This window comes from Globicephala melas, chromosome 13 (assembly GCF_963455315.2).
Source record: "Globicephala melas chromosome 13, mGloMel1.2, whole genome shotgun sequence".
NCBI lineage: Eukaryota > Metazoa > Chordata > Mammalia > Artiodactyla > Delphinidae > Globicephala > Globicephala melas.
In genome coordinates this window covers 16,452,945-16,597,123 of record NC_083326.1, presented here as the reverse complement: position 1 = coordinate 16,597,123, position 144,179 = coordinate 16,452,945, and the positions used below count along the sequence as shown (strand labels likewise).

Sequence of the window (144,179 nt, the reverse complement as noted above, 5' to 3'; positions counted from 1 at the left end):
CACAATGTGTAGATTACTTTTGTGTTTCCAAAAATCCTTATGAAAACACCCTCAGTCCTGGATAACAAAAAGGTCAACACAACTGGTCATTTTGGCAGATTCTATAGGCCTGCTTTTAACGTTCAAATACTCCTGACGAAAAGAGCATCCTTCAGTTGAGTAAATACACAAATTATTACTTTAAGAACCTAGGCATCACATCAAGAGCAATCTATTCATTTTTACATCAGCAGTTCTCAACTTTAGCAGACATCAACGTCACCTGGAGGCCTTGCCAAAATCCAGTCTCCACTAGGTCCCACGCACAGCGTTTCTGATTCAGTCCGTTTGGGGTGGGGGCAGGGAATTTGCATTGGTAGCAAGTTCCCAGGTGTTGCTTCTGCTGGTGTGGCTGGTATGGGGACCACACTTTGAAAATCACTGTTTCAGATTTTGCTGGCTATCAGCCACTTTGTGGTTTAGATGTCCTTTTAAAAAATGACCTCTTTTATTTCATCTCCTTGGAATTTAAATGCTGGTTTTAGGGTTAAGAACTGGTAGATCCTGCTGTTTGCAACCCACGTTCTGTCCTGTGAAAAGATATAATACTGTCCATATGGAATCCATCCATCACTTGCCTCCTTCTCACTGGACCTTGAGAGTTGAGCTCATAGGATTTTGATGTCAGGTTGTTGAGATACAGAGTTACCAACAAAAGCCTCAAAGATTGCCACTGTATCTTTTTTAGCATCAAAGATTGCCACTGTATCTTTTTAGCATCAAAGATTGCTACTGTATCTTTTGAAGCAAAGATTGCTACTGTACCTTTTTTAGTGTAGAAGATTGCTACTTTATCTGTTTTCTGATCTGCAGTAGAGAATTTGGGCTTCTCCTTTGGACATGTGCCAAAGGTAATTTTAAAATTAAATATAGAAATTATTATGCACACGCATGCATACACACACACACAAACACTGACAATGGAAAAGAAAAACACTGCTCAGGGCTGGAATAGGGGTCCAGGGCATTAAATTGTAATTAACTGATTCTCTTGTCTGGTTTTATTTCTGACTTATTTAGGACTTTGCTCCATCAAATGGATGTTCTTATTCTAAGGTTTGCCTTATTTTAAAGTCAGTTTTTTCCTTTTCCTTTTTTTAGAACGGTGAATTAGAGTCATCATGTCAGTGGCAGGAGTAGCCACTGAACAATTCCTTTAATGGGGAAACACAAAAGAAAAGAGATACCAATATTTTCTTCAATTAGTTCTTATTGAAATCTTTTTCTGATGTTTAACTCTCCTTCTAAAAGACTATATTAGGATTCAAATGGAATTAACCTGATATTCTTTTATGAAAATATCTAGACTAACAATACTTAGAGAAACCTGGAAGGAAGAAAATCCTGATATCTGCCTAAAACACTGGACTTTTGGATAAGTTCTCCTGAGGGCAGCAGAAGAAAAAGCATAAGTGACCTTTCAACCAGCCTTCTAAATCTCTTTGAGGAAATTTCTGTAGAGCCCTCTGGACAACGATGGACCACTTACCAAAACTCCCTCTTCTCAATCTGTTTCCTGTGCTTCCAGCTCCACAAAGGAGTGCCTGCTAAGTGTTCTTCTATCCATCCCTTCTATCTTTGTTCTTCTTTCCCAAACTCTTCTCCTTTCTTATTTTCTTACCCACAGCCCTCTCTTCTGTTCTTAGCCCTCCAGAAAGCCCCTGGAGATAAGCTAACAATAATGCGTGTCTTCCCAAAGGAGAGATATACAGTAAGGAAAGGAGAAAGTTTGGGTATGTGGGGAGGTGGGTGGGGAGTGGGGGATAGAACTTAAGAAGGGAAGGAGCATAATAACCCCAAAGTGGAAATAACCCAAATGTCCACCACCAGATGGATGGATAAACAAATACTGGAATACATCAACACACAGTGGACTGTTACTCAGCCATAAAAAGAATGAAGTCCTGATACATACCTCCACATGGATGAACTCAAAAACCTTTGCTAAGTGAAAGAAGCCAGACACAAAAGTCACATATTTTATTATGCCACTTACATGAAAAATCCGGAATAAATACATCCATCGAGACAGAATAAAGCTTGGTGGTTGCCAGAGACTGGAGGGAGAGGAGATAGGAGAGTGACAGTTTCCTGGGTGTGGGGATTTACTTTGAAGGGTTGGAAATGTTTTGGAACTAGATAGAGGTTATGGCTGTACAGCATTGAAAATGTTCTAAACGTCACTGTATTGTTAACTTTAAAATGGTAAATTTTGTTACATGAATTTCACCTCCATAAATTAAATTTTTTTAAAAGAGCATTATTCATCAACATTTCAAACTCTACTTCTCTTAGATTTTACATCTGCCTTCATTAGCCTTCATTAGCCTTCATTAGCCTTACATCTGCCTACATTAGCCTTCACATCTGCCTTTCTCCTTAATTGTATTCCAAAGAAAGTTCTACCTTTAATTTAGATACTAAAGCAAGGAGAGGTCCTGGATTGACCTCTAAATCTAAGTATTATGTCAATCTTCAATAAAATAGCCCTAATAACAATGAGAATAATAAAGTCACCCTGTGAGTCAGTGATAGAACTGGGAATGGATCCCAAGGAGCATTACCTTTTAGTCTCTTCTGAATTCTGTTGGTATCTCTCCATGTCCCTGAAACTCCTGACATAATTGAAGATGACTTGTCAATGATGTCATTCCCCCAACCAGAAGAGACAGCGCAAAGGAGCCTTGAACGTAGGCTACACATCGCCATGTCCTCTGGAGGCTGCTGCTTTCAGATTCAATTTTGCCCTTGGCAAAATTGTGAAGCAACATAAAGTTTCTCTGGCCTGCTCTTAACTCACGCCTTTCTATATGCTATGAGCCTCTCTGGGGCCCTCCTCTTTATCCTTTAGACATCTAGAGAGAACTTTCTACTCATTCATCCCTCCATTTCTTATTCTTCCATCTGCACCAGTATTTAGAAAAGGGGTTGACATCATTTCTTCCTTGTGAGTAAATTTTATATCTAAAGTTGCTGGAGATATCACTGGACATTTTTGCAGGGTTGCTGGTGTCCCCACGATCTTTTGTCAGTTGTTAGGTCCAACTGCATGGTGTGCTTCAGGAAGAAGAACACAGGGGTAATTCACTACTGCAGATCACTGTCAAGTTTGTTTGAAGTCTAGGTACCACAGAGGAGAAGTAGTGAAATATAGTCAGGGCAGCCTAGCAAGTAAACTGACTTTCAAAGGATTGTAGACAATTCTAAGTATGTAAAAGTGTTTAGGATTCTAACTTGAGCTTTGCCCAGAGGCAAACTGCTGGGTTCCTACAGCTAAAAAAATCAAAGAGAACAGTTGACTCAGTGGTCCAGTTTGGACTAGATCCGTTTTAACTCAAAAATAGTTTACCCTCAGAGAGTTTATGAGTCATTTCTATAGTCTCCTCCCCACACCACAGGGTATCCACCTGTAATAACATGAACCCACATTATCCCTTTTTATCCAGATCACAAAGATGGAGCACCAGTTGATGGGCAGCTAAACTATAATCAGAAAAATAATACATCTGTGCTTGCAAATAATTCGTTGTTAGCCCCTCACTTTGTTAGCACAACCTCTTTTTGCAGCTTCATTCATTTTTATCTAGTTTCAAGAAAGCATACCTCATTTTTTGATTGTTCATTATCACCATGTTTCTAAGGGAGCCCCAACTTTCTAGGAACACAAGGTGCTGTTAGTGTTAGATGATCCAGTTAGTGAGTGTTGTGGACTGCTGGTCAACCAAGATGTCCGTGGGGGCTTGTCAGCTGTCGGGTATCTCTTGGGGACTTCAGCTTGCTCTGAGCACTGCCCATTGCCGTCTGTCAGGTCACAACCAGGCGCCAAAGAACTGGAAGTTTGAGCAAAACTATTTAGACCTACATGTTACTCCTAATTTTCATGAGTTTTAAATGAAGACTGATAAAATCTGCAAAAATATTTTACAAAGTAGTGCAAAAAAAACCTTTTCAGAATCTTTATTCTTTCAACAAGACTTATAACATTCTTCTATACCTTTTCGTAACATTTTGGTTTTCTGGGCTTTCATAAAATATTTGGCATTAATTTTTTAAAATCCTCTTTGGGGGTGGGGACTACATTCCCCCCCGCCCCTGCTTATATTCAATATTTATTTTTCCATTTGGAGTTCAGTTCTTTTGGGGGAAGTTCCTTGATCTGTGTTTGGGAAAATTACTTTTGGGGCTGATGCCAAAACTCTGGGTGACTTTGAAATCTAGACAACACCAAACTAAACACAGTCATAGCCTTTCTGCTGCTGTTTGCGCAAGTGTCAGCTACATTCAGAGCCTCTGGACAGGCCCAGGGAATCTTTGGAAATTAGATTGATCCCAGTGAGTAAATTAACTCAATACTGTACAGATAAAATCAACATGCTTTTGATTATACTAGCATGGACATTTGTAAATACTCTTTAAAATTTTCAAAATAGCATGGGCTAAAGAGGTAAAGTAAGTTATTATTTTAAAATCTTTTATCAACACCATTTCAGGAGATGTTAGGGGTCACGCTGAGTGATAACAGTTTTGGATAGATAACTTCTGTAAATTTTTTTTGTTAGGCTGATTGCCTGATACAGCCAAGGAGTGCTGTGGGGATGGGACTCAAAATGACTTACTTTGGAAAAGTTCAGCTCCTCTTCCAGTTCCTAAGATGTTATTTAGAGAACTGGTTGAGAAGATTTACCCATGACATTGGTAAATGGAAAAAAGATTGAATGGACCACCCTTTCTTCACCTGCTAAACCAGACCCTCTATTTACCTAATATTTGTCCCTACCTGCCTGCACTCTGTAATGTAGATGGTGCTGTTATTCTCCCCTAACACTCAAATCTTCAGCATAGTTAAATCCTGAGAAGGTAAAATAACTCCTGGATTCGGTGGGAGGCAATGACACAGTCAGGTTTTCAGGGCGTGTCTGTGTGTCTACAGTTTTCTCCACATTTCTGAGCTGTGGTCGCCAGTGATTTTGTATTTAGTTACATGCCTGGTATATTAGTTATCTATTGCTGCATATCGAATGGTCCCCTACATTTAGCAGCTTAAAATAATAGCACACATTTATTATTTCACACAGTTTTTGTGGATTAGAAGCAGCTTAGCTGGTGGTTTTGGCTCAGGATCTCTCATGAGGTTGCAGTCAAGATATTGACCAGGGCTGCCGTTACCTGAAGGCTTGACTGAGATGGAGAATCAGAACGTGGCAGAGTCAGAAAAGTTAACACTTACCTGATCCAGTTCCCTCCTTTTGTAACAAGGAACTACTGTTCTTCACAAGACCAATCTAAGATAGTTCTTAGGCAAGTTCCCTATGTTAACCCATGCCTCAAAGTGAGATCATGGGATCAAAGTAAGGGCCTTTGGAAATTTCTTTTAGTGACTTGGTTACTAAGATACAGAAGGTCGAGAGTATAAGAGTCATCTTTACACTGCTTCCCTCCTTATTTTAGGGCTTTGCTATCTGCAGTATTGCACATCCCCCTGTACACCTAGGCCCCTGTGGTTGTATGAATGAATGAACAGAATATCTGTTTTGAATAAGGAGATGGGAAAATTGCTTAGAGTCTTTGATGCCAGGAGTGCAGAGATGGTGAATGACTAGAGGGAGGTTGGGGACACTTTATTTCTCAGGTCAGCCCAGTGTATGTTCCTTCCCGTAATTTGGTGGGGTGTGGGTCATGTCAGGCATTGGAGGGGTAAATGGACCAAACCTCTCCTACTCAAGTCCACCCTTCCTCAGGCCCTCGCTGTCAGATTTCCAAACCAGCTGTCTTCTCTCAAAAGGACCCACGGAATGCCCTGTTCCTTACTCCCATGGCTGATCCTGTGAGCATAACTTCCAGCAAGGTCAACCAAATGGAAACAGAAGTCATTGCTTTAGGCTTGAATCATTAGTGAGTGGAAAACTAAAAGATAAACAATTACATTTCTTGAGAAGATGGAGCAAGAGCAAAGAATCCAAACTAAAAGTTCCTTTGAGGCTTTCTTTTTTTGAAAGGTATTTATTTTAGAACTGCCTTTCCCCTCAGTCTCCATTCTGTAATTATACATACTAACACAGCACCAAACGCCAACATAGCTCACCTCATAGAAAAACAGCAGCTCTTCTCATCACAGTTCTAATCTACTGAATAATGAAGAACGTAGATAACTCACGTTCTAAGTTAATCCCAGAGAAGTTTAAGGCAGTGTTGTTCTAGGCAAGGAGAGATAAAATTGCTAGTATGGATGATGTATACCTGAAATTAATTAACCTGGTCTCCCCTTCAATATCTAAGCTCTACAGATATTTTCTACCATATTTTGTTGGTGTTTTCCCATCCATTTGGACATAAGCCAGAGGTAACCCCTCTCATAAAGAACATTGAAAATATGACTTGAAATAATGCAGACTTGCATCATTTATAGCTGTTTGGCAAAGTGGTTTGAAAAATGTGAGCACTTGAATATTTCAAACTGTTGGCAATAATAGGATCTTCTGTTTCCAGGAACACTGTCTGGTTTCCTATCTTGTTCTGCTTAAATTATACCAGATACTAGCAATATTTCTAAGAGTGTTTCCTAAAGTGGGGTCTGAGATGGTCATGTGTGCGTGTGAGAGAAAGAGAGAGACAGAGAGACAGCAAGAGAGACAGAGGGTGAACGTTGATTGCAGCCCCTGAGGGAACTCTTAGAGGCAATTGGCACTACTGCCAGAGCACCAAAGACTGGAGTGGTAGAATTAGGTGAGTGTTGGCTGAAAAGTCAGAAAATCTCTTAGGAACACAAAGCAGCCGTTGAACAGAGGTTAAGGAATATTGTCTAACAATAAAGGGAAGGAAACATTCTTACTAAAAACAATAGGGGTCCCAGACAATCTGCTTGGTGGTCAAGAGTTCATGCAGAAAGAAGTTGGAGAATGTCACTTCTCAGAAGACAGGCCATTGGCTCAGTGTGGAAGGTGACCCGGCAGGTGCTTCCCAAGGCTGTGGCCCTGCGCTGTGACACCCCCATCCTACACCCCCGCCCCGGCCAATTTCAGGAGAATGTCTAAGGAGTCCTTCATAGCAACGGGTGCAAACACCTTGTAGGTTTCCTCTAATCCAGCTGGACCAAAAGGAAGCCCTGAGAAACATAGATAAGCTGATTAAGTGCGGTCGCATTCCTGATAGGAATTTGCACTGAGGAATAAAAGCACAAAAGCTAAACGAAGTGAAAAGATCCAGGCGTGTGTTTCGGAACCAAGAGAGGGAGTGTATCAATGTAAGTTGTTGCTCGCCACCAACATACTAGTAAAAGATGAAGATGACAGTACTTACCTCATCCAGAAAAAGAAAAAAAAAGACTCTGTACAAGATGATATTCCCTTTTGTATTATTGTGGAACTGATTTGTGAATATCATTTTTATCTTTCCATAGGGTTTTTAAGGACTTTATAAAAGTAAACATGTCACAAAAAGATGTGTTTCCAAATATTTGATTTATAAGCCATCTATTGTGCCAGAGGCCCTGATCCCCGTGACTTTTCTCACCATGGACAATGAGACTTGAAGAATATGAACAGTTATCTCTGTGCCAAAGTGCCAGTTCTTCGTGGACCGAATGCATCATACAAGAGAGGATGGTGCCAAAACCAAAGGTGGACTCCAACAGGCGCTGTGAGCTGCCCTGTAGCTGAGGAGCTGATTCCCGATGACAGCTAAGCAGGTTTATAGTCTGCAGACGGACCTTGAGGGGTGAGAAAGGAAGCCTCAAAGCTCCTGAGAAGCTGGAAGGCGAAGAGAAACTGCCTCCTGAGCCTCCCAGGGGAGACGTGGAATGGGGAGGGGACCTCAGAGCAGCCCTCACAGGCCTCCCGGGGCAACACAAGGCACTGGGCCAAGACACAGGTGAGCTGTGGGTGGAGTTCACCTGCATGCCCATGTGGATATGTGCAAGCTCACCATTTACAATATGTCAACAACAGAGAGTGAATATTTCTAGGCGGTGTGAGTGAAGATACAGTCGTCTCTCCGTATCTTGGGGGTTAGGTTCCAGGACCCCGCAGGAACCAAAATCCAAGGATGATCAAGTCCCTTGTATAACATGATGTAATATTTGCATATAAACTACACACATCCTCCCATATGCTTTAAATCATCCCTAGGTTACTTATGATGCCTAATACAGTGTAAATCCATGTAAATAGTTACTGGGCGTGGAAAATTAAAATGTTTTGGTTTTTGGAATTTTCTGGAATTAAAAAAAACTGCATTTCTGCTCCACAGTTGGTTTAATCTGCAGATTAGGAACCTGTGGATACAAAGGCCAACTGTAATTACAGCCAGTCAGGCCATTCAACATGTAGGCAGGGTATTTCCACCCAATACCTCTCCCCTGGTACCAGCTGCCCCAAACTCTGATTTTCATTCCTCTAAACACTTTGAGTCTCTAAAAGCTTGAACACATATTTATCTTTCTGTTCCATAATGGTTCTCATGATGGTAGCAGTGGGCCAGAGCTGTCAACTTGCAAGAATAACAATTTTTTGGATCCAGGGCTGGTATCGTTTTGGAAGAGGACGGTGGGGATGCATTCTACATTTCTAACAATTGCTTTAAAATGAAGTTTTCAAAAGTGGAGAATTGCTTGTATTTAAGAGATAGCCTCGGGGCAGTAGAAGGAGCCTGGTTTTGCTGAGACTGGCAAGAAGGTGCAGCAGGGATGATTCATGGGGCCAGGGATGAAAATCCTGCCGACCTCCTGTGTCTGGTGAGCTCATGGTGACAAGGCTTCTAGCTCAGGAGTGGGATTTGCTTAATCTCTTAGGAAAAGGTGAGGGAAAATCCCACGAGGCTGGGCTAGGTGGAGATGCAAATTGAGTTCTCTTACAGTGAACTGACTTAACCCCGGGTTATAAGCAGCCCACACTTTGATATTTTTGTTTTGTTTGTTTTTTTGCGGTATGTGGGCCTCTCACTGTTGCGGCCTCTCCCGTTGCGGAGCACAGGCTCCGGAGGCACAGGCTCAGCGGCCATGACTCACTGGCCCAGGCGCTCCGCGGCATGTGGGACCTTCCCGGACCGGGGCACGAACCCGTGTCCCCTGCATTGGCAGGTGGACTCTCAACCACTGCGCCACCACGGAAGCCCCACACTTTGATTTTAATAAGCTTGAGGGTTGGTACATCTTAGTAGTGAGCAGAATTTAAAGAAAATGAAACCAACTCATAAGTTTTAGTTCATTTGTTGTATTGCAGAAAGCACCCCGATTAGTGATGGGAATAGCAGTAGGTAATGTCTTGGAACCAACTGACAAGTTAAAAAAAGGAATTGGGAATCAGACTAGTTCTCCAACCTACATTTTAGCTGATAGCATTTTGGTCTCTCTCTTCGCAGAGCAATGAGCGGGCTCTTCTCTGATCAAGAAAGAAGGTGACTGGACTTTCAAGGCAGCGCCACCCCCAAGCGGTGGAGTGCAGCCTTCCTTTATGAGATGGGCTAGCTCATCTTCAGAGCCGTTGAGGATATTATAATTAACACACCTGCAAAGACTTTCGGACCTTCACTATGAGAGAATGTCTTGGGGGAACTCGGCAGCCATTTTTTAGTAAAAATAAGTATTCATGTGTGTCCAAGAAATGCCCCCATGTCTACCATATTTAACCATACACAGCAGAAATGATAAATGTCCTGAGTCCTCACAGTTCCTTGCGTAACAGGTAAATGCGCAAAGATTGACTTGTGGCATTGAAGGAGAATCCAAAGCACAGAACCATCGAGGGCTTTGGTGAATGCAACGTAACCAACGTCTGTGGAATGCCAGTGACAGGGCCGATCACCATAGAACTATCTAGAATGGGCATTGCCGAACCATTCCAGAGTGTTTATCTTCAGGCACCTTGAGGCCCACACTGAGGAATCCTGAGCTTCTGGTAGGATCAGCGCCCCTTCAGGCATCCTTGGAGTCACAGTATGTAATATTCCTAATAGTGCTTGACAGGGTGGGTGACAGGGAAGTCATGAGTATGAAGCCACAGTACTTGGTAAAACTTAAGAAATAATAACATGAATGGGAAATTCAAGCCCTGGAAATGCTTTCTCAGGCACGAATTTACTAAATGTCCTTGGCTTTTGTTTTTTTCACCTGTGAAATGAGACTATAATTCTGCTCTGACTTTCAAAGATGCCATATGGGCTGACAAACTAATACAAATCATGTTTGTAAATATAAAACTTTGATATAAATAAGAAATAATATGCTTTACCCTGCATAGCCTGTGAACAAAATTAACGTGAATGCAGAAAGCTATTTTATTTAAGTGGTTAAAAATGAGTAGCATTTCCTTTATGTTTCGGTTTTAATTTAAACTTGGGGCTTTAAAAGAGCAAACCCCTGACTGAGCATAGACAAGGATGATGATTTGGAGAGAAAAATATGATTTTGAAACTCAGGCTCAGTGTCAGAAGCTTGAAGGCACACATCAGGTTTCAGAGAAGATTGTGTGGTTTCCAAAGAGTGAAAATGCAGAGATTTCCTTTGTTACTGGTCCATGGTATGAGACAAAAATAAAACATAGGTGATTATTTCTCTCAGGTCTCAAAGATGTTGCAAGGGATCTTGCCAATAGAAAGACACTGATGGAAAAATTCCTCTGCTCCCATTTAAAAATGTCGCCCCACTATAGTGAAAATCTATAATGGTGCTTATCCTTCAATGTAGTTTTGCTTCTAAGCTTGGCAAAGAACATCTTCAAATTTACCTCTCGTCTGTTTAAGTATCCCAATCCCAATGCCTAATGGGCTCATAGCATCCCCGCACTGTGTGTTTACATAGACTGAACTTCAATAACTGAAAATGCAAATCAAATTGTAGAACGTGAATCACTGCCCTGGCTGGGTGGGCTTGATGGGGAGAAGCCGTTTTCTATCAGCACACCGGGGGCCAAGCTGGGGGAGCTGAGGTCTGGTTCTGGTCATGATTTGGCTTAAGGGGTTTGCACTCCTGTTCTGCTTCAGGTCCCAACGTGCTCATTGACTCATGAACTGGGCACCAATAAGCACATGGGTATTAAGATTAACAAAAGAAATTGAATTGAATAAAACAGACAACAAAGTGGGTGGGGACGCTCCAGGGGACGCTGCAGAGTCAGAGATGTGAGTGGTCTGCAGGTCAGATTGCACCAGGCTGGTGCATTTGTTTCTAAATAAGAATGGTGAGAGGGACGGAGTTTGCGGGGAGATGCCAGACCAGGTCCATCATCTTGAGGGCAATCACACTGCAGTGTTTTGGTCACAAGGGGGAACAAATACTGTGCAGGTGGGTGAGCATACCGAGAATGGTGCACCCCGGCTGCATCCCAGCATTTCTATATAGGGGAAAATACGGGTGGTTGTTCATTAAAGAACAGCAGGACAACCACCCTACTGTGAGGGGCAACAAGAAACATTGGGTCATATTGGGCCTATTCAGTGAGAGGAGGAAAGGGGTCTGACAATTGCTCTCAGTGGTAGAGAGTGGTCTTAGCCCCAGCTTTAGAGCTCAAGTGTGTAGGTACAGGGTTTTTCCAAACTTTAAAAAAATTGAGGCATAATTTATATACAGTGTCTTAGTCCATTTGGGCTGCCACAACAAATACCACAGACTTGGTGGCTTATAAACGACAGAAATTTATGGTTTACAGTTCTGGATGCTGGGAAGTCCAAAATCAAGGTGCCACCATGGTCATGTTCTGGCGAAACCCTCTTCCTGGTTCATAACCATCACCTTCTCCCTGTGTCCTTACGGTGTGGAAGGGGTGAGGCAACTCTGTGGGGTCTCTTTTATAAGGGCACCAATCCCATTCATGAGGGCTCCACCCTAAGGACCCAACCACCTCCCAAATGCCCCACCTCCTAATACCATCACCTTTGTGGGTTAGGATTTCAGCATAAGAATTTGAGGGGGACACAAATGTTCAGCCCATAGCAAACAGCAGAGTTACATGCAGTAAAATTGTTGCATTTTTGCATATGCACATCCCCCTGTAAACAAGCGCCATTTCTTTTACCCCAGGACCCCTGGCCAATAAGGCCACTGAGAGGCAGCCTCTTCCTGATTTCTATCATCATAGATTAATTTTGCCCGTTTTTGAGCTACATATAAATGGAATCTTAACAGTATAGACTCACTGTGTCTGCCTTTTTCACTCAACGTTAGTTATTTGAGATTCATCTTCGTTGGAGGCATTGGTAGGTAGCAATTTGAAGAACATGTTTTTCCCTTCCTTCTGTACTTATTTCACTTCTACTGGGATTGCTGTTAAGTGAGAAGAGGGCAGGTGTCATAATATGTAAATTCTTTAAACTAAGAAAGAAGTTCTGTATAAAATATCTTGTACCCAGCATGGTACAAGGGACACCGCAATCCCATGCCATGGCACAGCAGCTAAGCAAACGCTCTTGACTTTGCCTAGTTTTTACTGTGTGTGCTTCTCTGCTTCCCACTGCAGTATAAGCATTTCCTCCAGCCTTGCGAAGGTGGCCTTTTTTTCCCCAAAGAGCCACAGAACTGCTATTGCCTAAATCACAAGGTGGTTAAGGCTGTGATTGAAATTTCGGAGACAGTGTTCAATGTCACCTTTGATGATCTAAAATTGCACACAGGTAGACCGGAGATCCTCCATAATAGCGCACAGAGGCTCATTTGGGGATTATGGGCTCGCAGGGTCTTGCTGCAGTCGGCTGATGTTATTAAACTTTAAGGACCCCTCTGAGAAGGATGTTTGGCTCCGAATAACGGTGTTTTCAGGGAGATTGTGACCTGGTGACCTCACACAATTGAATTTTTCATTTTATAGAGAATCTGAAGCTCCTTGCCATTAAGCTGACCAAGAATAGCAGTGCAGTTTTTTCTTTTCTGCTTTAGCACATTCCTGGGGATTGGGGGCTGTGCTTTCTGAGCATAACTGGGACAAGAGCTTATGGAGATGTAGTGAGATGAGGGATGCACAGAGTGACGTTCACAGATGCTGCAGTGAGAAATGCTGGGTCCCTTAGGGTCCCACTGACACTAAGGGTCCCCTGACATTTGGTAACAGTAAAATAAACAGATCTCCTTTTGTGTAGTCCTTCCCCTGCAGACCAAAGAGCTAATTAACCCTCAGCTGAGGTGAGCTGTGTGCTCCCTTTGGAGTGACCACTCAAGCCTGTGGCTTCAGTGTCTCTGGGAGGTGAGAAGGAGGTAGGGGTCAAAGCAGCCCCTTCTTCTGATCAACATTTCGAGGCCTCATGAAAAAAATGCCCCAAATGAGAGAGAAACTATCATCTATGGGGGCACCTGATTATGAAAATGTGGGGATTTTCCTCAAGTTTGGATAAACCAACAAACAAAAACATTTAGAAAGAAGAAATGAGAAAAAGTTAACTTGCAAAAAGGTAAAGGGAATCAGACATCAAAAAGACTGACCCTCCAAATAAAGACCCCAATAAAGGGGGAAAACCACAGGTTATAAATTGGTCAAACATATTCTTGTGTTCATGGTGGAAAGCAGTAACTTTCTCACACGATCATCATATCCACTGATCAATACATTGGTATTATGAAAGTCAGGCACTAAGCTATATTTTGCTTGGGGAGTTCAGGTTTGTAGGAGTGCCCCTATCATTTCTGGTTTGTGTCAAGGTGCAAATCCTCTTTTCTTCTAGTTTCCTGATTGTGGTATGTTGTATCCTTAATCATAATGGAAGCAGAGCAAACTATCAGTTTTGCTTCAGGAGTCCATGCTTTGTTCAACTTCCTGCCCCTAAAGTATGGATTAGACTGCATAAGATGCTCAGTGATTTTCTGTTTCACTGTCATTAATATGATGTTTTATTTTAGTGGATGAGTTTTGTTTTCTTTTTTTTGGCTGTGCCTTGCAGCTTGTAGGATCTTAGTTTCCCAACGAGGGATTGAACCTGGGCCACGGCAGTGAGAGCACGGAGTCCTAACCACTGGACCGCCAGGTAATTCCTAGGGATGTCTTATTTTCATAGGCGTAACTAATGTTTAATACACAAAGACCCTCTTGTTGTACATTCAAAAGAACAAGAGCAACATGATATTAAGGCTTAAGAGTTACTTCTATCTGGAGGCCTTGTAAAGCCCCTAGGGGTATAAATTTTATGTCTCAGAAGTATTTTAATTTCCTTGTCAGTTTGTCCACTGAGATCAGGACCCAAGAAGCCTCAAATTCATTTCTACTGGGCTTTATCTGCAGTACCTTTAAGTTTTGGATGTAAGGATTAGCCAGGGCTCTCCAGAGAAACAGAACCAATAGGAGATTGATAGATAGACATACAAATGATAAATAGATTGATGATAGATAAGATGATTGATAGATGATGCACACAGATTTATTATGAAGAATCAGCTCATGTCATTATGGAGGCTGGGAAGCCCCACAGTCTGCTGTCTGCAGTCTGAGGACCCAGGAAAGCTGATGGTGTCTGAGTCTGAAGGTCTGCGAACCAGGAGCACTGATGGTGTAACCTCCAGTCTGAGGGCAGGAGAAGACTGATCCCAACTCAAACAGTCAGGCAGAGAGGGAGAAGTTTCCCTTTCTCCATGGTTTTGCTTCATTCAGGCCCTCGACGGACTGGATGAGGCCCACCCACACTGGGGAGAGAGATCTGTTTTACTCAATCTAATCTCATCTGGAAACAGACACACCCAGAAATGATGTTTACCAACATCTGGGCATCCTGTGACTCAGACACACTGACATATAAAATTAGCCATCACTGTGTGTCAAGGTCTCCTTTTTCCCTGACATCACCTTGTTTGTCAGTGTTTCACAGGACAGCTTGCAGACCAGGTTCGTGGGAGGACAGTGGCAGCCTTGTTCTGTATTGAAGGCGTAGTTCTTGGGTTTATGCTACTTAATTAGATGAGAATTCTGACATGATCATAGTATAGAATTTTCTTTTCCCCAGAAGATATTTATTTATTTATTCTCAGATAAATATATTTAGAATATTGAGAGCTCAGATTGGCGTGATTGACGCAAGTAGATAATACCCAAAACAAACCTGGGCTAAGGAAAATGGTTATCATAAGCAGTTTCGTGGTCCAATTTTTTCCCTCTGTGAAACAGGTAAGAGAATGCACAAGATATCACACATGTCATTTACATACAGTATCATTTTAGATCATAATATAGACTGGATTTGATTTATCCAATTGTACCCTGGTTGGAAAAAGAACACATTGTTAGTGAACCTGGGCAAATAATAACCATTGATACAGGGAGTAAAGAAACTTACTAAAGGTACTTTGAAAAATATTTAACCATTGTTGCCATTGTTTTATCTTTTTTAAAAAAAGAATCATCCTTGTTTTCCCTCATGATTTATAATTTGTTACCTATATTAAGATCTTTCATAGGATTCCCCTCACTCCCAATCCTCAGGGTCCAGTTGGAACAAGATTTCATTTAAAGAGGGTTTCATAACTAGTTTGAACAAGTGTAACCTGTCAAACTGAGGGTCAGGGCTGGATTAAGAAGAAAAGAGTTTCCCCCACAAGAGCATTTAAAATAGAACACTGGCCACAGTTAAGTCAGTTCATCCCATTCATTAAGTTCTAAGGAGTTAATTTGTGTTTTGTTGATCTCAAAGTAAACAGTTTATCTCCATGAAGTCATTTGCTTTTGGAGGGGAAAGTTCTGGGTGTCCTGATAACAGACTCTTGACAGTCTCACAGAGTGTGGTGAAGATATGTCTTTTAATGGAGCTGTGAGTCTAGTCCTTGTAGTTTCAGCTGTCCTGAGTATCTGGCTCAGTCCTTTGCTGAAGCTCTTTTGATATAGTATTTTTTTCAGAAGATTCAATTTCTGATCTGTTCTTGTAGCAGAGACTTTTAGGCGAGTGTAAGGGAAAAGCAGAAAATGCTTGTGGATAATAAGACTCAAAAGTTCTGTTTAATTCATTATAATAAGCAACAATATCAGGATGCAGAAAAGTAGAATCCTCTATTGAGGTACAATAAGCAATCGGTTTATAAGGATTTAGTTAATACTTATCATGAGGGTAAGAACACATTATAAACAGTGAGGGCATTGTCAGATCTCCAGAGTATTTAATTTATCTCACTAAGTGTATTCTGATTATCATCAATTGACAAGAGTATTTATTTAGAAAATCAGAGGTCTTTTGAAAAATTAATCTATTTTTTGAAAATCATAGTGCCCATCTTTGTGCATGAACGTAAGTATGTTTCTGATGTAAAATTTCATAATTGCCAGAACATTTATGTCATTAAAATTTTATTTATATGTAAAGCTAAACAGAGAAGTTTAGCTTTTTGTCTTGCTGATTTTTCATATGGTGGACATAATAGTGTTGAGTACAGTAAAATCAGATTATTTCTATGATCTCTTATTTTAAAAGCTGAGAGATCAAATTTTTGTGATACCCAGTGGACATCTGGGAAACTCCAAAGGTGACGTAGGTATAATAGATATCTTTACAGCTTTGGAGTTCTGATTTTGGGTCCTGAATTTGGGAAAGGCAGTACCAAAAAGAGTTATCAGAGGAGCCATGGTAAGAGCCTCAGTCACGATGAGTGAAGACAAGAAACAGTTTCAGGTAATATTTAAAGGAAACACGGCAACACATAAAAATGATTATTAGGAATTCTATTTTAAAACTAAAGACATTTTGTTAATATTGATACAAAAGTGAGACAAAAACAACAAGTTACACAGCATTTTAGTAAGAAAGAGAACCACTGATGTCTGGGCACAGAACATCTTTTAACTCTTCTCTTTTGTCTGTGTTTTTGTTAGTAGCTTTCTATGTAGACAAGGATCAATTTACCATTTTAACAGAAGGAGACCCAAATTCTATTTTACTTTTTTTGATTACCGTTTATGTAGCAGTTTGCAGTAAATGATACACAAGGCTCTTTCCACCTTATGAATAGATCGATTATCACTGAGTCAAATTTGCAAACATTTTAAATATATTTCTTTGCTCATTTCAAATTCACTACGTGCAGTTATCATAAGCCCAGGCTCTTGATCTTACTTTTTCCTCTGTTCTATATTCATGGTGTATCCTGAAATTGTCTTCTATTTCCTTCTTCATATTTTGGCACAACCAGAAAATTTTAATTAAAGCAAAACAAAATACATCCATCATCTTACACATGCACCTCTCTACAGTCAAATACATCTTTAAGAAATTCTTAAAATAGTAAATTTTTACGTCCATTGTAACCAGCTAACTTATAGCAAGAGTATAGTAAAACTAGAGTTTTCAGGTGTATAAGATATGTACTAATAGCTTGATTTACTATTAGTTCAAAGTCTTAAAGTTAATTGGTAGGAATGTAAAATGATGTAACCATGTGGAAAACAATTTGATTGTTCCTGATAAAAAGTTAAACATAGAATTACCATAGGACCCAGCAATTCTGTTTCTGGGTATATACTCAAAAGAACTGAAAACAGGTATCAAATAAACACTTGTACATGAATGTTTATAGCAGCACTATTCACAATAGTCAAAAGGTGGAAACAACCCAAATATCCATCATGAATGAATGGATAAACAAAATGTGGTGTATATAAACACAATGAAGTATTATTCAGCTGTTAAAACGAGTGAAGTACTGATGTATGCTCCAGCATGGATGAACCACGAAAACATTATGCTAAGTGAAAGAAGTCAGACACAAAAGGTCACATACTGTATGATTCCATTTGTTTGAAATAGCTGGAACAAGTAAATCCATAGGTACAGAAAGCAGCTTGGTAGTTGCCAAGGGCTGGGGACAGGGAGGAATAGGGAGTAACTACTTAGTGGTTTGAGGTCTTCTTTTGGGGTGATGAAAACCCCCTCTGGTTTTGGAACTAGGTAGAGGCTATGGTTGTACAACGTTGTCAATGTACTAAATGCCACTGACTTAGACACTGCAAAATGGTTAATTTTATGTTAGATGAATTTTGCTTCAATTTAAACATGAGGGATTTCATATATTTATATGATTTCATATATATATGATATATAGAATTATAAACACTTAACAAGAGTAAACCCTTTTAAAGGACATTAATTATTATACTTTATTTAGTTGGACAAATAGTTTTACTTTTTTATAATAATAAAAACTTCCTTGACTCATGAAACTTTAAAGCATTCAGATTAATTAGGCTTCCCATGATAAAATAAACCCAAGTTTTGTATAAACTAGAATATTATTTTCTGTATTGTGTTAAAATCAAAAAGAAATATAATAAATTGCTTTGAATTAGAATTTTCACCTTGAACAAGAATCTTAAGCTTTTCAAAAGCTTTATACTTTATGAATATCTGTAGTTATAAACCTAATATTGAAAATTCTTTAAATTGTGTTTGAAGTACCTTATCATTCTTTTACTTTTTGTCTTATTAACCTATAATCAAGGCTATTAATTTATCTGAGAGTTAAACGTTTTATTCCTCTGAGGTATATATGCAGCAAGCTTCTGAAGTTTTTTCTTAAAGAGCCATCACTTTGAAAACATTAAAATTTGATTTTCCTCCCTTCTGGAATGTATTTATTCCAGATTTTCCTCCTTTTCAATTTATTTTAACCTTCAAAGTTATTATTTTGAATTTATATGAGTGCTTCTGTATGCCAGTGAAGAAAAGTACTCCCATAAGTACAAGTAACTTTGTAATGTTATGTGTTAATTTTTCCCTCCTTTGTCTGACTAGTTATCCATCAAGTGCACAATCATTTCAATAGATGAAAGATATTTATAACCAATTAATCTCTAAAAATTTGGAGGGGAGGGCAGAAAAAGGAAATGAAAAGTAGGAGAAGAGAAGAAGGGAGTGACCACAAATACAGAAGGTGATAAACAAAATATTTCATTACCTTCGTTTTATAAGGAAAGAAAAAGAAAAAAGAGGTATTTTTCACACACAAAAAGAGCTAGCAGCTTCAGTTTTACAACCTCAGCTAGAGATAAAAAATAAACAGAACACAAAAGCTCACTCATGGGTCCAGCCACTGTAGATCTCAAAGGTTGTTTGCCTTTCCAGAAGGTACAGAAAATTTTCTTGAGTGATGTGATCTCATTGATGGGGAGGTAATTTTGGCTGATGACTAGCCATAAACCCAGTTCACCCAGAGAATCTGGGAGGCAGAGGTGAATAGGTTTGGGTTCTCTTTGGGCCTCAGTTAGTCTTCAATTGGGGCCCAAGGAAAGTGGCACATTGCAAGTTAGGGACATCCTCTTCCAGGGCCTGATGGCACTGCTTTCGACATCCAATCACGTCGCCAGCCTAGGATGTTTCTAAAACACGTCTCTCCTCATGTTATAGAATGTTTGTATTAACATTTCAACAGTCAAAGATATCAGAATCCCCATGTCAAACAAATAAACAAAGATGACACATAAACCAGAGTCTCTGTTATTTACCACCCAACAGAAATCGCCAGAAACCTAGATTCTCAACTTTTCAGTCATTAACAGGGAATAAATTATTGCCCGAGCTCAAACCACACCTGGAACCAGACTTGATCCAGAAACACAAATAGAAACAGCCAGAAAAGCACAGAGTTAGGAAGAAGAAGAAGAAGAAGAAGAAGAAAGCAGTGATAGTATAGCTCTCTTGCTGCAGGAGATTTATTCTGTAAATGAAACAAGGCACGTATCTGTTCACACTCCACGTGAGATAAGTGTGTTCTGAGGTGAAGCCGTTCAGTCAGCTCCGGCAGGTGAAGGCCCTTCCTCACGTAAATCTCCTCCATGGAGCCTCCAGAACTGCAAAAAAGAATTAGGCACAACAGCACATGGAAAATAAAAACATTTTTTCTTCACTCTCAAAGTGCTAGATGTCAGACTTCAAAAGGACTGATGTGCCCAGTAAAAACCACAACAGGTGGGGACTTCACTGGTGGTGCAGTGGTTGAGACTCTGCGCTCCCGATGCTGGGGGCACGGGTTCAATCCCTAGTCAGGGAAAGAGATACCGCATGCCGCAACTAAGGAGCCTGCATACTGCCGCTGAGACCCAGCACAACCAAATAAATAAATAAAATAAATATTTAAAAACAAAAAACAAAAATAACCCACAACAGGTGTTTAGTGGGAAAATACCACAAAGCTTAACAAAATGATCAAATTAGATGATTGGTTTATGTTAATATGATATTTGTATTTTTTATATTTATTTATATTAGTTGTTACTTGTCTGTTCATGGGAGAAAAGAATAATTTTTTACATGATCATCACAGTCACAAAGTTTATGTTATATCTGTAAACACCACTATTATAAAAGTCAAAGATAAAGCATCCCCCCTCCTTTTTTTAAGGTCTGTGGGATGTGTTCAAATTTTTATTATCTTGGGGGCCATAACTAGGCAGAGTGACTTTGTTATTCTTGGTTTATTTCAAAGGGCAAAGATTTTCTTTTTCTCTATGTTCCGTCATGTGCTTAACTGCAACGGGAGCAGGAAAAAGTGGCAGTTTTGTGGACATGACAGTATACAGTGTTTCCTGGAGACTTTGGGGTCTCCTATCACACCTGTTATGGGGTGACATGTGTCTCCCCACAAATTCATAAGTTGAAACTCTAACCCCTGGCAGCTTAGAATGTGACTGTGTTTAGAGATGGGACCTTTAAAGAGGTGATTCATTTAAAATGAGGGGTTAGGTTGGGCCCTAATCCAATCTGACTGGTGGAAATTTGGAAACACAGAGATGCCAGGGAGGCACACACAGAGGAAGGACCGCGTCAGGACACAGTGAGAAGGCGGCCATCTGCAAGCCAAGGAGAGAGAGGCCACAGGAGAAACCAACCCTGCCAGCGCCTTGATCTCGGACCTCCAGCCTCCACAATTGTGAGAAAATACATTTCTGTTGTTTGAATCCCCCAGCCTGTTGCACTTTGTTATGGCAGCTCGAGCAAATTAATATAACACTGCAAGTTCCCCCAAACTAGCAAGTCCTGAAAATGAGGCAGTGTGGCAGCCGGCTGTTGTGACGTACAGGTAGACCTTTTGGGCAGTGCTTCTCATTCCTGGCTGTACGTTAGAAATACCAGGGAGTTTTAAAAATAACAGTTCTCAGACCTCACCTCCAGAGAATCTGATTTAGTTCATCTGGGACAGGTCTGGATCCTGGTGTGTGTTTTTTTAAGCTCCCCAGGCGATTTCAATAAGCAGCTACGGCTAAGAACCCACATCTACAGCCCCAAGTTTTGCAGAGGCTACTTTCATCTACCTAAAGCTAGTCTACCCAAGCTTCTGAGTTATGATGTATGCTTTTTAAGCTGCATCAACATATTTTCCAAATTCTGCTGGAGAAACAGGAAACCAAGCTTGTATTCCAATTTGTAAATTTAAAGTAGGTGCCCCTAAGGGCAGTACACAGAGTCTAGTCCTAGAAACTGGGAAAAATATCAATAGTTTGTCTACACATATTTGAACTAGGAAGAAAGTATTAAAAAATCCACCATCCATCATTTCTTGATCTTTGAAATGGATTTATACCCTCCTGTAGGACCTTGATATTTGACCACTGAGATCAACATATATTGATTACCCACTCTGTACCGTGCTGGTATTCAGCCTGACGTCTCCCTCCTGGAAGAGGATATGGAGAGAATGGGCCTCAGGAAAGCTCGAGAACAGTTTCTTAGGATGTGTACAATGAGAAAAATGTCCCTTGAAAAAAGAAATCTGCATGTAGCTAACTCTGGGAAATATTGCGTACTGTATCCTCTCCTAGTGATTCATAATGCACACTAACATTTTAGGGATCTAAAAAAAAAGTTCTACATTAATTCAATCAGCAGTTTCTAGACTTCGGTGATCAGGAATTCCCCTCCCTTTTCTTCTTTTCCCGCTTTGGGTAACAGCCATTATCATCCTGCAGAACTAGTGGTTCTTGGAATACACTTCAGGCAAAGTTGTATTACTGGATTTTTATCTCCAATTTTTGTGAGGGTGCAGGGAATATGTTCCTGAATTTTGGGGAAATAAATGCTTCATGCTAAAGCATTTTTGAAGTTTCTAAACTTGATTTAGAGAGTTTGGCCTGGGCTCAGGAAGGAGGTGCTTCCCCTGGCACTTGTCATGGAGCATGTTCCATGGTGCTGTGATGCTTATGCATCTTTGCCACTACATGAGATGTTAAGAGTGTGATGTGTGCCTGGCCATGTGGTAGCTAATGTTTGTTGAATGAATGAACAAATAAGTCATGTTTCTGTTGTGATTAGGTACTTGTAGCAGTGCCACACCTCACTCCACCCTCCTGAATTTCTATGTCCTAAAAATTAATATATCTCATTTGTTCTAACAGATTATTACATAGCAAGAGGTCTGGTTGAGGAGGTCTCTTTGTCCTCTTTGAGCCCCACTTAGTCTTCAACTGGGGCCCAAGAAAACTGGTTCATTACAAGTTAGGTACATCCTTGCCCAGGGCCTGACGGCACTGCTTTCGATGTCCAATCTTGTCGCCAGCCTAGGATATTTCTAAAACACGTCTCTCCTCATTTTATACAATGTTTGTACAAACATTTCAACAGCAGAACATTTTCAATGTATTACTGAAATTACTTTTATTTCCACATTGTTTCAGTGACAAATGGTTTGCAAGATTATAAATTTCATGCAACAGTAATGTCAAGATGACAGCAATCTTATGCAAAATTCATAAGCATTTTCTGGAAGAAGTTAGCCAGTAGAGACAAGGACTTAGAGTGTTGTCATTATTGCAGGTGATTATTATTAAACCATCATCTCTATACATTTGACAGTGGCCCCAATAATTAATTGCTGTGTGTTAACTAGTCATTTATTCAGAGTCAGGCCCTACACTAGAGGATAAAATAATAGACAAAACAATTTGTGTCCTTGAAGAGTTTCCAATCTAGTTAATCATGACTAATTATGAATAGAAGTAATAAATGTGTGCAGAAGCAACTTGCTACTCAGTGATTGAGGCTAAATGATACATTTGTGCTTAAAGTCTGTAGACCAAAGAACTGGGGAGTAGATGGTTTTTAAAGGATGAATGGAGGAACTGTGGTATTTACAGTTAAGAGAAATAAACCTCTCAGAGGAATAGGGATCAAATTTATAAAGATACAATAGATTTATTAAGTGAATTATTTATAATAGCACTTATACATCAAATAAGGAAAATATATTACTTTTCAAATACTTTCAAAGATTTTCTCATGTGTTTAATTTTGAAGTGGGAACGTAAGTGATAGGTGATGAGGTCTTATGAGTGTGACATCTGGTGTTGTCATATCTGATGTCTGACGAGGAATGACAATTGTCTTGCTGGAAGGATTAAACTCATTTAAGATCATGGTTTCTGTCCTATTGGCTGAGAGGAGGGAGAAAATTACTGACTTTTTTTTTTAAATTTTTTGCGGTATGCGGGCCTCTCACTGTTGTGGCCTCTCCCGTTGCGGAGCACAGGCTCCGGACACGCAGGCCCAGCGGCCATGGCTCACGGGCCCAGCCGCTCCGCAGCACGTGGGATCTTCCCGGACCGGGGCACGAACCCGTGTCCCCTGCATCGGCAGGCGGACTCCCAACCACTGCGCCACCAGGGGAGCCCTACTGACTCTTATTTAAACAGTGATGTGCGGCCCAAACCTACATTTCTTACTAACACTTACATCAGAGGCAATTTCTTTTTCCAGGCCCAGGATTTAATGCACCAGAACTAGGAAACAGTTTAAAGCTTATAATGAGGAAGTTGAATCCGAGAACCCCCTAACCTTTTCAAGACGTTGATCACTTTCTAAATTCAATCTGTATATGGTGAAATTCTCATAGGAGAAAGCAGCACTCCTCTGCCCGGTGGCGGTTTGAGTTGTTTATAGTTGATAACGTTCAGGTGGAAATTTGATGTTTGAGTGAAGAAAAATAGTGGCAAACCATGAAGTGGACCTAGCATGGGGAAAGGGGAAGAAGAATTGGAAGAGAAGAATAAAAAGTTTTCCTAGTTGCATTTTTATGTCCTTACAATTCTGTTCCATGCAGAAACCCAAAGGGCAAATTCAGGAAGAGTTGTGAGCTTTGAATATATTGGCTTTCCGAAATAGTTTTATATATTGTGAGATGCTAAAACAAATTCTATGCAATCCCCAGGAAAGAATGTTGGATTCAGAAAAAGAAAAGAATTATAGGGTACTTTTGATAGTTGTTGTAGGGAGGAGATTGGAGAGAGCAGGTTACTGATATTCAGAGGGTCTTTTTCTTTGAGGATGACCTCAAGAGTCACAGATGACAGGACATAATGGTATCTAAAGACTTATATTAGTGTCCAGACTACTAAATCCTTTGTCGAGGTCAAGGTTAATTCAAACCTTGGGACTACCCTAATCCCTTTCCCTGAGCTCTCTCTTTGAACATCCTCAGTGCTGGCAAATCTTTATCCTTTGAAGGACTATACTGAGGATTAAAAAGGATACTATTCCTAAAGCCCTTAGTGCAATTTCTAGCCCTGAATAAGTGGGAGACATGGCGACTTTTTATTTTGACAATTATTAATATTAGATTTGATTTTTGCAAGCAGTCAAAAGTAATTTAGAAGGGGAGTCTGATGTATAAGGAAAGGGGTCAAGCCAAGACCTGGCAACTGGAGTCCAAAATGCAGGCAAAAATGGTGAGGTTGTTTCATGTGGTTCATAAGCTGAAAGTGAAAGGCTGTATTTCATGAAAAATTACTGGAAAAGAGAAAGCTTCGAAAATATCCTGAGAGTAAATCTGTACATGCCCAAGGTGAGAGTGTATGTGCACATTCTGGTGTGCTATGTGCAGGGCACTGCGGGCTGTTGAAAGGGGAATAAAAAATAAAGCCAGAGGAGAGCTGGGAGTGAGGGGTGGGGTACAACCCAGAGAAAGCAAGAAATAGCATCCCAGCAGGAGGCCCCAGTGCTGAGGCTACTGTTGCCACAGGTGCAGTCCCCCTGCTGCTGGCTGCTGCCTTGGGGACTAAGCAGGAACCCAACCCTTTCCTTTATGGATGAGCCAGAGGAACAGCCTCTAGCGGTAGCTTGTCTTTTGACTTTGGAGCGCAAGGAGTTTGGGTGGCCGGACATACCTGGGTTTGGATTCTGGCTCCATCATGTATTAGCAATAGGGCAAGTTATTTAGTCATTCTTAATCCGCTTATCTTTTTTTAAAAAATTGGGGCATTTGACATGTTCTTCAAAGAACTTTCTTCGAAGGGTTTTGATTTTTTATTGTGAAAACTTTCCAAGATTTCACAATTAAACAGAATACCGTACATGATAACCCGCCGTGTATTCATAACCCTAATTCAACACCTATTACTTTAAGTCAATCTTGGGTTTTTTCCTACTTTTACCCAACACCCCCCATTCTAGATTGTTGTAAAGTAAATCACAGGCATCCTGTCTTTTAATCCATAAATATTTCAGTATGAATCCATAAAAGATAAAGCCTCCTTTTAAAACTATAGCAATTCTATAATGACACCTAAAAATATGATCATTAATTTCATAATAGCAAATATCAGCTACCTAGTCAGTGTTCAAATTTCTCCATTAGTCTCACAATGTTTTTAAGAGTTGGTTCACATTCAGAGTAAAATATGGTTCATACTTTGCAATTAGTTGATTTGTTTCTTAAAACTCTTTTAAGCAAAGATTCTCTCTCCCTCTTATTTTATCCCCTTGCTATTTCTATTTTTTTAATTGAGGTAAATTCCCTTGCAATTTGTTTGTCATTTGTCTTGTAGAGTTTTCACACAGTCAAGGTGTTTTAAAATGTAGGTTTTATGGGAATTCCCTGGCGTGGTTAGGATCAGCACTTTCACTGCCGTGGGCCTGGGTTCAATCCCTGGTCGGGGAACTAAGATCCTGCAAGCCGTGCATTGTGACCAAAAAAAAAAAGTAAAAATTAAAAAAAAAATAAAATGTAAGTTTATTATTGTTCAGGTATGGTGAGGCCAACAGATCAGGAGACAATTGCCACTGAAAAGAGAGTTTGTTACTCACAGTTCCCAACAGGAAGGGGCACACTAGGCCATGCCAGGCCATGCAAGGCCACATGAGGAAGCATTGGAGTCATCAGGGGACAGTAGTGGGAGGGAAGTGTGGGCAAGAGCTTTTATTGTGGTTTCCATGGAAAGGAAGGTACCAGTTGTCTGGATTGGTTACTTTGTATATGAAAGATGTGCTCGAAGGTGAATTCTTTGCTATTACTAGTAATTGGTTAGCCCTGGGAGGGCAGTCTCCCATGGTTTGTAACGCCTCAGTTGTCAAAACATTAGAATAAAAAGACATGCTTATTATATAAGATTTGTCTATTGCATCCCCATGATGTCACTTTATATCTTTCTCTGTCCCCTATATTTGCTATAAACTGGTAATGAAATCGGGAGGCTTGATTGGATTCAAGTTTAATTTTTTTATGACTTCCATCACAAAGAACATAATATCCAATTATCTCTCTTTTTGTTATGCCAAAAACCATTCAAGAGCAATCACTAAATTAATTATTTAATTAGGAATTACAAAAGAGGGATATCCTAATCTCCGAAATATACAAACAGCTCATGCAGCTCAATAACAAAAACAAACAAACAAACAACCTAATCAAAAAACGGGCAGAAGATGTAAATAGACAGTTCTCCAAAGAAGGCATACAGATGGCAAAGAGGCACATGAAAAGATGCTCAACATCTCTAAGTATTAGGGAAATGTAAATCAAAACTACAATGAGATATCACCTCACACTGATCAGAACGTCCATCATCAAAAAATCTACAAACAATAAATGCTGGAGAAGGTATGGAGAAAAGGGAACCCTTCTACACTGTTGGTGAGAATGTAAATTGGTACAGCCACCATGGAGAACAGTACGGAGTTTCCTTAAAAAACTAAAAATAGAGCTACCATATGATCTAGCAATCCCATTCCTGGACATATACCCAGAGAAAACCATAATTTGAAAAGATACATGCACCCCAAAGTTCATTGCAGTACTATTTACAATAGACAGGACATGGAAGCAACCTAAATGTTCAACGACAGAGGAATGGATAAAGAAGATGTGGGACAAATATACAATGGAATATTATTCAGCCATTAAAAAGAATGAAATAGGGCTTCCCTGGTGGCGCAGTCGTTGAGAGTCCACCTGCCGATGCAGGGGACACGGGTTCATGTCCCGGTCCGGGGGGATCCCACGTGCCGTGGAGCGGCTGTGCCCGTGGGCCATGGCCACTGGGCCTGCGCGTCCGGAGCCTGTTGCTCCGCAACAGGAGAGGCCACAACAGTGAGAGGCCCGCGTACCGCAAAAAAAAAAAAAAAATGAATGAAATAATGCCACTTGCAGCAACACAGATGAACCTAGAGATGGTCATACTGAGTGAAGTAAGTCAGACAAAGACAAATATCATGTAATATCGCTTATATGTGGAATCTAAAAAAAATGGTACGAATAAACTTAATTACAAAACAGAAATAGAGTCACAGATGTACAAAACAATCTTATGATTACCGGGGGGAAAAGTGGGGAGGGATAAATTGGGAGACTAGGATTGACATATACACACTACTGTGTATAAAATAGATACCTAATAAGGACCTACTGTATAGCACAGGGAACTCTACTCAGTACTCTGTAATGACCTATATGGAAAAAGAATCTAAAAAAGAGTAGATACATGTAGATGTATAAACTGATTCACTTTGCTCTACAGCAGAAACTAACACAACATTGTAAATCACCTATACCCCAATAAACATTTTAAAAATAAATAATTAAATAAATAAAATGTCAGTGTTCCAAAGTGAAAAAGAAAAAAAAAAAAAAGAGGGGTATTCTAATTCTACCATTCCTTCTTTATTTATTAGTGTGATAATTTTTTGTAAAGAGAAATGTCTCCTCATCAACTATTTGGTAACCCAGAGATAGATTGTATCGGAAAGGTAGATTAAATGCTTGATTCTTTCCCTTTATTGACCTGTTTTCAAAAATAATGTGTTGGTATCAGCATCCTCTGAAAGTGACCAGTGAGTTTGTTTCATAGATTTAGACGTATTTAATTGGTTTCAATCCATTGTATTCTTATTGATGCTGAAGTTGTCGCATTCTGGGCCACTGGGAACTTCTTAGAGTTGGCCCCTCACTCATTCTGACCACCAGTGGTTTACCTGTCTTTTGGGATGAGAAGTGTTTCAGGCTTATATTGTTCATTTCCTGTCCCAGACATGGAATCAACCATATCTCCCAGAAGCCCTGTTCCTTTTAATAGGAGGCTGTATTTAGAGACGATAATCTCATTGCTTTTTGGTACTCATTGCTTCTGAGCTGGTCATTGTTTCTAGGTCTTATCAATGGATAGGGCAAGGGAATATGTGTATAAATAATTGATTGACATGTTTATTAATTCTCTTTTAAGTATTGGTTTTCCCTCTCATTTGTTTCTTCTTTGCTTAGGTATGCTCTCTTTTCAGTTTGGTTGTTGAGTCCGTACTGAGAGTTCCAACTCAAATTTACGTACTCAGGTTTGTTTGTTTGTTTTGCTAACTTTTTCAGTAATACATCTGCATCACTTTTTCTGTTGCTGGAATCCTGGTTCCCAACTGAAACCAGCATATTATTTATTCAGTTGCTTTATCTCAAAATATGTAGACAATAACAATCGCCAACACTACCACCAACAATGTGATAACTGAAAGCAGATTAATTTTTCAATAGTTCTTTTTGTCCTTAGGTTATATTTCACTAAAGGATGTTCATTTAAATTCTGTGTCTTGGAGTCATTGAAATAATCCCTCTCAGTGTGGTTATGCTGCCAGCTCAATTCTGCACTAGCCCATTCATTTGCTTCATTTTGCTTTAGACTTTTAAGGATTACACATTTTTAACTTTAAATTTTCTTTGTAGTCAAAGTATATTCAGAGAGGCCTAGCTTTTATCCCTGTCTTCCCCACCTTGTTCCCCTTGCTTCCATTGCTTTATTTTTTGGTTTACATTTTCTTCTTCTTTTTTTTTTTTCTCATAAACAAGTTTTTAAAATATAAGCAAGTATCCATTCCCCCCGCCCCCAAAATAAAGGTAGCATACCATTCATGCTTTTTTCCTCCTTGCTTTTTCCACCTAATACATGCTACACATCACTAAATAGGACTATATTAAATATTAAATAAAATACATTCTACAGACTCTTATCCACAATTCCAAAATTCTCAAAGCTCTGAAAACCCAGAATTTTATTATAAGTTTGCAGCAAACTCATTTGGAAAAAATCAGATCTGAACCCACATAAAGTTATTTATTGTCTTTATATTTTATACCTATGTGCATTTATAGTTGATACATTTCTTTTTTTTTGGTGCGGTATGCGGGCCTCTCACTTCTGTGGCCTCTCCCGTTGCGGAGCACAGGCTCCGGCCGCGCAGGGTCATTGGCCATGGCTCATGGGCCCAGCCGCTCCACGGTATGTGGGATCCTCCTGGACTGGGGCACGAACCCATGTCCCCTGCATCGGCAGGCGGACTCTCAACCACTGCGCCACCAGGGAAGCCCCTTGATACATTTCTGATGCTGGAATATTTAATATTATGGGTTCAGCTTCATATAGCTTGATGAAGGTGATATATGCACTGTATTAGCTTCCTGAAACCTGAAAATTTTGAATTCTGAAACATTTAGGCTCCAAGGATTTCAGATAATGCATTCTGAACCTTTAATATATAAATAACTGAGTTACTTTTAGTCCCTTTTCTTCTCCCAACAGCTGTTTTTGAATTTTTTAAAAAAGAATGTGACTATAGGGCTCAGCCTCCCATTTCAGCATAACCAGGTAAATAATAATGATCCTCTTAGTACAGATTGAATGGGAACCAGAAACCCATGGGTTTTCCTTGCATACGCCAAGCCTGGGGTTCTAAGACTTCCTTCTAGGTAAAGTAACTTCAGGGGCAAAGATTTCTAGTGAGAGGCTTAGGAGACTTAGATTAGTATTTTGAAAATTTAAGTATAATTAAGAAGCAGATACCTTTTAAAGAAAATCCTGGCTAGAGTGTTTTCATAGGATTCCCCTACTTTGTTGACCCCTTCTGTGTTAGAGTATCATAGAATTTTGGGTTGGAAAGAATACAGTAGTCCTCCTTATTCTCAGGAGATACTTCCCAAGACCCCCAGAGGATGCCTGAAACTGTGGATAGTATGAAACTCTATATATACTATGTTTTCTCCTATACATACATACCTATTATAAAGTTTAATTTGTAAATTAGGCACAATAAGAGATTAACAACAATAACAAATAAAATAAAGCAATTATAAAAATATATTGCAATAAAAATTATTACAATAATTTGAATGTGAATGTAGTCTCTCCCTCTCTCCCTCAAAATATTTTATTGTACAGATTTAATGCCTTTTCCACCTTAACTAAGCACTTACCATGCACTGTGGCCATAACTTTTGCAGTCTTAGATGTGACAGCAAAACTAGCGCACGTTTCTTTTTCCTTCTTCACAATTTTACAGATAGAGGATTCCTTCTTACTGTAGATGTTAGCCAACTCAGCATATAATTTTTTTTCTTTCCTTATGAAGTGGAGAACTTTTACCTTTTCACTTAAAGGAAGCACTTTTTGGCTTCTCTTTAGCATATCCAAATTGCCAGCATCACTACTCTTGCACTTTGGGGACATTATTAAGTAAAATGAGGGTTACTTGAACACAAGCCCTGCAATACTGAGACAGTCGATCTGCTACTCAGGGCGGCTACTAATGATTAACGGGTAGAATACACTGGACAAAGAGATGATTCCCGTCCTGGGTAGGATGGAGTGAGACAACCAGAACTCTTATCAGCTACTCAGAATGGCATGCAATTTAAAAGTTACAAATTGTTTATTTCTGGAATTTTCCATGTAATGTTTTCGGACCGTGGTTGACTGCAGGTAACTGAAACCAGGAAAAGTAAAACTGTGGACAAGTGGGGCCTACTGTATTGGTTGTTGCTGGGAAGTGTCTTCCAGAAAAACTGGACCAAGCACAACTCAACAAGACGTCTTTCCTAACTTTGCCCATTGCTTTTATGAGGAACCACTGCGTTTAGGGTGCTTGAGGTGGGCAGGTATGAACAATAATTATAATACTGCCCTGCTTTATTGTCAAATGGTATTCAGAACTACTACATCATAAATTTTATCTGTGAGGTAACTTAGGCTCAACTTTTTCACAAGTAAGAAAGCTGAGGCCTGTCACTGTGGTAGACTGTATAATGTTCACAGTACTTCCTGCCTCTCCTTGTGAGAGGATTATATGTCCCTGTCCCACTGATAGAGTCACTGGACTTGCTCTGGCCAGCAGACTGTGAATGGCAATGACGTGGGCCACTTCTGGGAGAAAGCTTTAGAAGCCAGCATGTTATTTTCTGTGTGCTCTTTTCCCTCTATCACAAAGCCATGACCACCCTATGATGGATATGTGGTGTGAGTGGGAAATAAACCTGAGTTGTTATAAACCATTGAGGTTTTGGGCTTGTTTGTTACCACAGCATAACCTAACTTATACTGACCGATACTCTTGCCTTTGGTCATGCAACCAATGATGAAATATGACGGGACCTCAGCGTCTGGATGAAATTCTCAAGTTTTTACTAGAGACAACAGTTATCCTTTTGATTTTCTAAAGCTTGATTTCCATACGTATTCTAATTTCTGAAATAGATTGACATACCTAATTAATATTAATGAAATTCTTTGAGCTCCTAGGTATATGGCAAATATTAAGTACTAAAGTACCAGCATCTATAGATATAACAACTATTAAGTATTATACATATGCTTACCATCAGACAGGAAACAAAAACAAGGTGACTGAGAAATTAGTAATCTAGAAAGTAGAAGAAAGATGAAAAGGGAACAAGAGGCCTGTCATGATGGATGAATTTGTCTGGTAGTTTAATTTTCCTTGCTCTGAACTGACAGAGAGGACTTTTGAAAGAAAGGTGCTTTCATCAATCTTTCTCATTTTTTTTTTCACCAGAATAAGGAGATAGGAAGGTTTCATTTTATGAAAAAAAAAAAAAAAAAAAAAACCTCTCCTAGGATGGAATTTTTCAAGTTTAATTTTGACATTGCATCATTTTGGTCTTATATGCTTATATGAATATGCTGAGTTTGGGGGTTGGGAGACCCCCTCTCTCTCTCTTTTCTCCCCATCCCCCTCTTTTTTCTCCCTCTTCTTTTTCTTTCATTTTATTAAAAGAAAACCCCTAAGGTCAATCTATCATACTAATACTCGAGTCCATAAAAAGGTGTGTATTATAAAGGCCCTTGTAGCTCAGGTAGTGACAAGACTTGGGTAGATTACTGAATTCTATGTCCTCATGGACTAAACAACCCTAAGGCTCCAGCATATTTATTCTTATATCTGTGGATGTTTGAGAAAATCAATTAAGAGTGGGAGATGACATGATAATAAGGAAGCTGAGAGAATGTCTCTTCCAGGAATTCTGTATAGTGCTCCCTCTTATCACAGAGACCTGAGTCAGTGTGTCACGTGCCAGGAACATCTTGCTTCTACTGCCTGTTGAAAGAAGATTTTGTCTCAGTTAAAAAAAAAAAAAGCCATGTGTATATACCAGGATTCCATAAACATTTATTGAGTACCTACTGTGTGCCAGACTTTCTAATACTCATTCTCAAAGTAAGCAATTTGGAATAACTTCAGGATGGGCACACAATTCTGAATTGCTTGGACCCAACTCATAATTATAGAACAATGGAAGACATTAGAATAAACGCTTGAAATGCACCAATTTGGCTTGGCTTATAAAATCTCAATTTAAAGTATGAACTGAGAAGGCAAGAAGGACACAAAGGTAAGCAGATGGAAGAGACTCAAACTGGGCACTGGGATGAAGAGTGGCCCCCACTTGCCGCAACTAGAGAAAGCCCTCACACAGGAACGAAGACCCAAAACGGCCAAAAATAAAAATAAAATAAATAAATTTAAAAGAAAAATACTTCTCTGATGAAACACTAATTGGCCAGAGTCAATGGGGCTCGCTGGGCTGTTTCTGACTGTTTTGCTCACAAGGCACCAAGTCAGGAAGGCATTTTTATGGGCAAGAGCCAAGTCAGGTGGGTTTCACACATTGCTATTGTAAGATTTGGGAAAGAGACTAGGAAAGGAAAGATAAAAAGATAATTAATGACGCATATCAAAGTAAAGCCTCAGACTTACGGCGCAGTGGTTGAGAATCCACCTACCAAGGCAGGGATGTGGGTTCGAGCCCTGGTCCGGGAAGATCCCACATGCCGTGGAGAAACTAAGCCCATGCACTGCAACTACTGAGCCTGCGCTCTAGAGCCTGTGAGCCACAACTACGGAAGCCTGCGTACCTAGAGCCCGTGCTCCGCAACAAGAGAAGCCCCCGCTCACCACAACTAGAGAAAGCCCGTGTGCAGCAACAAAGACCCAACGCAGCCAAAAAATAAATAAATACATTTATTTAAAAAGAAAAAGAAAGAATCCGCCTGCCAGTGCAGGGCACACAGGTTCGAGCCCTGGTCCGGGGAGATCCCACATGCTGCAGTGCAACTAAGCCCGTGTGCCACAACTACTGAGCCTGAGCTCTAGAGCCCACGAGCCACAACTGCTGAAGCCCGTGCTCTGCAACAAGAGAAGCCACCGCAATGAGAAGCCCACGCACCACAATGAAGAGTAGCCCCCGCTCACCGCAACTATAGAGAAAGCCTGCGGGCAGCAATGAAGACCCAACGCAGCCAAAAAACAGAGAAAAAAAAAAATGACCAGTTACAAAAATGGTTTAAACATTTCTTGATTGTAAAGGGAGAAAGTTATGTTGGTCTAGAGCAGGAATTAGCAAAATATGGCCCATATACCAAATATGCTTCTGACTCATTTTGTAAATAAAGTTTTATTGAAATACAACTACACTTGCTTATTTACATAATCTCTGCAGCTTTTTTCATGCTAAAACCTTAGAGTTGGTATGACAGAGATCATAGGGTCTGCATAGCTTAAAATATTATTATCTGGCCCTTTATAGAAAGTGTCTGCCAGCCTCTAGTCTAGAGGTAAACATTGGGCTGGACAAAATTACCCTCGGTGGAAGTTTGTAACATGGATATGTATGGGGGAAAATTCTTTTTCTATTAAAAATTCACAATAAAAGCGATCTTAATTTTGTAACAGAAGAACTTTTAAAATTAAAAAATGTATATATTTTTGGCAGTGAAAGTTGTGAAGCTTCTCTATATTTGGGTCAGGTTATTAGTGATGCCTGCAGAAGAGAGGAAAGATCAGGTTTAAAAATAAGGCTCTAATGTTAATGGCATCAGATATTAGCCTCTACTAGGCTCTTTATTTAAACTGCAGTTAAGATAGAAAAAGCTTACTCGTATCCCACAGGGCTGGGGCTGTTTAAAATGCAGGACTGGTTATGTCTGAGGGTTCCTTCCCAGCCACCCTTCTAAGCTGCTCCTTCCCAAACGACATGTTCTGTGTGCCTTTTTAGTGAACACCTGAGCTCAGCTCCTCCCATCTACCTCTCCAGAGTTGTCAGCCAACACTGCCCTACGACCCCGTGTGCGTGCACATCTGTGCACATATACCTGGATGTGGGTGAACACGCATGCGTACACACCCACACGCACACACACAGAGTGCTCTGGCTGTATTAAGCTCATAGCTCTCTACATACTTCGTGAATTTCCGTGCCTCCTGTGTCTTTGCTTTAGTGATTTCCATGCCTCTTGTGCCTGTTGAAACCACTCATTTGCCTGAAAAATCCAGCTGTGAAGAACATGCTTGGGAAATGTGCTCTTCTGTTTCAGTCTCCTGTTTCTGAGCTTTCATTACCAAGCCTTTTGGTGAATGAGAAGATATTCACAGGGTCCAGTTAGTGGTCACTGCCCTTGGTCTTTTGAGCTATACTTTTATTCCTTAGAGGAAAAAATCCTAAATTCACTACAGGGCTAGAGTCCAGAAACCACAGGGAAGTTTTCGACTCCTTTTCAGGCAAGAACTAAAGTCTTTTTAACTTCAATCACAACTTCCCTATAAGTTCTGTCAGGGCAAAGCTAGTGTTCTATTCTTTGAGTGGCCACGAAGGCCCTCAAGGGAGTGGCTGGTATATGAAGGCACGCAGTACGTTTATTGTAAGAAAGAATGAACGAACACGGCCGAGTGGTTATGAAGGAATGCTTGGTAGGAAGGTAAACTAGTGTAGTCAGATCGCTATCCGATGTTCTAGTGGCATATGAGCCTCTGCCATGTCTGGCAATTTCTCTTAGATGATTTGTTTGCAGTGGCTGCATTCCCATTGTCCAGAGCAGGGCTGCCATGTTGCGTAACTCTGGTGCATTCAGTGCACAAGCTAACCTGCCATATGCAGCCGGTCCAAGGTAGTGCTAAGAGCATGGATTTCGAGGTACACATTTCCAGGTCCAGATGTGATTCCCAACTTTCAGCATTTACTAGTTTATTGACACTGCTCAAATTCCTGAAAGTTCTTCAAACCTCTGTTTCTTCATCTTTAAAATAGGGCAAATTATATATCATAGTGTTATCATGATGATTAAATGAGGTAAAGTATGACACTTAAGAAAATAATAAATGCGTAATAAACATGCTTTTCGTGATGTGTGGCTGAGGTTGGTTGTGAATCTTCACTGGGGATTTATGTCACTGTAAACCATTTTAGTATAGAGTGGGCTTTGATGTTGTTTTACATACGTGTGATTGTATTAGTTTCCCAGCACTATTGTAAGAAATTATCACAAACTGAGCAGCTCTAACAACAGAAATTTATTATCTCACAGTTTTGGAAGCTAGAAATCCAAGATCAAGGTGTCGACAGTGCTGTGCTCCCCCTGAAGGCTCTACGGGGAGATCCTTCCTTGCCTCTTTCGGCTTCTGATAGTTTCTCATAATCCTCGGTGTGTGTTCTTTGGCTGCATCACTCCAATCTGCCTCTGTTGTCACCCTTTCCCTTCTCTGTGTGCTGTGCCTAAATTTCCCTCCTCTTATGATACCAGTCATTGGACTAAGGCCCACCCTAATCCAGTGAGACCTTATCTTAACTTGATTGCATCTGCAAAAACCTTATTTCCAGATAAGGTCATATTCACAGATCCCAGGGATTAGGACCTGAACATACCTTTTGGGGGGACACAATCTAACCCTGAACAGTGAGCATGAACATAATCTTGGATGGCGGCAAGAAGAGGAAGGTTCTCTCCAGGAACCTCCTTTATGACCTTGGACGAGTCACTTAACATCTTTTGTCCTGTTTTCTCATTTGTACCGTCTGTGAATTGAGGAGATTGGATAACATACTCAGATCCCTCACCTTTAGCATTTTATGGTTTCATGAAGTATCTCAAATTCCAGATTTGCTGAACCTGAATTCATGAGATTTTTCTGTAATGAGGTCCTGAGACAACTAAAGGAAGGACGGCGTCAGCCCTCACAGGTGAGCTTCTGCGGCATCAGCAAGGGTGGGTTCGCCCACTGTGCTCATCTCCTCTGTGTCCTGGGAGCATCCTTCCCACAGAAATTTGTTATTTATTCCCTTCTTTCATTGCTAAACCACTGTTATTAAATTTTATTTCTATTTTTATAAAACCTGCCCTCCATTTTAGCAGGGTCTGCTATAGTGTCCAACTTCATTTCAATCACAACTGTTGGCAATTTTTGAACACTGTTAAAAGCCAGTGTAAGACTCACAGCATTGGAGGTGGCGGGGGGGGGGTGGATAGGAGAGCCCACATAGGGGACTTCAAATGTGTTTATATTCATCTCAAGTCTTTAGAGGCCCGACTCTTCCAGTGGGACCATTGAGGTCCATGTGGCTTATTGGCTAAAAGTAGACATAGAGATTCACATCTCACATGAACCTGAAGTGAGGAAAAAAGAATCCTTTAGTCTAACAAATACTCCATAAAGAAGACTACTTGTTTTGTTCTTATGAAGCAACTGAACACATTTTATAGCCTGAAAGAACACTTGGGGTGCCCCTGGAAATTTATTGTTAAATAACTTTTAAACTCCAATACTATTGGAGTCTTAGAAGTTGCAGCTTTTATTATGAATGATAGCATTACCTAGGAAATAACCACCCGAACCACATTCTTTGTACGTATTATGTTGACTACACCACAAAATTATAGATTTTTCTGTATACATGCATTAAACAACAGAAACTTGCTAAATTGATTACGGAGATTTTGGAAAATAAGCAAATATTTGCTGCATAAATATTTCTAATATCTACACTCTATATTAGATACCCTAGAAACTATATTTTGCCTTTCTATGAAGTTTGGCAAGTGTGGCTTAAGAATAATAATAATGATGATAATAGTCAAAATAGCAATGCAGAATTTTAATTGAGAATATTAAAGTGCTCTGGAACCCAATAATGAATATAAACCTCATACAACAATACGGTTAATCTCTTGATTTATTAGGAAACTGTCTACAAAGGTAAAATTCAGCTCGGTTCCTATTAATATAACACTGTTTATGAGTTAGCGGCATCTGAATTAATGAGGTTTTATTGTGAGTGAAACTTTACTTTTTAAAAATTTTGTTTTGATTACATAAAATTTTTTTGTAGTTGCATCTGTAATGTCTCCGATAACTGAAAGTGCCACTCAGAGGAACCAAAGCCATCACTGCGAGGGTCTCACTATCAGGGACATCATTTTTAAGACATGTGTTATATTATATATATTATATTATATTGTATTGGACTCTTACATTATTTGGGATCATTGCTGGCTATTTTAGTCCTGAGCCTGTGATCTGTTCTGCAGCCTGCTCTCTCGTGATGGCTGGGAGGCAGAGTGGTGAAGAACCTGAACCCTGGAGTCAGACAGACCTAAGTTCAAATGACATTTCCACAACTTTCTAGCATGCGACCTTGGCCTTCTTAACTTGTCGAAGCCTCAGGTTCCTCATCTGCAGAATGGGTCCTTCTTTGTAGGCGAGTTAACAGGATTGAATGCGGTAGAGCAGGGACAGTGCTGTTCAATGTTAGCCCGTGGTAAGAATTGGCTCCCGGTAGTGGTCTCTACCCCTGCAGCACCTAACATTCATAACCGGCTTATAGACATTGTTCATGAATAAAACTGAAATCACCACTGAATGCACTGCAGGGTTCATGGAGGTAAGACGGGAATGAGCCTCACTTTCTTACTGTAGGAGAGCTGGTTTGCATTAGAGGATCTCAAAGAGCCTTTTTAAGCTTAATGCTACAGAGCCTGTGTGGTATGATAAGAAATAAATATGTGGTTTTTGTCCCAGATTCCTGGCACAGAGCTCCTAAAACTCTTAGAATTTCCTGAGTTTAGGAGTGATAGGAGCATCTTTTTTTATTCATAATGGATTCCTTTCAACCATTCAGCCTGAGTTTTTGCAAATGAGGTGACTTTGGGCGAGGCCCTAGATAGCTTCTGGATGCGGCGGGCTGGCCAGAAAGAGAGAGTCTTGGTTAAAAGGTTGGAACTTTCATCCCCACCCTTGACCTCTGAGAAGGGGAGAGGGGCTTGAGCTTGTGTCCAATCACCAATGGCCAGTGATTTAATCAGTCATGCCTGTGTAATGAGACCTTCAAAAGAACTCAAAATGAGGGAGTTCTGGGATCTTCCAAGTTGGTGAACACACCAGTGTGCCAGGAGGGTGGCGCACCCCAGCTCCATGGGGACAGAGGCTCCTGTGCTCAGCATTCTTCCAGACCTCGTCCTGTGTCCCTCTTCATCTGGCTGTTCATTTGTATCCTTTATAATAAACTGTAACAGTAGCATTTTCCTGAGTTCTGTGAGTCATTCTAGCAAATGATCAAAACTGAAAGCGGGGGCATGGGAACCCAGAATTTGTAGCCAAGCAGAAGGAGCGTGAGCAGCCTGGGCATCGCCTGCTTTTGAAGTGAAGGGGGTCTTCTGGGACTGAACCCTCACACCTGTGGGATCTGAGCTAACGCTGGGTAGTGTCAGAATGGAATTGAATTGTTGGACACCCAGTTGGTGCCAGAGAATCAGAGAATCTGAGAGTCTATACGGACCATTTCTGATAAGTTTTGCAACCTGATCCCCCTGCCCCCAACCAGCACTGTGTCTCTGGTTTCTGAACCATTAACTAGAAGTGCGGACAGAGTTTCTCACGCTTCTAGGCTGTGACAGGGAGAGGTGTGTGTGCAGTGACACTGATAAGGAGAGCCATCTCTCTCCTCTGGACTGATGTTTTCAGATGGGCATCTCGGGGTGAGAAATCAATTGGCGTAAATGCGCAACTACAGGACCGAGAGTCAAGAAAATAAGGAAGTTAGTTACCATGGCCAAGGTCATCCTTGAACCGCAAAAGGGGAAGCTGCGTGTAACATCTCTCATAGGCACCATACCTAGTATGACAGTCTTGCAGATACGTTCAAAATACTGCCCGATCCAGACTGAAAATATGTCCCCTACTCCCCAGAATTTTCTCATTCACTACAAATCCCTTCTGGAAGTGGGCAGGGTACAGCAAACATAAATAAACACATAGATAAATATATTTCATCTTCATTATTTTGTAATATATCACTAGGATGAATCTCATTCCAAGAAGCTTCCATGCCCTCAGGAATCATGTCTGCTCCTGTGGTTCACGTTATCAATTTTGAAATGCTTTCCCACAAACCATTTTCTTTCAGGTTCTGGGCCTATGAAGCTAACTTAATTCACTCTCCTCTTTTCTGTGGTGTCAGCTCAGAGGTGAAGTTGGATGCTAGAGGACATGTGTTATCACGCTCCGTGAGAACTAAAAAATGTTTTCCAGCTTGTAAATTGCTTTTTGTTTATTTAATTTTGTCTTTCACGGACTGTATATTCAGCATATGCCTCTGGGGTCTGTTATACATTAATAATTCAGAAACCACTGACCTATAATCATATTAAAACTCTCATTTTATCTCCAGTTTACCCATAATGGAATCCTGTTACATGAGTTGGGCAGAAGCCTTGTGAATAGATAATCTCGTCTCTAAAATGCTATGACTTTAAGGAGTAAGTAGGGATTGTAAATTCAAATTGTGAGCCATTTTATTACTGTACATTCTGTCATTATGGTACGATTACAAAGCATTTCAGATTTTATTAGTTAATTTATTTAGCCATCTCCTGATCAGTTTAGTTCTTTTTTTTTGGTCAGGGTTGCTGACCCTTCCAACAGGTGAAAATGAAAGCAGTTCATAGTGAAAGAAACCCCTTCCAGTTTCTTCGCAGGTGTTGAATGAGCCCTGGGCGTCTCACGTCTCAGTGATTCAAAATCAAAAGGCCATTTCCACAATCACCTGGGGGCTGGAATATACCACTTAAGCCTCTTGTCCATGTAAAAAGGTAGTTTAAACCCGGGACATTTGAAGGCTCGGCTGAAATTTGTTTCTCCAGCTAAGTTTTGCCCTATTAATCATGGAGGTTAGTCCCTTGGCCTGTTTCTGAGTGGAAAACCAAAGTGTTTTAAAACAATTATGCTGAATGTCTGCCAGGTTTTGATTATCCAGATAAGTCGTAATGTCAAGTTAATGACAGTTGGATCTAAATTTCATTATTTAGTTTTATTGAGAGCTATATTATGAGAAAAAAGGGAAACAAGTCAAAAGCTGCATCTACACACAGCCATTCAGTCAACGTTCTGTGTGCACAATTGTCTGGAACGCCGTGTGGTTAAGCCAACTGGATCATTACAACAGCAAACAGAATCGACCGTGTAGCAGCATAGTTATTTTGGCCACGTTAGGACAAGTGAGGTGATGTTTTAGGGCAATGTAACCAGTTTACTGAATGGGATGATCTTAGTGGATGCAAATAGGACATGGCATTAGTTATTTTTCCCCTCACGGCTTTGTCAGCTCTGTTTCCTGATCTATGACAGCACCACGGACAAGTCTCATGGCTTTTGGGTGGCTTTCAGTGATAAGAATCATCTCACTTGGGTAGCTGTGACTCATTTTTCAAGAGTTAAAATGTCTGCTCTAGTCTAAATCAAAACTTCATTCTCCCATTCAATCCAAAGCTTCTTCCTTCCCCACCTCTGGCCTCACCTCTGCTCAAGAGACACAGTCAGGAAGGGCTGGTTCTTTCCCTTCTTTCCCCTTTCCTTGCCTTCCCACCATCTTCTTGAAGACCCCCCTCCCCAGCCTCTGTGAGGGGTCTCTCAATGGCCACACACTTCCAGCCTGGAGTGGGAGGAAGCTCTCCCTCTGCCACTTAGTAACTTTCTCCAATTATTCTTTCCTATTTCTAGTCTTTCTTACTTAAGCTGCAGATGGACGACAGGGATTTTGCTCTGATTTTTCTCAGCATTGGGCTGTCCTCACAATATATTTCAACACGGAAAGTCCCATTAAACATCTGTTCACAGATACATAGACCATAGCACAGGTATATTCCAGGGCAGAAACTTCACTGCATGTGATCAGAGAGTTCTTCAAAGCCTAATATAAATCTTGGGAGTTCTTTAGTTTACTAGGAAAGAAAGAAATGACTATAGAAGTAAGTGCTGAGAAGAATAGCCAGTGTTGAGCTTTGATGCTGTTACTTTGCACGTATGGCCCAGAGGATCTGAGGAATTCTTAGACGATCTCCCTTGTGCACAGAAGGTGATGTTGGTGTCCACATTGGCTTGACTGGTTCCCATTTCTCAGAGACAGAATCAGGGCCAGCTGTCTCCTCTAGGTTCCACCTCTTGTGTAGTGGGTGGTCCGAATAATGTGAACGGGAGTCCCGAACTTTGTGCTGTCTTCAATTTGTTTCTATTTTCATTTGACTACTCTGTTGGGAACATTAAATCAATGTGCATGATTTTTGAAGAATGTGATCTAGAAAATTCAATTATTGAGTGTCTGGAAGGGTTTCAGAGATTAAAGTGCTGTGTAAAGATGTGTAAGCAGTTATTATTAAAATTAAATAAATGTTTGCTCCATACAATTAAATTACATTGTCACATGGTTTGTATAACTCCTCAGGACACATTTTGTTTTGACTTTTTCTAATTCCCCCAGGTGGGATTAGAAACTGCTTTCCTCTGTTGCTCCCATAGCTTTTTCTTCATACTTCTATTTTAGCTAGATTCAATTCAATTTGATTTGCTTTAGTTTCAGGTAACATTTATTAAGTGTAAACTATGTGCTAGTTGCTGTTTTAGGCCCCGAGGAAAAAAAAATTGAGCTGTACCTTCCAGCAAACATCTAGAGCGTGTGTAAGTGTGTTGTGTGTACATTTGTGTGTGTTAACATAAATGCAGTTACGTCCATGGGAAGAACAAAATTCAAAGGAGGCAGAGGGAAGGGAATACCTATCCATGGTCCAGTTGCTGAAAAGTTCAAAGATGAATGATTTTGGCTGCATTGAATTAACTATGAATGCTTTCAGCAAATCTGTGCCCCTTGCCTTTTGGAAGGATTCAAATCTTTCTGGATGGGTGGTTGGCGAAAATACTCCTCTTACAGCCCCCATGGAAGAGGCACAACAGAGAACTACGGTAGCAAAATTTTCCTCTCACTAGTTTTGCCCTTGAAATTGGTGAGCACAGTTCTGCAAATTAGAAATTATTTCTGAGGTTTCCACATTGTTCAGTTTTCCAGCAAGTGCGCCAACCATGATGGCAACCTTCTTCCTGGAGTCAAGCAGTTTTCTTCACTTGCTCATAACTCTGACGTGTTTATTGAGGGTTGATGTAGAATCTTAAGCAGTTGGTATTCAGGAAAAAAATTGGTAAGGAACAACATTCATGGTTATAAAGTCATTGCAAGTGGAAGAATTGGAAAGTCAAGATTTTGGCCTTCCCTTTTGAGTATCAGCAGAGATTTTAAAAAGGAAAGACATTAAATAAACTAAACAAAGCCAAACAAATTACATATTAAAGTTAAAATAAAAAAAGACATCATAATATTCACAAACCATTTGTCTTTCTTAAAAAGCAGGGTAGGTGTCGCCCACATTGTAGATATTTATTATTGAAAGTTTGGATTCTGGAAAGGATGAGAAAAGCATCTTCCTGTTTACTTCTTATCTATAAACATGTTTCATGGCCTATTAAAAGCTCCTCAGAAGCAAAAACATTTTTTAAACCATTTTTGTGAGGCAGTGTTTGATAGAATACGAGGTTAACTGAGTGTAAAAGACCAATAAAATAAATAAATGGTGAAAGATGGGGTAAAAAAAAGCAAAGGGAAGGATTACAAAACAAGTGGAGTAATTTCCATTTTTTACATGCTTTGGAACAAATCATGGAGGATGTGAATTTTCATTCCTTGAGAATTTGAAAGAATCTATTAGTAAGATGATTTGGTTCTGGAACTTTTGGGGGGAAGTAGTTCTTTAATAGTTTTTTCAGTTTATATTATTGTTATTGCTCTAGTACATTATATTATCTCTGGTTTCAGTTTTGGAAATTTACATTTTTTCAGCAAATGGCCAGATTTCGAAATTTCTTAGCATAGAGTTGAACATGGTATGAGAATTTCATATGCATGTCTATGCTAATCTATTTAAATTTCCTTCCATGTTAGTTGTTGCTTACTTTATCATTTCTAAATATTTCTATTTGTTTCTTCATTCAATTTGTAAAACATGGCCTATTATGCTTATTTTTCCTCAAATATAAAGCTCTTGGATTTGTTGACAGTCCCTAATGTTATTATTTTGGGATTTCTACCTCTTTTATTTTCTTCCTTTGCTTCATTTTAGTTATCATATGATCTTTCTCTAGCTTCCAAATTCAAATGGTTATATTTTCTCTTTTCAACCTTTCCTGAATAACAGTGAGAGTTTTTTAAACTTATTAATTTGTTTTTGGGTACAATTTTGGCTAAATACCTTAAGTTTTAATATGTATGGTTCTAATTTCTGTTTCTTCTAAACAGTTTGTATTTTTATGGTAACATAATAGGAAGTGTATTTGTTGTCAAATAATGAAGGGTTTTTTGTTTAAACTTTTATTACTTTTTTCAATTGTAGTTGTAAGAGATTAGGACCTACACAATTTTTGCTATCTGGAATTTATTGAAATTATCTTCTTTCTTACCACATATTTAACTGTGTGTGCATGTATACATACATACACGTACATGTATATATATGTGTGCATGTGTGCGTGTGTGTGTCCCATGAATGCTTGTGAACTTACATTTTTAAACAAATTCAGTTTTTAGGTCAACCTTAAGTAAATATATGGGTCAAATAAATAGACTTCTTTTTTAACTCTACAGTATCTTCTTCCTTCTCAGTGTACAAACACATTTAGGTCTCTCCCAGCCTTGGAGACTTCTCTCGATGACGCTATTCCTTCAAAGTGGTCCTGGCTCGCTCCTTACCCGCACTGGTAAGTATTTGGAAGTGGCAGCTACACTTACTAACTTCAGTACTTCACTGCTCAGCCTCTCTTTACTTTATTAAAATTCAAACCTGTGTAAACAAAAAGGATTTACTGTATAGCACAGGGAAGTATATTCAATATCTTGTAATAAACTGTAATGGAAAAGAATCTAAAAAACAAAGACTATATATATATATATATATATATATATATGTAACTGAATCACTTTGCTATACACCTGAAACTAACACAATATTGTAAATTAACTATAATTTTTAAAAAAAGAGAAAGAAAAAAAATCAAAATTTTAAACATTCATGGAGGATCCACTGTGAGGTAGGTGTAGAGGTGTGATCCGTGAGATCCATGACCTCAAAGAGCTTGAGTTGGGTCTGAGTTCCAAAGTTTGCATCAGGGTTCCTTGATTTGGCTTGGTAGAAGCTAGTTTCATCCCGTGACTAGTTAGGAAGGGTGTAAAACAAAGACAGAGGAATGGCTTCTCTGAGTAGAGGCTTTATTACATCCTTCCCTTCTTTCACCTTTGCCAGGAGAATATGAGTGAGGAGGAGAAGGCTGGCAGCTTTGAGCGTCTCTGGCCTCGAGAGTAGAAGAGTGTAGAGCAGGACCAGTCTCCACGAAGGTGGGAGAGAAAGCCATCTATGAAGCTGCCGAAAACTTTTGTGTCTTCAGTTGGGTGTAGTTGGGACCCCGGGAAGAGAGCCAGAAGTCTGGCTGATAATATGTCAGGTCTTCCACCCAGGGTGGGGTTCCTGTTTCTTCTCCATCTACTTATGGGGACACACCACCCTTTTTGATGCACTCAGGATCACCTGCCTTATCTGTGTTAGAGATAATATTTTGAGGGCACCATCTTGGCCCATCTCAGCCCCAGCTGACACCTTGCAACCACATGAGGGATCCTGGGCCAGAACCACCTAACTTAGCCGCTCCTGGATTCCTGACCCCCAGAAACTAGGAGCAATAATAGATAGTTTTTTAAGCTGCTAAATTTGGGTATAATTTGTTACAGCAGTCCGTACTATAACAGTGCATTAGAGCTTCACAAAGAGGTACAATGAAGGCTAAAGAAAGGAGCGGTCACACCCCCGTGGGAGAACAGTGAAAGCCTCCGATGGAGGTGTGTGGCATTTGAGATGGGTCTTGCAGAGAACTGGGCATGTATGTGCATATGGAGAAGAGAAATAACATTTCAGGAGAAAAAACAAGGAGATGGAAAAGTGAAAGTCATGTTCAGGAAAGAGGGCAGTGTCAGTGATCTGCCTCTGTGATGCACGTCAGAAACTGGTGGGAGATGAATCAGGAAAGGTGGGCTAGCACTACAAAGAAAGCACCTGTGTGCTTCCTCTTTCTCACCCAAACCCCTAAAGACAGCCATTCTTCACGGTTTGGTCCTTGGACCTCTTCTCTTTCTTTATGGAGTTCCTTGGTGATCTCGTTCACACCAATTTCTACCTGGGTTGCTTTAAAATCTAATCCAGACCAACCCTTAGTGATTGTCTCACATCTCCAATTGCCTGCTGATCTTTTCCACCTGGATACGTTACCGGCCTCTCAAATGTTTTTGACTCCTAAATCCATCTTCCTCTCCAGCCATCCTCCTTTACTGACTGCCTTAAATCTAAGGGATGACACTGCTACTGTTGACACCATCCAGGTTGTTTTCCCTGGACCACTCATCTGGGCAGAATTTTGAGAATCCAAGATGGAAACTTTCTAGTGGGATGTCTCTAGGGACACAATTTAGTGCCACTGATTGGAAGCCTGTGGGACAATTCAGAGGAAGCATCATCCACATTGCAACCCCTCTTCCCATATACACATGTCATATGCTTCCTTGTTACCCTCTGTAGATGACTGTTTTAGATCACATCAAAACAGCCATTTTCCTTTAATTCTCACCCTGAATGCAGCTGTTCTAGGTGTAGTGTATCCATCCTGGGCAGTGTAGATGAGGTTACTGAGAAGTTTAGTCCTTAGGCTAAAAACCTTGTCATCCCATTGGTATCTTTCTGAAACTAGTCATCAAGTCTCATCCATGTTATCTCCCCTTGTCTCTCATTTTCAGCCAGACTCCCTACCCTAAGTGGTCCTGATAGTGCTGAGAGATTCTCAACCTGGCTGCAAATTAGAATCCCTGGAGAGCTTTCAAAAACTCCCTTGGGCCTCACTCAAGGCCAATTATATCAGAATATCTGGGGTGGAGCCTAGACAGCTTATTGTTTAAAAGTTTATCCCGAGATTCTACTGTGTAGTCAGGTGGAACTCCACCGGTGGACAAGGAAAAGCATTGCCTTGAGGGATAATGCTAACCTGGTCTTTAATTATGCTGACCTGGGGAAATCATTCACACCTTCTGAGAATCAATTTGCAATTCTATAAAATGTGATAAAAGGTTCCTAGCAAGATTATTGAAGAAGCAAATGAAACAATGGGGTGAAAAGGCATGATAGCTGTAAAGAAGTAGGTACTGTTGTTATGATGATCACACTCTCACTGCTCCCAGTCCAATTCAGGTCCTAATCACCTTCGGGGGGGGGGGGGGGGGGGCCCTGGGTAAGGGCTCTCTAGCTGAGCTTCTTGCCTCCGTTATCTCTGCCCTTCAACTCATCATCCTCTACATTGGAGCCAGATCAGCTTTACCGTGTCACAGTCTTTCTCAAAAACCATCCTGCTTTTCATTTCCTACCAAACCAAGTCTACTACTCTATACATCCTCAAATCAAAACCCAAAGTGCTTTCCTAACCTTCTCTTCTGTTTCCTAAATGCAGCCTATCTGTATCCAACCACCAGCCAGCCAGCCAGCCAGCAAACGCTGGAGACCCTATTGTATGACGGCATCGGTCTGTGGGGAAATGCAAATATGAACCAGAGATCGGTGAACCGAGAAGCTAACCGAGAATAATTTCATAGAATAATTAGTTTTAGTTAAATATAATCTCCAAAGACATCTTTGATTTTCCCACCTCTCTGCCTCTGCATTCTCCAACGCAACAGCGTACACAATGCAAATTGGGTCTTAAGTTGTTCTTGAACAAACTTTAAGAGATAAGCGAACATAATGTCATTACTAAATGGTAGAATAAATGGTGTCTATTTCCCATGTTTTTTGAGAATTACGGTAGTTGGCTGGGCTGGCTTCAGGGACGTGTGACCTGCACAGTCACACGGGGCCCCACAATCTGAAGGGTCCTATGCTTGGCTTAATGCTCTGCTGTCACCATCTTGAAATTTTTAATAACTTTGGGGCAGGGGACCCACATTTTCATTTTTTTTTTTAATTGGAGGATAGTTGCTTTACAATGTTGTGTTAGTCTCTGCTGTACGGCAAAGTGAATCAGCTATACATATACATAAATCTACAAATTATATAGGATGTACTGATAGTGAGTGACAGTGTTTGATTATTCATTTATGTTATTTTTGTTTTAAAAAGAATTTAAGGCAGCATAAATGATGACTAAAATGGAGGAAGATAAGTAGCTTTTTACTGAGGCAAAGGAAAAATAAAATTAGGAAATTAAGACGGAGCTGGACTGAGTTTATTACATTAAAGTCAAGATGGACTTCTAGCAGTCCAATTTGCCTGCTAGAAGTTGCACATGAGTGGGGTTTGAAGACTTTCTAGCAGCCACTGTGAGGAGGGGAGGATGATAGGTTGTATTCATGGTCAGTGGCTCAGGAAGAAACACAAATATCCCTGATAGGAGACCACAGGGAAATCTGTCTCATGGGTCTTCCTAACTGGGACACGGTACAAAAGTCTTTACACTACTGGCAACATCCATACCAAGAACCCAGCAACACCTATCACAGGGCCAGTTCTTTTAATGTACCTCACACAGTATCAGCACACAATTCAAGGTATGTCAAGTGAGAGGAGCTCAGTACTGAATAAGGCTGAGTGGGTGAATGGATGAATAATAGGGGACAATATGAATCAAATAGGTGTCTAGCTCTGCTGGTCTGACTTAATTCAGGGATAGATTTTGGGGTATTTTGAAGAACGGATAGGCTCTCCATATTATTTAGAGAAATTGCCAAAAGAAATGCTATTTCTCTCTTGTGTATCAAAGGGCACTATCAGTGGAGTGGAAGGGCATCCCACAGAATGGGAGAAAATATTTGCAAATCACATATTTAATAAGGGATTAAAATCTAGAATATATAAAAATGCCTAAAACTCAAACAAAAACCAAACAACCTAATTTAAAAATGGGCAAAAGACTTGAATAGACATTTCTCCGAAGAAGATCTACAAATGATCAATAAGCACATGACAAGATGCTTAACATCACTAATTATTAGAGAAATGCAAATCAAAATTACAATGAGACATCACTTCACACCCATTAGACTGGCAATAAAAACAAACAAACAACCAGAAACAAATGTTGGCAACGATACGGAGAAATTGAAGCCCTTGCGTACTGTTGGTTCAAATGGAAAATGGTGCAGCTGCTGTGGAAAACTGTATGGCAGTTCCTAAAACAAAACAAAAGAACTACCATATGATCCAGCAATCAGCAATTCCATTTCTGGGTATGTACTCAGCAGAATTGAAAACAAGGACTCAGATATTTGTACACTTATGTTCATAACAGCATTATTCACAATAGCCAAAAGGTACAAGCAACTCAAATGTCTATTTGATGAATGGATAAATTAAATGTGGTCTGTACATGCAATGGTATATTATTTGGCCTTAAAAAGGAAGCAAATTCTGATATAGGCTACAACATGGATGAACCTTGAGGACATTATGTGAAGTGAAATAAGCCAGTTACAAAGGGATCATACTGTATGATTCCATTTACATGAGGTACCCGAAGTCAAATTCATAGAAACAGAACGTAGGATGGTGGTTGCCAGGTGCTGGGAGGTGGAAGAATGGGAAATTATTGTTTAACGAGTGCCGAGTCTCAGTGTGGGATGATGAAAAATTTCTGGAGGTGGGTGCTGGTCCTGAGTGCACAACAAGGTGAATGTACTTAATGCCACAGAACTGTACACTTGAAAATGGTTAAAATGGGAAATTTTATGTTATGTATAGCTTACCTCAATAAGAAAAGAATGCCATTTCTCTCTGTTGGGCCTTTGAAACGCCATGGCAGTCAATGTAAAGTTATTAGTTCTAATAATACGATATAAGAACTGTGGAAAATCAAAGCATATGTGTAGAAGTGGCATATTGGTATGATTTTGGCTATCAGTAGCAGAAAACAACACAAAACGGGTTGAGCGGTAAGTGGATTTATGACCTCAGAAAATGAGAAACATGAAGTGAAGTCATCACCTGGCCCTTTACCCTCCTTCTACCTCTAGGGTATTCTCCTCAGGGGACCTCCCCTCATTGTTACAAGATGGTTGCCCCCATCCTGACATCATATACAGATCAGTAACATCCAGCAGGAGAGAATGAACTGCTTCTTCTTGGTGCAACTTCTCCATAGTAAGAACCCTTTTCTACAAGCCTTCCAGCCGACTTCCTCTGTGTCTCACTGTCCAGAATTTCATCACACGCTCATCCTCAAACCACCAGAGAGAGAAATGGCACCACCATGAGTGACCACAGGACTAGGCAGGATGGTCAAAGCCCCGTGCGCTGGGGTGGACGCTGGAACAAAAGAAGGGGCATGTGCCCCGTGGAAGAAGAGCACAACGGACCTCCAACAGGTCACAGTCGAGCCTTCAGAAGCAGGATCCTGGGCAACTTACCTAAACATCTCTGAGCCTCAATTTCCACCACTGTGAACTGAGGATAACAACGTCTGCCTCAACTGGGGGGCTGGGAGGATTAACTAAGATAGTGTTTGCAAAGCACCTAGTATAGTGATTATACACACTATTGTATTGATCATTATCTCATTACTGATACACGCGTTAAATGCTTCAGAAATGGTAGCTGTCATGACTATTCTTCTTCTCCCAGGAGTGTGAATGCACAATTGCTGGGTTATCTTATTCTTTTTTTTTTTTTTTTAGCTGCACTGCGAGGAGGCTTGCAGGATCTTAGTTCCCTGACCAGGGAATGAACCTGGGCCTCCGGCAGTGGAAGCATGGAGTTCTAACCACCGGACCGGACCGCCAGGGAATTCCCTGGGCTGTCTTCTTGGGAATTCCCTGGGCTATCTTCTTTAGCTTACCTAATGCAGGTAAATACTCAGGAAATAAATGACACTTGGATATTCCACCATGGGCTGTGGAGTCCTAGGGTGTATTAGTTTATTAGGGCTGCCAAAACAAAGTGCCACAAACTGGGGGACTTAAACAACAGAAATGTATTGTCTCACAATTCTGGAGGCTAGAAGTCTGAGATCAAGGTGTGTCCCTGTGTCTTCACATCATCTTCTGTACATGTCTGTGTCTAAATTTCCCATTCTTTTTTTTTTTTTGCGGTATGCGGGCCTCTCACTGTTGTGGCCTCTCCCGTTGCGGAGCACAGGCTCCGGATGCGCAGGCTCAGCGGCCATGGCTCACGGGCCCAGCCGCTCCGCGACATGTGGGATCTTCCCGGACCGGGGCACGAGCCCGTGTCCCCTGCATCGGCAGGCGGACTCTCAACCACTGCATCACCAGGGAAGCCCTAGGGACCACTTTAATAAGAAAGTGTAATTTCCACTCATTTTAACTTGATTACCTCTGCAAAGACCCTACTCCAAACACTGTCACATTCTGAGGTACTGGAAGTTAAGACTTCAACGTACAAATTTTGAGGGGACACTTTTCATCCCATAATATACAGTAAGAGTTGCTATGGAGATCTATTTTCCTGAAAAGCCCAGGGTGAGAATTCTCAGGTCAGGTCGGAACTCTTCACCCCACCTGTAAGGTCGGATCTTAACAAACGGCGCCGCGAAACAGGAAAGTTTCAAGTGAGCTTTATTAGGGAGCGCTCCCGGGCGAGGTTCACTGGTCCGAGATAAAGGGGCCAGAGAAGTCGCACCCGGCCGAGGGTTGGGCAAGACTTTATAGGGGAAGAAGGGAAAGGGGTGTGGTGAATCTGGGAGGGCGCAGGGTATTCCTTATTTGGTGGTCTTTTCGGGTATCCTGGGGGACCGTTAGTCCCACCCCTCGAAAGGCGGGAAGGCTGGGCTGGGTTCAAAGTCCCCAGGTCAGTTCCTGGAACTGGGTGGTCCGGAATGTCTCCAGGGCAGTTTATGGAACTGGGTGGTCCGGAGAATTTCTGTCTGATGCAACCTGTGATTCTGATTGTGTTCCCCTGCCTCGGGCCAGTTGGCCTTACACCACCCACACCCATCCCCCTCCCAAACTCTTTATTTTAAATGGATTTGGAAATAACCCTAAATCCCACTCTGGCTAAGCTGGAGTAATGGGGTTGTAACAGATTTGTTAAGTAAAAACGTAGAGAAAATCCCCTGACAGGGGTTGTAGGGAGCAAGAATCTGGAATGGACAAAAGAAACTCCTGTTTGGTCGTTTTGAACATTTATTAAGCCCTGACTGTGTGCAGGGCATGGGCTCTCTATTCTGCATGGTGCCATGGGGCGCGCTGTATGAATAACCCATGGGTCCTAAGAGTGCATGTTGCTGAACGCAAGTTCATGTGCTGGATGCAGAGTGAGGCCAAATAAACCGAAACAGCTGAGTCTGGAGCAGAGCAACGTTTACTGCAGGGCCGGGCAAGGAGAACGGGTGGCTTGTGTCAAAAACCCTGAACTCCCCGATGGTACCGGGGGGGGGAGAAGTTTTTATAGGCAAAATTTGGGGTGAGGGCTGCAGGGTGTGTGACTTTGCTCTGACTGGTTGGTGGGGAAGGAACAGGGTGGTGTTTCAGGAATCCTGTGCTCAGCCTGGAAATTACCATCCTCCACCTGGGTGGAGGGCCTAGTTCCTGCCGAAGAGATCAGAGATATTGTTATGTATATTCCTTGAGGAGGCACCAGGACCCTGCCCCATCGATGCACTATTGTTTCTTGATTGTTCCTCCTTTGTTTCTGCATTCCTTCCCCTCTCTGATTAGCAACTGTTTGAATCTGCTCTTTGGAACTCTGGAAGGTGTAGGAGGGTGAATGAAGCCTATTTACTACTAACAGGAAATGGGGGACAAAGAAAGGATTTGTACCTGGAGGGCTTCACAGGGTTTCATGCACAGATGGTAAAAATGAATCTGGTTGGAGAAATTTGAGTGAGCTTTGAAGGGACAGAGGGTCAGGGTGAGAGGCAGTGATGTAAACACCCTTGGAAACTTTGAAAGCACTGAATCTTTGGGGATTACAATGATAAACATAGGTCATGTAACTGCACAAAGAAATGGTGTGGGTAAGGATAAGAAAGAGCGGATCTGCTTGAAATCTTGGGGGACACTTGGGGCCCTGCAGGATTGTGAGCCACAGTGAGGCTTAGAAGCCACTTGCTAACCCTGAGCTACAACAGGGGAAGCTTGGAAGAGACAGATGCCTTTAAACCAAATCAAAGGGATTGTCTTGATCCTGCTTGATGGGAGGAGTCTTGGTGCAGAGATTCACGGGAGGTGCTTTGGGTTCTACAGACCTGGGTCAAGTTTACATTCACCATTTACTGGTCATGTTAAGTTGGGCAAAGTGCTTAAATTGTCTAGGCCTCAGTGTCCTCATCTGTAAAGTGGAGACATTCACACTGCTGCTAACGTTCTTTTAAGGATGAGTGGAAAATGGTCAGCGACACCAGCTGCACACAGGCTCAATAACCGTTCACTGACAAAAAAGGGATTATAGGTATTTACTGATTTTGGACTCGATTGATATCCTGTAGTTCCCTCGCCCTGTGGCAGAATAATCTGTGCTCTTTAAAACAGACGAATATGTGAGCTTGTCAAACTGCTGTGGACACTGTGACGCGGAGGAGGTGTCAGAAGAGAGTGAAGGAGAAGGTTTAGGATCTGGTAGGGGGTCCTTTACTCCAGGAACCCCGCCAGCACACTCCACCCACTGGGAAAAGAGGGAAGTAACAGCAGGGGAAATACATTAAAGCCGGCAGAGGTAGGAAGTATGTGAAGAACGTCCTATTTGGCATCATCCTTCACTGACCTCTGAAGGTCTGACCTCTGGGGGATGTCAAGGGTGCCACCTCTCCTGACCACTAGGGGGTGCTCTGACTTGGTCCTCTGGATCCAGAAGCACAGAAACAGATGTTTGGTTCCTTTGAGTTTGAATGATTAGGGCAGGAGGTGGCTGAGAACACAGACAGTGGGAAGAAGAGGGTGGGTGAAGCCAGGTCTGGACCTGGAGCAGGTATGGGGTGCCAGGTCAACTTGGGCAAGATGAAGGCTAGGGACGGAGTACAGAAGAATGGATCCTGGAGAGTCTGGAGCCAGCTTTGGGGACCCATAGGACAAGGCCTTGGATCCAGACCTGGGTCTCGACAAATGGTGATAGAACATCCTCATTCTTTTTCCCTTTTTTCTCAAAGCTGCACTTTTGCCCTAACTGGCCGCCGGAGCAGCAGGTGTAGTGGCCAAGCGAGGGGAGGAGCCCAATGGATGCCAGGAACCTGACAGCTGATGGAAAGGAAAGGCAGGGGAGGCAGCAGGAATGGCACGGGTGATAGAAGGTGGACGTGCTGTGGAGGGAGAGAGGATAGGACAGAAGATGGAGGTGATACACAAGGGTGTAAGAAAGGAGCTACGCTTTCCAATCCTCTCCTGACTGATCAGCTGTGGCCACTCCAACCCATTAGTCAGTGAGAACAGTGTCTCATATTGATTGTACAAGGAAGAGAATTCAGTTTATAATGATTTCCTTCCACCAAGCTTATAGCAAAGACACTAGCAACTTACTGGTGGGAGCGAGGGTCTCACTCAACCCCAAACCGTACAAATGTGATGAGAAAGCAGCAGATACCTGCTGCTGAGGAGGGTGTCCGGAGGACCATGGCATCACACTGTAAGCTGACACTCAGCCAGGACGCACCAAAATGGCCACCTTGTTTATGGTCATCATCCAAATTGACTGGCGGATGCCTGTGCCTATAGCTCTTGACTATCATCCCTGCTTGTGGCCACATAATTCTAACCAACAGTTTTGGAATGTGCATTGTACATATTAAAGATGAGGTTAAGAAAAAAGATGGCTTTGTTCAACCCATCGCCACTTTTAGAAAAGCAATCTGGGTATGGTTCTTATGAAATCCTTTGGAGTTTCCAGAATACTGCAGTTATTTTGTTCCAGATGAGGCTGCATTGTCCATAGATAGTACCTGGCTCTAAATAGGTAAGAGATTAGACACTGTTTCAAATATAGTAGCTCTCTCACTTAGAGAACACCTTACTGGAATAATTAGTCTGTTGAGATTGGTTTACGTAGGGCCCCCAAATAAAAACCAGTCTTGAAATGTGCACTATCTTTAGCAATCGCTAACAGTAAACTATCTTAGACTATATGTACTTGAAGACCGTTTTTTACACTTTTAAAAAGACTATGTGTACTTTAAGGTGGCAAAAAAATCACATAAGTGAAAAAGTAAATTTGCAAATTGAGAAAGAAAAATTCACTCTTTCTCCTGGTTGTTTCTCCTTTACTTTCACATATAATACTTCACTTCTGACACTTCCGGTCACCAAATGTGTGGAGTTTTTCCCCAAGGTAAGTAATTCTCTGTGACACCATAAGGCAGCTGGGCGGCTTTATGATTTAACTCAGATCTGACACTGGAGAACTGGAGTTACCTGGAGATAACGTCAGATCCCAAAGGTGAGGGATTCAGTCCTAGAAGACTGCACACCCCCCAACTTCAGACGCCAATCAGAAGTCCAGATTGTCCCCTGTGCTTCTGACCAGTCAGCTCTAAATCAGAGATTCCCGCCGTAGGTTTGATTAATTTGCTAGAGCAGCTCACAGAACTCAGGGACACCGTTTACTTACTGTTTACCAGTTTATTATAAAAGGGTACAATAAAGGATACAGCTGAACATCCAGATGGAAGACACGCATAGGGAGAGGTACGTGGGAAGAAGCGAGGAGCGTCCATGCCCTCTGCAGGCCACCCCTCTCCAGCACCCCAACGTGCTCACCAACTGGAAGCTCTCTGAACCCTGTACTTTTGGGATTTTTATGGAGGATTCATCACAGAGACATGATCGATCCGTAATTGCACTTCTCCCCTCTTTGGGGGAATATGGAGTGGGGCTGAAAATTCCAAGCTTCTGATCTTGGTCTTTCTGGTGACCAGCTCCCATCCAGGAGCCCACCCAGGGTGACCTCATTAGAACAAAAGACATTTCTATCACCTTGATGTCAGGAACCAGCATCAAAGACCAAATATTAGAATAAAAGATGCTTCTAGTGTACTTATCACTGAGAAAATGACAAGGGTTTTAGGAGCTCTGGGCCAGGAACTGGGGGCGTGGACCAATATATATTTTTTCCTATTATTTCATACAAATCTATTTGGTTTAAACACCCATTAGGAAGGATGATAATGTGTTTGGTTAAATATGCCTCTGGGTTATTCACAGCACATGAAAGCTGTCTAAATGCAGCTCCTACTTCAATGTTTTTAAACAGCTTTATTTAGGTATAATTTATGTACCATAAAATCCACTTGTTTTAAGTGTACGACTATCGCCGTAGTTCAGTTTCAAGATGCAATTTTAATATGTAAAACTCAACATGTTAAACAGAAAACTCATGCTCATTATTGGGCTGGATGAAGATCTTTAGGGGTCTTAAGCACCCGGCAGGGTTTGTGTGCTTCCCTATCCTCATTCTCCTCCGACTCTGCCTCTCTCCTGTATTTCCTCCTTCTCTCCCTCCCTCTTAGCATCTTAGGTGCTCAGGGAACAAGTTGAAATATAATCTCTGCCCTCGAAGATCAAGAACACAGTCACGAAAAGTGATAACAAAAGATTATCACATTGTTTTGTGGAAGTGACATCCTGATAGAAGGGCAGTCCTGGGAATCATGGGGTCACATTTATCTCAGCCCCACCCCGTGTTCTAGGAGATTTAAGGGTTCAGCTCGATAAACATTTATGGGATACCTATGCTTGATGCTGTGGGTACAAAGATGAATAAGAACTCATCCCTGCCTGGATTTAAGCAGCTTTCATTCAACCTCAAGTGACTGTGCATCAATAAATGTTACTGGTCTGACTAACCTTGTAACCCAGTCCCAGTACCTTGACTCAGCCCAGGGGAGTGAAGTGGGGATATTAGAGCCCTCCCCCTCACACACGTCCTGTCTGATGGCAGGAAGTCTCTCCCTCTTCAGCTCTCCCCTCAAAAGGCACCTTCTCAGGGGGCCCTCCCTGGCCACCAAACTAAAATTTCAGCTTCCATCCAATACAAAGTCTTCACAACACCCCTCCCTGCTTGATTTTCCCCTCTTTCCTTCCCTTTCCCTCCCCAGCACACAGTTTCTTTCTCTTATTTATTATCTTGTGTATTCCCGGCTTCCTCCATTAGGATGTAAAGTTCTGTGAGGGTAGGGATGTGGGTCTGTTTCCTTCTCTGTCCTAACTCTAGGGCCACGGTCCAGGTACAGAGTCCACACTCAAGGAATATTTGTTGAAGGAACTAAGGACTATCTGATCCTATCTTACTCCCCAGTGCCGGGGGCCCCATCCTGATAAGCCTGGTTCTTCAAGACCTGGGGTGCTGCCTTGATCTCGTCTCCCTCCCTCCCACACATGGGCACAGTGCCTCAGTCTGGAGCGTGATGCCTTCCTGAAGCTTTGACCATGCTGCCTGCCAGCGTGCGCTTCTCAACACTGCCTGCTCCTCACTGCCTTGATCCTGGAAGTGTCTCACTAAAGAGTTCTTTTCGACATGTAGTTGCCTGTGCCTCTCCTGACTCAAACCGTGGCTGCCTGCCCCGGCGCTGGCCCCCAACTCATCTTAAGAGCTGCGTATCCCGGTCTGCCCCACTAAATTAACCTTCTCTGTGTGACAGCTTTACAAGACTGGACAGAAGGCAGAACACCCGTGATGTGGTTGTGAATTAAAATACCAGTCAGGGGGAATGAATGACTAAGGGTGTTAGAGTTTACCCAACACCATGCTGAATGCTTGAATCCTCCCAAAGAATTGTTTGGAAAGCAGCTGAAAAAGATTTTAAACATTTTGTAATAATTAGCGATCTCTGAAAGTAGCTTCCTCAATGTAGTCTTTAAAATCACTCTTGTATAATAATATTTCTAGGCTAAACTTTTCTAGTAAAATCTTGGTGTGTTGTAACTCATCATCCTATTCAAAGCTCCTGGTCAATATCAGAGTTTTCAATACTCTTATTAGCTTCTCATTAAAAGAACAACAACAACAAGGAAAAGAATTTTTTTTGGTTCCTGAAGTTGAGCCTGAAAATAAGACTCCTGAAGTTTTCTACTCCAAGAATATATGTCTGCTTTTAAAGCAGACATATCGCTTTCCTTCCTGCCAGGTGTACAATAGAGGATATAACTTCAGGGAGCAAAAGGACATGGGTCAGCCAGGTGAACATTTTATTTGGGATCCTAGAAAAGCCTGATACCCATCAAGCTTTATGTTTCTTGGTGACTGATTTCTGTATGTGCTGAGTGACCGCACATTTGGGAACACTATTAACAGGTTTTTATCTGAGGGACAAGAAGGGTCCCTTGAGTACACTTTGAATTTTAGTAGGTCACATAGCGTGGTTCATGGGGCTTCCATCTCGTAATCTTGGCAGAAGCATTTACATGAGCTATTGGGAGAGGTTAGAATGGGAGTTCTTTTCTTGTGGACAAGACTGTAGGGACATAAAGACAGCTCCATTCTGGCAGCCCAGAAAGGCTGCCCGCTCTGCTGGATGACTAGGGACCACTCAGTTGAACCCTGGTGCTGGAGATCCAGGAAAGTCGGCAGGCTTCACTTTACTAGAGTCATAGAACAGACTTTTGGGTTTCCGTTCTGCAAAGAAATCCTTTAAAAAGGCAACAGAGAGCATGGACACCATCCTCTACCAGCGACCTCCCTCCTCCATTCTGCTATTCTGCAGTTAACACAAGAGCCACGCCTAGATTTTCTCGGAGGAACTAGACATTCTAAGCATGTCCCTAAGGTAGGAGTTCGGTTTCAGGGTGGAGAATAGGGTGCGCCCCGAGGTCCCGGGGATTCGCACTGACATGTAACCCTCAGGACTGGCCCCTCCCAGTTCCTGCTCCCTGCACCCCATCCTAGGGAACCAGGTGGTGGAGTGTCATTCAGGCTTCTTTGGACGCATCCTCCCCTCCACCAAAGCAGGACCCCGCCCTGCCTGGACCACATGAACTCTTAGGGGCAGCCAGAAAGTACCAGCGGTGACGCGGACCCAGGGCAGTTTCTGGAAACGTGACGATCTCGACTCCCCCCTCGCTCGGTCCCCAGGTCCCGAGCTGCAGACTGGTCCCCGCCGGCCTCTGCCCCTACCTCAGACCCGCCCTCCTGCCGGCCGAGCTCGGCCTCCTTTCACACCTGATTCCAGCTCGGGTCCCACTCGCGCGCCGTGGAGGGGACAACGTCGAGGTCCCGGCCGAGGTCGGGCACTTGGAGGCAAGGCCGAGGGAGCGCGCGGGGGAGGGTGGGCGGCTCCTCAGCCCGTGAGTGGTTTGCGATTTGGGACTGACAGACTGAAGTCCTGGACCAGCGGAGAGGTGGGAGGGAAGGGGCGTGGGAGGTGGAGCCGCCGGGGAGGGGCGGTGCCGCGGGGAGAGGAGCCCGGCCTCTCGCCCCCACCCCTTTTGGTGCCCGAGTCTGGGCGGTGACACAAAAAGCTCCCGCTCCTAGCCGAGCGCCTGGCGGCGGTGTTCGACTGCGAGCGCGGAGGGCGGCCGGGCAGGTGGGGCGCCTCCTGAGGGTCCGAGCAGGGAGCTGGGGCTGCAGGCGCCGCCGCCGCCGCGCTCCCCGCGCCCGCCCCGCAGCCCTCGGCGCGCGTCTGGCCGAGCGGGTGACGGGCGCGCCGGGACCCCCCGGCGATGCTGCTGCTGCCGCTGCCGCTGCCGCCGCCGCCGTCGCCGCTTCTGTAGGGAGCGCCGGAGCCCGCTGCGGAGAGAGGTCGGTGAGTTTCGGTTTCTCGGCTCTGTTCCTCCTGGGTCGCAGGCGGCGAGAGGAGCGCGAAGGGATGTCTGCGCCCCCGCGGCGGCCGCGCCCGGAACTAGGGAAGCTGGAAAGGGGAGGTGCCGCCTGGCGGGTAGAGGGGGCACCTTTTGGACTGTGGAGAGCGGGGTGGCGGGGCCGCAGGAGTCGCGGGGAACGGGGCCCGGGGCGCGGCGAGGGAGCCCGGGAGCGCGCGGGAGGGGGCCCCTGGAGTTGCGTCTCTCCCGAACGCCGGCAGAGCTGCGCCCGCGGCTGGGTCTCGGGAGCGGCGCTATCGGCGGTTCCGCCGAGTCCTCGGATGCCCTCTGGAGCTCCTGTCCGAGGGAGCCGGTCTCGTGCCCGCGCCGCGCGCGCCCCCCCGGGATGGGCCCCTGGCAGGGCCTCTGTCGAGCGCTTCCGCCCCCCCGGAAGTTGTCTCTGCGGTCCCCGGGCCCCTCCGGGGAGGAGAGGGCTTAGTGGAGGGATAGATGTTGGGGGTCTTTTGTGCGCACCCACGCGTCCGGGGCGCTCGCTCCTGGGAGGGCAGCGGCAGCACAAAGCAGGCTGGACTCGTGGGACGCTGCTCCGGAGGCGGCGGTCCCCAATCCCGCCTAGGCTGGGGGCGGCGCCGCAAGGTTTTGGAGAGAGTAGAGAAATCGGCAAAACAGTGACCGGGACTTGATGAGGTGGCGGACAGGGGCGATGGAAAGAAGGATGCTCGCGAACGCAGCGCTGGTGTGTCTCTTTGGGCGCGTGACTGGGCGCCCCGCGTTCCCACATAACCGGGTTTACCTAGTATATTTTGCTTGTGTTCCACGGTGCTATGCTATGCCTTCTCGTTTTTCTTTCTTTCTGAGGGATTACCGTTGCCAGTGGAGGCTCTACAACCAGAGGATAACTTAGGGGCGTGGGAGACTGCAGAGGAGTCCGGGGAGGTCGTTGTTTGTCCCGCGGAGACGATTAGGAAGCGTTACGCCCCTCGGCGGCCCGCCAGCCCGCCACACCTCCGCCGCCTTCCTCCACCTCCCCCCAGTGCACCCACGCCACCACCGCTGCTCTGCCCGGGAGGTCGTTTGGGTTTCTCTGCTGCGCCTATCTAACCCTTACTGCATGTATTTCACTGCAGGCTGAACAAAGCTCAGGCTCAGTTGTGCTTCCTGCTTGTCAGCCTCTTGCCTCCCAAACGCGTACCATTTCCACTTGATGTCATCACGCAGAAGGGGGTGAAAGGGACTCGGTGACAGATTCAGGTAACCACCGCTAATCTGGGTAGCCTCCTGGGTGTCTCTGGGTCATTCAGGTCAACGGGCGTTTGCAGGGGGGTATTTGGGTGGTTTCTGCCTCACACCATCCATTCCTATCTGTTTGGAGCAGAAGGGGCTGCTGAAACTCCTGATTCAAAGAAAGAAATTGCAAAAGACTTGAAACCTTCCTTTTGAAGAAGTCATTGAGGGCAGGCTGCGTTTGGGGTTGTATAAATTCCACCTGGTTCCCTTTGAGGGGAATTTGATATAATCTACACATAGGCAGTTGTAGCTGAACGTGGGGTTTGGATTTGTGTCTGCTTTCTTATCTGTAGTAATACATTTTGGCTTCAGTCTGTAGATGGGATATCATTTGTTGAAAAGGTATTGGTCAAATGTCCTAATTGTTCACCTTCTTATGAAACACTGTCTCTCTTCCCCCCCCCCCCCCGCTTTATTGTAATAGTGTTTGAAATATCAAGAAGGACGTGCAGAAGTAAGTTACTGGGAGGTGGGAGGGAGGACAGTTGGGGGAGCAGAAAATGGAGCTTCAGTTAAGCTTCCATTTATATAGCCATGAACCATTAGGCCCTCAGTCTGCATTTTATCTTTAGGTGTTGGTTCTTTTCCAAAAACTCTGGCCTATTATTCTTTTCATTCCAAGGATAGTTCTGTTTTGATGGCAGCCTAACCAGGTCTGGGGTTATCTTGATAAAACTCAGTGAAAGCCTACCCTTCAGATGGATCAGGACACCTGGTGTTGGTGTTGTCTCCTAGAGCGCAGAGTCATGGTGTCCTACACGAGAAGCAGGGAAGAAGGATGTGTATGGACATAGACTCAAGTTTTATTTTGCAGGAAGAAGGGACGGCTGAGGACCAGAGGCCAGTGTGCTGTCTCTTGCACTATAGCAACAGCATGGTATCTGGGGCAGATTCTCCCTTCACCATTTTTTTCCCCAAATCCCTTAAAAAATAAAATTTTAAAACTTGAAAGATTTGTCATTCCCCTCTAGGGTAGTTTTGTTTGGAAACGTGACTTTTAACAAAACATCAGTGATGCTGGCATTTATTCTTCGACTCAGAGCATTCATGTATCACCAGGAAAAGTAGATGAGTTATCAACCTGTCCCAGCTGAAACAAAGACCAGTGCTTTGGAAAGATCAGCCTTGTAGTGGGGCTAAGGTAGAGGTATTTTGACAAGTGGTTTTTATGTCAGCAGTGATGCAGGGTGTGTGCTGTGCAAGAGGGGAAGCTAGGTGATGGGATAATAGGGAGTGTAATAATGCAATAGAAACAAAGGGTGTGTGTGTGTGTGTTTTAAATAGAAAAAATAAATACCTCACCCACAAAATTCCACATGGGAAAACAGCTGCCTGAACATGTAAATGCATGTCCAAGAACAAAGATAGCCATAGCACAGAGTTAGCTTTCAATGTGGTTTTCAATTGTGTCTAGTAATAAATCCTAATCAAGTGTTGTACTGATGTTTAATTTGTTCTTTTAGGTGGATGCTCTCCACTCCCAGATGTCGGCAGTAGTGTGTTTTAGTTTTAGGTTGGAGGAGCCCTAGAGGTGATGAGACCGACTTTTGCCGCCAGAGCCGAGTCCTTTCTACAGTGTTCATTTAATTCATTTGGCAGATGTTTATGGAGCTCCTGATAGGCACTGGGCTCTCTGATCACTGCCAAGGGGCAGGCTGGGGCGGAGTGTGGAGACACAAAGGCGAACCGCCTTCCAGAGCTTCTGGGGGGATGGAGAAATGAAGACCTGACTAATTAGGTGCAGTGGGCGCTAGAGAGAGGGGAGCAAAGAGGGGGTACTGGACTTCTGAGGAGGCAGCCTATGATCATCCCGCCTCCACTTGAACGCCTCTTTCATTAGGGTGCTCACTGCTTCGCCAATGTCTGCACCTGTTGTCAGAAGGCGACCTTCTCTTCATAGTCTTTAAACTCCGCAGCTGAATCCCACATGAATGGGTAGATTTCACCATTGTCGAGAGGTTATTCTGTTTTCATTCCTTATTCTCTCAGAGTTGTTTAGATCTGTCTATCCTGTTGGCACCCTCTACATTTCAAGGCATTATTCAGGCCCTGCTGCACTTGAATTTTGAAATAAATTCTGCTTTTCTGAATTAGAAAACAGATGGGAGGGGGACGTTTGCAGATCTCTCTCTTTTTTAAGCAGTGATGTATCAGCAAGATAGGTTAGGTTATTCTGCCATAACAAATAACCTCCGGGTCTCAGTGGCCCAGTTTCTTTCTTTCCCACACTGTGTGTCCAACACAGTCAGCAAGTGGGCCCTGCTCATCGTAGTCATGCAACGACCCAAATTGGTGGGGGTGTGATCTTGACGTGTGATCAAGGTCACAAGATCACTGCAGCATGGGAGAGGAAGCTCCAGGGGATCTTGCTCCAAAATGACATGATCTGACCCTGAAGTGACTTATGTTGCTTCACCAGACTAGTCCTATGACCCCGTTTAACGACAATCTGATATTTCTTGTACTGAAAAAGGGAAAACCGGATATAGGTGAGTAGCACTAATGCCCTTCCACAAGCGATGTGGTCTAGTGTGTTCCTGTGGGGTCTAGCTCATTAGCACATTGAGTGTTATACGAGTATGGATTGAATGAACAAATGATACGTCGCTTAAAGAATCTGGTCGTACTCCAACCTGTTCTTTACTAGTATGTTCCTATTATATTTGCTAATATGACCTCACACCGGTCATCAAATAAAAAATGATAATTATTTTCTCTTTTTGCCTGTTTTGAGTAGTTCTTTGTTCTGACGTGATAGGCCAGGAATGTTTCCAAGGCTGGTTCTAGGAGGTTCTGTGCTTAGCATTATATAATAGAGAGGGATTGCTTACACACTTCCTCTCCCTCGCTGTCTGCCTCTTGTCTAAGACTTCCTGAGTTTGTTTGAGCAGCCAAGGGTAGAAAAAGCAACGGTGGGCCTAGCGTCACCCAGGATGTGGCCTCCTTCAGCCAATACGGCAGATAAGACCAAGAGGGGGCAGGGGGTGTGTGGGGTAGTCTAGATCTTCCTCTTACTGCTTTGATATTAGAAAAAGGAATTTGGACAAGAGGTATTTTCTGGTCATAGGGCTAATAGAACACCTGAGAGTTCTGGGGCATTCAAACTTTCATCAACAACCATGGTGGCTATGAGGGTGGTAAGTTTTAAAGCCTCCCTTTCTGCACCCTCCCTAAAAATAGTTGGGTTCTGTGGCATAGTCATTGTGAGGGGCTGTGGATTAAGCGGCTGGTGGCTTGTTGAGAGATTTTGCTGTGCAGAGTGCTGGTCACGCAAATAATCTTTGTTGTGATGAATGCGTGCATGGATTAGAACGTCTAGGATTTGATATATACCTTTAGCATAAGTATGGAATTGAACAAGAGTATGGCTTCTGGGTCAGTAATCACCTTGTTGAAGTCGTTTTTACAGACAGCTCTCCGTAGGCAGGTGATATGGTAAGCTGACTGCTAGCTCCTGAGTCAGTGACCAGAGGACCTCAGTGTTGGCCTAAGAGTCCAGAGGCTGCCCCCTAGTCCAGCTTTCCTTGAGTGACAAAGTATTGCACCCGTAGGAGTTCTGAGGTGGAGATGAGCAGCTGAGAAACCGGCAGAGAGATCAGATGCAGCCCATCCAAGACCTCCAGGTACTAATTCAGGGCGAGGCGCAGACTGAGAGAGGGAGAAAATGAAGCCCGGAGGGACTGGTCTTGAGATGTCTTTGGGAAGCTCCAAAATACATGCCTAGATTTTGTTGGGCCTCTGAGTTCCTACCGTTTTACTTTCATAGTGAAGTTGGCCATCTAGGTAGAAGACCCCTGTGGAGGGAACGTGGTTCCTGGCACTGCCAGTCGCAATGACGTGGTTGCAATGTCGTGGAAGCCGGAAGCAAGGAACGTGTTGGTTTTCCTGATCCTTCCCTCAGGGCTTTGGGAGCTACACTGTATGTTCCAGGATAAAGCAAGTACTTGTTTTATGGTTAAGGATTTTCTGTTTCCAGTTGACTTACTGTCATTGTGAGAGTTCAGGAGGGAGGCCTCAAGGCGTGTATATGTGATTTGCATTTCCTTCGGGTAGCTCTCGAGGCCTGGGATTTCCTGCCGGAGACCTGATGTGGCTGCACAGGCCTTGGAGCACATTCCTTGTGGAGTTGTGTGTGTGTGTGTGTGTGTGTGTGTGTGTGTGTGTGTGTCGGGGGGCGGGCAGGGGGGCGGGTGGGTGTGGTACCTGTGAGCTGCTGGGAGTCAAGGGGCTGAGTAGGAAAGGATGCCTTATTCACCACTTGATTTATTAATTCCTGCATGGATGAAACTCATTGCAACATCCTGCATGGTAAAGGTTATTATTGTAACATCATATAGGCTTCCTGGGGGAGCAGACTTCCCCAGGGAAGGGATTGATCAAATGCAGATGTGCTGCTGGTGGAGAAGAAGTCGTGAGGAAATGGAGTCTCCGAACGCAGTATTCTGTGCTTGTGTTTTCTCTTTCTGCTCCCCCATCCCCATCTTACTCCTACCTGTCAAGGAAGTGTAACTTTTCTGCCTCACTTTCCATTAATAAGTCCAGATAATCACATGTAATGTGCTCCTCACTGAGGTTCTACAAGAACTGGTGAGATTTTGGTAAAAGCTTTGAGAGATACTGTGGAAATAGATACTGTGGAAATAGGGGCCATTATTATTCACGTTGGTGTTCCGCTTATTAACAGATTATCTTTATTTTTTAAATTTTTTATTTCTTTTAACATCTTTATTGGAGTATAATTGCTTTACAATGGTGCGTTAGTTTCTGCTGTATAACAAAGTGAATCAGCTATATGTATACATATATCCCCATGTTCCCTCCCTCCCACCCTCCCTATCCCACCCCTCTAGGTGGTCACAAAGCACCCAGCTGATCTCCCTGTGCTATGCGGCTGCTTCCCACTAGCTATCTGTTTTACGTTTGGTAGTGTATATATGTCCATGCCACTCTCTCACTTCATCCCAGCTTACCCTTCCCCCTCCCCATGTCCTCAAGTCCATCCTCTACGTCTGCGTCTTTATTCCTGTCCTGCCTGTAGGTTCTTCAGAACCATTTTTTTTTTAAGATTCCATATATGTGTGTTAGTATGCGGTATTTGTTTTTCTGACTTACTTCACTCTGTATGATAGACTCTAGGTCCATCCACCTCACTACAAATAACTCAGTTTCGTTCCTTTTCATGGCTGAATAATACTCCATTGTATATATGTGCCACATCTTCTTTATCCGTTCATCTGTCGATGGACACTTCGGCTGTTTCCGTGTCCTGGCTGTTGTAAATAGTGAACTCAGCATCTTTAGTGACAGTTCCCACATCTTCCTTGATTTCCATCCCCACTGCCACATCTTAGCTGAGAACCTTATTTCTCTCATTCCTGGCTTTCCCAGCCCCAGCTTCCTGTCCAGCTTTGACTTTTGCTCTGCATGACTTTAAAACACAACATTAGCTGGGATGGTTAGCCCACTAGTCCCCCAAAATGCTTTGCATGGCCCTGTTTCTTAATCCTGGAATATTCTGTGGCCTACAGTCTCCTGTGCCTCATGATACCCCATCATTAAAGGTGTGACTCAGCTCTTAACTCTCCTAAAAAACTTAACTCCATCATTTTAGCTCATAGCAATCCTCGACGCCTCCACAGTTCTCTGTCAAAATTACCTCTCTCATTTCACTCAACATTCATTCTACAAAGGGCACTTATCATTAGATTGTCCTGTATTATCACGTAAGATTGAAGTGTCTTTTTCTGTTTAATTGCAAAGAATAGAAACCCACTAAAGCTAGTTCATGTAACAGGAGGTGTGTTGACAAGATGTCCCAGGGTGTCTTTTGTCATCAAACCACATATCACAAGTCATTGCTCAGCTGGGGGAGAGGGTAAGGCGTACAGTTCTTTCCAAGGGGCCTGCAGGCTGGTAGATATAGAGATGAAAATAGCAGGATCTCGGTTCTCTTGCAAGTTCCTTAAAGATGAAGACTGGATGAGGTTTGACCTTATTTTGTATTCCCTACCACGTTTGTACAAATTAAGGGCTCCGTACATACTCGATCATTGATAACACAGAAATGATTTTGACTTACTGTGGTAAGGGAATTATACATGCTTTGGGCCTGTGGAATTGAAGTTAAGAAGAGAGAAAATTATTTTTAAGAGCTTCCCCTACTTGCATTAATAATGAGTAAATGTTGAATCAGATTAGGGTTGCCAGGCTGCAGTGTGCATACCAGTGGTTGGGAGGTGAACATTCTCATAGAGGGTCATCATTCTAACAAAATGAATTGTCACTGGTGGCCTGTTTTTCAACTTGAATTGGGCTGATTCTTCCAAAACAATAACAAAGCAAACAAAAAACCCCTCTTCCTGGGGACATACAGTAAGCAGCATCAGAACTCTACACTCCACCAAGCCAGCCAACAAACTCAGGGAGCAGATGGTGCTGTTTGGGTTTGACATGAGTGGGTGACAGTTTCCCACAAATGGCTACCACCCCCCCTTCCTAATTAACTTCTGGCCATAAATGCCTTTGGGAGGGACATCTGGTTTACCTCACTTCTTTTGATCTTGGAATAATTCACAGGATAGAAAGTCTTCTTTAGCCCTCGGAATGCTCGATCATTATGGATAGTGTTATTATGAAAGAGGAAATGTGTTCAGCTGCTTGGAGAAAATGACCAGGAATATATTAACATTAAAATAATGTTCTCAGTTTGACAGGTAATGAATGGAGCTGAGAGATAAATGTCTCAGAAACAAAGTATTTGGTGTGATGTTCTTTTGCAGTTGTGTCGCTCTGTAGGTTTGCAGATTGCTTCCTTTCAGGTTAAATGAAACTGAAAGTGGTTGGAGAGCAGGAGGGTAGATCTCTACCATGCAGGTAGAGTGCCAGCCATCCTTAACTGGGGTAAGTACCTGTCCATGTATTCCTGCCCCATCACTAACCCTTCAGGAGCTTCAGGTAGGAGTTCATCTATTCACCTATGGTGGTGGCTAAAATAGCCTTTGAAACACTGAGCATCAATAACTTAAAACTCATATTAGGTATGCAATTGTATTCATTACATTTATTCAAATATTGAGTGCCTACTGTTTGCCAGGCACAGTTCTGCCCAATTCTAACTAAAATCCCTACCTTGCCTTAGCTTAATGTACGAGCTTAACTCATAATTGATTTGGCTTCTTCTGCCTTTTTTTTTTTTTCTTGCAATGGCGACACTGAAAGTGGAGAGAATAAAAGAAATGTATCTGATACTCTCCTCTCTCAGTTCTTGATGCCTCACTATATATGCTCACCTTACTTGAACCTAATTCAGTTGAATGGTTGAAAACATGGAACTTTTGAAGCAAGATGGGTTGGGTTCAAACATGAGCTCTGTCATAATGACCTTGAGTAAATAAGGTCTGACTGAGCCTTGGTTTCTTCCTCTGGAAAATGGAGGTCAATCAACCTCACTGAGTTATTGTGAGTGTGAGATCATTTATATAAGGTGCTTCGTGTGTTGTCCTACACATCACAAGCCCTGCGTAATGGCAACTATTATTATCGTCCATTTTATGTAGTATTTACCATCCACCAGTCTTGGTGCTGGATTCTGGAAATCTTGGGGTCAATAGTTATGGTCTAAACTGAAGGAGCTCTTAAACTAGCCAAGGAAATACCCACATCCAAATAACTCCAGCCTGCGGCATTTATGTGAAGATTTCTTCTGTATGTCGTGTCATTGGAGTCTTGTCATTGGAAAGTCTTTGTAAAGCTTAAATGGTGTGGCATTTTAAAAGGATAGGCCTTCTCAGGAGGAAGCTGGAGGAAGCTGTGAGGTTCTAGGACAGCCCACGGGCAACCCAGGCCTTCCTTAAAGGGCACCAGGCGCCTTTCTCCTAGGGCCTCATTTCCCTCAGGCAAGTGAAGTAATGTACCTCCCTTTGCTGAGGTCTGGTTTCTTGGGGGTAGGGTGACCCACTGACTCAGCTTGTCCAGGCCTAAGAGGGTACCTGAGTTGAGGGACTTGCCATTTTAAAACCAGAATAGTCCCAGGAAACCTGGGACCGGTTGGTCACCCTGCTTAGGGGTCCTGTCCTTGTTCTATGATTGTTGTTCGCATCCTGAAGCAGGCTTTGTAGACATTTCACATCGTTAGAGGCACAGCCAATCGTAAGACAGGAGGCAGGAGAGAATGGGGCAGGATAAGACTGGAGAAGGCAGTGTAGCTGTCAATCTATATTTGAATCTGCTTTTTGGATGGAATCTTTATTAGTATTAGTATTATTTTAAAGAAGAGAGCTCTTTAATAAAGGCACAAAAACTAGACTGTACAATGCAAAATATAAAGTTAATGGAGTCTTTAAAAAGTTTCCCCTAGACAGTGGTATTTGCTATGCCTGGTAGGGCTGTTGAATGGAACTTGGTACATAGTAGACATTCAGTAAATATTTGTTGAAGGAAGGCTAGAATCAATTTTTAATCTTCAGAAATAGCTTTGAGAGCTGGGTTCCAGTTCAGGCTGGATTTGAGCCTGGGCCTTTGATACCTAATTTGAAAGTGTGTAAACCCAGATCTGCTCTTGTTGCAAGCAGATTCCTTGTTGTGCTGATATCCGAAGTGTATTTATGTAGGAGCTTAGGCCCTTCTCGACTTGTGTTTTTTTCTTCTCGGTGAAACCACACGACACCAGCAGATGGGTTGCCTTGTCTTTTGGTTGCAGCTAGGATGTTTCTGGAACGTGCCCGTGTTGTAAACGTGACGGTAGTGTGGGCTGTGATGGGGGCGCTTGTGTACACAGTGCTCAGTGCTTTCCTCCCAAAGGTGTGGGAGGGATTTCCTGCTGAGTCTGTTAATTCCAAATGGGGGCTGGGAAGGGGACCAGGCCTGGCTCCATACTGCTGGGTGGAGATGTCCAGAGCCAGGCTCCCAGTTGCCAGCATTCCCTCCTCCTGAACCTTCGTTATGAACACAGATGGCAACCTATAAGGCTCTTAGATAAGCCACAGATTTTTCTAGTCTTTAGCTGAGGCTTCAAATGGTAATCTTTTGTCTTCTGTTTCTTCCTGAGAAGTGTTAACTGTTTATCCAGGGATGGTAGGACCTGCAGCAAGTTGCCAGAAACAGTAATTAGTTTGCTGGTTGCCGGTTCTCTAAATCTCATGCACAGAGCACCTGAGGGCAACTGCCAGACATTTACATCACCCTGCGCATCAGACTCCCATGTCATCATTATGTACGCTGAGAAATCATATTCTTTTATGTTCCTGACAAGCCAGGTTTCTTCATGGGTTCTTACTTCACCTAAGAAGAAGGTAAATAGCTTATCTACGGAAGGGGAATCTTTCGGGTAAACAGAATTGATTACTAAATTGCCTTTATTTCTATACACAAAATACTAAATATTAGTTCAAAGAGAGTGTTTCTTTGCAGAGTCCATAGTTTACTTTTTTTTTTTTCCAACAGTGGAGTCAGAGCTATCAGAAATTTATTGTTCATACGCCTTGAGTTTATATCAAAATAATAAATAAAGTTTTTGAGAATTGCATCTCAGGGCGGTCGTACTTCCCTACAAGGAGTTCATTGACGTACAAGGAAAAATGTCTTTACTAAGAAGTTAAAAAGAACACGACAGACTTCACTCCAGACTTATTATACCTTACTTGTTGAAATCTGTCCATGCAGATGCCGAACCCTCTCTTTAATGTGCTCCTTAAAATAGCATTCTCTTGGGATCAAGTCCAGTCTGCAATGGAAATTGAAGGAGACCCTGTCCAGACAATTTAGAATTCCTTGTAAATTAGGAGGGCAGCGATAATCAATTTTGAAGCCTAAGCGTGATTCAGCCTAGTTCTTCTGGTTGGCTTGACTTTTGTTTTATTCCTTGTTCTTGACTTACTGCAAAAGGCATTGCCATGCAATTTTGTTTCCACTTTTCGTAAAGGTGGATGGGACTTGACTTAGCCTAAGACCCTAGATGTCTCCCCCTCACCATAGGAGGAAGCAGTTCGGAACAGACTGACTCTTCTCCGGGTTCTGGAGGCTGCTTCCCTCGTTTTAACTTCTCCTTCGACATTCCGACTTGTAAAGAAACAAATTTCTTCCTTTTATGAGGCTTTTTAGTGCTAGGTGATTAGTGTCGTTCGATATAATCTATAGTACTTAACAACTAGATACACTGTTTTCCCAAAGCAGATCACAGTGAAAATAAGAGTTAGAGAGAGAGAGAGGCATCAATTTGAGGGAGGAAGCGTGAGTAAAGAGAATGATGGGGGTAATAATTGTGTCGGAGTATGGTATTTTAAAAATTTTAATTTTAGCTTCAAAATTAAGAACCACCGTTGTTTACATGGTGATGTTGGTTTGTAATTAATAGCATCTGGCCCAAGCAAACTGAAGTCGCTATTAGTAATATTCTACAAAACAACATGAAAGTTCATCAGATATTTCCCTTCCCAACTGTGTCAGATTCCACAATGAATTTTATGACAACCAAAAGACAATTTTGGGGGGCAGAGGAGATGGCTGTGGTACAAAGATAGAGACAGTGTTTATTATATGCTTCAGGTTCAGTGCTAAGAGCTTTAAGCACATTATCTGGGAGGCAGGAGATCCTGGAAACTTAGGTAACTTCTTCAAGGTCACACAGTGAATTTATGCCAGAGCCAGGATCTGAACCCGGGCAGTCTGTGCTCTTAACCACAGCCTGGGAGCTACATTCACAACTGGAAGAAGATCGGAAGAAGCAAAAGCTTTTCTTTTTTAACCCAACAGGTTCAGTGTGACATAATTTAGGAAGAGATCTGACTTCTGCACGGTCCTGTCTTTGGGGAACAAAGATGGATGCATTTGGGCAACCATCTGCCTGAATCAGTTTCATGTTGGCTCTGAGGTAGCATGGTTTGAAAGACTCTGTGACAGGTCCTGTTGGGAAATTTGCAGTGAGATTTCCAGCTATTACCCGGGCTTTGCCCTGTGCTAACAAATTTCTATGAAGCCTGGTGGTGTGAATTGTTTCTCAAAGGGCCACTTGACTGAAAGCCAGTGTGTGTGGCTGGGAGCTTAAGACTTTCACGAGCACACTGCTAAAAAATGTTTGAACCAAATAGCGTTTTTTACTACCCCTCCTCCCCTAGTTCCTATTTCTTCCCCTAAACAAAAAGGGAATAAATCATATCCTTTCATATTGTTATTCCTTTGTTTGTACAGTTTCCTTTTCCTGGAACCACCTTTTTCTTCTCCACCGCCCTGCAAAAAAACCCCCACAGCATTTCGATGGAAAGCCATGAGTATATGCTTCCTTCGAGACGTCTTTCCTATTCCACTTTCCCTATGGCTTCTCCTCCAACTCTCTCAGCCGGAATTCATTGCCCTTCCATTTGTTCTTTTAAATCCCACTTACCCCCATGTCTGATAATCTACATATACTTGCCTCCCCTGCTCCACTGTGAAGTCTTTGACTTGTAAGACCTTGTCTTGTTTAGGAGCCTGGAGCTTGGATGAATGAATGGAGGAACGAACAAGCAAATGAACGAACAGACTATCGATACGTGGATTTGTTGGGATTGATTAGAGTGTATGGTAGTGGGAAATGGTGGTGGATCTGAGCATTGACGTATGTGCGACTGTGGAGACTGGCTAGATGCTTACCAAAGTCTCGGCAATATTGCCATTTGGGGCTGGTTAATTTTTTCTTGTGGGGAGACTGTCCTGTGCACTGGGGGACGTTTAGGAGCTTCCCTGGACTCTACCCACTAGATGCCAGTTACCCAGCTATAACAATCAGAGATGTCTCCAGACATTGCCACCTGCCTCTTGAGAGTCAAAATTGCCCGCAGTTGACAACCACTGTATTGGACTACTTTCTGTATCTAGCTGGAGCCATGAGATTGGTTCTCATGAAAGGTTGTGTGTGGAAATGAGAGGCAGTTAAGAGTGGGGGTCCTTTTGCATATCTGCTCTCTTTCTGGTCTGCTGGCCAGCTGCAGGGGTGTGCCGAGGAGAACTATGAAGCCCTGGGGTATGATGGAGTCACGGGGTGGAAGGACCCCTGGTCCTGAATGACCTTGTGGAGCAGAGACTTCCTTACCAAGTTGCATTGAGATGCAACGTGAAGAAATTAAACCACATGCGTTAGGCCAGTGAGATTTGGGGGTATGTATTTTGGCAGTCAGTCTACCTTCCCTAACCTTCCCTGACGCTTGGAAAGAAGGGACTTTGCTGAAGCAGCCATGCCCAGTATTCCAGGCAGTGAGTAAAATCAGACATTCTAACCACAGCAAAAGAGAGAGTTTGTTTATTTGTTTGTTCTTGTGTAGGTAGCATCAGTCTTATTGCTATAATTCTTTTAATTTCTCAAATTTATCAGGAAATAAGAGGATGATAAATGTGAATTTGCTGTTCCACCACTTTAATAATTCTGACCTGTGAATAACAGGCAGCTCTGAGCTATAAATGCTTTTAGTAAAAAGTTAATAAAACATCGAATGTCCCAGCGGTTCTCGTTTCACTGTGTATGAATATGAGTCTGCAATGCAAGTTCAGGTTGAGATATCTGTGGTAATTTATGTTTAATGCGTTTTCATATTTTGGGGGGAAAATGACAGATGTTGATACCCTACAGTCACAGCTGTTCCCCACACCATTAACAAATAAATTGCCGTATATGATGTGATGGGCTTTGAACCGGACTCCTATATGCTTAGTCCAGCTGAATGATGTGGGTTAGTGTCCCTTAAAAAGCTGAACCCCAAAGCTTGCTTCTCAGACCAAATTCAATGCCTAGTGCAAGATTTCCTTTGCAGCAGTTAATTGGATTTGTGGTTGTGTCTACGCAGAGCCACTGTCCGCAACTCGTAAGTCAAACGGTTTCATTTGGCACTCATCTGGATGACAACAGAGGGGTTGTTTGTGGGAGACAATGGCTGATTGTGGGTGAGCCCTTCGTTGGCTGAAAGCTTTGTGTTTGAGTCAGTGGTCTCGGTGCCTGCCCCATTTGCACAGCGTTCAGTCCATTGTACAAAGAGCCACCCCCGGTGAATTTAATTTTACCTTACCTGTCAGACTCCCTGTCAGCAAATAGAACAAATCTGGCCTCAGGATTTTAAGATGGTAAAGTCTCTCTTTCTAGAAAAAATCCTGCTGGCATCTTAACTACCAAATATCTGATCCTTCTGTGTTTTTTTTTTCCCCCAGATAAAACATTTGCATAAGAATAAGAGTAGCTAATATGGATGACACTAGTTACGTGCCAGGCTCTAAGTGTTTTGCATACAGATTGTGCGTCATTATCACAATAGTCTTAAGGGGAAGGTACTACTAATCTCTATTTTGATTTCTCCATTTACAAGAACTTGAGGCACAGAGAGGCTAAATGATTTGCCCAAGATCACAAAATAAGTAATGCCAGAGCTGGGATTAGAAGCCAGCCATGACTGGCTCCAGAGGTTATGATATAAGCCACTGCAGTATGCTGCCTCAGATTTTTCATTCTGTTAAGGAGACTCACTTTGTCTGAGATATCCTGTATTTTTATGACTTCAACTAACATTTGTATATGATGATTAAAAAGAGTTCGTGATATTATTGCTTTATTTTTGCATGGATTGAGCATAATTCCTTACTAAGCTGTCAGCTGATGGCCTTGTGTCTTCCATAACTCTTGACACAACGCTTCCTTGTAAGAAAGTGCTAATTTAGCACGTTGGTTTGATTATTTTTATATAGAGATGCTCCTTTAGGAGGTTACCTCTGTAGGAATAAGGACACATGGACACAAGGAACTCAAGTGCCAGGTGGTGTTGGATGAAGTGGCCTTGGAGTTCAGAGGGGGAAAGATGACTTCCTGCTAGAGGGTTTAGAATGGCTTCATGGAAGAAGTAGCATTTGCCAGTGCCCTGGAAGGGTAGGTAGTCATCTGGACATCTGGAGTAGCATTTCTGCAGCAGCAAGGTGGTAAGGGAGGGTGGATCTGTCTTCTGGACAACAAAAAATGCTTTCTGCCTGAAGCCTGGAGCATTTGAGCAGGACTTGTAGGAAAAGGATTAGAATGGTGGGTGGGAGGGGGACTTTGGCATTTATTCTGCAGGAAGCCATTGATGGTGTAGGGGCAGGAAAGGATGTGGATGTGAAACCGTGCTTTCAGAAGCTTAACCTGGCAGCAGTCGGTATGGATCGGGGCAGGAAAGGACAAAGGTGGGGAGGCCAGTCGGGGTCCAGAGAAGATGTGGGGAAGACTTGGACTCCAGGGGGGAGGCCACAGGAATGGAAAGGGTGAATGAAAGCAAGAAGCGTTTCTGAGACAAAGTTAGAATTTTGGAGACGGATTGAATGAGAGGTGAGAAGTAAACAGGTTTTCACGTCTGAGCTACTGGGTGAATAGTGGTAACAAATATAAAATTGTGGAGGTAGGACCAGATTTGGGAGAAATCAAGAGTTCACTTTGGAAATGCAGTTAGTAGCGAGGTCAGAGCTGTTTTTTCGAGAGTAATGCACATCCAGGTGGTCATTATGAGTCTGAGTTTTGAACTGTGTTACCCAGAGAGAACCTCTCGAGGGCTGGCTGTGAAAGGACATAGGTAAAAAGAATGGTAGGAACAAAGAAAAAAATTATCTGGAGCAGAGGAGACTTGCACGTATCGAACACTAAAAGTGGTATGTGACTTCACGTTATCGTGTAGCTCGATTTCTATTTGTTGCTCCTAAATTGGTTATGATTTCTTCTAGATTTGAAATGCTTTACGGACCACGCATGAGAAGTGCTCCCTATGGGACCCTGCCTGGAATATTGGGAACCTGGTTGGAAGACCCTCTCCTCATCTAAGCCGGTTCACTCACCAGCCCCTAGATGTGCTCGGGACCGGCCAGCCTGCTCCCTCTTCCTCTGCCCTTCTATTCAAATCATAACTCTTTCTTTAATTCCCTGCTCAGATCCCATCACTGAATCCCCAATAATCACAGCTGAAAGTGGCCTTTGCTGCCTCCTATGTGTCGCAGACCTTAATGTAGGTCCTGGGGACAGCCAGCTGCTGGCCAAGGGCAGATCAGGGCTGAGCCCACCTATTCATCTTTGCATTGCAGGGACCTAGCTTATTACTTTTTTCACCAGTAAATGTTAGCGTGAACTGTTACATCTCTAACTAGTTTTTAATCTCCTTGAGGACTGCAGAGATCTAATGCTTTTTTGTATTTCCCACACTGTTTTTTGGATATGGTATCTTGGTGGTCCTGGTTGATTAAGGGCTGTAGTGTCAGAAAGTTTCCTTTCCTCGTTGGGGCCACTGCATCTTGACAGCTAAATCTTGTATCTGTAATCAGAAGTGTCATGTTAGTTACCACCTTTGACTGTGTTTCTATTTGTCTACTATTCAAAAGACATATTGACTATCTTGATTGATTCTTTTCTTACTGTGGTGTTGAGCGGTGGCTGCAAGGAGATAGTGTCGGGGCACGTTGCCATGTAGTTTTGCCTTTGGTTTTAAGGTAAGATGTTGGGTTAGGTTTTCAGGAACCAAAATATACTCAGAGTCCAAATGGGTAAAAACAGAAGTAGAAACCTGAAATTAGTTTTTAATGTTTCTAAAATTAACTTAATCAGACAAAATTCATTTAGTAATGTATGAAAAATGGTTGTGAGTAAACAGAATGAAACTATGCTTATTAAGATAGATTAGGAAAATACTTTGGGGAGTAAAGCAGCTTTAATTTTCCTTTCTTGATGTTTGTTTACCAATACAATCTCAGCTAGAATCTGCTGTCCTGGGCTCTGGCCTGTTGCATTTTCTCAGAAAACAAGTCCACTTCCTCTGGGTTATGGAGAAAGAGCTTTCAGAGAATTTTAGGTGGGCTGACGTTCATAACTAACTTTTGAGTAATGGGAGTTTAGTACGTTGGCAGAAGAAAAGCAAGTGGTGGTGTTAGCCGCAGTGCTGTAAGAGGTAAGGCCTGCCAGTTTTTAAGTATGGAGATTGCAAAATTTGGGGTAAAATTTTAAGTATTAAATATCTTTACATTGGTCTCACAATTTTATAAGTGAAAAAAAATTGCTGATATGTCCTTGGCAGTCACTAAATCCAAAGCATCTTGTAAAACTCGACATAGTCACCCAATGTAATTCTTACAATAATTTAGAAGTAGGTTTTTGTCCCCATTTTTTGGATGACCAAACTGAGGCACGGAGAGGTCTAGCAGCTTGCTCTAGATTATGCTGTCAAGTGGCAGAACCAGGATGGAAACTCAGTAGTAGCATTGGTACATCAGTTCATTATAATACAGTGATCTTTCAAAACTTTGCAGTATTGGAAAGTACCGATAAAAAGTAATTGCTATCAGAAACAAAATATACTGACAATAAGCGTCTTCAATGAACATAATATTAAAAATGAAATGCTAAAAGTTTTAGAGTTTTAATCTCAGTCACTCTGTGCTCTGGTCACAATAGAGTTGTAATTTATCTTATTGTGGCTATTTTGTTTCTATACCAGAAATTCATCCGGAGATTATAGTGCAAAGAGTAGCTGCTAAAATTACGTGGAAGTAGAGAATAGTGAGGTTATTTTGAGGGAAGTCCACTTTAGTAGAATAGCCAATGCTTTTCGAATGTAGGACAAGCCAGAGAGGAAGGGGGCCTAATTATGGATCCTGTTTTGGAGATCAGAAACCAGACTGCCCAGAGTTCATTCAGAGTTTTTAACCAGATAGTATCAAGGTCATTAGCAATATTTTTTGGCTCTGGTATTAAGTTTTTTAAATAAACATTGTTCATCTCTAGCCTGTTCCATGAACTCCCCATTCTGAATGTTGGGAGTAACCAACATCAGGTTTGCTGCCCTCCTGACTGCAGGATCCTTTTCTGGAACCTCTCTCATGACAAGTTTTACCTTTTACCATGAACACGTCCCGGTGTCAGAAGCTTACCACCTCCTGAGTAAATTTGTTCCCATTTTATAGTCGGGAAAACCTGAGACTAAATGAGGTGAAATGATAGACCGAGGTCTCTGCAGTTCAGAGGTAGGCCTTGAATCAGCCCTGATAGAACATAACATCCTGTTCAACCCCAGTCGTGCTCCAGGAATCACTCGATGTGCACCCCAGCCGTCCAGCCTTTCCTTCTGATGGGGCGCCATCAGCATACCACAGGACCCGCTAATGCACTTTCACTCTGCTGGCCTGCAGTGTCCTTGGCTTTACCATTAGAGATTCATTCCTTGTGGTATGGAGAAGACAGCATGAACTGGTTACTCAGTGGGCTGAGGGCTGTATTCCTCCTCTGCTACTTATGTATTAGCCTTGTGATCCTGAGCAAATCACTCCGTGTCCTCATTGAAGATGAGGCCAGCAGTACCTGTCTCGAAGGGTCACTGCTGTGAAGGTTAATACTGATAACTGATGTGCACGGAACCCTTGCAAGGGTGCCGGGTGCTGTTTTCAGTGTTATGTATATGTCACCTCACTAATTCTCAGAACGGTAGTCTGAGGTAGGAATCAGAGGCAGACCCAGAGAAGTTAAATGCTGTATCTGAGAGCTGGAGCTGGTACATAGACAATCAGTATAAATTCGTTCTTTTTGCTGTTCCTTTTGGGTTTTATATCCATGAGTCCTTTGCTAAAATGTGAGTGCCCTTGGGTAGGATAACCCATTCACCTCTGTAAGGGTATAGTAGCTAATCCTGTGAATCAGGTTTCGTTTAGCCCCTCTGAGAAGCAGGTGCAGGTCTGATGGAGGGAAGGTGAAAAAGACGATCACAAGCTGTAACGTGATCTGGGCAGGTCGGCTAAGACTTGACGGTGGTGTGGTGGGAGGGACCCCGGGAGTGGTGGGAGGAGTAAGGTGAGCATCACAGTGAGGCGGGAGGCACCGATAAGGAAAGGCAGTGGGCGCTCAATTTAAACTGGACCTTTTTGCCTCGGATGGAGGTGGTTCCTTACTTTGGCTTCACTTTTTTCTCTTTCTTGGATCTGAAGAAGTGAGTTCTACAGACATGCTGATAGGGAGATAGGACTTTGACCCTTTTTCTTTCTTGGTTAACCTTAAAAGAACTCTTCTTTCCACATCCTTAAAAGAAGGTAGAGAAAGAAGAGTGACGTCCTGAAGCAGAACCTTCAGGGAGTGGGGTTTGGGGTCTGCTTGGTCAAGACAAGTAAGGGGCGGGACTTTGGGGCGATGGAGCCAGCAGGGATGTGAAGTCTTTTCTCGGGGACCATGCCAGCTGTGAAGAACCAGGGGTGAAGGGTCAGCCGGGGTTGGGGAGGGACCCTTTCTTCCTTGGGTGGAAGAAACCAGAGCAGATGAGAGCACTTAGTAGACACAAGCTTTGTGGGAGACAAGGAGATGCACGACGTGAGGATTTTCAAAATACCATTGCTTGTGCATATTTGCAATAATAAATCCCATCCTCGGACACTGTGATAAGTAAAGCTTGTTTGGAGGTCACAGGCCACATCATGGCTGCAGTGAAATTTGGCCACTGAAGGCTTCCTGCTGTGCTTTCTACACCTACCCACCCCCGAAGTCCAGCCTCCTTATAATCCTAAAAGCAGGGGATTAGCGTTAGATACAGGTCCAGTAAAATAATATTTCTATATTTTCGATTATTTCTTTCCAAGAGAGGGGGAGGTTTGGGAGAAATGGAAGGATGTGATAGGGCAACATATATGGCGATGCCTAACTTGAGTTGGTAGACTTGCCCATCTTTTCCCTCATGGGTTGAATTCAGAATGAATGAGCTCAGCGTGGAAGTCTATATCAGAAAATACAAATGCTTATCGTGAATCCTAATTACACGGCTGCTGTCGTGGCTTCCTGTCCAAAGGTACCTCTGCTTTCTTATTTTGTCTTTATATCATTGTTCCTTGTACTGTTAGCCGTTCAGATTTGAGGATAGACATTTCCCATTTCTATGGATTTCAGTAATTAGAATTTTGTGGTGATTGAAATGGTTAAGACTGGAGTTACTTTAGCTAGTGCTACTTACAAAGAAGTGGAGAACTTAGGATATTCCCAGAACAAATGAGATTACCAAGATGTTAGAATGTTCTAAAAATCTTTTCTAAGAACCTCAAATGCTTATGAAAGATCTACATTCTTATGAGCAATGAATGCTTCTTAGTTTTTGTATTTAATCATTAAAGTGGGAACCCTAAGGAACTCAAGAATAGGCAATTCTTTATCAATTTGCTTTTAAGTCACTTGTGAAGAATCCTGTGTGTCCTTGACCTTTTCATGAAGCTGCCTTTGCAATGCCTGGTCCTGACTTTCCCCCACACTTTCCTGTTCTGCATCTTTTCTCCACAGAACTACACAGCAAAATATTGATGTATGCTTCTCATTCATGTAGTGGACGACTTTGAAGTTGCTTCTAAAGCCCATACTTATCCTTGTGACCTGAGGCGGCCTTTCTGGATGCCCAGGGCAGTGAGTGCCCTGCAGAGTCAGCTAAGGGTGACTAGGCTGGACTTCCCTCCGCCCTGTGGTCTCCAAGCTGACACTGAACAGGTGTGGCTGCTCTTGAGACATTGAATAAACTGGGAAGAAAAGAGAAACATTGGAAAATACGTAAAAAATGCTTTTCCTTGGGAGAAGCACCCCTGAACATGGCGCAGATAGGTGTCATCAGCTGATAGCAACACTTGAAGGCCTGTGCTGGCTGCAAGGGAAATGGAGAGAAAGGAAAGCCCAGCTTCATGCCTTACCACGAATGGGGGTTTGTGAAGGAGGCACAGGGCATCCAGATTGTCCCCCAGGGGCTCATTAAGTGCTAAGAAGGTGAGTAAAATTGGTTTAATGTGTTGTTTGTCTTAGCTAGCATATCAGTTGAAGTCGTATCTTTATGTGCATTTTGTGTGTTTTCACGGTACGGTGGGGTTCCTCGGAGAAATTGCGTGCCCTGGACATTGGTAACCATTCTAAGGGATTTAGGAACGTTATTTTATATTTTAAGTGATTACCGCGAGTTACAGTTGTTATTTTTGCTTTTCATGCTGCGTTGTCAATGGCGTCTGGGTTTATTTGATGCCAAGTTCATGGTCAGGAATAGAGGCCTGAATGGTTCAGACTGGTGCTACAGGGAGTCCAGCCTGGTTTACATTGGTTCACCCTGTGGTAGGGTCCACAGAAGAGATGTAGGGAATAGGTACCCTCCCTTCTTAAAATTAAAAACAACAGCAACAACAAAATCCCCTTCTTCCAAATATCTCTTTGCTCTCCCTCCTGCTGCCAGGAAAAGACAATAAAAACCAGTCGGAGTTGTGGGTTCAGTTTGTCATCTCGTCGCTTTTGTGACTCGTGTGACTCTTGAGTTCCCACTCTGAAGATTATCTCTTGCCGATTTAAAATCTGAAACAGGCTTGCTTCATAAACCCTTGAGCTAGCGAGCAGATAGCTAGGTGTGTTTGCCATCACGAGGTTGCCATGTTTGAATGCTTGGTGGAAAAAAAGGCCCCGACAGGCAGAGCTTTTAAAAAGGGCACATAAACCCTTCCCATGTCCTCCTCCCTACTCTTAAGGGTCCTGAGTCAATCTGGGGCAAGCCCCTAAGTCTGCTGTTTGGTTTTGCTTTTGCTTTGAAGACATTTGTCATAGCACATTCATTAGTTCCAAAGCTTTGGGGACCGGCTCACCGCAGCCCTGCTGTGAGCACGCAGGGGCTGGTTGTGGAAGAGCCAGAGCCGTCGCCTTGGAGAAGGTCGCAGACTCGGGGGAGACACACGTGTGTCCCCAGTGTCAATAGGAAGTAGTGAATGGTTGACGAAGGGGATGAATGTGGCACTGCGGGGGCATAAAGGGGGGTTGTGGGAGCCCTCCCGGGAGGAGTGGCGGAGGGAACAGCACGTGCATAGTTTGGAAAAGCCAGAGTTGGGAGAAGATGGAGAAGAGGGTGTGGATCGGATGAGACTGGAAATGTAACCAAATCACCAAAGGATCTTTAGACCTTAGTGGGCATGTGGGCCCCACTCCCTTGGTCATAAGGAGTAAGTAGAATATTCGAAGTTGTGGGAGGCCTGCTCAGATGGTTCAAAGCACGGGAAATTGGGCAGAAAGTGGGGGTGTGGATCCTGGCTCTGCCGTGTTCTTGCTGTGTAACCTGGGCAAGTGTGTTGAGTGTCTTTGCTGCCGTCTCTTGCCCGGCAGTGTTGGGACCATGAGGGCACCTTCCCCGAATTGTCCCAAGGGTTAAGCCATCATCCTATTAAAGCCCTGACATGGGGTAGTGCTCCTGAGGGCTTCCAGGGACCTGATTGCCACTTAGGACCAGTACACAGGGCGGTGGGAGTGAGGGGGAGATTGGAGATGGGGATGGACCTGGTTTGCAGGGTTTTCGTGGTGGTCTGGACAGCGGTTCCCAGTGAGGTGTGCCCTGTGGGACCTTGGTCCTCTGAGCGCCTTTGGAAGTTGGGGCCACATGGTCGGGAATATGCCTGCTTCTCCACCCTGGTCTAAGGTGTGGACCCAGGCAGTGGTTGTAGGAACAGACCTGAGAGAAATTTTAGGAGGCAGCATAACCTGGGCTTGATGAAACTTTGGGAACATTATATTATCTTGTCTTTTGGACCACAGGGTTTACTCTAGTTCCCAATCATTCCAACAGGGAGTCAATTGTAATTGAATCTCAGCTGGCTAGCCCTCCTTGCAAACTAAAAGAAAATCGCCATTTTTAGAGTTTTATGCAGGTTTCTTTTGGGGGAATGTGGACAGATATCACGGAGATATTTGCCTTTAATTTAAAATGAGTTGCCCTGGAAATCCATTGCACTGTACGTTGAGAAAACTGTTTTCTGAGGCACAGAAGTATTAGTCCATTCTGAACCTCTCTGAGGCAATAGAGACAGTAAGTACTAAATGCCACAGTGAAATGGAGGCTGCTAGCAAGGGATTATCTAGGACTTGGGTTTAGACAATTTGCAAAAACAATTCAGCAAAGTCTATAAAGGCAACAGGGGAAAATAGTATTTCTTTTTTGTGCTGCCAACCAGGTTGTCACATGGATTAGTAATTTAGATAGGAACAGCCGTGAATCACTGCTTAGAGTTTCGCATTTAATTTTATCCTGGAAGCAATTTCCCTTTCAAATTCTCGAGCTGTAGTTATCATTAATGAATCAAACATGAAACTCAGAGAACTACTAATTCATTTTGAAATAAGTAGACATTTAAATCTCAAAAAAAAAACCCTTAAATTTCTTTCCGTGGTGTTTAATATCTTCAAGCTGACAAAAACGTGGAACGGCATTTCACAGAGGGAATTTCCCAGAGTGGTGAGCGGCAGGTCCTGGGGTCTGTGTGCCTGACATCTTGGCTGCCGCTTTGCGGGTATGAAAGTCAAGACTTCTCAGTGACCAGTGAGTGACCGGGTGTTTTCCAGGGGGGGAAAGATGAAAATATATGGAAAAAGCAGCTGATGGCAGTCAGAGCTCACCACCCAAGCTCTCATCCCCGGTGTTTTGCGGCTTAACCCTTTCAGTCTTATCCTTTCCTGGGACGCCTGCCACCCCGCTCTGTCCCTGCCTTCCTTCCCCTTATCCAGTGTTGCTTTGGGAAAAGGTCCATTCAGTCATCAGAGGTTGTTGGATGTGAGTCTGTGGGGTTCCAGCCTCTCAAACACTGTCTGAGGTCCAGCTTGTGCGGGGTGATGGCTATGAAAGGTCCCTGTGGCTTCACACACAGGAGTGCGTGAAGATTTGGAAGCACCGAATGAGACAGAACACCAAAGGCCAGAATACTTACATTTTCAAGCCTGGAAAATGTGTTTGGGGTTTTCCCTCAAAGACACTTTAAATAACGGTCAGAGAGGGCTGCCCTGGTGGCGCAGTGGTTGAGAGTCCGCCTGCCGATGCAGGGGACACGGGTTCGTGCCCCGGTCCGGGAAGATCCCACATGCCGCAGAGCGGCTGGGCCCGTGAGCCATGGCCGCTGAGCCTGCGCGTCCGGAGCCTGTGCTCCGCAACGGGAGAGGCCACAACAGTGAGAGGCCCGCGTACCCCCCCCTCCAAAAAGGTCAGAGAATCAGTGGATTGTGTCCAAAGCAATATTACCTGAACAACTACTGAAAAAGGTAAAGGGACTGCTTTTCACGGCCAACAGATTTGATTTGTTTTGGACGTGGTAGGCTTCTAGAACTTCTGTTGAACTCATCTTTTTTTTTTTAAGACAAGATTTAAGGACTGTTTTTTACTCCCCACCTCCTACTTCCACTCCACCTTTTTTGAAAAGGCCTTTGGTCAGCTGAGGTTCTTTTCAGGATGGTCATCTCATCTGTGATCTCGTGTGAGCCTCAGTTTCCTTGTGTGTAAAATGGGGGTGATAATACTTTCCCTCCTTCCCTGTAGCAAAAATGGCTGTGAAGATGACATGAGATCATGGCTATGAAGACACCTATTAGTACCTTTCTGTAAGCACGTGAGGCAGAGAGGGACTCCGAGGCTCAGGATGCAGGAGGGAGTATTTTGTATGTAAACAGGGAGGAAAAAAGCTTCAATTGCTACTGTTCCCGCCCCCACCCCGTTCCTTCCCCTACTTAGGACCTGAATTAGATGGTCTAGTTTCTTAGGGGAAGGAAGGTTCCTTGTGGGGACTCCAGGCCTTGTCTATCTTCCTCCAGTTCAACCAGGCAGGCGGCCACGCTGTGAAAGATGTCCCTGATCGCAAATACGTACAGATCTTCTTGGCTTACGATGGGGTTATGTCCCAGTCAACCCATCGTAAGCTGAAAATGTCTTAAGTCAGAAATGCATTTAATACACCCAACCTACCGAACACCGTAGGTTCGCCTCGCCTACGTTAAACGAGCTCAGAACACTTCCATTAGCCCACAGCTGCGCAAAACCATTGAACACAAAGCCTATTGTATTGACTGTCTCATGTAACTTATTGATTACTGTACTGAAAGTGAAAAACAGAATGATCGTCTGGGTACAGAATGGTTGTGAGTGTGTGGTTGTTTACTCTAGGGATCACGTGCTGATGGGGAGCTGTGCTCACTGCCACTGCCCAGCATCACAAGAGAGGATCGTACTGAAAATTGCTAGCCCCCCAAAAGATCAAAATTCGAAATACGATTTCTACTGAATGCATATTACTTTCACACCACTGTAAAGTCGAAAAATTGTAAATCGAACCATCCTAAGCTGGGGACCGTCTGTATTTTCTCTTTCCTATTTGATGCTCTTCTCAATCAAGGGTTTTTGTGGTTCCTCAGTTGTTCATTTCCCCCTTGTGTTAATTTCCTAGGGCTCCTGTGACAGAGTCGCACAAACTGGGCGGCTTAAAACGAGAATCTCGTTCTCTCACATTTCTGGAGGCTTTGGAAGTCCACGTTGGAGGCGTCGGCAGGGCCACGCTCGATCTGAAACCTGTACGAGACGATCTTTCTTTGCCTCTTCCAGCTTCTGGTGTTGCCGGCAACCCGTGGCTCGTAGATGCATCATTAATCTCTGCCTCTGTCATCACACGGCCTTCTCTCCTCACGTGTCTCCTCTTCTTAAACACACCAGTCGTGTTGGACTAAGGGTCCCTCTAATCCAGTGTGAACTCACCTTAACTGATGAATATGCAGCAACCCTATTTCCCAGTAAGGCCACGTTCTGAGGTACCGGGCATTAGGACTTGAACACACCATTTTGGAGACACAATTCAACCCGTAACATCCCTGTCTCCCCCCCCCCATCAGATAGTTTGATGCTCATTCACGCCACAGCTTCAAGCCCATTTTCAGAGAGCAGCATGTGCCCCCCTGGAGAGGGATGCAGCTTCTGCCTCCTTCCAGAACTGCTTGCTGTGACACTGTGTCTCTAATGACTATGTCATGGAGCCCCTGGGAACATGGTCTGTGAGAGTTACGCAGCACTTTGGAAGCAACTTAGAGTTTGAATTAGCACCAAAACAGCCCTCTCGTGCTCTGTTGCTGATTTCACTTAAGTCAACTAAGCCTGAAACCAAGAAGCTTAGATGGTACTGGTGGGAAGTACAAAAGTCCTTCCAGTTTCATTTGAAACAATTGATTTTATCAGAAGTACTGAAGTGGGAATTTGAGCAAGTGCATACTCTGTCCCATTCTGCGAGGTGGAATGAGTTCATGGTGGCTTCTGAATGGTGCGTGCAGGTGACTGGGATGCCAGGGAGCCCTAGCCCTCACCCGTAATACAGGGTTGTGGCCAAGGGGCATCAGATCGCCCCACGTGGGTTAAAAAGTGCCTCCTCCGCCCCCCTGCACCTGGTAATTGACATAACCTGGTGCCTGAGAAACATAGGGCTTCCCCAATTAGGACTCATACAGTAAGAAGGAAGCCAGGTCAGGCTGCATTTAGTCCTGGTTTTGCCCCACTCTTGCCAACTGAATTTAAGCACATTTCTTATTAAAATGGGATCTCAGGTTTCTCACCTCTGTGTGAAAATAGTGAAATTTGCTGCATCATGATGTCTGCAAGGCAATTAATAGGTGGCTATGTGCAAGCCACTGGCAGATCTCAAGTAACTAGTGAAGGGTGATGATGAGGACAGCCTCTCTCGAGCTCTGTCTCCATGAATAAATAGATGTTAGGCTCGGACAGAGCCATTTAAGTAAGAGCAAAGTCTGAAATGCAGAGGGTTGATTGAGGAGCTGCCGGTCTTGTTCTTGGGGTCTGGCCAGGTCCGGGAGGAGAGCTGTAGACTTGTCTGGTGGGGGCCATGGGTGGAGTCCACTTCCAGATAAAATGGAGGAGCTGCAGGAGGGCTGGGGAAGGGAGGGGGTCCCCTCAGGGTGGTGGGTTGCAGTAGGAGGTTGAAGGAGACAGAACTGAAGACTATTTCCAGAAGTGGCAGTATCTCAGGACAGGCTCCCAGTCCTGGGGTACATGCTTGTAGGGACAGCAGGTCCAGGTGGCTTGAGGGATGGAAGGGCGGCCAGGAGTCCAGGGAGCTTCAGACCCGGAGGGCTAAGGAATCAGGAAAGGACTCTTAAGTATAGGTAGAGGAGCCTGGGCAGGAAGTCATGGCCGAGCCAGCAGTCGAGGGACTTGGGTGGGGTCCCAGAGGGTTGTACCAGAATTACTCAGACATCTCCACTAAGGTTAGGGCTGGCCGTAGAAACTGGGGTGGATGGGTGGATGGAAGGGATTCCAGCTATGAGAAAAGAGGGTTGGGACAGACCATGTCTGGGACAGAGCATCCCCCTACCCAGCCCTGCTCTGGGTCTCAGCCCCGCTTCATTTATTTCCGTGGATTTAGTAACAGTGAGGATCCTAGAAATGAAGCTAAGCTCATACCCAGCACCTCAGCACAGACTAGAGCTGTTTTTGCTGCTGCTGTGTTGTCTTAGTTATTCGGTCATTTATAATCACGGGGCAAATGCATTATTTTGGCAGACACTATTGAATGTAGATGTTTAAACGCTTCCATGACAAATTTACTTTAAATGACTATTGATTAACAGGGATGAGGCTGAGAGGTGTTTTGCCGTATGGTATCATCCAAAAATAAAATGAACAAAGACCCACAGTCACATTTCTGATTGCTGGCTGGGGCCTGGAAGTGGACTGTGGGATTATTTGCTACTTTTGTGCCCTTGTGTGATCAGAATACGGCCATGAACCATAGGCCTGGTCATTTAAAAGAAGTAACAGTGGGTTAGGAGGTGAACTACGGTAATAACGTCAGACTGCAAGGGGCGTGTTCTTACCTGCAGCTGCTCGTAAAGAAAACTCCGTTTATGTGGCAGTTGGAAATTTGCTTCATTTTGCCAAGATTCAAACTAGAGTATTCTGAGGGCCTGAAAGTTCAGAAGCAAGGCCCAGGCAAAATATATGACAGTGTTTGATATAAAAATTATGTTGGTTTTGCCATGCAGATGAAATCACTGGGACACAGTGTGTGGTGTCCTGGAGGAGACTTTGAAATAAGAAATTTGGTGATTTGGGTTTTGATTGTGACTCAGCTTTGGGCTTACCATTTAATATCCTTAAATCTCAGTTTTCTCATCAGCAAAATAGAAGAATTTCTACTCTCTCTTCCTCTTACAGTGTTGGGGGTTATCCAACGAGTAATGCACAAAACAGTGTTTGAAAACTGACTTAATTATACAACTGGTAAGTAGGAGTTAGCAGCGTAAAGGTAAAAAGTCAGATTCTCTCTTTTACGCCTGTTTCCCTGCATCGATTTTAATTATATTCACTCCAGAGTTTTGATTGAAAAATGCTGGTTTTTCCTTGTTTTACTGCTTAAATAATTTCAAATGCTATCCTGAGTAATAGCACTATATCTAGATGAGGGCTGTTCAAAGAGGGGGAATTGTGCTGCAGGATGTTCGTAAATAATGTTTAGGTGACACTATTGTGATAATTATGGCTGTTTAAAGATGAGTTTTATAGTGAGTCCTCAATTTTCCTGTCACTTTTTTTTTCCCTGGGCTTTCCCACTTAAGCATATTTGTTCTGTAGAGAGAGCTGTTGAGGGAACTAAATCCTGAGAGAGCTCAACAGCTCTTTGAATCTACTTTTCATTTTCTGTGGCTAATTTTGCGGGCCCTCAAGAGGACAGAGTTTGCCCCCCTTCCCCTGCTGGTAAGGGCAGGAGCGGGGAGGTGTAGCAAATCCCCAGACGCTCAGTTTCCGGCGGCAATGAATCCCTGGATCAGAGTGACCTTGAAAGCTATGTTCAGTGGCCAGAAGATCCCGAGCCATGATATTTGTGTGGGATCTGAGTCCCAAGGGTAACACCCCACCTCACCCATCCCTTCTGAGCCGGTACTTGAGAGGCTGCTGAACAGGAGGCAGCATGAATGAAGAGGACCCTCCTGCAGATAAGTAAAGCACCTTCAGAGGGTTTTGCAATAAACTCTTGGGACCCCCAGGCTTTGTAGCTTTCCCAGGCGAGGAACCCGATGTGTATCTCACCATGTTGCTCACCAGCTTCCATGTGCTTTCCAGCTTTTAGTTGTTAGCAGTCTCAAACATCAGCTTCGTTATCTTCCTTTTACTCACCAGCTCAATCAGAATCTAATGTCAGATGAGTCAGTAAATTTTGTTAATGGGTCTTTGCAAGCTTTTAGAGTTGCAATTGGAGGAGCCCTTGGAAGTCATCATGACCAGCCCTCTCACCTTACAGATGAGAACCCTGAGACCCAGAGAAATTGAGTGACGGGTCCAGGTTATACAGCAAGTTAGTGGCGGAGTCAGGACAAGGACCCAGGGCTCTTTAACTATCTGGAAGCATTGCGTGGTCCTAGAAAGTATGGAGTAAGGCGTCCTTAGCAGGTGTACCCTCTTTTAATTTAGCCAGGTTATCTGGAGGCTATAATATCGCCAAAATAATGTATCACGTGGATTAGAACATCCTAATTTTATTAACATGTTTATTGTTAACTCCTGGTAAACCAGAATTCCCTTATGATGCTACCCTTTTTGAAAAACTTAACAAAGTTTATTGGTTCATTTTTCCGAAATAGGAAAATAGTCATTTTCCAAACTGACTCTTAGATGTCTGGGAATCTTGCTGTCCTTAGAATCATTCCAAATATTGGTTGTAAGTGTGTAGGGTTATAGCTTCAGAGCATGGATTTGGCATGAACACAAGCCACAAAAGGTATTCCAGCACCGCCCCCCCCTTCTCCCCACCACGTTAGCTTATTTAAAATATAATATTCCGGTTGCTTGAATTCTTCCGCATGACTTTACAAGCCCTATTCACTGTTACTTTATAGTTTTGGGGACTGAGACAATGACTTATCTTAGCCCAGGAAAACCATGTAACTTGCTGATACTATACCAGTTGCATTCTGATGCGGCACTGATTTTTTTTTTTTTCTTCACTACCATTTTCACTTCAGGTTGCACACAGACACAGGCAGGGTATAAGCTTGGCAGTGCTACCTGCTTGGCTTGTTTATTTTCTCCCATTGTTAAAGTGCCTATGGCTCAACACTGGGTTCTTTTCTTCTCCACGACGTTCAAGTGAGAGGAGGGGATGGCACATCCCAGGCATCAAGGGAAGTGTGACCATCGTATTAGAATGTCCTTCGTGTAGGAAGCCTCGCCCACTCCTTTCTGATTACCCAGCTGCGACACACCACACGCCAGGGGACCACAGACTAAGCCTCTAAATAGCACCCTGTCAGCCCTCTCTAGTTCCCTCACTTGAGAGCAAGAGAGAAAGGAACCATGGAAAATCACTGAGAGGACGGTTTCCTATGTATTCTAAATAGATTGTTTCAAACATGGAGAATGGGGATGTCACCTATTATAAATTTTTCTTGAGACAGTTACTGGTATGTGTAGGTCTTAGCAAGTTAAGATTGTTTTGCTCTTTTAAAACTGAGAGCTGGGCTTCCCTGGTGGCGCAGTGGTTGAGAGTCCACCTGCCGATGCGGGGGACGCAGGTTCGTGCCCCGGTCCAGGAAGATCCCACATGCCGCGGAGCGGCTGGGCCCGTGAGCCATGGCCGCTGAGCCTGCGCGTCCGGATCCTGTGCTCCGCAATGGGAGAGGCCACAACAGTGAGAGGCCCGCGTACCGCAAAAAAAAAAAAAACCAAAACACTGAGAGCTGTCATTTCCATACCCCCTCGCCCATATACTTTCTTGTGACACTAATCTCTCAGGTAGTTGTGACATCATAGTCTGTAAAATGAATTGCTGCCTCAGTGCCTTGCTGCTTCTACTGGACCATAGGGAAGGGGGCTGACGTGAGACAGGGTTACCAGCAGGGGTAATAGAACCGGAAGTTTCCACTTGGCATCTGTTGGCTGAGGAACACAGATAATGATTGGGGCAGAGTTGAAATACTTCTTGTTAATAGTATGGTGAGAGCCTGGAAAAGAAAGTAATATTGCAGGCATTGCCATATCTGGGGAGGCGACAGGAGCAGCCGAAAGGAGTGGGACTTGGAGTTATGAGATCGGGTTTAAATTCAGCCCCGTCCCACACGTGGAACCTGGTTTACGTCATGCAGCCTTGAGCCTCAGTTTCAATTGAAAAGTGACGGTGGTGGGCAGAGGGAATAGGCACAGTGGTGATGCTGGTCACGTTTGCCTTACTCTGTGACAGGCTGAATATTGGTCCCCAAAGATGTCCTTGTTCTAATCCCTGGAACTGTTGAATGTTACCTTATGTGGCAAAACGGACTCTGCAGAGGTGATTAAGGATCTGGAAATGGAAAGATTATCCTGGATTATCCGAGTGGATCCAGTGTAATCACAAGGGTTCTTCCTTATAAGAGGGAGACAGAAGATACGAGGAAAAGGGGCCCTGAGCCTAGGAATGCAGGTGGTCTCTAGAAGCTGAAAAGGGCAAGGACACAGATTCTCCCCTGAGAGCCTCCAGAAGGAGCCAGCCATGCCCATAACCCTACTTCAGCCAAGGGAGACTGATTTTGGATATCTGGCCTCAAGAACTATAAAAATAACTCATTGTTTAAGCTACTAAACTTAGGATAATTTGTAACACACAGCAGCAACAGGAAACGAATACACTTACCTTACGTACCGCATAGTTCTTGTAATGGTTAAATGTGACTTTGTATTTCTATATTTGCAAATCTCAAAGTGCTACATAGACGTTAGTACTTTTTAAGTGAATTTTTATATTCATCTGGATTTCCAGGTTAAGTTGGTTAAGGTAGGTCAGGAAGACCCAGAGAACAAGAATCAAGACTTCTCAGTTATGCAGTGAACAAACTGTGTCTGAAAAATTAAATCCGTGTTATCAGATAATTCTTAATTGTGAAATTGTTCATGGTCCTTAACACCCGTGAGTCGCTTTTCAGGTGAGCTTCTGGGTATGCGCCTCACTTTCTGCACCTGTGCGTCTCAACCTTGAATGTTTATTAGAGTCACTGGGAAAGCTTTGAAAAGTCCAATGTCTAGGCCACACCCCAGGACGATTAAATTGGAACCTCTGCAGGTAGAACCTGAACGTGGGTGATTATTAAGGCTCCGCAGGTGATTGCAGCAGGCAGCCCAGGCTGAGATCCGCTGCAGAGGTGCCGTGTTTGCTAAGCAAGATTTTAAATCGGTTCTCTTTGAAGCCTGATGTAGCTAGATGTTCTTTTGAGTTTGGTGGAAAATGCTGTGCCGAGGACTCACTGTTATATCTTTCAATGATATTAACATATCAGTTTATGAGCTGTGGTGTGTTTCCAGTAGGAAATACAAAAGTATTAGCCAACACTCCTGAGAGGTTCAGCAAACAGATTGGTGTGCACTGATGGCAAACACAGTATCGGCAAGTACTTTTCTCCTCATCTCGCCCAAGCGTTTTTAAAAGCAACGGTTGGGGGGAGAAAAGGAAGACGTTGAGGCTTTCTCCTCAAATGGTCGAGCCCTTGAAAACTGATAAATACTGTTTTACTTGGACTGTATGTCCTATGCCTCCCGTCTGAAGGAGGAAAAAATCATTTTGAAATTTCTTCCTTTGGAGCCATGGAGTCAGAAGCTGTGAGAGAGTTGAAAGTTGCCATTGCTGTCTCCCTGTGTTCCTGGCTGCCGTGAGCTGTCGTGCGCTTCCAGGCGTCTCTGGGCCCCCTGTCACTGAGGGCACCCTGGCCTTGTCGGCTGGTGACATTATCTGCCTTATGTATGTCACAGGGAGGGTATTACAGATAAAATTATTTTTACAAATCACAAGGTGCTATACCTTGTTGCTATTGTATTTTGAGTGTGCAGTCTGCCATGAATTTATAAAGATGATAGAAAGCCTGTAGCATAAGTTCATTCTATTCATGATAAGAACGGATGGGGTCCTTATTTTCTAGGGTCCTGAGTGACCAAGTAGAAGCACTGGCTCTAGTACCTGTGAAAGTCATGTGATTTCTTACTGGTCATTTAACCAGTTGGGTTTAATTTTCTCATCTAAATGGAAACACTAATGCTTGACTGCTTAATGCTGCCCTAGATGAATTTGGGTGTCCAGACAGTAGGGTGGTACTTCAGTGTACCTCTGTGTTACATTGTCTCAGTTTAGATCTTGGCTCTGAAACTTACTGTCTGGGGGATACTCAGGAAGCGATTTAACCTCTCTGTACGTCAGTTTTGGCATCTGTAAAATGGGCAAATAAGATACCTGAGAAGGCTGCCGTAAGGATTGGCTAAGGCATGGAGAAAACCTGGCACCCATCCTTGGTGTGTCACCATGGCTTACATCCTTACCCTTGTATTTGGGGCAGCTCAGGAGCATGGGTTAGTGTTTTCTCCTCTTTTCCTTCCTCCTGTCCCTTCAATAAATGTTTATTGGACACCTAATACTTTTAGGAACTATACCATGGATACAATGTTTATGCAAAGTAGACACTCTTGTCTAATGTTTAATGTTTAATGTTTAATGGTTTGAAAGTTTGATTTAAAATGTCGGTACAGGGCTTCCCTGGTGGCGCAGTGGTTGAGAGTCCGCCTGCCGATGCAGGGGACGCGGGTTCGTGCCCCGGTCCGGGAGGATCCCACATGCTGCGGAGCGGCTGGGCCCGTGAGCCATGGCCGCTGAGCCTGCGCGTCCGGAGCCTGTGCCCCACAACGGGAGAGGCCACAACAGGGAGAGGCCCGCGTACCACAAAAAAAAAAAAAAATGTTGGTACAAAGTGGTGATAGGGTAGGATTGGGTGAGTAAAACCTGTTTGTTCCTGATAGATCTGAAATGTAAGACTTCAGATGGTTTATCTGCACCAAGCAGAGTAAGTTCCTAAGATGTTTCTTGTAATTACGGGAATCAGTTGATGGACCTAGGGACCAGGGCAGAGGAAGGTCGTTGGAATGATGCTCCAAGTGGTCCCCTGGGGAGAAGACATGGTTCTCTGATCCCATTGGCCGTATGGTCAATCGTGTGTCAGAGCAAACATGGTGATTGGGCATTTCCGTTTGCCCGGTGCCGTGCCAGCTCTTGAGGGTCCATGGTCCCTGTCCAGATGGAGCTCCCTGAGCACCAGGAGATTTCACAGTTGAGGGAGGGGGGTACTTACAGTGTAGATGCCAGGTAGGAGCTTTAGGAAGCTTTCGCCAGATCCCTGAGCTCAAAGAAGCATTTGGGTATTTTATGGTTCATGAAATTGTTTATTTTTTAACTTAGTTTTTGGGTACCATTCAGAAACAGGTTTCCCTTACTGTCGTGAATGTATACCTTTTTCATAGAAAATTTTCCAAAATGAACTCCTCTTTTCCCAAGATTTCTCTTAGGATGAATGTCTTGTGCTCTAATCAAGTCTATGTAGCTCGACCCTGCTTTTCAGCCACTTAGGTTTCGTTAGTGATTAGAGCTATTAATCAAGTTTGGTGGTGATCATAATAACCGTTTGTGTTATTTTCAGCTCTACTTTAACAGACAAAAAAAGAAAATTATTTTAAGGACATAGAAAAATTCTAGAGAGTGCTCAAAGAAATTTTGTGCTTTCACCAATCCCACTTAGAATTGCCTATGAAAAGTGGTAATGAGAATGATAATGATGGTAATGTTTGCGATGATTGCATTTTGCTTTCGGGTGGTTATTCTATGCCAGACTATGTCGTGAGGGCTTTGCACGCATGCTCTCATTTTATCACCCAGCAGTTGTATGAGGTCGTCCTTTCTTGGCTTTCACTTTTTACAGAGGAGGGGCACTGAGGCACAACAGGGTTGGATACATTGTCCAAGTTCAAATGTCCCATCAGTGAAAGGTCTACCATTTTATTTCCAAATGAGTCTGACTCAGACGTGCTTTCCACACTACTTTATTATCTCCTTGGGCAAAATCCAGTTAGGAGGTTGGGTGAGAAGAACCTCTGAAGGAGACAGGAAGGATATATTAGCTAATTCACCCCAGTAGGTCCCTGACAGGTTTGGATGAGGAAGCATCCTATTTATCTTGGAGTTAGGGACACTGAGCTGCTGAGAAACTGCGGATTGCCTAAGGTCATAAAGTAAATCATTGATAGAACTTAATCCAGAAGCTGGGTCCTCTCCACCTCATTCGATGGAGAGTCAGTTTACACAATTGCATAACCTACAGCAATTCAGTTGCATGGATGACAGAGAGATCCATTATGTTTTGGATCATCTGAAATCAGAGGTTTAAGAATTTTCAATTTGGATTCAATTCTAAAACTTCTTTTCTTTTCCTATTTTAGAACACTGCACAGGCTTTGGAGTCTACTCAGAGGTCGCTTTGGGCAGCTACTTCTTAAACCCAGCAACAAATCCTTCCTTTGTTTGTGGCTGTTGGGAGGAGTGAGTGCTAATGGTACCTGGAACTTTGTGGGTATTTGCTATAATTGCTCAGTGATTGGTCACTTAGTCTGCATTTGAAATAACTTTGGAAGAGAGAGCAGGGCTCTCAAAACTGTAATCATGGGACTAGGGGAATTCTTCAGGGTCAACTTCACGGTAGCAGGAATGGAAACTCTGCTATACCACATAGCAGTTGCATCTCAGTTTTTGTGTGTTGGGCACTAGAGACCACCAACTTTGGACAAGGGACTTAGTTCTTAGGTTATGAGCTATTGACCCTCCCTGGGCAGGACTCCCCTCCAAAGACTTGGCTTCCAAGTCCTAGTAGATCAGCAGCTCACAGTGAGGGGAGGTAAGGAAAGTTCATGGCCACCTCCAGGCTCCCCTTGCAGGCTCTTCCCTGGACTGGACTCTAGGATCTCCATCGGCTAACAAGGGTGTGCTGGACATTCTCCATTCATCCCTCCAGATCATTCTCCCATCTTCCCAGACCTTCTTGGGCTCTATCACCCTGGCTTCCTTGCCCTCTGGCTTCAGGTTGGGTTGTGCCACTGGCAGGAGATGGAAGGACAAGAGAAGTCAAAACACATCCCTGGGCCCCATTTCCCTACTTCTCTCTCAGCTCCTCCTGGTAGACTGCATGACTACTTTTACTGATTCTGGTGACAGCACCCTTCTTTTGCCCTTCAGCCCTGGAGGTGGTGGGGTCTTCCACTGTTGCGAATCCCTGGTAGTCTCGATAGGACTCTCAACCCTGCACGGCCCCGCAGACAGTCCCTTCCTTAACTCTCTTCAAATACTCCTTAGGAAAATGCAGCTGACATTTGAGCACAGGCCTGAAGGAGGCGAGGAGGAAAGACATCCATATCTGAGAGAAGAGATTCCAGGGAGAGGGAAGATCCGGCCTGGAGCAGAGGCAGCAGGGGTGGGCAGGGGGAGGGGGCCCTGGTATGCAATGGGGTCGGATGGTGCGGGGCTCTGTAGGCCATTGCAAGAACTTTGGGGTGTTTTTTTTGTTTGTTTGTTTGTTTTTTTTTGCGGTACGCGGGCCCCTCACTGCCGTGGCCTCTCCCGTGGCAGAGCACAGGCTCCGGACGAGCAGGCTCAGCGGCCATGGCTCACGGGCCCAGCCGCTCCGCGGCATGTAGGATCTTCCCAGACCAGGGCACGAACCCGTGTCCCCTGCATCGGCAGGCGGACTCTCAACCACTGCGCCACCAGGGAAGCCCAGAACTTTGGTTTTACTTCTTGTGACACAAGTGGCTCTTGTAGGGCTTACAGAAGGTGGTTATCGTAGCCTGCTCTGACTTGTGTTGTCACTCCATCAGTCTGGGTGCAGTACCGAGAGTCGACGGTAAGAAGGGGACAGGGAACCAGACCGAGATAGTGCCAGGGTGCCTGGCACTAAATTTTTTTAAAAGGTGAAGCTGATGGGGTAGATGGAATATGAGGTGTGACAGAGAGAGGTGACCCAGAGGCTGCTGAAGGTTTTGGCTTGAGCTGCTGGAAGGATGCAGTTGCCAGTAGCTGAGATGGGGAGGACTTTGGGGACGGCAGGTTTGGGGGTGGTTGGGGGAGGGGACCAAGAATTCCATTCTGGACCTGTTAACTGCGAGAAGTCTATGAGTGATCTCAGATGTGTGACTGTTGTCAACGTTTGAATGGTAGTTTTTACTTTCAAATTATATCACCCTTGGTGACTGGCTTTCTCTGAGGTGAGTTTTAGGAAAAACAAATATTTACAACCGTGGCTGTAGTGATTTTCAGAGTAAGCCTCAAGGCAGAATATGCAACGCCTATATTTTCCATTGATGCAAAACCGTCTTTGCATACTTAACAGATTCAGGACACTTGTGGGGATTTATTCTGAGCCAAGAGACTTTGGGCACTGTTTTACCAGCCTGGCTATAACAACACCAAACCTTTTTAGAGCAGGGCTGCGTGTTATGGCATCAGGCAGTGAGGGTTTCAAGCCAGCCACAAAAGCAGACCTCATGCAGATTGAAAGCGCACATTTACCAAAGCCCCAATTTGCTGGTGTGTTAAAGCTTTGCTGCCTTTTAGGTATGTTTTTGCTTTTCAGTGTCATTCTGGTATCTTTTCCTTGTGCTTTTCTTTCCACGTCTTTATTTCCGAAAGTTCTGTTTTCTTGTTGGCAGTGTCACTGTTGCTCCCAAATTGAAGTTAGACTATGAGTCGGGAAAGAATACCAGTGTTTCTTGAGCACCTATTATATGCTGGCCATTGGATACCTTCCTAACCCATTTAATCCTCAAAACAGTATTTGGAGATAGGTATGGCTGTTCCTCCTTAACAGATGAGGAAGCTGAAATCAGTGAGGGTAAATGACATGCAGAAGACCTGAAGCTAATTGGTCACAAGAGTTGAGTTTCCAGTTCCAATTAGTGAATTTCCAAGGTCCCGGGGCTTCAACTCTGTCTGAGCAGAGTTCTCTCTTCTGGCAATTTAGTGCTTCTGGACATCAGTTCATTCACTGTTTTGTCTGGCTTCCTACTGATGAAGAAGAAGTGAGCAGTAGTAATATTTCTGTGCCTCATGCTTCTTTCATAAATGTTTCTACGAGTTTACCGGGACGTATGGTGCATACCTGCTGTGTGCTCGGTGTTGGCGGGAGGTGGCAAGACCTCAGGGGGCTTCCACTCCAGCCAACGTTACGTAAGGATTACATGGGAGAAGTGTGGGGGGCAAAGGAAGGAGCCGTGCCCTGCGTGTGTGCATCTGTGTTTTGGGACCACCTTTCACCCCACCTCAAACGCTAAGCCTAAGAGTTGTCCAGCCAAGGAGATAGAAAAAAGGCTCTTTGCAGCAGAAACAGCAGCAACCAAGGCTTGAGGTCAGGCTGAGATTGGATTAGATGAGATTGCACACATGCAGTGGGTAGAGGGGGAGAAGGGAGCCTGCAATAGAGAGAAGTGGTCCACTCTTTGGGACTAACTGACTCTTGTACTTTTGTCTTTTTTTTTAACATCTTTATTGGAGTGTAATTGCTTTACAGTGTTGTGTTAGTTTCTGCTGTACAACAAAGTGAATCAGCTATATGCATACATATATTTCCATGTCCTGTCCCTCTTGCGTCTCCCTCCCACCCTCCCTATCCCACCCCTCTAGGTGGTCACAAAGCACCGAGCTGATCTCCCTGTGCTATGCACCTGCTTCCCACTAGCTATCTATTTTACATTTGGTAGTGTATATATGTCCATGCCACTCTCTCACTTCGTCGCAGCTTACCCTTGCCCCTCCCTGTGTCCTCAAGTCCATTCTCTACATCTGTGTCTTTATTCCTGTCCTGCCCCTAGGTTCATCAGAACCTTTTTGTTTTTTAGATTTCATATATATGTGTTAGCATATGATACTTATTTTTCTCTTTCTGACTTACTTCACTCTGTATGACATACTCTAGGTCCATCCACCTCACTACAGATAACTCAATTTCATTTCTTTTTGTGGCTGAGTAATATTCCACTGTATATATATATATATATATATATATATATATATATATATATATATATATATGTGCCACATCTTTCATTCATCTGTCGATGGACACTTAGGTTGCTTCCATGTCCTGGCTATTGTAAATAGTGCTGCAGTGAACATTGTGGTACATGACTCTTTTTGAATTATGGTTTTCTCAGGGTATATGCCCAGTAGTGGGATTGCCGGGTCGTATGGTACTTCTATTTTTAGTTTTTTAAGGAACCTCCATACTGTTCTCCATAGTGGCTGTATCAATTTACAGTCCCACTAGCAGTGCAAGAGGGTTCCCTTTTCTCCACACCCTCTCCAGCATTGTTTGTAGATTTTTTTGGTGATAACCCTTCGAACTGTTGTGAGGTGATATCTCATTGTAGTTTTGATTTGCATTTCTCTAATGATTAGTGATGTGGAGCATCCTTTTGTGTGTTTGTTGGCAATCTGTATATCTTCTTTGGAGAAATGTCTATTTAGGTCTTCTGCCCATTTTTGGATTGGGTTGTTTGTTTTTTTCATATTGAGCTGCGTGAGCTGCTTGTATGTTTTGGAGATTAATCCTTTGTCAGTTGCTTCATTTGCAATTATTTTCTCCCATTCTGAGGGTTGTCTTTTCGTCTTCTTTATGCTTTCCTTTGCTGTGCAAAAGCTTTTAAGTTTCATTAGGTCCCATTTGTTTATTTTTGTTTTTATTTCCATTTCTCTAGGAAGTGGGTCAAAAACGATCTTGCTATGATTTATGTCACAGAGTGTTCTGCCTATGTTTTCCTCTAAGAGTTTGATAGTGTCTGGCCTTACACTTAGGTCTTTAATCCATTTTGAGTTTTATTTTTGTGTATGATGTTAAGAAGTGTTCTAATTTCATTCTTTTACATGTACCTGTCCAGTTTTCCCAGCACTACTTATTGTCTTGTCTCCATTGTATACTCTTGCCTCCTTTATCAAAGATAAGGTGACCATATGTGTGTGGGTTTATCTCTGGGCTTTCTATCCTGTTCCATTGATCTATATTTCTGTTTTGTGCCAGTACCATACTGTCTTGATTACTGTAGCTTTGTAGTATAGTCTGAAGTCTGGGAGCCTGATTCCTCCAGCTCCATTTTTTCTCAGAATTGCTTTGGCTATTCGGGGTCTTTTGTGTTTCCATACAAATTGTGCAATTTTTTGTTCTAGTTCTGTGAAAAATGCCACTGGTAGTTTGATAGGGATTGCATTGAATCTGTAGGTTGCTTTGGGTAGTATAGTGATTTTCACAATATTGCTTCTTCCAATCCAAGAACATAGTATATCTCTCTATCTGTTTGTATCATCTTTAATTTCTTTTATCAGTGTCTTAGAGTTTTCTGCATGTAGATCTTTTGTCTCCTTAGGTAGGTTTATTCCTAGGTAGTTTACTCTTTTTGTTGCAGTGGTAAATGGGAGTGTTTCCTTAAATTCATTTTCAGATTTTTCATCATTAGCGTATAGAAAGGCAAGAGATTTCTGTGCATTAACTTTGTATCCTGCTACTATACCAAATTCATTGATTAGCTCTAGTAGTTTTCTGGTAGCATCTTTAGGATTCTCTATGTCTACTATCATGTCATCTGCAAACAGTGACAGTCTTACTTCTTTTCTGATTTGGATTTCTTTTATTTCTTTTTCTTCTCTGATTGCTGTGCCTGAAACTTCCAAAACTATGTTGAATAATAGTGGTGAGAGTTGGCAACCTTGTCTTGTTACTGATCTTAGAGGAAATGGTTTCAGTTTTCCACCATTGAGAACGATGTTGGCTGTGGGTTTCTCATATATGGCCTTTATTATGTTGAGGTAGGTTTCCTCTCTGCCTACTTTCTGGAGAGTTTTTATCATAAATGGGTGTTGAATTTTGTCAAAAGGTTTTCCTGCATCTATTGAAATGATCGTATGGTTTTCCTCCTTCAATTTGTTAATATTGTGAATCACATTGATTGATTTGTGTATATTGAAGAATCCTTGCACTCCTGGGATAAACCCCACTTGATCATGTTGTATGATCCTTTTAATGTGCTGTTGGATTCTGTTTGCTAGTATTTTGTTGAGGATTTTTACATCCATGTTCATCAGAGATATTGGCCTATACTTTTCTTTTTTTGTGACATCTTTGTCTGGTTTTGGTATCAGGGTGATGGTGGCCTCGGAGAATGAGTTTGGGAGTGCTCCTCCCTCTAGTATAGTTTGGAAGAATTTGAGAAGGATAGGTGTTAGCTCTTCTCTAAATGTTAGAATTTGCCTGTGAAGCCATTTGGTCCTGGGCTTTTTTGTTGGAAGATTTTTAATCACAGTTTCAATTTCAGTGCTTGTGATTGGTGTGATTATGTTTTCTATTTCTTCCTGGTTCAGTTTTGGAAGGTTGTGCTTTTCTAAGCATTTGTCCATTTCTTCCAGGTTGTCCATTTTATTGGCATATAGTCGCTTGTAGTAATCTCTCATGATCCTTTGTATTCCTGCAGAGTCAGTTGTTACTTCTCCTTTGCATTTCTAAATCTGTTGATTTGAGTCTTCTCCCTTTTTTTCTTGATGAGTCTGGCTAATGGTTTATCAATTTTGTTTATCTTCTCAAAGAACCAACTTTTAGTTTTATTGATCTTTGCTATTGTTTCATTTCTTTTGTATTTATTTCTGATCTGATCTTTATGATTTCTTTCCTTCTGATAACTTTGGGGTTTTTTTTTTGTTTTTCTGTCTCTAATTGCTTTAGGTGTAAGGTTAGGTTGTTTATTTGAGATGTTTCTTGTTTCTTGAGGTAGAATTGTATTGCTGTAAACTTCCCTCTTAGTACTGCTTTTGCTGCATCCCATAGGTTTTGGGTTGTGTTTTCATTGTCATTAGTTTCTAGGTATGTTTTGATTTCCTCTTTGATTTCTTCAGTGATCTCTTGGTTATTTAGTAGCGTATTTTTTAGCCTCCATGTGTTTGTATTTTTTACATTTTTTTTCTGTAATTGATATCTAGTCTCATAGCATTGTGGTCGGAAAAGATACTCGATACAAGTTCAATTTTCTAAAATTTACCATGGCTTGATTTGTGACCCAAGATATGATCTATACTGGAGAATGTTCCATGAGCACTTGAGAAGAAAGTGTATTCTGTTGTTTTTGGATGGAATGTCCTATAAATATCAATTAAGTCCATCTTGTTTAATGTATCATTTAAAACTTGTGTTTCCGTATTTATTTTCATTTTGGATGATCTGTCCATTGGTGAAAGTGGGGTGTTAAAGTCCCCTACTATGATTGTGTTACTGTCGATTTCCCCTTTTATGGCTGTCAGCATTTGCCTTATGTATTGAGGTGCTCCTATGTTGGGTGCATAAATGTTTACAATTGTTATATCTTCTTGGCTTCATCCCTTGATCATTGTGTAATGTCCTTCTTTGTTTCTTGTAATACTCTTTATTTTAAAGTCTATTTTGTCTGATATGAGAATTGCTACTCCAGCTATCTTTTGATTTCTATTTACATGGAATATCTTTTTCCATTCCCTCACTTTCAGCCTGTATGTGTCCCTAGGTCTGAAGTGGGTCTCTTGTAGACAGCATATATACGGGTTTTGTTTTGTATCCATTCAGCCAGTCTATGTCTTTTCGTTAGAGCATTTAATCCATTTACATTTAAGGTAATTATCGATATGTCTGTTCCTATTACCATTTTCTTAATTGTTTTGGGTTTGTTTTACAGGTCTTTTCCTTCTCTATTGTTTCCTGCCTAGAGAAGTTCGTTTAGCATTTGTTGTAAAGCTGGTTTGGTGGTGCTGAATTCTCTTAACTTTTGCTTGTCTGTAAAGGTTTTAATTTGTTGAAATCCTTGCTGGGTAGAGTAATCTTGGTTGTAGGTTTTTCCCCTTTATCACTTTAAATATGTCCTGCCACTCCCTTCTGGCATGCAGAGTTTCTGCTTAAAGATCAGCTGTTAACCTTCTGGGGATTCCCTTGTACGTTATTTGTTGTTTTTTCCTTGCTGCTTTTAATATTTTTTCTTTGTATTTAATTTTTGATAGTTTGATTAATATGTGTCTCAGCATGTTTCTCTTTGGGTTAATCCTATGTGGTACTCTCTGTGCTTCCTGGACTTGATTGACTATTTCCTTTCCCATGTTAGGGAAGTTTTTGACTATAACCTCTCAAATATTTTCTCAGACCCTTTCTTTTTCTTTTCTTCTTCTGGGACCCCTGTAATTCGAATGTTGGTGTGTTTAATGTTACCCCAGTGGTCTTGGAGACTGTCCTCAATTCTTTTTCATTCTTTTTTCTTTATTTTACTCTCTGACAGTTATTTTCACCATTTTATATTCCAGCTCACTTATCCATTCTTCTGCCTCAGTTATTCTGCTATTGATTCCGTCTAGAGTATTTTTAATTTCATTTATTGTATTGTTTATCACTGTTTGTTTGCTCTTTAGTTCTTCTAGATCTTTGTTAAATGTTTCTTGTACTTTTCTCCATTCTGTTTCTGAGATTTTGGATCATCTTTGCTATCATTACTCTGTATTATTTTTCAGGTAGGTTGCCTATTTCTTCTTCGTTTATTTGGTCTTGTAGGTTTTTACCTTGCTCCTTTGTCTGTAACTTTTTTTTTATCATTTCTTTCTTTTTTTTTGATGGGTGGGTCTGTATTCCTGTCTTACTGGTTGTTTGGCCTGAGGTGTTCAGCACTGGAGTTTGCAGGCAGTTGGATAGAGCTGGGTCTTGGTGCTGAGATGAGGACCTCCGGGAGACCTCACTCTGATTAATATTCCCTGGGGTGTGAGGTGCTTGGGCCCGACCTCCGGCCTGGGAATCAATATCCCGCAAGCTGCGTAATGCCGCAAAAAGAGAAAGAGAGAGAGAGAGAAGGAAAGGAGGAAGGAAAGAAAGAAAGAAGGAAGGAAGCAGTACAATATCAAAGAATAAAAAACAAAATAAAATTAGAAAGATAAAAAATATATTAGGAAAAATAAAAGTATAATTGAAACAACTGGTCGCCCTTAGGTGTCTGTGTTCCCCCACTGGTGCCTGGTAGGTGCCCTAGTTGTGCGGAGACGTGAATTCCGTGTCCTCCTAGTCCACCATCTTGACTCTACCCTCCTTTTGACTTTTTCATTTCATGATATTGTAACCACTTTCCAAAATAATCTTTGAGGATTTTTTTTTAAAGGTTAGGAAGAAGCCAAGGACAAGAGCCAGCATGGCTGGACTGAGACTCATGAAATTGTGTGTTGGCTAAATTTTTGAGCGGGCTTACAGTCAGGTCCACCACATGCAAATGATTATTAGGAGATGGTTTTAATTGGGAGGAGTGTCAGCCGAGCTACCTCTGTTATGGGAAGACAGTTTCTCGAAGAGTGGAGAGTGCTTTAGAGGATAGTCACCTAATCTGGGCAACGTCTGAAAGTACGAATGAATGTATCTACCAATGTGAGATGAGATGATAGAAAAACTCACAAAATCGGTTGTAAGGGAAGAAACTTTTGTGACTGTAAACGTCCAATTTCAGCACCTAATTAGATGAAAGATGGATGTTTTCTAGCACAAAAGCTTCTGCATGGCCCAGTCAGTTTGAGTGGCGGCCTGAATGGCATGCACTGTATGCCTAACTGATGTGGGGCTGGTGTGCGAACTTGGCAACAGATCTTGGCACTCTGAGCCATCGTCATTGTTTAACCGAGTTTTATCTTACCTCTCTAGCCTTTCCCTTCTTCTAGAGCACAGCCAAAGCTGTCACGTCTATAAATGAATAAGAAAATCGTCTTAACCCAGCTTCTGTCCTAGCATAAATATCCTATAGTGTTACCAACATTTTTCTACCCTCAGATCCACTTACGGTCCCTGGGAGGAACAGAGGGAATAAAATGAATGAAATAGGCACTTTCTTACTTGCCCTACATAAATTGTTTGTCACTAGGGTGAGTAGGTGAATAAATGCCTTTTTGCAAGGCCATTGTGAATATCTAAAGTTCATCAGAGCCTTTAAGGACTAGGATAAAATGCATTTTGCATGTTCCCTTGAGAAATCAAGTTTCACTGCATCTTATTGCCCTCGTTGGAGGTACAAGTTTTAAGCACATATGGCCTACAGACCCGTGCTTTCATTACTCTTCTTCTCTCATAACCCTCAGAGTTACTGGATAGATGTAAGATGAATAATTTGTTGGATCATTCGTGCTAGTACTTAGAAAAAGAAGCTTACCTTCTAGGTAAAACGTGCTATGCATGAATACACTACAGACCCGAATATACTTCTCATACACGAACAACGAAACAAGTTCACGGAACCCACCAGAGCGAGCGTGGCTTACTGCACCAGATCGAGGTGATGGGTGCCCTTTGCCATGTGAAGGATGGCAGTAGGTTATCAGTTTTATGATTTCCAGTGTTCTGTTACTGATAACTAAATTCCGATTAGTTGGGATTTTATAAAAGAAGTTTGCTCATGAATTTGACTCTCATACAAAATGATAACATTTGTGCTCTGTAGAGTTTCACTGTGCTTTTTAGACACCTAGAGTACCATATAGGGTTTTATACCATAGCTGCAATCCTGAAGAAAGTTGACGTCTAGTTTGGTGAGGCTTGACTGAGAAACCAGTGGAAATGGCTAGAAATACACCGTGGACTTAAATCATTTCTGGCTGGAGCTGGTTTTTCTGTATCTGCATGAGTTGTAAAGAAAATAGTTTTCCCAATCACTCAGAAGTGGTTATCCACATTCCCCTGGTACAAGCCCACATGGGCCATTCTAACATCCTTCCCACAGAGCAGGTCGGCAGGCACGTGGCCAGGCCTGAGCTTTAAAATGCAGGAGGGAGGAAAACCGATCTATACCACATCCATTCTGGGCAGTCAGGTGGCTGTGGTTGATGGGTACTGCCAGACCGAGTCAGGAAACGGAAAGTGACTGGGTGACGCTTGCTGACCCAGGAAGGCACTCGGTAGGCAAGCATTTGACCTTTTACCATGAAGGAAGGATGGGCCAGAGAAGAACCTCCTGTGGGTCCTAATTTTTGTGAAAATAAGTCTCTAGGAAAACAAAGCCCTTGTGACTCTTGGCCTGAGTCTGACAGCTGCTAGGCTTGTTAAAGAAGTGAAAGCGGCCTCCAGAAGAGACACAGGCGGCTCGGAACACGAAAGATTGGGTTCTGCTTTTGCATCGTGTGTGTGATCAGCTGTCAATTAATAAAACTTTGCTGAGAGTCAGAAAACTAGGCTGCAAAAGCTCTTTCAGGAAATGTTTAGAACGTGGAATTATTCTGCTCTAAATTGTGTTGGTTGAAAAATGGAACAATGGCTTGTTCATAACAAATCGTTCAGTAGGAAAAAATGCAGTAATGGGAATTGCTGGGTAAGTGAATAACAGAGTGAATATGACAAAATTTGTGGTAAAAATAAATGTGAGCCCTTAAAAATATCAGAAGTGAGCTGAGTTTTGTGATTTGCTATTATAGTTCTTGTGCTGACTTTGAAGTGATACCTTCCAGAGTAGTCCTTGGGCCAAATCCAGCCTGCCTCCTGTCTCTGTAAATAAAGTTTTATTAGAACACAGGCACATCCATCCACTTGCGTACTGTAAATGGCTGCTTCCTGTTCCGATGGCAGAGTTGAGTAGTGGTAACAGATACAGTAAGACCCACAATACCTAAAGTGTTTACCATCTCTTCCGGTACAGAAAAAGTGTGTTAAGTTCTATTCTAGAACTTTGCCACTCAAAGCAGCATTGGTGATTCATTGGTGATTTATTGGCACATTAAAGTTTGAGAAGTAATGGCCTAGGGCATTCTTCATCTGGGGTTTTGGTGATCAAAGTCCATGAAGTTATAGGCACAATTCTGTTCGTGTGCTTATGTGTATTTTTCTGCATCTCTACCCTCTCAGAGGTGGAGGGGTCTGCACCCATTATCACTTTCTCAGAATCTGCTTTTCTGTTTTTCTCAGAATTGCTGAGAATCATTAGGCTAGAAAAGGATGGCCTTGACTCAGAATTCACGGATTCATGTTTGAAGTGATGGTTACGAAGATCTCACTACTTTACACCAATAAAAGTCAGACCCAGCTCGTGCTCATTTATTTATTTATGCTTAAATAAAGAATATAAGGGGGCTTCCCTGGTGGCGCAGTGGTTTAGAGTCCGCCTGCCGATGCAGGGGACACGGCTTCATGCCCCGGTCCGGGAAGATCCCACATGCCTCGGAGCGGCTGGGCCCGTGAGCCGTGGCCGCTGAGGCTGCGCGTCCGGAGCCTGTGCTCTGCAACGGGAGAGGCCACAACAGTGAGAGGCCCGCGTACCGCAAAAAAAAACAAACAAAAAAAAGAATATAAGATTTGCAGCATAGCCTAGCTATAGGATATGACGTTTTGTAACTATTATTAATGGATAAGGGACTATTTCATGGATATTGGTTCTTTGTGCCTTAATAGCTATTGTCATATCCCATTGTGGTTATGGAGATATTTATTACACGCCTCTCCCACCTTGGAAAAATGAAAGCCCAAAGGTCCAAAATTATAGGACTTTGTAATGACTTTTTATGGGTACCCGCTAGAAATCACTGCTAGTTAGCCCGACAATGTTATTGAATATCCATCATGTATAGAACCCTGTAGGAGTTTCTAAAAGGCAGAAGACAGCATCTAAAATGGACTGAGGCTGACTTCTGATCGCCTTTCCTATGAATGGCTGTTTCATGTATTCTGTGGGTATCCTTTACCCTGTATCAGGCTCCTACAGTAGGTATTAGGACCAGACGATTTATATGTCATGTCAAGTTTACCTAGATGGACACGTGCTTCTGGGGATGGAAGTTGTGCAGATCAGTAGAGGGAGGAATAACAATGGTGCTTTTAGAAAACTGTGGTGTCAGAGGTAGAGAAAGAAAAGCTTAGAAATGCAGGACTGTCTGACCTTGGGACAGATATTTTGACCTTGGGACAAACATAATCATCCTCACAAACCCAAAAAGGTACGGATCACTTTGCTTCACAATCTGGAACTATTTTTTAATCCATTAGAGATAAATGCAGGCTAAGATGGACTACAATTAGGGATTTAAATACTTTTTGGTGCTGATTTTCAGTGGGGGTGTTCTACACTGGAACAAACAGGTCCCTGGGGTTCTGGGAGCTGGAATGGAGTTGTGCTCAGGGTAAGCCTGGCTCTTGGGCTGCCTGGGACCCAGGGACTCTGAAAGTTCACCTATGAAGCCAAGAAGTTAGAGGCAAACAGTATATGGCGAGGAGAGAGACCAAGGATGACTCATCAGATGGAACTAGGAGCTTCCAGACCAGAGGGCGAAGCTTTGGAAGAGGAGGGAGAGCTGTGAGAGACAGGACCCCACTTCGTAGGCTTAGCTCCTTGGGGTTGTGGCTTATGAAGAAAATACAGACCAGTTCAAGTTGTAGGATTCTAGGAGATTTTACTGAAGTTGAGGCTTTTCTACTTCATAGGAGCAAAACTTTGGACATTCCAGGGGAGCTCAGAGGTTACATATATTTCCTAGCTGTGTCCACTTACAGGGCCTGGGAGTAGTGATATCCAATGGCCATGAGCACATCTGTAAGCCAGATCTTGGTTTCTAAATACCATTCTGCAACTAAAAGGAATGGGCTCCTTGGAGAAATCTGATTCTGGGCCTGGGGAAGGGGAACTATAAGATGAGCCTAAAACACCTTTTTGTGCCACAAAGTAAGGAAGTTCTCAAAGGATGGTGGGGGCATGTCAAAAGGACATAGCAGCCAGGTTGATGAAGCTCCCAACAGCCAAACCTGGGTTGTTTTCAGCATCAAAATAAATATAGCGGTAATGGATCATAATTCATTAAGTAATATAAAATCAATGAACCCATACTAATATGAATAAAATAAATAAGGAAAAGAGGACGTTCTGTCTTCAGTAGAATGTCCACTAATAAATGTAGAATAAAAGGTAGAATTAAATATCATCACTGGCAATCATCATGTAATGGTTAATTCAGGCAAGAAATGTTAAAGTGTGCCAAAATTAGTGGGTGAAAGCTTGATAAGGAGATTGACATAGCCTCAGGCTGTCTCCATAAAATATTTGGTTGGCCAAAAAGTTCGTTCGGCTTTTTGTTCGCTGTTACAGAAAAACCCGAACGAACTTTTTGGCCAACCCAGTATTTGTTAAATACAAAAGAGAGAGGGATTAAAGAGTAACTTTACCTTGGAGAAACCTGGGAGACACAAGGGATCAAGTTACTGTAACACAATCACTTGCTAAGATAGAAGGAGGAAATTACAACATTGTTTCTGTAATATCTCCCCTCTCCCCTGCCAAAAAAAAAAAAAAAAAAAAGGAAACGAATCTCTTCCTGAGAAAACATCAGACAAACTCAAATTTAGGGATATTTTACAAAATAATTTATGGTACTCTTCAAACTGTCAAGTTATAAAAGTCAGGGAAGACTGAGGAACGGTTCCAGATTGAGGAAGAATGAAGAAACATGACAAGTAAATACAGCATGTGACTCTGGGTTCTATCCCTTTGCATTATTAGGATATTTGGTGAAATTTGAATGAAGTCTGTGGTAGTGTACCAGTGTTGAGTTCCTGATTTTAATGGTCGTGCTGCAGTTAAATAGGAAATACTTTGAGTATACAGGAGTAATGGAACCTCAGGTCTGCAACTTACTTTCAGGTGGTTTGGGGAGGGGGGAAGTTATTTGTTTTTTGCAACAATGTGAGGTCCTATGGGTAATCATGTTTATTGAAGTTGTGTAAGATGGTGCAAAGTTCAGCTCGGATTGCAGACGAGGAGGTTGAAGGTGGATTGGGACATTGTGTTGTCTTTATCAGAAAAGCAGGTTCCAGTAGGGACAAGGACGAAGGAGCAAACGGGAAATTGTCAGTTTAGGATAAAGAAGCATCAGCCTATAAAAGGCTATGTAACGCCAAGGGTTCCCCAGGAGGGGAGTAAATGGGAGGCAAGGAGTTGAGTCCTGAGAAAAGGGTGGGTCTAAGACTTTGATAGATCTGGATGTGGAGGTGAAAGCAGGGACCTCGAGAGGGGCTTTGAACAGCAGACGTGCATCAGTCTGTGTGCTGTCCTTTGCTGGACCCTCCAGTGCCATCCTGGTAAATGGTGGTTCTTCCATCTCTTCCTCGCCATGAATGTCAGTGCCATCTGGGGATGCTCCGTGGCTATCCATAGATGCTTTGGGGCCAAGTTGGGCAGGAGAGGTGGTTTGCTGGGGACTTCAGAAGGGTTACAGCAGTTTATTCTAGAAAGAGAGGTTGTTTTAAGCTCACATTGAGTTACGTTTCACTTAATCTCAGTTTTCTCTGAGATTCATTTCTGTTAACGCTAATGAAAACCTGGCTGGCTCCAAGTACAGGCTGATGGGAGGATTTAAGTATTACTCCTCTGCCTTTGGTGACAGGGCTGATCTCCAGAGTCCTTTCTGTGATGATGCTCTGGTCCCTTGAACATGCCAAATAAGTGAAAAGCCAAAAGAGTCTGAAGTTGTCTGTATAGGATTGTTTGTATTTCATGGTAACTTAATTCACAGAAGATACGAATGCCTAGCATGTGCTTAAATGCTGCGCTTTACAAAGATAAAGAACACGTATTTCCTGCTCTAGAGGAACCAGAGTCTTGGGGTGAGAATTGTGAGTGAACAAGTAGTTTTAATGCATCGTGGGAAGGAGCTTAATAGGGGCTGATAAAGGGCTGAGGAACTGGGGAGGAGGGAACCGTCAACTTTGTAAGGGTTGTGGAGAGACACCTTCAAGTCAGGAGGAACAGTGTGTGTGTTTCTTCAAAGAAAGGCACAGAAGTGAGAAACCAGGAATGGGAGGGTGTCCTGGAGCCTGGGGAGGGGGTGGGGGTGGGAGATGGGGCCTGTGTGATTAATGGGGGCCAGATCGAAGGACCTTGTGTGCCACCTCTGAGCAGTCCTGGAGAGAAGAGTGCATCTGGGCAATGTGAGCCAGGAACTGTGCCTGGCAGAAGAGAAAATTAACCAAGAAAAGCACCAAGTCAGTGTATGAGTTTGCTCAGGCTGCCATAATCAGAAGCACCGATTGGGTGGTTTGACCAACGGAAGTTGATTTTCTCACGATTCTGGAGGCTAAGTTGAAGATCAAGGCGTCCACAGGGTTGGCTTCTTTGGAGGATTCTCTCCTTGGCTTGTAGCTGGCCGTCTTTCCCCTGTGTCTTCACCTGGTCTTCAAAATATCTGTCTGTGCCCCAATTTTCCCTTCTTCTGAGGACGTAGTCACATTAGATTCAGGCCACCCTAATGGTCTCATTTCACCTGAATCACCTCTTTAAAGGCCCTATCTCCAAATACAGTCACAGTCTGAGGTACTGAGGGTTAGGACTTGGACGTTGGAATCTTGGGGGGTGGGGTAGGGAGGTGGGGAGACACTGTTCAGCCCATAACAGTCAAGCGGTTTTATTTTTGTAGGTCCTCATGCAAGTTTTTAAAGGGCAATTGACAGCTTTTCTAGAAGTGTGAGAGACTTGCTTTAACTGTAGTGAGGCTTTCTCTCACCTATAATGTTAGAAATAGAAGGACTAACTAAACAGGTGGAATGGAGATGAGTTTTAACGTTTCATCACGTTTGCAGCATCATGACCCTTCACCTTGGAATACTTCCAGCATGTATCTCCGGAGAACAAGGACATTCTCCTGCAAAGTCACATCATCACACTTAAGAAATTCACCATTAAGTCAGTAATGTCATCTAATATACGGTCCATGCTCAAAAATGTCCTTTATGACGGTAGAGTTTTTCCCCACCTCAATCCTGGATCACAACAAAGATCATGCATCGGGCTTCCCTGGTGGCGCAGTGGTTTAGAGTCCGCCTGCCGATGCAGGGGACACGGGTTCGTGCCCCGGTCCAGGAGGATCCCACATGCCGTGGAGTGGCTGGGCCCGTGAGCCGTGGCCGCTGAGCCTGCGTGTCTGGAGCCTGTGCTCTGCAACAGGAGAGGCCACAACAGTGAGAGGCCCGCGTACCACAAAAAAAAAAAAAAAAGGATCATGCATCGGATTTAGCTACCATGTCTCCTTAGCCTCTTATAATCTGGAGCAGCCTCCTTGCCTTTGTTTGCCTTTCCACTCAATTGACAGTTTTGAGGAGCCCGTACCAGCCCTACATGTCTTGTTCCTTCATGGTGAAGTTCAAGATGAACATTTTGGCACAGCGATGTTTAGCAGTATTTCACTGCGTCACTGCAGGAGGACGATGACACATCAGTCTGTTCCATAATGGGTGTGCTAAATTAGACTTTTGGTTAAGGTGATATCTGCCTGGTCTGCACATTGTAAGGATGACTTTCCTCTACCGTTTAGTAAGCAATCTGTGAGCCGGTACTTTGAGGCACGTAAATATCCTGCCTTTCAATAAGCTTTCATCCAATGATTTTAGTGTCTATTGATGATCTTTGCCTAAATCATTCCTACACTGGAGATGGCAAAACAGTGTTTTTTAAGTTTAATCGATCGTTTTTTTCATCTATAAACCAGCATTCGTCAATTTAAAAAGTACTTCCCCTCCCCAATTCCTCTCTTAATTTCCCCTTTCTCTTCCTGTATGATTTTCCCTTTGAGTATCACTGTGGGGTCACAGATCCTTTTTATAATTCAAAGTCTTATAAAAATACTACCTTTGGGGCTTCCCTGGTGGCGCAGTGGTTGAGAGTCCGCCTGCCGATGCAGGGGACACGGGTTCGTGCCTCGGTCTGGGAAGATCCCACATGCCGCGGAGCGGCTGGGCCCGGCTGGGCCCGTGAGGCATGGCCACTGAGCCTGCGCGTCCGGAGCCTGTGCTCCGCAACGGGAGAGGCCACAACAGTGAGAGGCCCGCGTATCGCAAAAAAAAAAAAAAAATACTACCTTTGTCTTAGTCATCTTGGGCTGCCATAACAAAATACCATAGACTGGGTGGTGTAAACAAGAAACAATTATTTCTCACAGTTCTGGAGGCAGGGAAGTTCAAGGTCAAGGGTTGGGCAGGTTTCCTTACTGGTGAGAGATCTCTTCCTGGTTTGCTGGTGTCTGCTTTCTCACTGTGTCCTCACTTGGTGGAGAAAGGGCTCTGGCCTCTTCCTCTTAAAAGGGACTGATCCCATCATAAGGGCTCCACCATTATGACCTCATCTAAACCTAATTACCTCCCAAAGGCCACCCTTCAAACACCATCATATTGGGGGTTAGAGCTTCAATCTCAGGGAGACACAAACATTCAGACGATCATTCTTTTCCGTGTTCAAATGTTGCCAAGTTTGGTCAGTGCAGTTTGAGCACCTTCAAGCTGACTTCTGTGGCCTCTGACATGTCCCCATCATTCTCACCTGATGGCACTATAGGACGATCCAGGCTCACTTTGTATTTTCCCTGCCCCGACCTGGAATCAGCCACTTCCCAAGGATTTCAGATTGTTTTTAGTGAGAAATAGTATTTAGAAACCAAGATCTAGGAATGAAGAATGCTCATTGTTACCGGACTATCATTGTTTCTAAACATTTTCAGTGGACAAAACTTAGAAATACATATCTATTATTTTAAATCATGATTGTATTTTGATGGTTCCAATTTAAATTCAGCACAACTAATTCCCTCTTACCTTCCCTGATTTCAGTATTTTTTTACCTCCCTTTTCCCACAGTGGGAAAATCCTGTTTCCTAACAACATCAATATAATTGCTTCTTCTAGCATGTAGTATATATTACAAAATAGTTTCAGAATTACTATGGCACTGCCATGAATACCAACCATAAACCAACTAAGTAAAGTTCAAGGTTGCTTGTCAGGGACTTCCCTGGTGCAGTGGGTAAGACTTCACGCTCCCAGTGCAGGGGGCCCGGGTTCGATCCCTGGTTGGGGAAGTAGATCCTGCATGCCACAGTGAAGATCCCAAGTGCCACAACTAAGACCCCGGGGCAGCCAAAATAAATAAATAGTAAATAAATATTTTTTTAAAAAGATTGCTTGGCAGATACCATTATTATTAAAAAATGTATCCCACTAAGTGTGTACAGTCTTTATGCCCAGTAGTTATATGAATGCAGTTATATTGTCCATCTGAGTTCAGTTCACTTGTTTCTGTTTATATTTAATTTTAGGGTTGATTTTTTTTTCTACTTCTCTGATTTAATTATTTTGGGGGATATGTAAAATGTTCACAGGACTCAAAAGTCACAACTGTATAAAAGATATACTGAGAGAGGCCGCACCTGCACATCCTTCCTCTCCGTTGCCACCCCTCCACTTACTGATGACCGTTTACATTAATTGGTTTATTCTTTTGAATTTATTTTTGTAGAAATAAGCAAATATATATTCTTACTCCCCTTCTTAATCTTTCACCTTGCTTTCTTTTCACCTGACAGTATAACCTGGCTGTCATTCTAAAACAGTTCATAGCTGTCTTTCTCATTCTTTTGTACGACCACATGCTACTCATTGGGGGAATAGAAATCAATTTGTTTCCATGAATGGGAATTCAGATGATTTGCTTTCCAGCATATTGCTATTGCAAATAATGGTGAAATGAATGAATTACCTGTGAACATGTTATTTTGTATTTATGGAGGTGTATTTTCAGAGTGAATACTTAGAAGTGGAAACACTGGGTAGAAGGTAAAATCATAAGTAGCTTTATTAGATAATGATGCATTCCCCTCCTACTGATTTGTTCTCTCAAGAGCAGTGTTCGAGAGTGCCTGTTTGGGGGTAGATTTTTAGAGCCCTTTTTAGTTAGAATAAGGAATTATCAGTGGCTCTCAACCCTCAGTTGACATCACAATCACCCAGGGAGCTTTTTGCAGATATTTACCTTGGAACCGAACCCCCCAGGCACTGATTTGCTCAGCCTCCAGTGGACTTTATGAGGCATAGATTCAAATTATTTTGTCGAAGTACTAGTTTAATATCTAAGTTTAGTTATCAACATAGTAACTCTTTCCTTTAATGAACTTACTGTTCTGGGAAGAGGTAAACGAAAGCATACTGTTAAATGCATGAATCTAATATGCTCATGATTTCTGAATTGCCTACGAATACTGGTGACCATATATCCTTAATTTTTCAAAAATGGCCTGGTTTCTACCAGTTTTCATTCATGCTACAAGCATTTATTGAGCACTTACTGAATGCCAGTCATTGCTTAGGTACTAAGGAAAGGAGACAGCAGGGAAAGAGTAGGCCACTGAACCCCTTGGTTGGCCAAATATGGGGTGTATGTAGGTTTTTGCCCTTAAGGAACTCACTTTCCAATGGGGGAGACACAAGTAAATAGAATATGATCATTATAGAAAGGGGTCCTTAGAGAACATACTCGTGGCATCTAACCCAGCTAGAGGGATGAGGGGAGCCTTCTTGGAGTTGGTGATGGACATTTGGACGGAATTCTTCCATACTAAAAATGGGAGGGACAGCATCCCAAGCTAAGAGAATGATGTGCGTGAAAAGGCTTAGCGGTGAGAGAGGCACATTGCTTTTAGAGAAGTGTAAGTGCCTCAAAGTGGTTAGAGTGTGGGCTTCAAGCCAGGGCATGACAAAAAGAAGATTGGATAAGTAACCACAGGCCACATCATCTGCTCCAGTGCCTGGTGCATAGTGGGTGTTAAATAAACCATTGGTTGGTTGATCGCACAAATGACTTGCTGATTTGTGGAATAGAGCAGTTTTGCATTAGTGTTTTGCTAACTACATTCAAGATAAAAGGAGTTGGTGTTCCCAGTGTATTTGATATTTTATCTTGTGGATAAAGCTGATTTTTTTTTAATGCAAAAGGCAATCAGGTTATGAAAGTAGCCATATAATTGGGAAGGGTCACCTGGATGATGTATTGCCCCATTCTGGTTTGATGGACAGAAAGAAAAATCTCTTCAAATTGTTTTCACAATGTCCCTGTCTCTTTATCTGCTTATTATAATCCAGCTTCAGGGATAGATGGCATTTTAAAAATGCATAGTCCTTTTGGCCCTGAGAGCCCTCGGAATGTTTCCCATCAGCTAAAGCAAAACAAACGGACTAGACTAATAGACAGCACTTGTGTTCAGTGATGTTAGCTGTAGAATGACTTCCTCAGGAAATTGTGTTGTGTGTGAGTCTGGTTCTGTGGTTCCATTGATATTCCAAATTAGACTGGGAAACGGAGGAATTGCGACAATTCAAGCAATCATTTGAAGGACAGGAGTTCTGGTGGAAGCTGGAATTGAATTTGCAGCTGTACCAGTGGCTCACTGTAAATCACCTTAGATTTGAATTTCTTTAAGGCTTTGCTACTTCTTCCCTCCTTTAATGTAGGTTAAATTCGACCTTGTTTCATTTTAAGTTACTCAATATCTTGAGAGCATTAGAGAATTATTTTCCGAAATAGACCGACTATCTCAACAAACCAATGTAATCTGATTCCTGTGACCTACATTGGCTAATGGCTGATGAGACATCCATTTTCATTTAAATCTGTATTTGTTGTTTTATTTCTACTATTATTATGTCTCTGTGAAAAGTGTCATAATACGCATAAAGCAAGGAAACAGCTATTTTCTCTGTTGGTAAGAGTCATTGAGTTTAGTAGAACCATAGAACCAGGAACAAGGAAGCTCTCTGTCATAGTATAACTGGCATAGAGATTTGAAATATGCTTACCATTTCTTCTGCTAAAATATCTTGAATTAAGCAGATATAGATTAACCGTGTTATTAAAGGTACTCATAAGAACAGACTGACAAAAGCTCAGTAATGTGAGATATAGAAAACTACCATTTGGTGATTGAAAACACATGCTTGCTAACAGGCATGACCTAATACAGGTGGGCCATATAGAGGTGGCTTCTAAAATCCTCTGAGTTTTATTTGCTGGCCTGACTCTATTTTAATTTGTTTTCTATCAATACTTAAAAAAATGAATGCTTGTTAAATCAGACTGTTTTAAACTCAAAGATAGAGTTTGGGTAATTTAGAAAATATTAACTTCCTGTTTTTAGATACATTTTATGACTATTCTAAGAAAGATGAGTTATTGAGAATTTTTTTCACAAATGAAATGAAAGCTGAAACTCAGTAAGTTATTGGTAGATTAAATAGACTTAAGTTAACAGGATAGTACATGGCTATTTGGGAAAGGTATTTGCCTTACTGAATTGGGATAGCAATTTTCACCAAATAAGACTTATCAATTACTTTATTTAACTGAACTGCTAGCTTTGGAAAATAAGTATTCTGTACTATAAAGATACATATTTTTATATTTTAAGTAGTTTTAGTTAGGTAATATGTCTATACATGTGTACTTAAAAAAATTAAATATCCACATATTGTGAATAACAATACCAACTTATTCAAATCCAAAGTACTTGAGGATGAATTTATTCCAACCAAAAAGGATATTGCGAAAGGCGTTGGTAGAGATTATTCTTAAGTGTTGGTCATTACTGATTAATTCAGATATTCTGACTATCAATTGTTTAAAAATATGACTTAAATATTTTACTTCGGGATTCCCTGGTGGCGTAGTGGTTAAGAATCCGCATGCCAGTGCAGGGGACACGGGTTCGAGCCCTGGTCCGGGAAGATCCCACATGCCGCAGAGCAGCTAAGTCCGTGGGCCACAACTACTGAGCGCGTGAGCCACAACTACTGAAGCCCGCGCACCTAGAGCCCATGCTCCGCAACAAGAGAAGCCACCACAATGAGAAGCCTGCGCACCGCAACAAAGAGTAGCCCCCGCTCGCCGCAACTAGAGAAAGCCTGGGCACAGCAACAAAGACCCAACGCAGCCAAAAATAAATAAAAATAAATAAATGTATTAAAAAACTAAATATTTTACTTCCCCTAAAATTGAATGTATTTGATGTGATGGAGATAAAATTGCAATAATTCAATATATATTGCAATAATTCAATATATAACAAAACCAGTTTAAGATGTAAGAATTGTCCGTCTCTGTTATTTTCCAAAAAAAAAATGAATTGGATCTTATGTGGCCTATATATAAAAATATACTAACAGATCATGACACATATATATCCCCACACGCACATGCTATATTTAGAATATGTATTAATATTCTGAAAAGGTTACATAATTTAAAAAATGGTTTTGGAAGTAAATTGTTCCTTATTTGATGATGGGACCTTTAAGCTTTCATATTAAACAAGAAAGCTTTTTTTTTTTAACAGAAGTCATTTACATGTAATGTTTTTAAATAAAATGAATCTTTTTTTTTTCTGACTTAGAGCTTGTATTTTTACAGTGTTTTTTGCTTTGAGGGTACTTGGTGAGAGTAGGGGGAACATTGTATCCGAAATTGCTTAATTGTTTTCCTTGCAGCCAGTTTACATGCTTCGTGCACCGTCTTGGATATAAGGATTTGGATAATCCATAATAACCTCACATTTCAATTTGGGGCTCCTTGGAAAGTTGAATTCTTTTAGTTGAGATAAAAAGAGAGTAAGTGTACACTTTTAATAAAGGAGTGCCTGCCATGAACCATCTAAAGATGTGTCTGTTTATACAGAGGAGGAAGGTGCTCCGATGAATAAGTAACCAAGGGAGAGGTGGTGAATCTAGCATCTCCCTGCGTTGATTCTATCACAGCCCGGTGTTGATTGAGAAAGGAATTTACGAGGCAAGAAATGGCTGGGGGCCCAGAGACAGTCCTTATTTGACAATGTGGTGATCTAATAATAATCACTCTGGCCCCGCACAACCCCTTACAAGTATTTTACTGTAGCTTTTCAGAGGTGCTAAGAATGGGAGGTTTAAACTGCTAAGGTTTAATCTCTAGAAACTTAAACATTTGTGATTGCGATTTGTGATTAATCCTTACTGATTAATTCAGACTTAAACATTTGTGATTCATAGTTCTCTTCCCCCACCTTCATTTTTTCTAGAGGGCCTATTAATGAAAATACCTATTTTTTTGTTGTCTAATAATTGGCTAGGTGAAATATAACTTCATATAAATAAAAGTATGCAGTAAAGCTAGTTTCCCAATAGTTGTCCGAGTTTCACATGGAAGTCAGGACTTCAGTAGTTAGAAAATTTCAAGACGCAGAGAGTATTGGGTCATCTCTGTAACCTCCAGACCCCTCGCTGCTTTTCATCCAGCCCCTCTCCTCAAAAATGCTACCTCTATCTAGTGGTCTGAATTGGAGACTGGGGGTCTTTCCCTCATTCCTCCCTTGGTCTCCCCTCTCTCTCTACTTCCATCCTATCTCCAAGTCCTCTTCATTTTCTCTTCCCTTTTCCTCCATCCTCATGGCCTTCATTCCAGCCTTGCCCACCCTTCCCTTTCAGCTGAACCCCTGCCAATTCATCCCCACTCTGCTGCCAGGGGAGCTGTTAAAAATAATGCACAGTGGAATATTACTCAGCCATAAAAAGGGATAAATTCTGATACCTGCTTTAACATGGACAGACCTTGGTACACATGCATAGTGAAATAGGCCAGACCCAAAAGGACAAGTGTTATATGATTCCACTTACACGAGGTACCTAGATAGGTAGTTCCTTGGGACAAAATGCAGAATAGAGGCCACCAGGGGCTCGGGGGAGGGGATGGTGGGGAGTTACTGTTTAATGGCTATAGAGTTTCTGTTTGGGATGATGAACAATTTCTGGAAGTAGACAGTGGTGATGGTTCCACTACATTATGTATGTACTTAATGCCACTGAATTATATTCTTTAAAATGGTTCAAAATAAGAATGATAATGCAGTTGTGATTGGGATGCCTCTCTCCTGTGAAGTCTTCATGAGCCCTATCACCTCCCAGATAAAATCCAGGCTCTGTGTAACAGGAAGGGAGGGGCCACTGTTCCATTCCTTGGAATCTCATCTCTTCCTACAAAATAAGAACTCCCACTTCCACCTTTTCTCCAGGGGGCCTCGGCCTTCCTCTAAGCCCCTTGCTGAGTGTGGGAAGGAGGAGAAGATGGGGCCCCGCTTGGCCTGTGTTCCCCCCACCCCACCCTTCCCCCTTCCTCCGCCTCTCCCCCCCTCTCCCATCTCTCAGACCTGTTCACCCTCCTTGGGGTCTTGTGTTGCTCACTGCACCTGCTGCCACCTAGTGACCTGGCCTTTTCCAGCCTGCGGGGACAGCTGCTCTGATCACTAGGACCAGAAGGGGAAGGAGGAAGTGCCTTTGGGCTTCGGGGCCTGGCTCTTTCCTCCAGTCTTGCTTTAGAGCCATGCGGCGGAGCTCATGTTTTAACCCCCGCCTGCTTCGTCATCTGCTTCTCTATTGAGCTCAGAGCCTGGGGGGAGGACTGTGCTTAATCGGTTGACTAGTTAGCACTGCTGCAACCCCACCACCCTGCCTGGGACCCAGCCTTCTCCTTCCTGCCTCCTGAGATGGCGATCGTACCTGGAAGAGGCATGCCAGGCACTGTTCTAAGTGCGCTCCGTGTGTTAATGTATTTCAGTCCGAACAACCTATGAGGTAGGTGCTGTTATTATCACCTTTTACAGAGATACTGGAGTCACTTGCTGGCAGCTCCAGGCTCTGGTCCCTCTTCCTAACCACCCCTCATTCTGTCACATCTAGAACTCTGTGCTTTTGCATATGCTGTGTCCTTACCTTGGAGTTAAAATGCCGTCTTTTTTCTGAAAAAAATCTTTCCTGGCTTCCCCAGACAGATAGAGGTGCTCCTTTTTCCATTTCTACCGGATCCCCTGCCCACTCCCTGCATTAAGCCCAAATCACACTTGTGCTGTAGTTATGTGAGCATGGTTGTCTTTGCAGTGATGGGCCTCATCTTTTTCTCTTTCAATCCTTCAAACCTAGAACAGTGCCTCTTAATATATATTTGAATGAATGCATTTGTAGTAGTATTTGCTACTCGAGGGTTTTCTCTGTGAAGTTGAATAAACACCTTATATACAAAAATCATGGTCCTGGGACATCTGAAAGGAGCGTTGGAGTATTGCTATTTTCCCCTAAGTCAAAGCCCACGGGTAGGGTTTTTTTTTTTTTTTTTTTTTTTTTTTGCTGTACGCGGGCCTCTCACTGTTGTGGCCTCTCCCGTTGCGGAGCACAGGCTCTGGACGCGCAGGCTCAACGGCCATGGCTCACGGGCCCAGCTGCTCCGCGGCATGTGGGATCCTCCCGGACTGGGGCACGAACCCACGTCCCCTGCATCGGCAGGCAGACTCTCAACCACTGCGCCACCAGGGAAGGGAAGCCCCCACGGGTAGGGTTTTAAGTACACAAACGAATTCAAAGAGAGCAGAGCAGTGGCTGGGAGGGACGGGGGTCTGGGGTGGAGGTAGGAAGGATGGGCTGGATGAGGCGCAAAAGGGAACTTTGGTGGTGGAAATAGGTTGATTGGCACAGCGGTTACACAGCTGCACACATTTGTCAAAACTCATTGAACTGTACCCTTAAAATATGTGTATTTTATTATTGAAAAACCTTACCTCAAAGTTGACTTAAAAATATAAGAAAGCAAGAGGAAAAATCTTTTGGATTTATTGTTTGCTTAGGAAAGATGAGTTAATGATTGATGGCCTTTGGTTGCAGCACTGTTCAATATCTAATTTGGGAGGTTGTAGGTTTTTTCTTTTCTTCATACCTTGCCTAAATGGAAAATCAACCCTCATTGAGTTACTGCAGCCAGAAGAAAAAGCAGAAGTAATGAGCAGATTGACAGCTGACTCCCCATGGGGCTTAATTTTAGTACCAATGCCTTTAGGAATTCTTTGCAGCTTCAGTTTGAGGCTTAACTCGTGCAATGAATCATCGATATTGAGGGTAGGGAGGGAGGTTGAAGCGATGAACACTCTCTGCTCAAAGAAAATAATCTCATGAATGCCTTTTGAATAGGCTTATTTGAAGCGATAGCTATAAAACCCACCAGGTTTTTAATGTGCCATCCTTTTTTCAAATGTTTAATATAGAATATTCTCCAGGTAACCTGAAGAACTCTTAAGAAATACGGAAATCCAAAAGGGGATATATGTATACATATAGCTGATTCACTTTGCTGTACAGCAGGAACTAACACAACATTGTAAAGGAACTATACTCCAATAAAAATTAATAAAAAAAGAAATATATATATATAAATGTCTTTTTATGTGTGAAAGTAGGTGAGTCTTAACAATTAGGTGGTTTTAAAAAAATTGAGCCAAGACTTTCCTGCCCTTCCAGCCTTAAGATGCCTCAAATTAACGAAGCTCTCATTGTAAATCGTCCACGTTCTTTGGCACTTTGAAGGAATGCTCCACATGTTTGGGAAATGTACCCAATGTCCCTTCTTGGCAAAGGTGAACCATCAGAAGATGCTCCTGTATAGGGCTGAGATTCACCTGGCCGAATCTAAATTTGTTGAGCTACTGAATGACTACAGATGAACACAAGAATTGTATCCAAAATTCAGACCCTCAGGAGGCATTATCATGCTGTCTTTGTGACATTCCATCAGATGAAGGCTTGTCTTCAGTCTGGTGCTGTCACAATGACTTCTAGAATCACTGCTTATTTGGTTGAAGCAGTGGATCCGTATGTTTAAGTGTGAAGAAAGTTTGGAACCCTATCTGTATGTTCTCACAAATGGTACTTGCTGCTGGTGAGACAAGCAAATGTTTGTCATTGTTAATGTTCTTTGCTCAACTCTCTTGCCTCCTGTTGACTGGGAATAGTCATTCAAAACGACAGTGCATCTGTAAGACATTATATTCCCTAATGTCTTCCCAAATAACTATGAAAATATTTTGCATTCTGTAGCTTGACAGAAAACTCAGTTAAGATAACTCATGTTAGAGCAATAAGATGATTTGAGGATGGGTATCTCTGGAGTAATATACTGAATTTCTGGGATTAAGGACAGAGATGATGAGAAATGATGTAGATCTGAGGTCAGTAAATGATGTTCTATTGGCCAGATCCCATCTGTGGCCTGTTTCTGTAAAGACAGTTTTATTGGAACATAGCCTCTGCTGCTCCTTGACATATGACCTGACTGCTTTCACACTTTGGTGGCAGAGTTGAGTATTTGCGGAAGAGCCTGCATGACCCAAAAAGCCTAAAAGATTTATCATCTGCCCCTTTACAGAGGAAGGCTGTGGGTCCCTGAAGTAGATGAAATATAATAGGAAAACATTAAAAAACAAATTGCCTTAAGGTTTCAGTGGTTGGAATTTGTGGAATTTATGGTTGGGTAAGAAATAGGAGTGGGGATGCACATGTGCGGTTCATATTATGAAAATGCAAATATTTACATAGGAAGTTTGTCAGGGGCCTTCAGAGGTTCTCTGTCTCCTGCACATGAAGAGCAGGGGCAAAGGGGACCCTCCACAGAGAGAGACCTCTGCTCCCTAGGGCACTTGCCTACTCGGACAGCCCCTCAGTCCTTAACTCACAATCTTGGCCCTCAAACATCCTCCCCAGTGATGATTTAATGTGCTTCCCTGGCATTGGGCTGTCTTTAGATATCACAAGGTATCGCTGCCTTGCGATACCATCTTCAACTCCTGCATCTCTTGAGACTTGTGAGCTCAGAGCCACCTTGCTGTCTGGGATGATGCTGACATGGGTCAGGTGGAATGCTTAATCAATAAAGGAAATTTCAGTGTCCTTCCCTCTGACTCTCCTTGCTCTCCAGTGTCTCTGAAGTGGGCCAGCTTAGACTCCTTGGGTTCTAATATCCTTTCTGGCTCTAACAGGCAATTATAGTTTTTTGCTTAGTGGTTCTGTCTAAGCCCTATGCATGATCGATTGAATTCATATGATCACTTGAAGAAGAGTCTCCCTGTCAGTGCTTTGTCTACACTTCCCCTCGCCTTTGCTTCTCTTTCCACAGACCAGGTTGCAAAGTCAGGGTCCTTGAGGGCAGAGACTCTTGTTGCCATGGTGACCCCAGTGCCTTGAGTAATGCTTGGCACTTGGTGGATTCCCAGTAGATATTTGTCTACCTCCTACTATATATTTTATCTTAGTAGATGTCCAGCCGTTGGGAAGACTTAGGATTTTTGTTTGTTTTCCATTCCTTTACTTTACTTATGTGCCTGGCTTGTCAGTTCCTTCAGCTCTACTCAGAATTCTAGGAGTTGGGGTAATTGATCTTTTCCCCTTTGCGGTGCCCGTCTGTCTGATGGCATCTTTTATCATCTCCTCTCTCCAGGGAATCTGGGGATCCCCTGACAGTCCTTTATATCTCTTCTCTACCTTTGTGACCATCTGCAACTTTTCTCTTTGCCGTCATTGGGTGATCAGAGCAAGTGAAGGTGAAGCTGTGTGTCTGATTGATTCCAGCATTAACCTTGGCCTCTCTATGAGCCAGACAGTTATGCAGGCTTCGGCTCAAGGGACAGTTGGAACCACCTTCACGTAGTAGCAAGTTTGGATAATGGGAGTATCTTGCTTGAGCTGAGAGGGTTATTGATTAAACATAAATACTTATTCCTTTGATAGTTGCTGCAAATCGAGGTTGTGGGCTGTTTCTTTTAGGGTGTTAGCTCTCTTTAGACTCATTCATTAAACCTAAGGCCTAAAAAAAAAAAAGAAAAAAAAAAACTAAGGCCTAAAGGAAGAAACTTCTAATATGTAAGATGCTTCCCATTTATTTTAGATGCCCACTGTCTCACGTAAACCTGCATGAGATCATGGACAGTTAATATGTATAAATGATCTGTCAGATGTAATGACTATAGAACAAACAGCCTGACAGCTCTGTCATGTTGTTGAAAACCCAGGAGTGTGGTTAGCAGTTACTTAGGTCATAGAACTATTGTTACTAGAAGGGACTCTAGGGGATCATCTAGTCCAGTGTTCTTGGAGGTGAGGACACTGCAACTCATGGAGAGGTGATTTGCCTAAGGTAACCCAACTACTTATAGGCAGAATTAGAGCTAAAATCCTTACCTCCTGTTTCCTAATAGTAATGATTATCTGATAGATATTAAAACGAGCAAACCAACAAAAACCAGTGGTTTTTATCAGTCATGGCAATAATGAAATTTGGCTTTAATTCCTAAAAATGTCTTGGTTCCAATATACTTTGATTTTAAATATTCATCACCAAGCTGTGATTAGGTCAAATGCATTCATCTTTTCCCTACCTTGACTTAATTGAAATGCTCCTATGTAAGTACATCTCTGGAAACTGTGGTTCGGTTTCAGCTGCTTGGTTAGTTGCATTTTTGCAGCGAAAATATTGGCACGTGCAGAGGTATGGCCCCTACTCTGTGGGCAGGTCCATCGGGCTCGTGGTTGTCCCATTGGGCAGTGCTGGCAAGGCTAGCCCTTTGTGTGGCAAGTTTCAGGCTGACCATGGTGTTCTGGTCTGCTCCTCTTTGCCCATTTAACCAATGACCTCTCTCTCTACCCTGCCTGCGTCTGCTACTGGGGCCAGTCGGCCTCCAACACCGTCACCGTCCTTTGCCCCGTCCCCCTTGGTCACCCAAGACTTTTAAGTAACCATTCTCACTTTCCAGAATTTTTGCATCTTCAAATACACAAACCATGATGCTCATAGGAGAAAACAGGGCAACTATTAAAGCTTGGCCCGTAGAATTCTCACTTGAGATTTGTCAGAGTCCTGGAATCCACTGCCTTCTCCATGAAAACAGAGTGTAGTTATACCAATTGGACTTTACACGTAGTAGGCAACTGTGTCCTGAAAGGGTTGCTCTCTGCTACCAGAGGACCAAAAGTCAGCCACACATCTTGTCATTGCCAGCCATTCCTAGTCTTGCCATTAATCGGAGAGTTTGTCAAGATCCAATATAACTAAATGGTCTTGCCAGCTGAAATGCCAGATTAAATGGAATTGTAATTAATTTCTTCAATCTCAATTCAAATATTTACATTTTCTTGAAAAATTAAGTAAATGACCTGCGTCAGAAAGACATGCTATTTTAAGAGAATAAGAAGAGCAGTATAGTGACTAGTTTAGTCTTTGACTTAGAGATTTTTCTCAACACAACCATTGAATTTAAGATCCTTGTGTAGACCATGAAATGGAATAATTCAAGGTCAGCCACATGTAATTAATATCAACTCATGTCACAAGTGGGGAGAGGCTTCATAGTTGATGTCACAGACGTGGATCTAAATCAGAACGTATGAAGAGTCTATACTATAAACAGAGTAAAACTACCTGCATTATAGTCGGCGGGTTTCATATTCGAGAATTTCATATCCAAGGATACAGAGGGCCAGCTGTCCTAGGCCATTTTTTTTTTTTTTTTTTTTTTTTTTTTGCGGTACGCGGGCCTCCCACTGCTGTGGCCTCTCCCGTTGCGGAGCACAGGCTCCGAACGCGCAGGCTCAGCGGCCATGGCTCACGGGCCCAGCCGCTCTGCGGCATGTGGGATCTTCCCCGACCGGGGCACGAACCCGTGTCCCCTGTATCGGCAGGTGGACTCTCAACCACTGCGCCACCAGGGAAGCCCCTCCTAGGCCATCTTAAATAAGGGGCTTGAGCGTCCTTCGATTTTGGTATTCGAGAGGGGAACCTGGAACCAATCCCCCGCAGATACCAAGGGACGACTGGATATATTTCATCAGCTTTTCTGTCCTCATGTGCCCAGACTTCTAAGAGCAACTGGAACTATAAAAATTCAGCGTTGGAGACCTTTGCTTTTTTACCACCCACTAAATTCATGGGAGCACTTTATCACACCCACAGCTTTAATAAAAGTGCTTAAAAGTATACAGTTTTTAAAAAGGAAGAAATTTTATTTTATGAAAATATATCGATGTTGTAAAGCAACAAATGTCCATTGCCCCTAAACAACAATTACAATATACACACCCCTCTCTGGTTTTGGCATTTTCCCTCCAAGTCACACCTTCCTCCATTTATACAAATCTTAGTTTTTTAAACTATTTTAAAACCAGGATATGCATTAGTATTGAGTTCAGTGATGATTCAAGGCCTTTAATTTGTATATTGTACAACTGACATTATTTATGAAACTACTGTTTTTTTATTTTAAAGTAATTTTTAATTAAGGTAATATATATTGTCTTTCTTTTTTTTGGGGGGGGCGTGCTGTGCAGCACGCGGGGATCTTAGTTCCCCTACAAGGGATTGAACCCGTGCCCCCTGCAGTGGAAGCTTGGAGCCCTAACCTCTGAACCACCAGGGAATTCCTGAAACTACTGTTTTTTGAAGATACATTTGAACATAAATTCTAGATCATAAGCCACAGTTAGTTTGAGAATGTCCTCCCTTAGCTGCTATTCCTCTTTTTGTAGTCTGGTTTTTTTTTCTTAATTTTTACTTTAGGTTCTTTCAAACTAAACTGTTAAAAATCGTTCCAATATATTTCAGTTTACACCTGTTCTTATGCGTTCTACCAAAATACTCTTTTCTTTTGAATTTGAGTACTTACTTTGAGCATCATGTCTTGCTCCTGTAAGGAAACTAACTCCAAAGACAGGTCTCTAAAGCAGTTGCCAGTGTGTGCTTGTGTATCCTGTGTATGACTAGGAACTCCGAGTTTCTTTTTTAGCTTACGTGGACCTTGTTTCTTCTGTAGTTGACTCATATCTTTTGAGTTCATGATGAAAGGGAGAAAGAAGATTCATCATTACCTTTGGTCCAGAGCCTCATAAATTTTCTTCTTTTTTTCTTTTTTTTTTGCGGTACGCAGGCCTCTCACTGTTGCGGCCTCTCCCGTTGCGGAGCACAGGCTCTGGACGCGCAGTCTCAGCGGCCATGGCTCACGGGCCCAGCCGCTCTGCGGCATGTGGGATCTTCCCGGACCGGGGCACGAACCCGAGTCCCCTGCATCGGCAGGCGGACTCTCAACCACTGCGCCACCAGGGAAGCCCAAATTTTCTTCTCATTACCTAAATAGTCATCATCATTACTAATTATGCTACAGGAAATAAACTGGAATTCAGTATGGGCAGAATCAGTGTATAAATCAGAGAGCTGCCCTGCTGTCAAAATGACTTGAGCGGCTGAGCACAGAAGATAGGAACTGTTTTCCCCTTCTGCCTTTGTGTTCAGCCTGTGTTGTAAGGCCTACACTTACTTGGATAGAGTTGAAAATTGAGTTGTATAATCTAATTTTAAGGGAACTCAACACCAATTAAGTGAACATTACTTGGAACATAAATTCATGAATAAAATTGCATGTTGGTTTTGTTGAAAAATGATGGTGTGGCAGGTCTCGGGGCAGCGCCAAGAGGAGTGCTCGCCTCTCTCCGCCCAAGCTGTTGCACAGGGCTGTACTTTGAGAGCCAGGAAGTGCCTCTGGGTAGACCACACCCGGCACGGCACCGTGTGGAGTCCAAGTCAGAAGGAAGGAGGGATTAGCACCAGGGCTCCCTGAGCCCTTCACTACCTGGCAGTGCCTGAACACACTTGACCTTCAGCCACAAACTCCATCACCCCTCGTTAGCCAGTGAGGAAGCAGGCTCTAGAAGCTTTGGACTTGTTCCAGTGGCACCGCTGGTGGTGACAAAACAGAGATTGGACCCAAGATTCTTTGAAGCCAAAGACCCTATTCTTCCCACTCTGCTGAGCTGTTTTCCACAATTTTCTATGGAAGCAAGGTAACTAATGTGGAAGTAGAGAACGGTAAGAAAGGAACTGGTGGTCACTGTTTCTATATTGGTGTCACAAAGTATTTTTTTGTTCCCAGCTCTCTTTACATAGAAGGTGGTTGCCCTGAGTGCCATTGTTAAGGACAGCTTTCTCCAAATTCATAAAATGGCAGGAATCTGTGCTTTTTTTTTTGTACCCCTCCCCAATGTTTTTTTAATTGACGTATAGTTGATTTACAATGTTGTGTTAGTTTCAGGTGTACATCAAAGTGATTCAGATATATATACATATATATATATTTTTTCTTTTGCAGATTCTTTTCCATTATACTTTATTACAAGGTTTTGAGTCTAGTTCCCTGTGCTATATAGTAGTTCCTTGTTTATTTTAGTAGTAGTACTGTACAGTAGTTTGTGTCTGCTAATCCCAAACTCCTAATTTATCCCTTCCCATCTCTTTCCCCTTTGGTAACCATAAGTTTGTTTTCTATGTCTGTGAGTCTGTTTCGGTTTTGTAAATAAGTTCATTTGTATCCTTTTTTTAGATTCCACATGTAAGTGATATCATATTTTATTTGTCTTAATCTGTATGAGTTACTTCGCTTAGTATGATAATCTCTAGGTCCATCCATGTTGCTGCAAATAGCATTATTTCATTCTTTTTTATGGCTAATATCCCACTGTATATATATACCACATCTTTTTTTTTAAATTTTATTTATTTATTTATTTTTGGCTGTGTTGGGTTTTCATTGCTGCATGCGGGCTTTCTCCAGTTGCTGCGAGCCGGGGCTACTCTTCGTGGTGGTGTGCGGGCTTCTCAATGCGGTGGCTTCTCTTGTTGCGGAGCACAGGTTCTAGGTGCGCGGGCTTCAGTAGTTGTGGCTCGTGGGCTCTAGAGCGCAGGCTCAGTAGTCGTGGTGCACGGGCTCAGTTGCTCCGTGGCATGTGGGATCTTCCTGGACCAGGGCTCGAACCTGTGTCCCCTGCATTGGCAGGCGGATTCTTAACCACTGGGCCACCAGGGAAGTCCCATATACCACGTCTTCTTTATCCATTCACCTGTCAACGGGCATTTAGGTTGCTTTCATGTCTTGGCTATTGTATACCCCTCCCCAATTTTGTCATTTCTGCCACTGTAGTTCATTATGATCAATCTCTGCCCCCCCCCATTTAACATTCACATCTTCCTATGATTTATAATATTATGGCCTGCTGTCTGTCAGTGGGCTTTAACAGTGAGGATAGATAAGAACATTGGTCAAGATTCACCAGCAAACCCTGTGTTCGGTTTTTATTTTCTAAGAAAAAATAAATTCAGTACCTTGGGTATAAAATTAGAAGAATTCCACCCTCATTGCTGACACTTTGGGGATTTCTGTTTCCGTTCCACATTCCCCACCTCAGTGTCCGTACACTTTTTCCTTTCTGAGCTTCAAACACTACCTTCTGCTGGGACCTGTGGCTAGCAGACTCCGTATTGAACAGCACAGACCAGACCATCTGGCTGTGAGCACCCTAACTTGCTTGCTCTGCCCCTCGTTTCTCAAATTTCTCTACTCTGAAAAGAAAAAGAACTGTTGCTTGATGCTCTTCCCTCTAAGCTATGATCCTATCGCCTGACATCACTCCGCATCACAGGGGACTCCAGCATCCCGCCAGTCTCCATCATACCCCTGGTCCCCTGCTGAAGTCACACCCCCAAAATGCTAGTGACCTTCTGGTCGCCCCACCTCAAGGTCTGTTCTCAGTGCCCACCGCTCATAGCCCTTTGCTGCCTGGAACTCTTTCATCTGGGGTATGTGCTGGGAGGGGTTCCTGGGTTTCTGCTTATGTCTGCCCCTATTCTTCCTTTTAGCCAGGCTTAAGGATAAGTGCTCCCTAAGGGTCTCTCTCTGCTCTGCCTGCTCTGCAATATCAGATCCATATATTCAGCTTTCTTTTGACTCTTTTTTTTTTTTTTTTTTTTGCAGTACGCGGGCCTCTTATTGTTGCGGCCTCTCCCGTTGCGGAGCACAGGCTCCAGACGCGCAGGCTCAGCGGCCATGGCTCATGGGCCCAGCCGCTCCGCGGCATGTGGGATCTTCCCGGACCGGGTCACGAACCCGTGTCCCCTGCATCGGCAGGCGGGTCTCAACCACTGCACCACCAGGGAAGCCCCTCTTTTGACTCTTTAACATCTTCCTGGATAACTGATTTCTTTTATCTTCCTAACCCCTCAAATGGAATACGGCCCGAACAGAACTCATCATCTTTTTCTTTGCCATCCCTATTTTTCTTAATAATACCAGCCTCCCCTCAAGACTTGACCTTGGACTTCTTCCCCCTTACAGCCTCATCGTCACATGTGGCCAGATCCCACTTGACCCCTGTAGGACCTGTCAGCACTTTTCAGCTCTTCATTCTCATCACCACTATTGACTTCAGCTACTCATTATCTCTCATCTACTATTATAATAGCTTCCCAGCAGGTCTTTCCAGTCTATCCTGAATATAGCTACCTAATGAATCATTCTCATATTCTTAACCTTTCTGATGTTTTCCCATTGCTCACTAGAAAGCCCCACATCCTTGGCACTCGAGGCTGTCCACGGTCTGTGGTCTGTGGTCTGTGGCCCGTGCCTGGGTCTGATCACCTCTCCCCTTCCTGTGGGCCCTGCTCTCCCTGGCTGGGCCTGTGGGAGGGTGCTTGCCAGTTCTGTGAGAATTCTGTTTCTTTAAAAGGCATCTGTATCAAAGACCTAAACTTACAAGCTAAAACTGTAAAACTCTTAGAGATGGCATCTATAAGTTACTCTTGTATTAGAAAAAATCTTCTAGCCAGTGTCACAGCTAGAGTATAAAAATAATTCTGTATTTGCTCACCCCTTTTACTTTGCTCATGCTGATTTCTGAACTTGAAAATAACCTGTCCCTGATTTTACATGTCTGAATCCTCTCCCTGATCCAGATTCTTCACTGAGCCGTCCTTTATTCCTCCAGCTCCAGTAAGGCATGCATCACTGTATTTCTATTATAACTATTTACTCACATAACTATTTAAGTACCTCCAGTCTGGGAGTTTCTTATGAGTGGTGACAAGGTCTTTGTTACAAGGGAAAAAAATAAATATCATAATGCTTGACACATGGTAAATATTCAATGAGAATTTGAATGAATAAATGAATAGAAGAGAAAATATATTCACTAGTTCATTCTTGCCTAACTTTAAATTGCTTAAGAGTAGTATTTGGGTCTGATTCATCTTAATATCCTACCATGGCTAGCTTTCTGCATAACAGATACTCAGTAGATATTTCTTTTTTATTTTTATTTCCTTTTTCAGCTTTATTGAGGTATAATTGGCATATTAAATTGTAAGACATTTAAAGTTGACATCGCAGTAATCTGAAATATGTCTACATTGTGAAAGCGTTTCCAACTTCTCACATATTTATCTTTTTTTTTTTTTGGTGAGAACATTTAAGTTCTATGGTTAGCAAATTTCAATTATTCCATAACTATTTCTTGAATTAATGGATAGATGAGTAGTTGATTATATTAATAATATGAGCTTTTTGAATGCTATGTTACTATATTTTTACTTTCAGTAACTTAAGTGCTCTTACTACAGCTAAAATATTTTAAAATGTTTCTCTTTTGATTGTCAACATTAATTTTTATCAGTGATTATTTTTGACTTTAAACTTTTTCTGCATGTTTAATTTTTATTTTTACAAATCGTAATCATTGGGGAGGGGGTGCATTCTTAATTTCACAAAGGAAATTGGAAAGAAAAAGAAGGTTCACTTTTTAAGAAAAATGTGAACGAGGTTTTCTGTGTTATTAGCTCCTGCTTCTGGGTGTAGGTGGGGTTCTAGGACTGACAATTATTTCTACAATAGTGGTTGAATAGTTCTTTCCAGAGTCATCATGGCTCCACCCAGAGACACATAATTTGGATGCTTTCAATAGGAAGCAGAGTTGGGCAGCCTTTATTAGAACACTTGGCGGGGAAGGGGGGGGATGGGGCGGGGGGAGGTCCTTAAACTCCAGTTAAGTTGAACTAAGTTATTCTGCCTCCTGTCAATATCAGAAGGCTAACATTCCTCCTTCTTCTCCTTCTCCTTCTCCTTTTTTTTTTTTTTTTTGGTGAGGCTGCCTTACCAGTCTTCTCTGACCATAATGCTCGATTATGATCAGTGAATTAACAGTATTTGCTTTTGGTCATGTTAATTGATGCAAGCCCAAATAATAATGAAATTAAAAGAACTGACTGAAATGTAGTAGTGATCCTGTGTATTTTTGTGACCCCTACTGCATAAAGGTTCACTGTTGTTGTTATTTGGGGGTTATTTTGTTTTTGTCTCTTTTTAAAACCAACAGACAAGAATTACCTTGGTTCAGGTGATTTGGTGGAAAAGATAACAGATGCCTGCATGTGCTTCTTTGGTGGCATCATTTTAATTACCTGTGAGAGAGGAACGGTCCTAACCCATATCAAGTGAGCGAGCTAGTTACATGAAATACCTGGATTTGTAAAGTTGCCCGTATCTGGCAATGAATAGTTACAGGAAGATAAGTAGAGTCAGAAAAAGAAGGTCAGAGGATCTAAGGAAAGAAATTTACTTTTAGGAAATGCTACAAACTTATTGGAAACGAGAGAATTTCTGCAGTGTATTTAGAAGAACAGTCCAGAAGAACAATAAAGCAGAAAGAGCAGACTCCCTCTGTATACCCCATAGAGATGTTTATTTCTTCAGAAATAAGCAAGGTATTCGCGGAGACAACTCATTACTGTCCACTGGACATTACGGGAATCCTACAGCCTCACAAGTGGGAAACTTTACCCTTTTGACCTGGTGTCAAGACTTTTGAGCAGTCGTATAAATCCATCTCAACTTGTTTGAAGTAATTAAGTTGGTTGGCATTTTTTGTCTCCTTCAGAAATGAACACGCCCGAGTATGCTAGATGCCTGTGAACTCCCCGATCCCCCGGCGGCTTTGGAGAGACTGCAAGAAAGAAGGTGGCGGAGTGGTGGACTCTGAGAACAAGCTCCTCCCCCTCGGCCTTGGCCTTCCTGCCCACAGTCCACCATGGAGACGCTCTCCCAAGAGTCTTTGCTGGAATGTCAGATCTGCTTCAATTACTACAGCCCCCGGCGAAGGCCCAAGTTGCTGGACTGCAAACACACGTGCTGCTCGGTGTGCCTTCAGCAGATGAGGACGAGCCAGAAGGACGTGAGGTGCCCCTGGTGCCGGGGCATCACCAAGCTGCCCCCGGGCTTCTCCGTGTCCCAGCTCCCGGACGACCCCGACGTCCTTGCCGTCATCGCCATCCCGCACGCCTCCGAGCACACCCCAGTCTTCATCAAACTTCCGAGCAATGGGTGCTACATGCTGCCCCTGCCCATCTCCAAGGAGCGAGCGCTGCTGCCCGGAGACATGGGCTGCCGTCTGCTGCCCGGGAGCCAGCAGAAGTCCGTCACCGTGGTGACCATCCCGGCAGAGCAGCAGCCTCTGCAGGGCGGGGCTCCGCCCGAGGCGGTGGAGGAGGAGCCAGACAGGCGGGGCGTGGTGAAAAGCTCCACCTGGTCTGGGGTGTGCACTGTGATCTTGGTGGCCTGCGTCCTGGTCTTCCTTCTCGGCATCGTGCTCCACAACATGTCCTGCATTTCTAAGCGCTTCACTGTGATATCCTGTGGCTGAAGAGGGCTGCGGGGAAGTCTCTTGTGGGTGCCAACTAGCGGTTGAGCAGGTGTTGGTGATGGATCGCGGTGAGGAGATGGGGGGCCACGCTGATCATTGGGTGCCGAGTGCTGGCCTCTGGGCTGCCACTTGATTAACCCAAGACAGACACGAAGGGCAGAATGTGAGGTGTCAGCAAGATACCAGGCAGAGCGCTCTGATTATTGGTGGCAACAGCTTCCAAGACGATCGCATGCATCCTCATAATCATGTATTAAATGGACTGTAATTTATGATTTCTCAAAATCATGTTGCCAGGTAGACCTATTCTACTTAGATGTTAAACTGTGGAAGTGCATACAATGTGATCTTCTCTAAATGTGGTAGATTAAAACAAAGATGCTATGTATACAAGTAGAATTAAATCTGAAAATCCATGTAAAAATTCAGTGATGACATGCAGTGCTGGTTTCTTTCCTTTTTTAAAAAATGAAACCCAGTCTTCATTTAGTTGCTAAGGCCTTTTATACTTTTTGAATGGCACCCAAATTAAAATAAGTTAAGTGGACAGTTGTTTTTTCAGGAAGATATTTGAACAAGTGTTTCCAGTGTGTTGTGTTTTGTCACGTACCTCCATTTTTCTTCCCTTGTAATTAGAGCTCGCTATGTGTTTATTAAACTGAAAGCCCAACAGGGGAGCAATAAACTGAGTAATAATGAGAAATGCCTAATCCCACAGGAAACCTACATGCCAATTTTTCTCAAGCCATCTCACAAAATAAGAATTTTAAATGTAAATATTGTGTATTTGTGTGTGGGGGGGTTGTGGGTGTGGGTGTAATTTGATTTACCTCAGGTTTTGAATCTTTTCAGAAGAATCCCGGGAGTAAGACTTTGTGGGCATGAATGAGTCCGGGGTCTGAAATGATGGCCACCTCAAGGGCACCGGTACCCACCCAGCGAGGTGTCACAGACACGTCACTTCCAAACTTGCTCCTCTTCTATGTATTCAAGTCCTGTATTCTGTAAGGCACTAAGGGAGAGTAACAGAAGATTCTGTCTTTGCTCCCAGTTTTGATGTATTGTAACAGCCATGAGTGTTGGTAAACAATAACAAACTTGGACTGGCATTTTAAGACAGTCCATGATTATTTTTTGAAAGAGATTGTTCCATGAGAGTTAAATCATTTTGAATTCCAGTTTCCTCTTGTTGGTATAAGTGAGACTATCTCTTGTATTTCAAAATGTGTTTTCATTGAGAAGAATGGCAAGGTGAACTAGCAACTCACATTCCTAGATTAAGTGGACCAATTCTTCATAAATTCTCAGACGTTCTTAAATGTGTAATGACCTACAGATGCTCATGAAGAAAGATCTGCTGGTCTTAAATGATAAATTTCTATCCCTGAATGTGTGCGTTCAGACATAGCTGTGAGCTTTACAGTTCTCTTCTAGTTTCTCTTACGGAATTCATGAAGCAAGTGGTATGTGCCAAGGTCCCCACTCATAAATATGTCTGTTTATGTTCCATTGAATCCCTGAAAATAGGGGACAGAAAAATAAGCAGTGACTGGCTCCAAAAAGTAAGGCTAGAAAAAGCCAAGACTGAGATAATTTAATTTACTTATATGCTAACTGTTACCTTCAAGCAGCACAAAATATGCACATTAAAGTGATGGAATTAATGAGATAAAACGACAATATAATGAACAGAATCCCAAGCTAACCCTGTTCATTGACATGAGAATTTGATATAAAAATATGAACATGGGTTTTTCAAATCTTTCCAATTTGTCATTAGACCTTTAGGAAATGTATTTGAAAGCTCAAACTAGAAATTAGGTTAAAATGCCATTTCATTGTGTAAGCTATTGGGCATTATACAACAAATAATCTAGGATTTATTTGGTATTAATAATTTAGGTATCACATTAGCTGAATGCTATCCTCTATTATGTAACCTAATATACTGTTGGGTTAGTTTCAATTTCTCAAACTCTCCCAGGCTGCCTTGATGCATGTCTGACCTAATTTCTATTCCTCTTGGGAAAAAAACCCCACAGAAATGTTACATTAAGAATTCTACATTTCAAATGGATGTTACCCTTGCAATATTAAGTCATGCCATTTTCAAATTAATTTTGTGAATGATGTCTACGTATGTTTATGTCCGGTATGAAATGACCAGCCCTGGAGTGTAGTGTGTGATAGAATTCTACATGGTCTGTAGGTTATATATAGACACTAACATATGTGATGATACAGTGCCCTGTGTTTCTTAGTGCAAAGCTGTAGATTACAAATGTCCATGTACCTTTTACTTAAAAACAACCCTGTGCTAGAGCTGCAATTAAGCAGTGCAAAATTAATCGGCTCTATGATAGATTCTTGACGTTACAATTTAAGGTACAATAACAACCAAAATCAGAATTTTTCGTGTGAGTCTTACTGATGTAAGAACAATTGTTTATGTGGATTCTGCCTGCAGTTATTTATTTGTGTACCTGCTTATCAGGGTGTGCAATCCTGTGCGTGCACGCGTGTGTGCGTGCACATGTCTATGTGATGTCTCAGCCTGCCAGATAGGATTTTTATAGGCTTAATGATGTTTAATGTTATTTGGCATCCCATTGCTCTGGCCTCTTTGGCATTTACCCACGACACTAACAACTCATCTACCCCATGTGACTCAAGTCCAGTGACACAGTCAGCCAGAATTCACAGTTGCACATCAATGAAATAACTCACAACTGAAAGCACAGAAAGCTGAAAGCAACCTCTGGTGGCTTCATTTTGTAGATGAGTCTGCTGGGGTCCCCAGAGGTGCGAGCCCGTTTGTCATTCTGCAGCAAAAGGGGACCAGAACTTTGTACTGCCGTTTCCTCTTGCTGCTTCCTAGACCTGTCGATCTCTCTGTTGGTCTATGATCCTTTTCAGGGAGGATCAATACCCTTTACTAACTCAACTATTAAGTTTTTTGTCTTTGTAGATTTATATATTCACTTTAGTTAGCATCTACCTCTCCGGGAAATGAAAGGAGTGTTGATTTAGCGATGAGTATAGACAGTTAAAGAGAACCATGTGATTTGAATTTTTTTAATTGCAAAACATTGGTTCCCCCCTCCCACTTGAGCTATAAAGGACAGTGAGTGTTGTGTAAATAGTAAACTATAAGAAGCATGAATTTTCATCTTTATTAATGATCTTGACATAAGCAAGAGAATGCTGAATATGCTAAGTAGAGCCAAGTATGCTATCAAAAAGCATTGTCTTTGGAACATTTTTGTATAATGACCTGGGGCATAAGTTGTGAAAAGGCAAATGGGTTCTCATTTCCAGTCATACTTTATGATCAGAAAGCTATAAGGCATTTCCTTTAGGAATATAATTCAGTTTAATCTTGCACATGACTTGAGTGGGTCCCTTGAAGGTTAAAACCATGTGCTGGTGCAACCTTGGGATCTTCTAGATTGACGCTGTTCTATAGAACTTTCTGTGATGATGGAAATGTTATATAACTTACGCTGTCCAATACAGTAGCCACATTGGGTGTTGGGCAACTGAAATGGGATTAGTCTGAGTGAGGAACTGGATTTTGTATTTTATTTAATTTAAAGTTATTTAAATAGATGCCACTCACATGTGGCTGGTGGCCATTATATTGGACAGTGCACTTCTGGAGGGTTGTGCAATGGAATCTAGCATCAAAATATTAATGGAGTAAGCAGAGTAAGGCGAAGAAGACAGTTTTTGGTTTAGTAACATGCAGTTGGCTTAAAAAATATATGATCGCAAGTATGACAGTAAAAATGCATCAATTGCTCTTCAGCGTTATTACTTAGATACTCTGGGCCAAGGAATAATCAGTGAAGCTTAAAGAGTGCTCGATAAAGCCCCCTTTTCTGGGATCATTAGCTGCATGTGAATCTATTGTCCAAAAATAGTAGTTAGACAGTAGCTCTAAAACGTTTGACTTGCATGACCTGTACTGTGAAATTGTGTTTAGGGTCTTGTGACCAAAAAGTAAATGTTACAGAAAAAAAAAAAAAGCCTAATGAAATCCCTCTTTCAGGGTCTTACCCAAACGCCATCATTACATTAGTAAGGTATGAAATAAAAGAGCAAGCATGTTTTGCAGTGTTCACGGGGAGTGTTTTTGTTTGCCTTTGAAGTCTGCCAGCTCGTCATCGTATTTGAGATGGGCATAGGTGGGCATCATTTTTCAGATGCCAGACAAAAACATAGGTACAATTTTTAGAGTGAGATTTGACATTGTTTTCGTCCTGTTTGGTTTTTTTAGTTATCACTGAAAGAATCGAAGATTTGAAGCCTTGCACAAAGACACTTTGTTTTACATTAAAAAAAAATTGCCCATGGAATTTAAAGCCTTGAAGGTTATTAAAGTTACTAAAATTGCTTTTTAAGTGAATAAAGGGAAGTAGAAAATTCAAATTGAGATGTATTTTCATAGAAAGATCAGACTCTTCCTGATAGTACAGTATTTATTCCAGTCTAGATTTGGTTTTATAGAGTTCTCATAGTTTTATTTGAAAAGCTATGCTGTGTCTAAATTGGTTAGTCTGCTTTTCATTGTCCAAAAATACTGTAAACCAAATGCATTTGCTTCAATTTAACAGAATTGGGTTGATTTTTTTTTTTTTTATAGAGAACTCATCAATGGGCAGGACTCTTTAGTTCATCCTTGAAAATGATTAAAAATTTTTTTGCCCAATGATAGTTTTTCTTTAGACTTATGAGGAAATTAGAGGTCCAAAGGTTATTGGGATGAGAGGAGTGATATGCCAATGGTTTGAATTACTATCTTCTCTTAGAAAAATGATGCTGCCAACTGGTCAGCATTTTCACACAAGTGTCATCAGTCAGTCAATCTGTCATCCTTGACCTAGAAGGAGAAGCTGTTCCTTACCATTTCCACAATTCTCAGTAAAACATTGCCCACAAAGTAATCCTTACTGAAAGAGAAACTCCAAAGAATGAGTGAAGATAATTCAGCAACTGTTTTGAAAGTGGTAGTCTATTTCAAAAGTGATGACAAGTTGCTGAAGTTTGTTAAACATGAAAGTCTTCTAAAAAAATAAGTGGAAATTCAAGCCATTGATTTTCCTGACACAATTGATTCACTGTATATAGATATAAATATATATGTAGACACACGATTTAGCTATAACTGAAGCTACAAAGATCAAGTAAAATGTTTTCCAATGTGGGTTATATAATGGTGAATTTAGATGTTAATTTCTCAACAAGTGTTATAGGCTGCACCCGTTTTGTCAAACCCAGCTATCTTTGGGAGTGTCTATATAACTAAGCTCTTGAGACTTTTCAAATATATGAAGAGGTGGGTTCTACCATATACATTTTGTTGGAAAGCCATTGATCATTAAAGAATATTAGTGGGTGGGGCATTTAATCTCTGTCTTCCAAATGACTTATGTTTGGGCTCTGCTCAAGTTGGCGAGGGCAGAGCACCACTATTGAACTCTTGCAATATGGCTCTGAGTTTTCTGCACAAGTTTCCTTGCACAGTCGGGCCAATTATTTTTTTTCAGGGTTCACTGCCTGGGGTACCCCACTATGTACAATCTCACTTATGATGTAGTGGTGCTTGAAAATACTCATCTCATTAGCTGGACTTTATTATTGTAGTCTCCGGTTTTTGATACTATTCATATTAGGATCTTTTTAGAGACACTCAGTAATATTTGGGGCAAAGAACTGAGGGGTCTTTTGAAGTCTGCAACAGCATGGATTTTCTTTGTTTTAATGGGGAATGTTCTCTTATGGCTGCCCCATTCTTCTAGAACACTGCTCTAAATTCATCTCCATGGGATGTAGGGCTAGTAGCCCATGTGAAAGTCTTCTGTGGTCTCCCTGGGGTACGTTAATTGGATTATTCTAACAACAGTTTTCCAAAGGGAAGCTCAGTTTTTAATTTGACATTTGCTTTTTGAGAATCCAGAGGTAGACGGTTGGATGTGATGGTTGTGAAGGAGCATGGGCTGTAAGAAGGAGGAAATAGATGAGGCAGATGCCCCTCAAAGGGGAACAAGTTGAGATATTTAGGTCATCCCTGTTTAAAAAGTGGGAGGACACAATTGTTTGTGTCTTACCCTGTGCTTCAGAAAATTCCTGGTTGGATTTTCCTGGCTGAGAGAAAACCCAGCTCTTAGGTAGACACTGTATGGTAGAGGTGGAGATGTAGCATTTGGTATATAGCAACAGATAGAAGATATCCCCAGAGAGTGAGAAAACACTTGCATAAAGGGAGGGAAATCTGTAATGAGATGATAACTCCTGAACAAAGTAGACAGAAGATGAAGAGATGAAGGTCAATCGTGGCAGAAACCAGCTGAAGAAAGAAACCCAGGACAACTGGGACTAACTTAGCCAAGCACGATTTGTCATTCCAGTATGGCCCACGAAATTCAATTCAGGATGTTTAAACTGAAGACAAACAGAGAATATGATCAGCTGATGAGAGGGTCCAAGGAGGCCCTACTGGGCGTTAGCACACAAGACAATTTCAGAACCTGCTCTGCAGTGGGTTGCTGAGTCATTGCAGACAAACTCTAATGACATCCTCCCAACCGTGGAATGCAATGCCCGTGCCTGTGGATGTATTCTGACTTGAGTAGGTTAAGACTATTGGGAAGACTCATTCAGAATATTTCAGTTTCTATCCAGGTTGTGGTCATTTATTATATTTTTTATTCCACCACGTGTTCCTGTTTCGCTCCCTTGGCAGATGCAGGTGTGGAGGCTGGTTTCAGCTTGGGGTGGTTACAGACTCCCAACATACGCCCTGCAGCTGCTGCACAGGGTCCCTGCCATTCGGATGGCTCCACTGGTGGGTTCCCTGGCCCTCTTGATAACTAGTACTCCGGTCAAATGGCTAGATTAATGCTGCTCAGAGGCTGTTAACTTAAGTCCTTGACATGTTTCATTTACAATTATGTGGATTATTTATTTTAGAATCTTTTCTTTTAAAGGGCCAAATAGCCCTACAGATAAATGAGCTGCTGGACTGTGTAGAAAATAGTGTCCAAATGTTGCCAAATATCGACTTCGTTAGGGGGATATCAAGCTGCTGTTTATAAATCGGAATGTCTTAAAAAGCATTCTTGCTTGCTCTTTCTGTTGTAGGTGGTGTCTTAGCAAGTCCTGAGTTTTTCCAATGAACCCGATTTTAATATATGGTATTTTTGTATGCCAATCTGGTGTCTTGTCCTTTGTATATGTGGTAATGTTGATTTTATGACTACTGTTAAAACACATTTGCTATGATTAAAATTCATAAAACGATTTCAAATAGACTTGTGTTGGTTTCCCCCCCCCCCCACCTCATGAAGAGAAAAAAATTGGCTGGGATTTTCATCATCAGAGACTCTAAGAATTTTAATAGACTTGGGTCATAAAGCTGCTTCTGAGCCAAGGGTTTAAGTGGAGTCGACCTTCAAGTGGCTCCTCTGAGAAGCCAAAGAACACATTTGTAATGGGTAAGTCCAAGTGTGCTTTTGCAATTTGGGTTTTTGTGGCTTCTGGTGGCCCCAACTTTAACCTCTACCATTTAGAAATGATGCTGTGTGGACCATCTCTAAGTACCTTAGAGGAAATTAGAGGTCCAAAGGTTATTGGGATGAGAGGAGTGATATGCCAATGGTTTGAATTACTATCTTCTCTTAGAAAAATGATGCTGCCAACTAGTCAGCATTTTCACACAAGTGTCATCAGTTTCTCAGGTCCCTGTGTAGTGATTAGTACCATGACCCCGGCCTCTTGGCTCTGCGTCTGGAAAAGAATCTTTTAACAAATGTTTTTATCAGCGGAACAGAGGGCGTTGGGGCAGCCTTTTTGGATAAAAGCATTCTGCCTTTCAATAACTTGGGATCACATCAGCGAATTGTATTTCAGTGGAACAGGTGCCCTAATCCTAATTAAGGGGTTAGCAATGATTGGATATGCATGAACACTAGTATTAGTGTGCTGGGGCTCTCGCTGGGAAGTTATAAAAATGATCCCTATAGTTTTAAACACGAGAGGTTACTGTGCTCATTTCTTGTACCAAAAAAGCAGGCCTTTTTTAGGGAGTCCAGATTTTTGAAAGTGTGACATTTATTTAGTATATTTTAGGATTTCTGGTGTGGATTTCCCTGATCTCAAATAGAGGGTGTGTGTGTGTGTGTGTGTGTGTGTGTGTGTGTGCGCATGCTGGGGGGCCAGGGAGGGATTCCTCACTGTTAGAGCAGAGCTTTTCTGTCAGCTAGAGGAAGAGTTGACTGGAAGAAGGCATTTAAGGCATTTAAAAGGTCTTAGCTCCTCCAGGAGCTTAGCCGGGACTGGATCCCACGTATAGTCTGATCTCGAGGCTTCTCTGTAGACTTAATGGGGGCCAGGGCGAAGGAGAAGGAAATCACGGGAGAGCCCTACACGCCAGTCTTGCCTGGGGATAACCCACGTTGGCAACCTCTTCAGATGACACTGGATGGCACAGGTGGTCTGCTTGTGGTGCAGGGCTGGAAGGAGAGGATGAGCCTGGGTCAGCTCCAAGCTCTTTGCCGTTCTGACCCCTCCCTGCGAAGGGGGCGCTGAGTGTGAGTAGTTGAAAGTCCCATGGGGATGGTGCAGGATGCACACATAGTGAGTGGAGCCAGGCCCGGTGTCCACTGCACCCCACCCTCACCCTCAATTCTTACATACTACCCCTCCAAATACCAGCCAGATTTCCTGAGATGAAAGCCTGTCTATCTGCCAGTGCGTTGTCTTTCTTAATGCTTGTTTCCAGTGATAATTCTGGGAAGAGAAACCCATGTCCAGTGTCCACCATGTAGCTAGCACCAGGCTGGGGTAAATGGTGGCCCGGGAGGGGGTGGGGGGAAGGAACTGATCCAAGAATTAGACTGAGTCTCTGCTTTTCTTTATATAAGTTTGAAAACTTTTGCACAATTTTACTTGACCCAGAAAGTGATACAGCTGTGATTGGGTTCGGTCTCTCTCATTCCCCAAACCTACTGCTCCCTGCATTTCCATCTCTCTTCACACTATTAGACTTGATAAATGATTGTTTTTATTTTTTAAAATTTATTTATTTATTTTTGGCCGTGTTGGGTCTTTGTTGCTGCGCACGGGCTTTCTCTAGCTGTGGCGAGCGGGGGCTACACTTCGTTGCAGTGCACAGGCTTCTCATTGCGGTGGCTTCTCTTGTTGTGGAGCACGGGCTCTAGGCATGCGGGCTCAGTAGTTGTGGCTCGGGGCTGTACAGCACAGGTTCGGTAGTTGCGGCGCACGGGCTTAGTTGCTCCGTGGCATGTGGGATCTTCCCGGACCAGGGCTCGAACCCGTGTCCCCTGCATTGGCGGGCGGATTCTTAACCACTGTGCCACCAGGGAAGTCCCAATGTTTGTTTGTTTGTTTGTTTGTTTGTTTTGCGGTACGCGGGCCTCTCACTGTTGCGGCCTCTCCCGTTGCGGAGCACAGGCTCCGGACGCACAGGCTCAGCGGCCATGGCTCACGGGCCTAGCCGCTCTGCGGCACGTGGGATCTTCCCGGACCGGGGCACGAACCCGTGTCCCCTGCATCGGCAGGCGGACTCTCAACCACTGCGCCACCAGGGAAGCCCCCCAATGTTTGTTTTTATTATCATTATTATTCACAGGAGTAAATGGCCGTATAGATGTACGTGTGTGCACGCATGCCTGTGTGTGTGTACACGCATGCCTGTGTGTGTGTACACACATATATATGAATATTTCGTAGACTCTTGGTATAGTTTTTTTTTAAGGTTGAAAGAGTGAAGATCTTTCGAGAAAGATCAGAGTAGAGAAAAGTACTCAGATTTGGCTACAAAGAAAGGCTAGTCTGGGTAGAATCATGAGAGAAATTAGGGAGAAGGAAGCTCCCCTGCATCCATCGTTCCTCTGCTCAGAGTTCCCACTGGCTGATCGCCACGCACTGGGGCTGCTGAGACGAACAAGATGGAAACGGGCCCTGCCCTCGTGAGCCTCACAGCCTTGTAGCAAAGACAGGCATTAATAAATAACGTTCACGTCCAGTGCAAATGTACATGCTGTAACAGGGAAGCAGGTGGGCTGACCTGGTAGGTTCATGGTAGGGGATGTAGTCAGAAAAGTCTTTCTGGAGGAATTGTCTTCTAAGATAAGATCTGAAGGATAAATTGGGGTCAGTGAGGACCATTTGTGGAAACACTTTCAAGAAGGGACAAAGGAGGTATGAGGGTTTTTATGGAGACAGAGTTGGCTTTTCCTGTTAGGCCCCCTGCCATTCATGCATTGCCTTGTGTCGTGTTACACTGTGATTGATGATATTTCAGTATGACTCCCCAGTCCCCGAGAACGTCCACAAAGGAACATTTGACAAAAGCACAGCTATGGGGTCCATTTCACTGGTAGATATTTTCATCTGTCATCACCGTGTGGAACGGGCTCCACAGTGGACATTTCACCTCCTTGTGCCCACATAACACGCAGTTATTTTCTTCTGCCTTCACCATGTGCAGAAGAAGAGGACACGGAATCTTATGTCCCAATACTTATTCGTTTCAGAATCAAACAGATTCAGAGCCCGATATTGCTGACAACCTGTCTAAAGTAAGTGTTGAGAAAAGCATTTCCCAAGTTATATTTTGAGAGATTAGTAGGTGTTATATGAAAAATGTTTTATGATTTGAATAAGCTGGGAAAATACTGGGTTAAGCAGGGGTTGGTTTTTTGT

General features: G+C 42.8%; 1 protein-coding gene across 7 annotated transcripts; it reads left to right on the top strand.

The window, feature by feature from the left end:
- Positions 1–58,773: 58,773 nt before the first annotated feature.
- Positions 58,774–140,764, top strand: RNF152 (ring finger protein 152). 7 transcript variants are annotated; one of them, XM_060310376.2, is made up of 3 exons: positions 58,774–58,844; positions 60,508–60,631; positions 132,690–140,764. In XM_060310376.2, exon 3 carries the CDS (start codon positions 132,840–132,842, stop codon positions 133,449–133,451), a length of 612 nt encoding a protein of 203 aa, XP_060166359.1. In that variant the 5' UTR covers positions 58,774–58,844; positions 60,508–60,631; positions 132,690–132,839; the 3' UTR covers positions 133,452–140,764. The 7 variants fall into 7 exon arrangements, with proteins under 7 accessions (XP_060166359.1, XP_030723956.1, XP_060166357.1 ...); XM_060310374.2 differs by lacking the exon at positions 58,774–58,844 and adding an exon at positions 59,258–59,360; XM_060310375.2 differs by lacking the exon at positions 58,774–58,844 and adding an exon at positions 59,345–59,364.
- The last annotated feature ends 3,415 nt before the right edge of the window (positions 140,765–144,179 follow it).

What these genes read in the sequence shown, in the direction of transcription:
- RNF152 (XM_060310376.2), top strand. Translation starts at nt 132,840, where the DNA reads ATGGAGACGCTCTCCCAAGAGTCTTTGCTGGAATGTCAGATCTGCTTC.